Here is a 121,896-nt window from a genome sequence, read left to right as displayed (position 1 = left end):
AAAGGAGAGGTTTTTCCCCCAGCCTGTTGCTGGGTTCACCCTATATTAAAGAGCTGTTGTCACTACCCTGGTCTCCAGCCTCGTTACTTCCCGAACTTCCCGAGCATCCCCAAGCTTTTTTTTTGATGGGGGTTAAAAAGATCAGAAACATCAATCTGATGTATTCCCTGCTCCATTCGCTAACTGTTCACATTGATCAAGCTTGCAGCATCTAGATTTGTGAAGTTTTCAAAATTCTCACAATTAGACATTTCTATAAAGGTGTGACTTGCCTGATCCAGCTGCCAGGATGGAAAGAAACTCTGCCCCCTCCCTACAAGATTATGAATCCATTTTTTCCAGAAATACTCCTTGCCTTACCAGCATTAAAAAGCGCCCCCCTTCCCTGTTCCCGATCTTTATCTTCTGCATCTGCACCAAGGTCAGAGAGCATGGAAAAGAGAGCTAACAGGCCACTCCTGCCTCAAGGGAACAAAAACAAACTAGAAGTGTTTCTTATCTATAGCAGGAGGGAGCAAAGAAAACAGGCTTTTTCCATTCGGGAAGGAATTAAGTACAAATATCTCTCTTGCATGTTGGCTGGACTGAGGCGGGTTTCAAGTATGTTAGCAAAATGTTCACTTCAAATCTCACTGGCATAATTCATGGAAGAATTAGATTGAATCATTGGCATTTGAGGAAGGCGTGAGAAACGCCCTGTTTTTGGAATTTTTGGATTCTGCCAGGGAATCCAAGGGAATATAGCAAACAAGCACCATCTTTTACAGGCCAGCAGAGGTTTGGGGATTCGAAGAGGGAAACAGTGCTCATACAACAGGCCTAACGCGTAGCTGTTTACTCAATGAAATGTAATTTTGGGGGTTGACACATGCATTAATCCATAGATTAACCACAAAGGGTATGCGGTAAACCAGCTTGAAGTTCAGGACATTGTATAAACACAACCAAAGAAAACCATGGTCTTTGTGAAATCAGGGCTTTCCCCAATAACCCTGACCAGTTTTTCCTCATCTGGTGTCTGCTTAGATACATTTGAACCAGTGGTGGGATTCAGCCGGTTTGGGCCGGTTCGGGCGAACCAGTAGTTAAATTTCTGGCTGGCCCCTTTCTTCCCTGCCCTGCCCCTTCCAGGAGTCACCATGAGCCCCATTTTGGCTCCCAGGTAAGTGCAGGGAGGCCTACTAGCCCCAAAATGGGGTGCGGAGGTGTGTGCCCCCCCCGGAGGCCCGTTTTTGCTCCCAGGAGGCTGCAGGGAGGCCTACTAGGCCCAAAACAGGGCCCGTTTTTGCTCCCAGGGGGGGTGCAGGAAGCCAAGACCAGTTGAAAGATCTGGCTTGTTCCACTTCTGTCTTTTTAAACAGCCATTTGAGATGTAGAAGTCAGCAGGTGCACCTTTGGCCATTTTAGGCATAAGAGGGACCACTTGCTAATTGCTGTTCATTAAGGCGATGATTAAAAGTGCAGGATAAAAGGGGGAAAACTGGTATTCTTCAAATAAGAAGTTTTTTTTGTTTTTTTAAAATGACAGTTCATTTAGGACAATTTGAAGAGCTTGGCTTGAAAACTTCATCTCCTTCCAAGTTGTTCTGTTTTTCCTGGCAAAGCCCAATACTCACCTACCTGGGGCTGTTTTTGGCTGCTGCTGTAAACAATTAATGATGATTCAGTCACAGCTTGTGAAATAATCTGATCATATGAGACTGAACAGAATTAAGTGCTTGATTTAATGGGACAATTACAGGCATCCTTTCTTTTACTGCCCAGTTTTTGCTGGCTTAGGTATTCACAGCTGGGTAAATACTGAAGGAAAAAAAACCCAGCAGTCTTGCTGCAATGATGAGGATGTCCAACGGAAGTTAGAAAAACAAATACAAACTATGTTCTTATAAAATGTTTGATTTATTTATATTATGTTCTTATCCTTCTTCCAGGGTTAACGTAGCACATTAAGTTTTCTTTATGTAGTCCTTTCTCCGATCCATAGGAAAGCGAAAGAAGCAGCGATAGCTGAGCTGAACTGTTGTCTTAAATCAGAATTTGTAGGATAGAAGAGAATATTTGTAGCTCAAGGTTGAACTGTGGGGTCTTTGGTGCTCTCTGAGTTTGGTTGTTTTCTTGCAGACATTTCTTTGGCAAAACTAGGTAACACCATCAGTGCTAAAAGAGCAAACCCCACTCCCTTCTAGCACTGCTGATGTTACATAGTTTAGTAATAAAACATCTGCAAGAAAACAAATAAGTTCAGAGAGCACTAAGAACCTCATACTAGAATTTGTGGTTACCATCAGGTGTTAAATGGGGCTCAACAGACTAAGTAGTCTGTTATTAACACAGCTGCTTGCAATTACTGCAAGTTCAAGTCCCACCAGGCCCAAGGTTGACTCAGCCTTCCATCCTTTATAAGGTAGGTAAAATGAGGACCCAGATTGTTGGGGGCAATAAGTTGACTTTGTATATAATATACAAATGGATGAAGACTATTGGTTAACACAACGTAAGCCGCCCTGAGTCTTCGGAGAAGGGCGGGATATAAATTCAAATAATAAAAAAAAAGAGACACAGTGAGATGTTTCACATAATATACTGTAAATAGCGATAGCACTTAGACTTATATATCGCTTTACAGTGCTTTACAGTCCTCTCTAAGCGGTTTACAGAGTCAGCATATTTTTTTTTATTTTTTCACAACAGTAACCATCAACATAAATCAACAAAATATCATATAAGCATATATATGAGCAAAAGTATGTAATAATTATATTAATTTGATGTTGACCCATATTTGATATTGACCCATATTGCCCTAGCAATCTGGGTCCTCATTTTACCAACCTTGGAAGGCTGAGTCAAACTTGAGCCAGTGAGAAACAAACTGCTGGCAATTGGCAGTCAGCAGAAGTAGCCTGCAATACTGCATTCTAACCACTGCACCACCACAGCTCATAAATCATGGTGTAAGGCTGCAAGAACAGGAATTATGTATAGTGCCAGTTCAAAGAAACTACACCTCAGTGCAATGTGAGAACCAAGTCCTAGTAGCTCCATTTCAACTTTTTCCTCTCTGGAAAAGTCTACAACTCTCAAGGGCATGTCCTATATTGCAATGTTGGTTATAGCACACCGCCCGGCATTTATGGAAGCTACTGTCACAGGCTGCAGTGATAGCCACTGGTTCAAATGGGATCATACTAGTCAATTAGTTGTGATAGCCAGGTTGGGATTCTAGTTCATTCTGTAGAATTCCCAGCCAGCCTAATAATTGTTAGGCCGGGGAAAGGAAGTACTAAAAAGTATTTCAGGCAGATGAACAAAGCTAAAGAAGGGGAGTAAAAAGATGTGGGAACTTGTGAAGAATGCAAAAAGCTTCAGCATCCGATTAGATGACCTAGAAATCCTTTCAACTCTGTTAATCTGTTAAATCTACAGTACTTGTGACTGCATCTGCAAGCCATGATGGCAAATAGTTTCACTACTCTTTTTCTATCCCATATTCAGGTTCAGAACTGGTTTTTACTTAGGATTTCAACTCCCAGAGTTCTTCAGCCAGCTTTGCTGGCTGAGGAACTCTGGGAGTTGAAGTCCAAAAGTCTTAAAAGAGCCAAGTTTGCAGACCCCTGCCATATTCCACTCTTTGTCTCCAACGTATGGAGGTTAAAATCACATACAAATACATATCCAAAGTTAAACAATCATTATTCTGTGAAAAAGTTAAATATTATATAGTAATTTTTCTTCTTCTATTCAATTGTATCCAATTCTCAGAGACTATTTGGACAAGTCCCTGTCTAATTTATTGACAAATGAGTTAAAGAACCTTAACATTTCTTATATTGGATGCCTAATATCCATCCTTTTTAAAACATTCTTTGAGGGGTTCCAGTAAACACAAAATATTTTATAGTGAATTAATTTTATTTTTAAATCGTATTTCTCATTTTCTATGATCCATTGATTATTTAAAACTGGATACTCCATTTTTTTATTATATGGTCCAAATATTTAACTATATGTTACTTCAATTTTTCTTTGTAGAACCTTATAAAGTTGAATTGTTCATTTCTGTTCAAGTGCAGCACCCCTTAAAGAAGGTATAATCACAGGTAATTGGAGAGTGTTAAATCATTGGGACCATACTGGTTAGTTAATACACATTTCAATTTATATGGTGCCATACATATAAGCACAGCAAATTCAAAATACAATATTTCAAAAACCTGAAAGCAACTATTGGGAATCAACTGATTTAAAGTACCGTACTAACCCTTTGTTTAACATGAGCATTGCAATAAAACATCTAACCCACAATTCTCATATTCAATTAATGTGATAACATCTGTTTTTCATGTGATTGGAATCAAAATGTAACTACTTACCTATTAATTGATTGGATGGAGGTTTTTTTGTGCTCTGATTGGCTGGGGGTGTGTCCTGTTGGGGTGGGGGCTTGGTTGTGCTCAATTTAGTCTGTGTTGCAGGGGGATTTGAGCTGGTGAGCTGCATAGCTGTTGTTTGGCTTTGTGGTGGTGCTACATCTTCATAGTGGGTGTCAGTCTGCTGCATGTATGGATTGGAGGGGTTTGAAATGGCTAATGTTGCAGCTGCGGTCTGGCTTCTGGTCCTTGGTCGTGCTTCATGATCAGTGTGGGTTTGAGTCTGCTTTCTGGGTGGATGTGCGGTGGTGACATCTTGTGTGGACCTCGTGAGTGTGGGTCTGGTGTCATTCCTCGTGTTAGGGACTCGTTTGTCAATAAGGGCGGGTTTCCAAATGGCTGGTAGGCGGGAGGTATCATCTCGTTTGTTCATGCTGTGTGGGCGTTTTTCTATCTCAATGGCTTCTCTGATTATATATATATCATTATATATATATATATATATATATATATTATATATACATACCGTGTTTCCCCGAAAAAAGATTCTGTCTTATTTATTTATTTATTTTGAATCCTGAAATAAGTGCTTAGCCTTATTGCCATGCGCTCAAAAGCCCGATTGGGCTTATCAGGGGAGGTCTTATTTTGGGGGTAACAGGGTATCTCTCTGAGCATAGAAAAGCATTTAATCCACCTGAGTTGAGCTCCAGCTAAGGACGATACCTTCTGCAGTTGATGAACTCAGCTCCTGGCTAGCAAAGGTGACTTTCAGGGAGGTTACCCCTCCCCCACCTCTCCTATTGAAAAAGAGCAGCTTCGCCGGCTTGGCCTTCTTCTCCCTCCCCTTTGTGAAATCTGAACCTTCTTCAGGACCCTCTGTCTCTTTGAGCCTCCCCCATCTTTCACTCTTTCAAAGAAAGGAGGCCAGCCTTTAAAAGGAAGAGATTAGATTGATTGCACCACTCACTGGGGATAGCACGTACACCCATTCTCTGCAAGCTACAGGCAGCCCAATGCAATCATAGTCTCTTTTAAAGGTAAGTTTGGGTTCTTGCTTGACTCATTATTCGGCCTTTGTTGTGGCTGTTGTACTAACTAAGGGAAAATAAGTTGTCTCCAACAATATCCCCATCCCCCAATTGTTTTGGCCTGGGAAATTCAGGAACCTGTCCCATCTCATTCATGATGGTAAGAAACTGGCATGAAAAAGGACTAAATGGTTGCTCTTATTTTGTTGTGAAACCTGATGCTTGTGTATTTACCTTACCGATCAGTCAGTGTAGGGCTGCACGGGATCACTGAATCCCGTGATTTGTGGCTGGCATCACATCATTTCAATGGGTGATTTGACTTGTAAGGTGGTGGCATTTCATAGCAGGACTGGTTCGGTTAGGTGACTTCTTTATGTGCTCATGTGACTCTAGTTTCAACTTAACGATCAAACTTAAATAAGGTTTGCAAACCATCGTGTTGATCTGAATGGGGATTATAATGACTCTGAATTTGATGGAAGATAATTTATTTCCTGCATTAAGGAAGTGAACATAACATGCCAGGGCAAGTCCATTTTGTAACTGCTCCTGTTTCTGATTTTTACAATCCCTGAGAGATTGTAAATGGACTGCTAAGTTAAATTTATTAGCGAATAACCATTGGTAACAATGATGCTTCTGTATAACTGCACCTTAACCTATCTTTCAGTTGAGGAAGTCACAGTATACCAAATCCCACCATGCGTTATATGTTGTGCAATCTAAGCCCCAGATGTCAACAGTGGAGCTGCATTGAATTCCCATTATTTTAGATTTGTTTAATCGCACGTCACACTTTGGTGGGCATAAATTTTAGGGGCACATAAGTTGTAAGTTCACTTATTATTTATCTTTTGCATTTCCTCCACTAATACTCCAATCTGCAGCGATTGCTTCTTTAAATAGTGTTTCCACTGAATCAGCTTTGTAAGTAGTGAAACATTGACCTCTTACCTTCTGACAAGCGTATCAAACTCGATTTCATTGAGGGCCACATCAGGGTTGTGTTTGACCTCAGGTGGGGGGGGCGTGTGTGTGGCCAGCTTGACATCACTCGTGTCAGGGATGCCTGTGGTGATCCAAGTGCTCTGCCAGCGAAAACAGTCTCGTGAGCTCCGTTTTTAGCTGCAATGGCCTCCTGCAACCCCCTGCTGGTGAAAATGGAGCTTGGGAGGGTCACACGAGGCACCACGGGCTGGTCCTTTGCTGTTTGCAGGACGGCCCTGCGGGCCAAATCTAAGCACCTTGTGGGCCGACCTTGAGTTTGACACTCCTGCCTTATGAGGTTGCTGAACTATCCTGGATAAACTTCTGCAAATAAACTCTGCAAACTGTAGCAAGCTGTAGATTCTTCGATCAGATAAAGAAGAAAGCCTCCAGCTGAATCGGTAGTTTAGCACCATTAATCCAGAAAAAAATTGAGCCACATGCTCCTGTATTTATGTTTATTGGGATGTTTTATTATTAGCTAAGGAAAATAGAAACACTTTTTAAACATGTGATTGCAAAGATAATGTAAGTCAGTTGACACCAGCACCTTAACTGACTGGCTGAAAGTCACCCAGTGGGCTTCATGCCTACGGCAAAACTGGAACTCAAGCCTGATGCTTTCACCAGTACACAAAACTGGCTCTCTTTACTGCAGCATGCAATAGAAAAACCACAGCAGCTTTCTGTTTAGAACAAACCACAGTTCTAATAGGCGCATCTGCGTCACGTGTGGAACATCTGAAATTCAGTTCTTGGGCATCTCCAGTAAAAAAATCAGGGAGCAGATAATGGAAAAGAGTTTTTTTCTTCCTCTTCCTGAGATCCAGGAGCAGGCAGTAGGAGAACAGTTGGATTGTTCTCATGTTCCCTTTTGTTAGCTCACTCGGGCTGCTAAATATTCTTAGGCTATTTATATTTACTTACAGGGCGAATCAATAATATAGTTTGTCTGGTATCAGCTTAGTGTTTTGTACAAAAGTCAATCACTGTGATTTGTAAGCCATGCTATATGGCTTAGTGTGTGGGGTATGCGGGAACGGGGGCTCAGGAAAGGCTATAATCTAGTTTATAATGAAACCGATCTAGTAAAAGCCTTTGATAATAGAAAGTGCTACCCTTGAAATAATAATAATAAAGCATGTAAGCCCTGGAAAGGAGGAATACAAATTCAAAGAGGCAAAATCCCAGTGGTTAGAAGGCAGCAGGTTTCTTTGGCCACTTCCTTGCAGCAACTGAATACAGCTGACAGCCAAGATTTTATCAGTGTCGGAGCCAACCTTGTAATAATTGTCTAATCTACCTGTCCCATCTCATTCATGATGGTAAGAAACTGGCATGAAAAAGGACTAAATGGTTGCTCTTATTTTGTTGTGAAACCTGATGCTTGTGTATTTACCTTACCGATCAGTCAGTGTAGGGCTGCACGGGATCACTGAATCCCGTGATTTGTGGCTGGCATCACATCATTTCAATGGGTGATTTGACTTGTAAGGTGGTGGCATTTCATAGCAGGACTGGTTCGGTTAGGTGACTTCTTTATGTGCTCATGTGACTCTAGTTTCAACTTAACGATCAAACTTAAATAAGGTTTGCAAACCATCGTGTTGATCTGAATGGGGATTATAATGACTCTGAATTTGATGGAAGATAATTTATTTCCTGCATTAAGGAAGTGAACATAACATGCCAGGGCAAGTCCATTTTGTAACTGCTCCTGTTTCTGATTTTTACAATCCCTGAGAGATTGTAAATGGACTGCTAAGTTAAATTTATTAGCGAATAACCATTGGTAACAATGATGCTTCTGTATAACTGTTATTGTACAGCTTGTTGAGTATATTAGTTCATACACGTTCTATGTGATGGTTTAACCATAGCTGTTTGAATAAACCATGTTTTCCAGGGTTCTAAGGTGTAAACCACAACCAGGGAAGTTCACCACATGCTATCCCACAGCAAAGCAAACAGCATTGCGATTGGGAAGGGTTAAAAAAAAAATCAGTCTACTGCCATCCTGTGGCCCTATGTTGCTCAATGCCCTCCATATAATCAGCCTATCCTGTCTTGCAGGTTGCTTCTAAGAGTACAACACACATCATGTTTGGAAGGAAAGGACAATACAGTACAAAAAAACAGTAGGACAATAGCAAAGAACAGGGCGGGAAAACGGAAGAGCCAGGGTAGTGTGTGTATATACACTGCTTCCAATGTCCAACAGGACCGAGGGGACCCAGATTCAAGTCTCCCTTAGTCACAGAAGACCCACCCCCACCTCCCTCACCCCAGTAACCTCGCAAGGTGAAGGTTGTGGGTGTCAAACGACCCGTTGGGTAACAACGGAGTTCTTGAGAGGAAAAATCAGGGTAGAAGCCGGAGCCCAAAACAGAGAAACGAGGAATCGCATGTGGTTTCCTAGCCCACTCTGGCGGCGATAGGCTCACAAAGAAACGAGGCAGGTCTGATTTCTGAGCGTCCGTGGACTTCTCCAGGGCGGGGGGGGGGGGTCGGCATAATGACTTCTGGCAGCGCCTTGTCTTCCCACCGGCCGCTTTCAGGGGAGCCCCTAAACCGGCGGCCGCTTCGAGCTCTCTCCCAGAAACGTTCCGAGGAGGTGGAGTGGAGTGGGGTGGGGTGGAAGTTGCTCCCGGGCTTTTCCAGTTGAATGCTTCTGGGCTCCGGGCCAAGGGCTCTCCTGGCGGCAGCCTTGGCGGCGCTTTTCCTACTTTTGCTCTTCTCCCGCGGCTCCAGAAGAGGGAAGGTGCGAAAGCAAGGGACGCAAACCCCTCTCGCTGTGTTTGTTGTGTGTGTGTATATACACTGCTTCCAATGTCCAACAGGACCGAGGGGACCCAGATTCAAGTCTCCCTTAGTCACAGAAGACCCACCCCCACCTCCCTCACCCCAGTAACCTCGCAAGGTGAAGGTTGTGGGTGTCAAACGACCCGTTGGGTAACAACGGAGTTCTTGAGAGGAAAAATCAGGGTAGAAGCCGGAGCCCAAAACAGAGAAACGAGGAATCGCATGTGGTTTCCTAGCCCACTCTGGCGGCGATAGGCTCACAAAGAAACGAGGCAGGTCTGATTTCTGAGCGTCCGTGGACTTCTCCAGGGCGGGGGGGGGGGTCGGCATAATGACTTCTGGCAGCGCCTTGTCTTCCCACCCGCCCCTTTCCGGGGGGCCCCTAAACCGGCGGCCGCTTCGAGCTCTCTCCCAGAAACGTTCCGAGGAGGTGGAGTGGAGTGGGGTGGGGTGGAAGTTGCTCCCGGGCTTTTCCAGTTGAATGCTTCTGGGCTCCGGGCCAAGGGCTCTCCTGGCGGCAGCCTTGGCGGCGCTTTTCCTACTTTTGCTCTTCTCCCGCGGCTCCAGAAGAGGGAAGGTGCGAAAGCAAGGGACGCAAACCCCTCTCGCTGTGTTTGTTGTGTGTGTGTGTGTGTGTGTATATACACTGCTTCCAATGTCCAACAGGACCGAGGGGACCCAGATTCAAGTCTCCCTTAGTCACAGAAGACCCACCCCCACCTCCCTCACCCCAGTAACCTCGCAAGGTGAAGGTTGTGGGTGTCAAACGACCCGTTGGGTAACAACGGAGTTCTTGAGAGGAAAAATCAGGGTAGAAGCCGGAGCCCAAAACAGAGAAACGAGGAATCGCATGTGGTTTCCTAGCCCACTCTGGCGGCGATAGGCTCACAAAGAAACGAGGCAGGTCTGATTTCTGAGCGTCCGTGGACTTCTCCAGGGCGGGGGGGGGGGGTCGGCATAATGACTTCTGGCAGCGCCTTGTCTTCCCACCGGCCGCTTTCAGGGGAGCCCCTAAACCGGCGGCCGCTTCGAGCTCTCTCCCAGAAACGTTCCGAGGAGGTGGAGTGGAGTGGGGTGGGGTGGAAGTTGCTCCCGGGCTTTTCCAGTTGAATGCTTCTGGGCTCCGGGCCAAGGGCTCTCCTGGCGGCAGCCTTGGCGGCGCTTTTCCTACTTTTGCTCTTCTCCCGCGGCTCCAGAAGAGGGAAGGTGCGAAAGCAAGGGACGCAAACCCCTCTCGCTGTGTTTGTTGTGTGTGTGTGTGTGTGTGTGTGTGTGTGTGTGTGTGTGTGAGAGAGAGAGAGAGAGAGAGAACGAGCAGGAAGCCAAGAGCGAGAAGATCCTGGTGGCTCCCGGGCGTGCCGGCGAAACCTTTTTCCAAGAGGAGCACGCACCGACCAGGTCGCAACTTCAAACAAAAAAGAGGTCGCGCTCGTGCGCTTTGTTACGACTCCCCCCGCCCATGATCCCATTTCGCTGCTATCCTCACAGCGTCGCGTGTGACTCCCGAAGGCTGCGGGCTCCGCTGTGCCCAGAATTCTCAATGAGGACCAGGCGCCGGACATGAAGGTAAGGGTGGGTTTACCTTCTGGGGAGGTTGGAGGGGGGGGGAGATTCCTGCTTTCGGCGGTTCTTCACGGCTGGATTTAGGAAGGTGGGTGCGGAACTCCGGCACAGAAGGAGCTGGGATTAAACCTGCTTGAAGAGAAAGAGGTGATAAAGAACTTGTGGCCACCCGATCGTCCAACGCTTGGAAAGTTGATAGAAGAAAATACCGGATAGGAATTAAATGGAAAAGGAGTGTTCTCAAAACAGCCGTGGTCAGGTCAGATTTTCAGGTCAGATCTCTCATTTATTTATCACAAGATGGATTTCGGGCAAACCATTCTTCTCTTGAGTTCTTTTCCTCCCGCAATGAATGCTATGGCAAAATCATAGAAGTAAAAAGTTTTGTCTGCTCTAAAGTGCAATAAAATACCATATATTTGTGTGTGTGTATGCATGCATGTGCATGTATGTATGTATATACCTGTATGTGTGTGTATGTATGTACCATATATGTGTATATATATAAATGTGTGTGTGTGTGTGCCTATGTATATGTATATAATACCTGTACATATATGTGTGTGTGTGCGTGTGTGTATGTATGTATGTATATATATATGTGTGCATATGTATATGTATATATACCTGTATATCTGTGTGTATGCATGTGTATGTATGTATGTATATGTATATATCTATGTGCATATGTGTGTGTGTGTCTGTATGTATATGTATATATGTAATCCTTGACTTACAACAGTTCATTTAGTGACCGTTCAAAGTTCCAACAGCATTGGAAAAAGGGACTTACGACCATTTTTCACACTTGTGACCATTGCAGCATCCCCATGGTCATGTGATTTACATTTGGATGCTTGACAGCTGGTTCATGCTCATGACGGTTGCAGCGTCCCTGGGCCATGTGATCCCCTTTTGCGACCTTCTGACCAGCAGAATCAATGGGGAAGCCAGATTCACTTAAAAGCCGTGTTACTAATCTAACAGCTGCAGGAATTCACTTAGCAAATGTAGCCGGAAAAATCATAAAATGGGGCAAAACTCACTTAAAAAAAATTCTCACTTAGCAACATAAATTCTGGGCTCAGTTGTGGTCGTAAGCCGAGGACTACCTGTGTACTTGTGATAATAACACTGCTCTTTCGAGAAGAATCTCTAAGGCTGACAGGATGGGAAAAAGGAATTGTTCCTGTGTTCTTTCTTAGCTATTTTTTCTTGTTCCCAAAGGTGACCTGGACTGGGCAGGGAAGGTGGCATGTCGAACTTCCACCCGGTGAGGTTGCAGACTTGTCCCAGTTCTCCACGGGACTCGTGGATCCTATCCCTGAAAGAAACCTCATCTACGAGCTTTGGAAAAAAATGCACTTGTTCCGCAGCTGCAGCTATCGGATCCAGCTGGAGGGGCAGATGAACAATGCCCCAAGGATCCAGGGCATCCGATGGGTAAGTAAGAATGCTTAGTCGTTGCAGACAATCGGGTCGGTCCTATTTTATGTGAGCTATTGGCCAATTTGTCTAGGCTCTGAAGCTAGCATGCTTGGCCCTGGAGAGGAGACCACTTGGAGAGCCAAGGATTGTAGTTCAAAGAAAAGTGTGATGGATATGTTCATGTAGGAGTGTTCTCCTCCCCATAGGCAGGAATATTGGTGCGACTGAAACAAATCATTCATTTAATATTATGCCTGTGAGTCAGAGTGACAGAAGAGTGCTGACATGAGCAGGGCGAAGGGATCAGCGTGCTTTCGCTTTCAAGCAGGATGTGAAATCTCTTTACATCACCAGAATCTGAGTGTGCGTTTTATTTTAGCACAGGCCTAACAAATAGTCCTTGTGTGTCCTGAGAAAGTTTACATCTTATCCCTTAGATCTCTTCTGTTGTCAGAAGGGGTCTGTGGTTGATTCCCCCCCCCACTTATTTTTTAATATTGCTGTTCTTAACAGAAATGTGTTGGTGGTTCTACTTGTTTCTTTTTGCCTTTTAAGAATGATGCTATTGAGTGAATGGCTAAAGTTTTCCCACGCATGCTCTTGTTTATCCTTTATGGTGAAAACCTGCCTGCTCCCAAGGAGCTCAGGGTTACTTGAGTCGATCCTCAGAACATTAGACAATGTACAGATAGTCCTCGAGTTATGACCACAATTGAGCCGAAAGTTTCTGTCGCTAAGTGAGACATTTGGTAAGGGAGTTGTGCCCCGTTTTACGATTTTTCTTGCCGCACTTGTTAAGTGAATCAGTGCAGTTGTGATGTTGGTTAACGTGGTTGTTAAGTGAATCTGGCTTCCCCATTGACTTTGCTTCCCAAGGGGCTGCAAAAGGGGATCACATGATCCCAGGATACTGTAACCTTCAAAAATATGAATCAGTTGCCAAGCATCTGAACTTTGATCACGTGACCATGGGAATGCTGCAATGATTGTGTGAAAAATGGTCATAAGTAACTTTTTTCAGTGCTGTTGTAACTTTGAACAGTCACTAAATGAACCGTTGTAAATTGGGAACTACCTGTATTAGAAGAAAGAGAATAGGACTGTAAATGCAAAAAGCAAGAACCTATTTAGCAGAATATCCAGTTCTAGGCATTGCAGTTTTAAATTGGTTTATAGCAGAATTATCTACTCTTTAGGCAGTGGTGAAATTCAATTTTTTTTACTACCGATTCTGTGGGCGTGGCTTGCTGGGCATGGTGCAGCTTGGTGAGCGTGGCAGGGGAAGGGTACTGCAAAATCCCCATTCCCACCCCACTCCTGGGGAAGGATACTGCAAAATCCCCATTCCCACCCCACTCTGGGGCCAGCTAGAGGTGGCATTTGGCAATTATCCTAACTACTCAAATTTTCTGCTACCGGTTCTCCAGAACCTGTCAGAACCTGCTGAATTGCACCCCTGTCTTAAGGGCTGCAGTGCTCCATATTTTCTCCACCCTTGAAAATTTTGAGCTTAACCCCCAGAGATCTTTAAAGGTTGTTATTGATCTTTAAATGTTTTATGCAGTATTGAGAAAGATAATTAAATACACAATTGGAAAGTAGCTATATTAACCATGTTGGGTTTTGTTTCAAAGTAAATTAAATCAATTTTAATTTTTCTCCCACTAGCAGCTTTGGGAATGTGGTCTTCACCAAGCTGCTCTAACTGTCAAATGAAAAAAAAATGCATTCAACTAAAGGTGATGAAATACAGCATGGCTTAATATGTGAGATCCAGATTAATGAATTTCATAGTTGAACAGGAATTTGAATATTATATGCTGGGTAGGGATCATGGGAATTGTAGCCATCCTTTTTGGGAGGGGTCTTTGAATACTCATCCTTTTGCTTTGGGGGGATTAGTACACTGAAATGTTATTAACATGCATTCTGTAAAATTATCCTGTCAAGCTCATGGAGAATCCCTGCAACAACCATATAAGATAGATAAATGTTAATGGTTCTCACCATAGTGTAATATCATAGCCATAGAATAGAATAGAATAGAATAGAATTTTTTATTGGCCAAGTGTGATTGGATACACAAGGAATTTGTCTTGGTGCATATGCTCTCAGTGTACATAAAAGAAAAGATATGTTCATCAAGGTACAACATTTACAACACAAATGATGGTCAATATATCAATATAATTAACGCATACTGTATGCAAATTGCAATGTAAGGGTATCTAACCCATAGGTAAAAAGTGCATATTTGCAAGATGAAATAAGCAATCACTTGTATCTTTAAAAAGAATAAGTACCACTTCGATTTTAGGGCTGTTTCAGCTCTTTCCAAACCTTTCTGGTCAAGCCATGATTTTCTTACATAAGCTTCAGAGCTTAACTGGTGATGGGATAATCATATTTCCAGTGTAATAATGAGTTGGATCCAGTTGCTTATCCCTTTACACAAGATCAAGATGTAATTAGGGTGGCTTCTTTCTGTAGTTTTCATGTTACCATATCTGGCCAGTGAGTAAATACACTTTTATTAAAATCAACAGTTTGAAATAGGAGTACTCTTTCCTTCCCATTCTTTATTCAGATGACTGGTAGTATGTGGGAGGATATTTTTTTTTACAAATATTCTGCTCCAAGATCTGCGGCTTTAGGGTTAGAAGATGTTCAGAGATATGTGGATGACTTGGGGGGGTGGAACAACATTCTCTGTTCATCCTTTTTCTCCCTCCCTCCCCCTCTCTGCACACACATAATACCCATCACAGTTGAAGTGGGAAATAATGGAGGTTGAACATTTTTGCAGCTTTTTAAAAAAAATTCAAAAGGCTTTAGGTTGCATTTTGAAGTTTTTTGGGGGTGGTTTAAAATCTTTCATTGATTTCATTCTGCGCGGGACTGGATTAGATTTTAAAGTAACTGGTTTTAAGGGTTTTTTTACTATTTGTACTGTTTTTAATAATTTGGGCTATAGAATAAGTTTTTTAATTGTCGTTTTTAATTGTATTTATATGTATTTTAACTGCCTGTGAACCGCCCTGAGTCCTTAGGGAGATAGGGCGGTATATAAATATGAAAAATAAATAAAAAGAAATAAATAAAAGAAATAAAAGAAATCTCCAGGTAAGATTTAAAAATCACTTTTAGTATATCAAAACGCTCGACGAATAAGAATAATTTTGCTTGGCATCAGATAAGGAATAAAATAATAGGAGGGGGATTTTTTTCTAGGATGGACACTCCAGAACTGTGACCACCACTAAGAAGGTCAGCTTCTAGTTGTGTCATCATCCTGGTCACCTTCAATCTAGGAGGGAATTCTGACCAAAATTTCTGAAGGTATATATAGGGCAGGTGTTCCTAGCCACAAATGGCATTATCTAGTAGCTTAGTACAGTGGTGAAATCTGAACTGGTTTACTACCAGTTCGCTGGCCGTGCATGCGCGCCATGGGCCAAATACACACTATGCACGTGCATGCACAGTGCGCACCAAACACGAGCTGCGTGCGCGCACATGCAGTGTGTGCCAAAAGGAGGCTTGGGAAGTAAGTAGAACAGCGGGGTTGGGGGGGTGGGGCGATCAGCTGTGGTGTGAGTGGGAACCTTTGCTAAAACTTTTTAAAAGCATTTTTTATTGCTGGCTCAGGCAAACTGGTAGTAAAAAAATGCTAATTTTTTTTTAAAAAAAGTTCCGACGATCGCACGTTGCTCAGCTGATCATCGGAACTTTTTTTTTTTTTTACATTTTTTACTACCGGTTCGGCGAACCTGCAGCATTTCACCCCTGGCTTAGTACCAGTATTTTGAATTGGGAATGAAAACAAATAGGGAGCCCAATGATGCTGATAATATAACACTGTCTGAATAAATTTAAAATGCTTGAAATTCTGATCAGCGTTCTTCATGAGAAATCTGGCACCTTCCCCAACTCCTGATCACAATGGAAAATATATTTTCCTCACTGGAGACACCTCAGAGGATTAGCATCTATGCACACTTAACACAAAGTTTGCAGATTTTTTTTGCTCCATTTGTGGTTAGGACTGCTCTCAGCAATCTTTGATGAATGAGAGGATTCTCACGGTCTGGCTTGCTAGTCTAAGCTCTTGCTTTTGATCTTGTCTGTGGAAATCTATTGGCACTGGCTTCATGATAGTCATGGCTGTTACTGGGTTCCCTTTGGTGATTTCAACCAGATGTGGAGCAGATAGTCTGGGTCTTGGTTGCCAGAATGAGTTGGAGAGCTTGCAGATAGACTATGTGAAAGGTAATCACTTACAAGATCCCTAAGATTCAGCTTTTGGATTTCCCAACTTTGATCACTAGCTTTATTCTCCATCCTTTGTCAGTGGTTGTACTTTCTTTCAGCTCCCAGGCAGGTGGCAGCAATCAGAGTCAGTCTCACTGACTGAGGTCACACCTTGTGGGGGGGAGGGGGGAGCCATTGTGTGGTTTGGTTGGGATTTACCTGTTGCCTGCATGAACCCAGCTATTTTGGCTCAGTTAGTAACACCCTGATGAAAAATCATGACCTAGCAAACGTGTAAATAACATCCCGCTTTAGTTTGTTGTTTCTTTCTTATCACCACTAAATTCTTTTTATTACGGATCTTTTCAGGGAAAATCACTTTAAAATAATGGTAAAATTCAATTTTTTTTACTACTGGTTCTGTGGGTGTGGCTTGGTGGGCGTGGCAGGGGGAGGATACTGCAAAATCCCCATTCCCACCCCACTCAAGGGGAAGGATACTGCAAAATCTCTATTCCCATCCCACTCCAGGGCAAGGAGATTGCAAAATTACATTCCCACCCCACTCTGGGACCAGCCAGAGGTGGTATTTGCCGGTTCTCTGAACTACTCAAAATTTCCACTACTGGTTCTCCAGAACCTGTCAAAACCTCCTGAATTTCACCCCTGCCTTAAAACCTTATAGTAGTAATAACAGCAACAACAACAACAACAACAACAACAACAATAGAATTGGAAGGGACCTTGGAGGTCTTCTAGTCCAACCCCCTGCCCAGGCAGGAAACCCTACACCACTTGAGATAAATGGTTATCCAACATTTTCTTAAAAATTTCCAGTGTTGGAGCATTCACAACTTCTGCAGGCAAGTTGTTCCACTCATTAATTCTGACTGTCAGGAAATTTCTCCTTAGTTCTAAGTTGCTTCTCTCCTTGATCAGTTTCCACCCGTTGCGTCTTGTCCTGCCCTCAGGTGCTTTGGAGAATAGCTTGACTCCCTCTTCTTTGTGGCAGCCCCTGAGATATTGGAACACTGCTATCATATCTCCCCTAGTCCTTCTTTTTATTAAACTAGACATACTCAATTCCTGCAACTATTTTTCATACGTTTCATACGTTTTAGCCTCCAGTCCCCTAATCATCTTTGTTGGTCTCCTCTGCAGTGAGGGAAAGAAAAAAAAAAGGGAAGAGCTACCAGTTTGGGGAATGGGACCTCGCCTATTTGAGAATGGCTTGTGGAAGGGATGCATCCTTCCCACTCCTGAAAAAAAAAAAAGTGTAATCCAATATTTTTCAACTTCAGCAACCTTAGGATTTCCACTCCTAGAATCTCAAACTGACCGGGAAATTCTGGGTGTTGCAGTCCACACAATTTAAAGTTGCAAAAGTTGAGAAACACTGATCTGACCAGCTGCTCAGCATTGTGATTAAGCTTAAAGTAGCAGTTTTGAGTTCCTTGGTCACCAACAAGTAACCAATAAACAACCCCAAAAAAAAAGCCTGTTCCTTTGCTTCTAAGCAGGATGTGCAAGCACCCACGCCTGCCTGAAAGCTATTTTTTCCTGAAAATAATAGCTTTCTTTTAGAATCCAAGGAGTAAAAAGATAGCTTCGGCTTACTTAGGAGTGAAAAAAAAAAAGCACTTGGTACAAGCTCAGAATAAGTGGTTTTCTTTCTAATTATTCCCTAAGTTCAGGAAATGCTCTGGGATTTGAACCTTAGTCTGAACAGGGAGCAAAGAAAAATATATTGCAGGAGTTAGATGTGATTCAAATTAGGGCTGAGGGATGTAAGCCAGCAAAGAGATCCTCTGGCCTTTGAGTTAGAGGACTTTGTTTAACAGGGAGTCTTCATTTCCCTGACTAAAGAGCTGCACACTCCCTACCACCCCCATTTCAAGGAAGGCAGCTTCCCCAGGGAACTCCTGGCTTTTTTCCCCCTTTGGTCTAAGGAAGGGCGATACCAAGGAATAGCCAAACATAGCTAGGAAGAAAAGGACAGGCTCCTGGTTTGGCTTCCTGCCTAATTTGACCGGATTTCTGGCGACAGACGGACTCCCTGGTCTCTTGCAGCCACTAGCCGGAAAAAGCAGGGTGGGGTGGAAGGGAGAGAAAGGGGAGGTGACGGCTCCCTTCGGAAGTGGCTTGGCCTCTGTGAGTTTGAGAGGTTGCCTGGAACAGTGGCCGTTCCATTGATCACATGCGCAGTGAACTCTGAGAGTCAAGGGCCGGTTTAGCTCTGCCTGGTAAGGCCTGTTATTAAGAACACAAAGCCTGCAATTACTGCAGGTTCGAGCCCGGCCCAAGGTTGACTCAGCCTTCCATCCTTTATAAGGTAGGTAAAATGAGGACCCAGATTGTTGGGGGGGCAATAAGTTGACTTTGTAAATATATACAAATAGAATGAGACTATTGCCCTATACATTGTAAGCCGCCCTGAGTCTTCGGAGAAGGGCGGGGTATAAATGTAAACAAAAAAAAAAAAAAAGGCAGGCGGTCAAGTGGATTCCTCATGAAAAAAAAAAAATTCCTCTGGTGCAGTCAATTTAAAACGGTTTCAGGGATTTATCTGTTCCCCACTTCAAAACCGGAAACGGTAGGAAGGTATAATCACTGTGAAATCAAATCCAGGCACTGCAGAAAGAGGATAAGTTTGACCTGCCCGTGGAAGAGTATAATCTGTAAGTGTTGTACCTTGATAAAGGTATCTTTTCTTTTATGTACACTGAGAGCCTATGCACCAAGACAAATTCCTTGTGGGTCCAATCACACTTGGCCAATCAAAAATTCTATTTTATTATATTCTTCTTTTGTAGTGGTAGAGCTGCAGTGGTCTGTGCACCCAATTATTGTGCTTGCAGAATTCGTGAGTCAGAACCCATCAAGTTGAGACTTTTAAAACTATCACGGTTAAGAAAAGCCGGGGCTTGGCATGATCAGTATATGTGCCAGTTGAATCGATGCAACAGAGAATAGAACTGTAGTTGGAAGATTAGGCTGAGAGGAGGGCTGCGGGGTGGTCTTTGTTTGATGCTGCAGTTCCAAGAGCTTCTCCTTAAAAATTTAGCAGAATAAAATTTTAACATCGTGACTTTGGAAGTCGGTGAGACAATGTAGAGAGAAGGCTCCACTCACATCTGTCTGGACACATCCACAGAGGCAAATACTTTTAGCCGGCCAGGCAAGATGCTGGGCAGGCGTGCACTTGAAGAGCTGAAGAGAGGATGGGCTCGCTCTTTGTTACTTGTCAGTGTTAATCACTACCCTGCCTTTCATCTAACTTGCTTGTAGATCATCATCAGCTGTCTTGGGGCTCCAAATAGTGAATGGTTTGGAATTCCAGGTCTTGCTGTGCAAGTGCACCATTGGAACAGTCCAATGGGGAAGGTTGATCTACTGTAGTGAAGACAAACTCTCTTTAAGAAACAACAACAACAACAAAAAAAAAGAAACAACAACAAAAAAACACCACTCATTATACGTTCTTATAAATCTTCTCTATGATACATATCTTTTTTTAAAAAAATATATTTATTGAATTTCCAAAAGTTAAAATACACAATACAAAAAAACCCCACAATACACAAAAACAAAACTATATATAAAACACACAAAGACAAACGCATCAAAATTACATTACTCGTAACAGCCTTTCCTACATCGGTATCTCTTATCCTATTTAACCTCTATATACAGATTCTATTTCTAAGTATCTCTATAAACTAACATTCTTATTTACATTACCTTAACCTTTATTCAGAATTCAGTCTCATGACAAAAATCTCCCTTAAGTTTTATGCTCACTCTCCAGCCAGGAATACCACCTATTTCATATTTGATAGTACTCAGTATCTTCCTTCTCCTTCATTTCCATTGATAATCTATCCATTTCTGCACATTCATATATTTTTTTTATTATAATTTGATCCGGTGGGATATCTGGATGTTTCCAGTTCTGTGCTATCACAATTCTACATGCCGTCAATATGTGTAATATGATATATTGTATATTTTTTTCCATTTTTCCTTCCAGAATGCCCAATAGGAATAGTTCCGGGTTTTTTTCTGCCCTGTTATTTCATCCAGCCAATTTTTTATCTTCCCCCTATGACACATTTCTTATCCTCTCCTCTGAATGATCTCTTAGAACTAAGGCCATTCCAGCAGTAGAATATGATTATCTTGAAACACATACATCCCCACCCAAAAAAAATGGCATTATTAGCCATCAAACCTCAAAAAAAAAACACCACTTTTCCCAAAAGGTTTTCACAATTTTAGCCACTACTGTAGATATATGAAGAAAATTCAGGTTTCCTAGAAATGCATGTTTTTAGTCATAGGCTAGCATGTTTCTCAACAAGTTTCTCAACAAGAGAACCAATCAGCTGCTCAGAATTTAAATATAACTCCAAACGAACAACCAATCATATGACCAACTGACCACCTTGGCACAGAAGACATTTTTAAGCTAAGGAGAATAGGCCAGGAAAATCCTGCTGCTGATGTTACCTAGTCTGGTAACAAAAGGTTCAGAAACTAAATTGAAACAAGTGCGGAGATCAAAACCACTGCCAAAATCTAAAAACTGAGCTACAAATATTTTCTATTACCTATTTCACCAGTTTCTCGAGATCAAGATTCATGATTTGTGCATTACATCAAAGTGTAAAGAGAGGAAATGGGCCAGTTATTGTGAAACGCCAGGTGGTTATTAAGGACAGCATAGAGATCCAGATTCAAAGGGCAAAATGTGGTTTGGAGCATGAAGGGAAACAGTGTCGCCCTTATCAGGAAGACTTTAAATAGCTGCTTCATTTCCTGAGCTTGTATGGCTGCCTCATACACAATCCCAAGGAAAGCACTCCCAAATCCCATTTTATCCTTGAATCCGGATCTCTGCACTCCTCCTCCAGGTCAATTGAGCTACCTTTCCTTCGTTGCAACAAATGAGGATGCTGGAAATAGGAGGCTTGTTGTGCTCCTCAACAAAAGGTAGGTTATAAATATAACAAATGATATCCTCCCCTTATAGAAATATCTAAATACGGTACCCGCAGGAAACTTAGCATGACAGGAAAAATGCTAGACCTTAGATCTTTGTAAACCGCAGTCTAATTTTTTATATACGGGGAACTGTTCTTGATGAAAGAGCCCATTGAGTTCCTGCTGACAATATGAGGGAGGGTGGGCAGAGCCCTACTTGGTTTCTTATTTTGAGAGGATTTATTTTTGGATGGCAGAGTGGAATAAAAGTGTTGTTTGTCTCAGGACTGCTGTGAAAGTAGAGAAGGCATGAGCTGAGCTACAAATAACACTTGGATTGCCCCTTCACTCTAATTTCTATTGTTTTTATCCAACAGAATGTATGTATTTTGCTAGCCTATGACTAAAAACATGCATTTCTAGGAAACCTGAATTTTCTTCATATATCTACAGTAGTGGCTAAAATTGTGAAAACCTTTTGGGAAAAGTGGTTTTTTTTTTTTGAGGTTTGATGGCTAATAATGCCATTTTTTTTGGGGTGGGGGTGTATGTGTTTCAAGATAATCATATTCTACTGCTGGAATGGCCTGGGAACAGCCCGGACCTTAACCCAATTGAAAATCTATGGAGCCGACTAAAGAAGCCTGTTAGTCAGAAGTGGCCCAGCAATAAAACCCAGTTAATAGAAGCCATCATTCAATCTTGGTTGCACATTATAACAGCTGCAGAACTAAGAGACTTGGTTCACTCCATGGGAAGACGTAAGGCCATAATTCATGCTAAAGGTTACCCAACTAAGTGTTAACTGATGTGATAATTTTTGTATATCTTGTTTTTTCTATGGTGATAATTTCTGTATATCTTGTTTTTTCTACATGTTTCACTTTTCTTCTTTATACCGTAACTGCTATTCTAATCACAAATCCTTCATAAAAAATATTCCATTACATTCTGGATTAAACTATCTTTCCATTGATATATAATTTTATGGTACTATTAAAAAAAAAAGTGGTGTTATTAGCTAGTTTTAGAAAATACACTTTTCCCAAAAGGGTTCCACAATTTTTGCCACTACAGTATATGCTTTCCTTCTGATGGGTAGGACAAAAACAGGTAGCAGTGAGGTATGGAACCATGGAGATGATTCTATAGTAAGTTGGCGGGGGAGAGTCAAGAAATTTATTTGAGCCACATTCAAGCAAACCAACGGCAAAGCATCAATTATTCCCTGCACATATTTTATCTGCAGATTCTTACCTTAATCAGAGCAACCTGGACTGTACTAGGGAAAGATGGGCAAGACAGAGCACTTGCCCTGCAATCACATCAGATGATTCTGCAGATGTATTTGCAGGTGTAATTCCACATATTCACCCTGGATTCCCTGTGGTGAATGAGATGGGCATCTTGTGTAATAATCTGGGATTCTGCATAGAGTGGAACTTGAAGAAACAGCTGAGCTGCTTTATAGTTCAAGATTACCAACTGTGAATTTAATTCATGTGTTTTTTTGGCTCCTGGGGGCAGCTTAATAGGGCAGAATGACTAGATCCAGAAATAATCAACACTGCTTTGTGGATATAATGCTACTGGGCTTGAAGCAGGTGGGTGGTATATTTTGCTGAAGAAGCCTTCCTTAGATTTGACCTTCTTTTGCCCAGTACCCAACTTTTCCTTTTGAGGAAAAGTTATTAAGAAGTTGCTGGGGAACCATGGAAGATTTTAGAGGAAATAAGTCCTTTTCAGTTAGGTTTCTGGTCCAATCATGGGAAAGATTCTCTACTGCTTGCTTTGATCAATGACTTTGTCAGGGCTTAGATGGGGGCCGCGGCGTGTGGGGGAGAGTGTTAGAACTATAAGTGGCATTCAGTATTGTATCATTGATCGTGGCATCCTTCTGGACCGTCTATATGGGTTGGGAGTGGCAGTACAATTTTATTCTGATCCTATCCAAGTTGGCAATCATAGTCAGTGGTGATAGAGGAGAAAGACCCAAGCCCTTGGATCTTTCTTTATAAACTTCTGCAAGACTTGGTACTCTCTTTTATGCTACTTTACATTTTACAGAAACCACTTGTCAAACCCGCGTCGTAACGGGACTTTCACCCCCTTCACTAAACCGGGTGGGGGCGTGGCCAGCGTGTGACACATCTGGCCTCTGGGCTGTGAGTTTGACAGCCCTGTTTTAGAGGATTCACCAATATACCAATAACACTCAGCTTTTACACTTCTGCCTCAGGCTCTATATATGTCAAAGATGCCATGGAAATTTTTGAAGATAACCTGGATCTGGATGAAATGAAACAAAATCCTGCCAAGCCACAGCTGTTATTTGCCCGCACAAGGATGGTGTGTTTTTAAAATGCTCCATCCATAAGTCCTTAACAGCAGAGTACTTCTATGATATTGCTTTGGAGAGTTATTCTGGACAGGATCACGGTCTTTGATTTAGGTTCTCAATTTTCAATGAAGCAGCAGGTAGGAATTCTGGCTAGGGGGCTTGGCCTAGGTTCTGATGGTACCCCAGTTACAATCCCACCAGGACCAGGATGCCCTGGTGATGGTAACTTATGTTTTGATAATCTCACAGTTGAACTACTGTAATGGGCTATGTACAGAGCTGCCTTTGGAGACAATATATTAGCTGCAATTGGTACAAAACATAACAGCTAGATCAGGGGTGTCAAACTCAAGGCCCACAGGCCGCATCCGGCCTGTGTGGTGCTTAGATCTGGCCCGTGTGCCTCCCTGGAAACAGCAAAGGATCGGCCCATGGTCTCTCTGCCAGCAAAAACAGTACACGTGAGGGCTGCAATTCGGCGTTTCTGAGTTTAGCTGACAGAGGATTATAGGAGGCCATTGCAGCCGAAAATGGAGCTCGGGAGCCCGTTTTCGCTGGCAGAGCACTTGAGCCATCACAGGCGCCTCTGTCATGAGTGACTTCGAGTTGGCCACGCCCCCCTGACCATGCCCCCCTGGTCAAATTCAACCCTGTTGTGGCCCTCAGTGAAATCAAGTTTGACACCCCTGAGCTAGATTGTCGACTGGACAGTCCTCTCAGTATAGAATGACAGTCTTCTTTATGTTGCTGCATTGGTTAGCAATAAACTTTCGGACCCTATTCAAAGGTTGGTTGTTACCTTTAAAACCCCCACATCGCATCACACCAGGATATACAGTAATGCCTTGGTAGAATTGAATCTCTCTGTCCGATCTGAAGATTTAGAGAAGGCATGTTTCCCACCTTACAAAGCATGTAAAGAGTAAATCACAGCTATGTGCCACATGCTTCCTTCCTTACATAGTGTGTAAAGAGTAAATAACTAGTACTATGAGTAAATTACATAGTAGTCCCATATTCTTGACTTCTCTTTACCAGAGATCTTTGCATAACCCCTCTTGCATTTTGCAAGGAAGATGGTCTTATATCATTGGGCCTTTACTCTGAGCTCGTTGTGGGCACCATGGTTGGATAGCATAAGAAATTGAATGTATATACTGTAATCGTATTGATTAGATTCCTAATGCAATTTTTAATCTTCTCTGGTAGTTGATGGCCAGAGTTCATCAGGGTTGGAATGGATTAGCAATCTTATTAAACCACCAATCCACAGAGAATCTCTCTAGGATAATGGCAAGATGTAGAAGAGATAGTTGGGGAAGGGCTGAAGGACCCCTGCTCAAGGGAGCCAGAGGGACCTCCTCACCACAAGAGCTTCAGGCAGTCACAGTATAGATAGACATACAAAGTAGTTATACAATGTCTTTTGACTGGTACTGTAGAGAACCTTATGCCTGAAAGCATTCTGACAGTAAGAAAAATGGGGATGTGGAGAGCTGAGCATATTCGTATTATAGTGCATAGAATTTTCAATATTTTCTTGGTAGCATTTAATATACAGCAGCTTTTAATTGGAATTATATGTATATTCTCTTCCTATTTTAATATAATTTTTACTGAAGATTTTTACATAGTAAAAGATAAATATAAAGGTAAAGGTTCCCCTCACACACATGTCCTAGTCGTTCCCAACTCTCCGTTTCAAATCCAAAGAGCCAGCGCTGTCCGAAGACGTCTCCGTGGTCATGTGGCCGGCATGACTAAATGCCAAAGGCACACGGAACGCTGTTACCTTCCCACCAAAGGCGGTCCCTATTTTTCTACTTGCATTTTTACGTGCTTTCGAACTGCTAGGTTGGCAGAAACTGGGGCAAGTAACGGGAGCTCACTCCATTATGTGGTGCTAGGGATTCGAACCGCTGAACTGCTGACCAACCTTTATATTTTAGAAACCAAAAGTAACTTTTATTTAATTTTTATTCTCTCTGATTTAAGGGAAAAAAAGATTTTCATGGGCCTTAGGCCCAGGCCTAATGGATAAGTCCATCCTGAGCCCCAAAGTAAACAAGAATACTAGACATTAAGTAGGAAAGTGTTTACAAATAATACATGTATAACCGAAGCAGAGACAAACTCAGTTAAAGTCCTCAGTTATTCATGCAGTTTTGGTCTCAGTTGGCATTTTTATCCAGTATATACTTGATGTGCCCTGAGCCCTAGTGGTACAGTGGTTAGAATGTGATACTGCAGGCTAACGTTGCCCACTGCCAGGAGTTCGATACTATGGGGCTCAAGATTGACTCAGCCTTCCATCCTTCTGAGGTCAGTAAAATAAGGATCCAGATTGTTGGGGGCAATATGCAAATAATCCTTCTTCATTGTAAACCATCCAAAGAGTGCTGTAAATAACTATGGGGAGATTATGTAAGCCTAAATGCTATTGCTATTGCTTGTAATGTGAACTGAAGCAGGAGTTATCCCGATGACAGCTGTACCTTTTACAGCAACCTCATCAATGGTGGGATTCAAGTAATTTAACAACTGGTTCTCTGCCCTAATGATTTCTTCCAACAACCAGTTTGCCAAACTGTTTAGAAAGTTAACAACCGGTTCGCCCGAAGTGGTGCGAACTGGCTGAATCCCACCACTGAATCTCGTGCTTTATAATGCTGTTGTTCTTTAATAGTGCAACCCCGAAAGTGCTATACAAGTGATACCATTTGCTGAAAATTATATCTGTGGCTTCCGTGAGCCCCTGGCTCTTTATCTGAATATTGGCTGAACTGGGACCCTTTTCCAGCCTCTGAGCAGTTCACTTGAAAGGGGGAACAAATGCAGTGGTGGGATTCAGCCAGTTCGCACCACTTCGGGAGAACCGGTTGTAAACTTTCTGAGCAGTTTGATGAACTGGTTGTTGGAAGAAATCATTAGGGCAGAGAACCGGTTGTTAAATTACTTGAATCCCGCCACTGAACAGATGTGGAAGTTCAGCACGGTGACTCCCAGGATAGGGAGAATCTAGGAGGAAAAGTGGAAGCAACAGGAACAAATCAGCCATGTATACTAAGAATTCTGGTACAGGTAGTCCTCGACTTACGACCATAATTGAGCCCAAAAGTATTATTGCCAAGTGAGCCATTTGTTAAGTAAATTTCCCCAACTTTACGACCTGACAGTGAGAACCATCAACCAATGGAACAGAAGTTGCCTTCGGAAGTTGTGGGAGCCTCATCACTTGAGACTTTCAAGAAAAGATTGGACTGCCATTTGTCAGAAATTGTGTAGGGTCTCCTGCTTGAGCGGGGGGTTGGACTAGATGATCTATAAGGTCCCTTCCAACTCTGTTAATCTGTTAAATCTGACCTTTCTTGACACAGTTGTTAAGTGAGTCAACGGTGTTGTTAAATTAGTAGCACGGTTGTTAAGTGAATCTAGCCTCCCTTTGCTTGTCTGAAACTTGCCAAAGGTAATCCTATGACCTCAGGATATTGCAACCGTCATAAACGTGAGTCAGTTGCCAAGCATCTTGATTTTTGACCATGGAGCTGCTGCAATGGTTATAAGTGTGGAAAATGGTCATAAGTCATTTTTTTCAATGCTGTTGTAACTTTGAACGATCACTAAACTAAGTGTATGTTGAGTACTACCTGTATAACAATATTCAGAAGATATGGTTTCTCACCGCATTTATAGTGTGTCAGCCCTTTAGCCCAACTAAGTTAATGTTGTCTCCTTGGACTCCCAGTTTTGTTAGCTGAAACCTTTTAAATAGAGATACTAATGATTGAATGATTGTGTTTCTGTTGAGTTATAGATTCTATTTTCAGGGCAAGGTGAGGAACCAGCTAGGAGGTAAACAGAGAAAGCAAGGAAGATCTTAGAGGTGAGGTATTATCTGCTGTTGGCAGAACAAATGCCAAGAGGCAAGGACAGCTTGATTCTTGTGTATTTCTGACTTGGTAGCAAGCCAAATTTGGCTACAAGTCCCTGCATAGCGATTCTTACTAATCCGCTTGGCAACAGCAAGCATATCTCTCTACCTCTTGAGAACAGAGCTGAATCAGTTAATGTTTGGAGTTCAGTTTCTAGCCTCTTCTGCCACAAAACAGGTCAGACTGGTCCCCTTCAAGCCAAGTCCCACCACCACCACCAGCACCTGTCCTGGACATCTTTCACCTGTTATCCAAATGAAATGCTTTTCTTTTCGCAACGTGGCAGCAAAAATATAACTCCAGCTCCCAAGGTTTCAGATCCTGCAACTTTTTTAAAAGAAAAAAAAAACCAACATTTGCAGCTGCAATGGGTCAGTCAGAATTTGTTCACTTGCCCGATATTAAGGTAAGGAGAGAAAACGGGGCAGGAACCCTATGCGTATTTAATTATTTCATTCGACGTTTATATATGGGACACGTTAAGTTTGATTTCTTCAGGACTAAGACTCAACAGCAATGTTCTCTTTTTGATCTGCTGCTAGAGCCATATTTGAAAGTATCCCATCATCTGGAGGATCTGTTTGGAAGATCTCTTCAACAGCTATTCATTATCCATGTTTATTTGAGCAATATATTTTCCTTATTAGCCTTTTTGTTTGATTATGGCACTTCTAGAGTAGGGGAGCCAAGTATCCTTAAGTAATGTCATATCAGACTCTCGCTTTCCCAGAACATTGCCGCGATTAAGGTGATTCTTCCTAGTGTGTGATTAAAATCAAACCTCTCCAGTGCAGTGACAGGGTGAGTTTTCAAGAATCAAAATGTTGCTTAATCGTACTGTGGCGATTAAAGTATTGGATGACATTTAGGGAGACTTGGCTTCAGGTCTCTGTTCAGTTATGAAATTGTTTAGGTGACCTTATACCAGTAATTCTCAATGACATAGCCAGATTGGGGTTCTGTAGCTAAATTTGGGAGAAGGAAACATGGATTTCCATTTCAAGGAAGAAAAAAAGTAGGAGATGAAACTAAGTAAAATAAGTATATAAGGTGGAAACAAAATAAGAGGGAAACATTTCTAGGTTTAATTTCGCTTCTATAGTCATGGTGTAGGTATGTATATAGATAAACACACACACATATGCACATACACATATTGTACCAAAAGTCAATTCCAATATATTTTATGTATTATTTCTTTTTTTTTAGAGAAAATATGACTTAATACTGTATTTAAAGGTAAAGGTTCCCCTCGCACATATGTGCTAGTCATTCCTGACTCTAGGGGGCAGTGCTCATCTCTGTTTCAAAGCCAAAGAGCCAGCGCTGTCTGAAGGCGTCTCCGTGGACATGTGGCCAGCATGACTAAATGCCAAAGGCACACAGAACTCTGTTACCTTCCCACCAAAGGTGGTCTCTACTTTTTCTACTTGCATTTTTTACGTGCTTTTGAACTGCTAGGTTGACAGAAGCTGGGACAAGTAACAGGAGCTCACTTCATTTTGCGGTGCTAGGGATTCGAACCGCTGAACTGCCGACCTTTTGATAGACAAGCCCAGCATCTTAGCCTCTAACCCACCACGTCCCTAGTACTGTATTTAGGAATGTTCAAAGGTTATGTCTCAAACAAGTAAGGACCTGTTTCGAAAAAACATCATTTAATGTAATTTTTATAACAAATTATTTATGGCTCCTGGCTTTTGTTATACCCTTTGTGTATAAGTGTGTGCGTGTGTGTGTGCACGCACCTTTGAGTCAGTTTTTAATTTCTGCCTGGACAAGTCATTGCAGTTTTCTTGGCAAGGCTATTTGGAAGTAGTTGCCATTGCCTGCCTATTGCCTGCTTCCTAGGGTTGGGACGACTAGCCCAAGGTCATCCAGCTGATTTTGTGCCTAAAGTGGGACTAGAACTCATAGTCTCCTGGTTTCTAGCCTGGTGCATGTATTTGGGAATTAAAAAAAATCCTTAGTCCACACCCAACCCCATGGTGATTGACTGACAGTGGACTCTGCCTTTCCTGAATGTGACATAGTTTGAATAAGAGAATGGCTATCTTAGGATGAGGGACAGTTCTGTAGCACATTTGCATGAAGAGAACGGCAATAAGATTTATGTGTGTTTGGTTTATTTTCCAAATGTGATTGGGTGAAGTGGTTTAATTAACCTAGCAGAATTCAACTTTTTTCTTCTGTTTATTTCTATTTTCCATTTTGAATTGTGAATGCCAATTCTTAACCACCCTTTTAATCAAAGAGCAGCTCGTTTATATTACAAGTAAATCTAGCTGGATTAGACGTCTATACATTAGTGATTCTAAGGATCGGCAGCTGATTTGGTTGCTAATCTAGCCCAGAAAGAGATTTTTGTGTGTGTGATAATAGATTTTGATGTCCAATTTAATGGACCAATAAGAAGTTGTGGTTAAACAGTATCCAGCACATTGTGTTTCGTGACTTGGTCATTAAAAATGATATCATTTTTAATGACTACAGACAGGTGGAGAGTGACATTAAATGGAACAAAAATGGTGCCACTAAGAAGAATAGGAATCAATTACGTGTTCTAAGGGAGTCCAACAATTTACGATAGTAAAGGCCCTTTTAATAAAAAAACATACAGAAAATCCAATCCAATATGCTCAGGAATTCCCAAAGATTGAGAGCAGACTGAGAAAGAAGATTGTAGGGAGAGGGAGATTGTATCTTTTTGCTTAAATACTAACTTATAGTCAAATTAACTGTGCTAAGCAAGATTTGTTCCACTGTGATTTAGCTAAGATTCATGCAATGATTTAGAAATCTCAGTGAAAAGGTTCATTCAGTAAACTAAGCCAAAAGCAAATGGATCCCATCATGGTATATTATTTAGGAGAAATGTAGAGCTGGTTGGTTGGAATCTCAAGCAAGAATAAGCTAGGCACCCAGTCCAACTTCTAGCAAATCCCCCCTTATTTGTGATAGAAGGAGAATTAGACAGGAGCCGGCTTCTACTGCTGCCCAAATATTTCTCCCTCTGTTTTAAACTCGGCATGCCCAATTAAAGGAGATACTTTACTGGAAATTTAGGACCTTCTGGACCTCAGCTGGCACCTTAACTCACCGGTGCCAAATGGAAAATCGCTTACATTTTCAGTGTTATCTTTGAGTACAGAAGGTGGCACCTGGCCCTTGGTACGAATGCCAGCCAGTCACGCCTACTCAGCTGATGTAATTGCATTGAGAGATTGCAGACCAGGCAGCTTTTCGTTCTAAACTAAGGCTTGCAGCAATGATGGGAATGGCTTATCCTTTTCTTTAAGCCTAACCCACAGAGTAGATGATAGGGTTTAACCCTTGTTTCTTTGAGTGGAGTTTTCTGCACTCATCCTAGGTCAGAAATAAAAAAAAAGGGAATCCGCTTTTTTTTTTTTGTGGTTGAAGCTGACTACTTAAGCTTCAACCACAACAATACACGAGCACACAATAGATACAAACTTAAAGTGAACCGCACCAAACTCGATTGCAGAAAATATGTAACAGTAACAGAGTGGTCAATGGCTGGAATGCACTACCAGATTCTGTGGTCTCATCCCAAAACCCCCAACACTTTAACCTAAGACTATCTACTGTTGACCTCACCCCATTCCTAAGAGGTCTGTAAGGGGCGTGCATAAGAGCACCAGCGTGCCTACCGTCCCTGTCCTGATGTTCCCTTTAATTGTATTCATTTTATGTATTCAATTCATGCTTATAGTTATTTATATTATCTAATATATACTCGACAGAATAAATAAGTAAATAAAATCGATCAATCCATCAATTGGTAGTTTACATGATTAATACAATATTTGATCCATTTATTTATTTATTTATTATTCAAATTTTTATACCGCCCTTCTCCGAAGACTCATGTCATGATTCTAGTTCTTGAGCGATTTCAAAAGAATGAGATCCTTCTCCCTCCCCCACACACCTCTCTGTCCCCCAGTCTTGTGTTACTTAAAAGCATGCTTGCTCTTATGGCATAGCGGAGGGGAGAGATCCCTGGCTACAGGAAGGGGTAAAGCGGTGGCCATTTTTTCCTATCCTTCGCTTTCCTTGCAACTTTCTTAAAGGCTGTGGCACTTGATCAATCAAAGAAATCAGAAGGAGCCAGCTAGCATGTTCTGACTAGCAAATGTTATTAAAAGGCATGGTGAGCTTCTGTTCACTTCATCAGCTGCAGCTGGTGGAATTGTGGCTCATGAGGACGTCCATCTTTAATACGGTAACACTGTTGGTCAGAAAAAGTTCTACCAGACTCCTCATTTGTTCAGCACCATAAACTAACTTGGCTGTTCTCCTCCAATATCTGATCAGTCAAAGATAGATCAAAAGGCAACAGTGACCAACCTAATGGGTTTTTTTTTATCCCCTTGCATGATTTCTGGGCATAAACACATCCCATTTTGGCTTATTGGCAAAGGGAAGGAAGACATGAAGAGGCCTGTGCAGAACTGGGGCAGGTCAGGATGGCCTCAGCCAGCAGACGGTTTGCCTGTGAGTTGCCGCTTCTGCTTGGAGCCCAGCCCAGGCTGGAGGCACTGTTGCTCACTCCAGCAGCTGGCTAGCCCTTGTGATGTTTGTCGTGTAAACAGGTTAAGAGGCGGGTGCTGTTTGTGCTCCCCAGCGAGGGAAATGAGCAGCCCTGACTGAGCTGGCAGGACACCATGGGAGGGAAGGGAGAAAGTGTTCTCCTGGGAGGACATTTCTTCGAATCCATAAAAAAACCCCACATTAGTGGTGGCCCTATCGCTTCCTGAAATCTCCACGATCGAGAAAGAAAGGGACAAAGGGGGCCTTTACGTCAAACCTGGACTGGCACTCTCAGAGCTGAGATCATTTTCGATCTTTGGCTCAGATTCAGAAGCCAGAAATAAAAATAAAATAATTTTCCATCACCCTTGAGGAGATAGTAGATGCAAATGGGGCTGAATGTGCTTCCTAAATCTGCCTTGGCGTGGCTTCCAGGCTGCTGGCCCATCTCCTGTCCTGTTGCCTTTGCTTGACTCTCTCTCTATCTTTATCATTAACACAAGAATAGAGTTGGAAGGGAGCTGGAGGTCTTCTAGTCTATCCCAGGGGTGAAATGCTCCCGGTTCGAACCGGATCACCCGATCCGGTAGTGATGGCTGCAGGTGGTTTAGAGAACCAGTAGCAAAAATCCCTGCCTCTCCCCCCACCCCGCATGCCCAGCTGAGCCGTGTGATCATCAGAGGTTTTTTTTTTTTTACTTTTGAAAGCATTTTTTCTTCGGCCAAAAAAATGCTTTTAAAAGTAAAAAAAAAAGCCTCTGATGATTGCACGGCTCAGCTGGGATTGTCAGAACCCTTTAAAACCCTCGGCGGAAGAGGCTATAAAAAATGCTTTTAAAAGGCTCCTCTGGCGATGCCAGCTGAGTTGCCTGATCATCAGAGGCTTTCAAAAGCGGAGGCTTTTAAAAATCATCAGAGGCTTTTAAAAGCATTTTTTGTAAAAAAAATGCTTTTAAAAGTAAAAAAAAAAAGTTGGCCACGCCCACCCAGTCACATTACACCCCTTCCCACCAAGTCACGCCCACAGAACCGGTAGTAGTAAATTTTACATTTCACCTCTGGTCTAAACCCCCTGCCACAAAGAGAAAGCCAAATCTTTCTTGCTTCAAGGAGGGTTTTGGAAGACAGGCTAGAGCCGCTTAATAGTGAGATAGGCAGCATATAATTTTTTCCCAATTTTAATAACCTTTATTAACATTTAAATTATTAAAAAAATACATCTATAACAAAAATACATCCGTAATAATCTACAGTTCAACTTCAATCTGACAGTACACAATTCTTAACTTTGTTCATATATTCCCAGATATTTCTACTTAATCTAACATAGGTAAACACAATTTATATCTTATTTTGTTCTATACATTACCTATTTTTAATTTCTATCCATTGATACCAATTTTCCCAAGTTGAGTAGTAGTCCGAGTCTTCCTTATTATTTAATTCTACAGTAAGTTTGTCCATTTCTGTACATTCAAAAATTTTCTGGATTATTACACAGTCTGTTGGTCTAGTGGACGTTTTCCAAGCTTGTGCGAGTACGATTCTCACTGCTGTAATAATATATGAATAATCAGTTATTTAATCCTTTTGGGATATTTTCCTTTAATGATCCCCAGAAGAAACAATTTAGGTTTCAATTCTATTTGACAATGCGTGATTTCTTTTAGCCATTTTTGTATTTTAATCCAGTATTTTTTGACTTCTGGGCAAAGCCACCATACGTGGAAGTAGGTACCTTGTGCTTGTTTACAAATTCAGCAATTAGGTTTTAGGTTGGGGTACATTTTTGCAAGCCTAGTTGGGGCTAGATGCCACCTATAGAACATTTTATACTAATGGGCAGCATATAAATGTAATAAATGAACAAATTCAATCAAAGTATATTCCTGTCAGCCCTTATAATTCCTCCTCTGTGCTGATGAAATCTTGCTCTTTCAGCCTTCTTTCACTGTCATATGTTTCATAACAGTGGTATAGCATAAGAAGAAGGTCTTTCTTAAGCCCTTAGGTTCAGCCTCTGCTTTCCCAAAACTCTTTGATTTTTCTTGCCAATGTTTAGGAAGTGGCTTGTCATGAATTTCTTGTAGGATTTAAAAAATACTCTTGAAGTTATCATCCTGCTGATCTTCCCTCCAAATATACTACAGTATAAGGCAGATGAAACCCCTAGTTTTGAAATTAGTCAAAATTGGCCTCATGCTGCCACCCGCATGATTTTCACCAACATGTAAAAAAACCGCTCAGATGGTATGTCTTGAGTGGATAATATTACGCTGGAAAGTTCACACATTTTTCCTGAAGTTTATATGAATCAGGTAATTTAGGTGGTTATTATCCAGGAGAAGAGAGGGTTATCTAAACCAGGGGTCTCCAACCTTGGCAACTTTAAGCCTGGCGGACTTCAACTCCCAGAATTTCCCAGCCAGCTGTGCTTGCTGGGGGGTTCTGGGAATTGAAGTCCACCAGGCTTAAAGTTGCCAAGGTTGGAGACCCCTGGTCTAAACCTATGTATGTGGCGTGCCCCCAGGTTTTTTTTTCAAACTTAGACTTAACAGATTATTTATAAGCATCTTTATTTATTTCATCCATGCGTATTTGCATATTAATTAAATAATGGTTCTGAAGAACGTGTTTATGGATTACATGTAATTTGCCAGTACACATGGTGGCAAGCACCACTTTGAGAAGAATATTTCTATGTGAGTGAAATGGGACAAACCGTCTTAAAATCCTCCATAAAAAATGTTGTTTTAAAAGAACTCTAAAACAGGGCAGCGTAAGCAGTAATGAGCAAGTGAACAGGGCGAGCATTACGGGGTGAAATTCGCTTACCTTTCTCTACCAGCTCGGCTCATGCGCGCTTCCTCCATACATGTGCAGAATCTTTTGCACAAGCGCAAAGGATGAAAAACAGGACGTGATGACGTCCAGGTGGGTGGGCGAAGCCTCCCGCTGCCGGTGCTACCAGATTGTGCGATCCGGATAGATCTGGCTGAATTTCATGTAATTGCAAATAACATTGTTTACAAAATGTTTTGTGACAACATTTTATCAATAGAATTGAGCAGGAGAAGGAAGAAAGAAAAAGCAGTAAATTCTGAGAGGTTGAATGGTGAGCTGCAGGTATGAAAAAGTCATAATAACTGCTGATTCCAAGGACTGCGGCTGCTTATTACGAGCGATTGAACAACTCCTCTCTGCTTGTAGCACAGGTAGTCCTCGACCTATGACCACTACCGAGCCCAAAATTTCTTTCGCTAAGTGAAACATTTGTTAAGTGAGTTTGCCCCATTTGATCACCTTTCTTGCCATAGTTGTTAAGTGAATCACTGTCGTTGTTAAATTAGTGAAACCGTTGTTAAGTAAATCTGGCTTCCCCATTGACTTTGCTTCTCAGAAGGTAGCAAAAGGGGATCATGTGACCTTGGGACACTGCACCCGTCATAAATATGAGTCAATCTGAATTTTGATCACATGATCATGGGGATGCTATGAGGGTCTAAAAACTGGTCATAAGTCACTTTTTTCAGTGCCATTATAACTTTGAACAGTTACTAAATGAACTGTTGTAAGTTAAGGACTGCCTGTATGGAATATAAGGTAGCCAATTTCCAGTGAACAAATGATCAGTGAGAATTAACAAGAATTTGTTAGTAGAGTCCCTAAGAACTTTTTACTATTAATGAGTAACATGTTTTTGGCGCGTTGAGAGTCTGGGAAGGGAGAACATGAAGAACTAAAAATGTTCTGTTAATAGTGTTGAAGAAACAAAAGTGAAGATAACAGACAGAAATCTATAGTCCTGACCGAAAATGTTTATGATTAAGAAAATGTCAGAGAATCGGAACTTGAGTATAGTCATCCTTCAGCAGATCAGGGCATATGCAGTTTTATCACAGAAAAAAAAAAAAGTGTACAAAACAGCTGACAAATGAAAATAAACAAAGGGACATATTAAGTGGATGAGCAACTAAAAGCAAGAAACAATTAACTTACTTTTCGGAGTATAAGACACACTTCCCCCTCCCCAAAAGAGGGTGGAAATGTGGGTATGTCTTATACGCCGAATACAGCCATTTTTGGCCTCCCGAAGCCCCGCCCCGCATGTCCCATTTTTGTGAAAAACTGGCCCTTTTTTCACAAAAACAGGGCACGCAGAGGCTTTGGGAGGCCTGCAGAGTGCTCCTGGGGGCTGGGGAGGGCACACACTTTTTTTTCTTGCTTACCTCTTCAAAATCTTGGTGTGTCTTGTACACCGGTGAGTCTTATAGTCCGAAAAATACGGTAGAAAAAATTTTGCACCAAAGGAATTGAGAGTCAGCTTTGAAATGCTCACCAAAGAAATAGGCTCTGAGCACTTATGGAGGAGGAAAAACAGGAGAGACAGTGCTCAATAGGAGACAGAGAACAATGGTGTCAGCTGATGGCCAACAGCCAAGAGGAGCCAAAACAAATGTATATTACCTCATGAATTGTGTTGTCTTCCAAGATTAAAGATTGTGGCTTTCAAAATTATTTTTTCCCCCCCTGCTGATCCACTTAGGGACAAATAACACTGCAAAGTACAGCTACAGCTGTATCATTATGCACTCTGAAGAGATAGTAAGGAAGCTCAAAGAAGATGACATCAGGTAAAGGATGTTGTATGTAGAGAGTAATCTGAGGAATGTAGGTGACCTGGAATCAGGATAATGAAAGAGATGTGGTAAAAATAAAAATGTACAAAAGAAAGAAATAGGTTTGAATGGCCTTTGAACAGCTACAAGTGTGAATTCCTTTGTTTGATTATTTTTTTTGTCAGCTCTTTTGTAGTATTACCTTTCTCTGATCTAATCAATCATCATATAATTTAATCTGCTGAAGGGTGGACACAGATGGTTTCTTATTTAATGACCACTTGTTTAACGATTATTCAAACTTACAATGGCACTGATTGATTGATAGTTATAAATGGACCTTGTATTTACAGCTGGCACAGTGTCCTTGCAGTCATGTGACTATGACCTGGGTACATGGTAGCTAGCTTATAGTTATGCTATTGCAGCATCCCATGCTCAGGTGATCCCAATTTTCTGCTGGTTTTACACAAGCAAAGTCTACAGGAAAGTAATGGTGATATGAGGTCCTTGCTTAACAACTCTGTGCAGTTCTCACTTAATGATGGCAACCAGGACTGCCGGAATTGCCATCGCTAAGCAGTGTGGTCATATGGTTTTTCAATTTATCATGGCACTGCTTGACAATGGAATTTCCAGGCCCAATTTCTGTTGTTAAGTGAAGACTACCTCTACAAGTAAATAATGTTGGATTGGATTGAGCTCAACGGAGAAAGAGAGGGGAGAACTGAATCTAATTAGGTTTAAAGCATGATGGCTGGGAGTTGAAGTTAAGTTGAATTCTAGGAATTGAAGTCCACCAGTCTTAAAGTTGCCAAGGTTGAACACCCCAGCTTAAAGGAAAATAAGAGATATTGCTGTGCCAAGATGGAGAGCACAAAGCTGTGGTTTTCAGAAGGAGCAACAGTGTAGGCTGGTGGCTTCTTGTGAGGTGGCTATGAGGGGCTGAAGAGAGAATATGCCACTTTATTTTTAGTGATGGGTCCTGGAAGTAAGATGCAACCAGGGATTCAACAGACCTCCAACCTTTTAGCCTTTGAAAGCCATTGAGACCTGTCCTTTTTTTTTTTTTTTACTGAGGCAGTGGGATAGGATTGTTGTTCTGTTTCCCTCCCCCAATACTCCCAGCAAAGAGTCAGTCAGAGGCCTCCTTTTCTCCTTTTATTTACATAGATACATGTCCTGGCCACGTCTACCCACGGGCCTGCCAAGTTTCTGGAGATAACGAGGAAATTATAGATAAGGCCAGAATTACTCACGAATATATTCTTCCCTCCATTGATAGTTTGCCCGCCCAAATTCATTGCTTTGTCCAAGACAAAAAACCAGGAAGTCCCGCCTCCTATTTATAGTCTCTGCAGATGTCACTGCATGACAATCATGACTTGGCTTCCTCCCAACGCTGTTTCTGCTGTGCGCGCCGGTCACGCCTCCGCAGCCTTGCATCACTCCAAAACTGTTCTTGGGGCGTTGCCAAATCAGAAGAAGGCTCCAGAGAATCAGGCCTTGCCGGCCCCTCCTCCTCCCTTTGAGTGGGTGCCAGGGAGGGAGAGGGCTCAAGAGAAGCAGGGCTTGCCAGGTCTTCTCCCTCACTTTCTGAATCATCCGAGTCCAGGAGTCTGGGTCCAGGAACCTGGGTCACAACAATTGTATAGGACTAGGTAAATACAGGTAGTCCTTGACATGTGACCACAAGACGGTTATGTGAGTTATGGCCGATTTTATGATTATTATTTTTTTGCTGGTGGTTAAGCGAGTCACTGCAGTTGTTAAGTAAATCATCTGGTTGAGTGTGAATACTGGACACCTAATTAGAAGGTGCTCTTCAGCTAACAGAGTTTAGTTTTGCCAATGACACCAGTGTTCTTGGGACCAGCATGGTGTGTCAAGGTGCTTTCTGCTCCAAAGTACCACAATAGCACACCTGCTATTTTGCTTTCCCTACAATGTTTAATAATAGCTTGCTGAAGAAGATGCCATGACTATGCTCACATATAAGGTGCCTTGTAGCATGATGTGTGAACCCAGCTGCTGCCCGCTGTCTTCAGCTTCAAATCATACAATGCCTTCCTGTGCGTTTTTATTTTGAAATAAGTTACTACACACTGTGTTCAGTGGGTTTTAATTCCACGGTTAACCATGCTTGCCTTATCTCGGATTTCACTTTTGCATTTTGCCAGATGTTAATCCGAACTTCCACTGTCCTTTCTCTTTCTTTGTTTCTTCTTCTGTGCTGAATATAAACTGGCCGTCTGTGCCAGAAAAAAAATGCTAGTTTTTCATGTCCGTGTTGCAAGCTGATCAGTATCTGAAGCAGCTACTGAAAAGAATGTGAGGAACACAGTTGTGTTTATTGAAATGTTTCGTGGGCTCTTGTTATAGCACTCAGCATTCCGGTGCATTCCAGCCAAGCCACTCTGCAGTTTGCTGAAGTGTCAAAGGGAGTAACTCTTGTAGTTTGCTGCCTGCTTGTTATGTTGTTTAATTTCTTCTGTTTACGCACAGGCCCAAGAGGGGGCTGAGACAGAGAAAAAAATGCCATTCCTTCCCATTCTGCTGTCCATAAAAAAACACTGCTTGAGTTAGCCATCTCATCATTATTTTGCCGTAAGAAGATTGGCCTGTTGAAGTAGTGCGATCTCGGTTTTTCTCTGTTTTTTTCCTGAAATATATTGATTTGCATCCCAAAGAAAGTGGGGCTTAGTCTGACATTTTTTGATTCAAGTTTAATTGGCGAAGGAAAGGTTGCATCCATAAATGGGTGATATGAACATCAAATAATGCGTTAAAGGATTAGTCACACCAGGAACTTCAGATTAAGCTTCCACATCTTTGTAGTAATAATATTTTTCAGCAGCAACAGACTGTACATCCTTGGTATCCACAGGGAAGCAGGGATATTGGTATTTTCTTTGTGGTTTTATTTTCTACACATAGATGTAACACCATAAGATCCAGCAAATATACATTATGTGATCCTGAATGATCATATAACAATGTTCTTTCCTTCACTCCCTTATCTCCTCGATAAGCATTTGTTGGTGACATCCTGATACCATCACATTTCCATTACTGTATGTTAGGGTTGGAGAACCGGTATCCTTCCAGATTTTTTCAGAATTGGTCATGCTAGTGGGAGCCGTTTGAAAGCTGACATTTGGCAACATCTGCAGGGTCACCAAGTCACCATCCCTGGGTTATTGGCAAAGCATGTGAGTTTAAGAAGGGACTACAAAAACACTCCCACAGTTTTTCCAGTTTATATAATCAGAAATGAATGTGGTCTGATTTGCCTACCAGCATGCTATTTGAAAAGGTTGTTGTAGCAATTGAGTGTCCATTCAGCCATTTATCTCTTACGTTGTGGGACTTCAAGGACTATGTGAATAACCACAAAGCCTCTACAAGTGCTGGCTAAGTAGGGACGTGCATTTCAGTTTTCTTTGGGGGCGAAATGGGAGTTTGAGTTATCTCTTCAAATGTTTATTTACTTTTTAAAGTTGGTTTTAGTTATAGCTTCTATGCCTGGCCTAGAGCTGTAATATAATACCATTCCTTATCAAATGATAATTGGAGAGAGGGGCATCAACTTTCTCTCAAAATGACTGTTGTCCTCCATAAGCAAAATAATATATGCTCAGCAGCTGCAGGAAGGTCTGAACTGGGGCTCTTCTTCCTTTGCAAGGCACAGAGTTGGAAATCAGTGTGAGTCACAGTTAGTAAAAGAGGGTGTGGAAGGAAGGGAACAAGAAAAACTGATAAAAATGTTCTGATTTTTTGGGGGGCGGGGGGTTATGTGTTTTAAAAATTCTATTATACCAAAGAAGCCTATATCAATATTTCCATTTATCTTGGCTGAAGTGATGTTACCCTATTAGTAATCAACTCTAGTTTTCATGATGCTCACAAGCCTGTATTTCATTTATTTTTCAATAGCGGGAAAACACGGAAGAGCAAAATCCTGCCTCTTTTGTTCATGGCTAGATTAAGCTTATTTCCTATGAGAAAATGGTTTGCATTTATTCATGGCTGTTTTTAATGCGAAGAATCTACACTCCCTTGACTGGGATTATCTGATCTTTTTTTAAACATGATCGCTCACCTCTTTTCGAACAAATTTTTACTTTACATTCCCTTTGAATCCATCAGCTTGTAAAGTCAGGCTTGTACATGTATTTAGGTACAGCTATCTATGTATCAAGATAGGTTGATAAATGTTCATTTTCAGCTGCTTTGGCATGAAAGACATGGGCTCGCTGTGAAAAAGCAGTAAGAATGATATTTCTACAGTAAATGCCAGTGGAATATTCTTTTCTTCCTTTTTTTAAAATGCCGTATTTGGTTATATGGCATTTACAGGTTACAGTTGACAGTATCATTTTATTCACATCAAAGCAGTCAAAGAAGGTGGAAACTTGCCTTCAAGAAGTTATGGGAGCTTCATCACTGGAAGCTTTCAAGAAGAGACTGTCCAAAATGGTGTAGATTCTCCTGCTTGGGCGGAGGATTGGTCTAGATCAGGGGTCTCCAACCTTGGCAACTTTAAGACTTGTGGACTTCAACTCCCAGAATTCCTCAGCCAGCTATGCTGTCTGAGGGATTCTGGGAGTTGAAGTCCACAAGTCTTAAAGTTGCCAAGGTTGGAGACCCCTGGTTTAGATGACCTACAAGGTCCCTTCCAACTCTGTTAATCTGTTAAAGATCTGTTAAAGTCAAAATATTTTCTTTAAACCATTTATGAATCCTGTTTTGTTATTCATTTAAACTGCATATTATTGGAGAAAATAATTGAATTTTCTGGAGATCCAGAACTAACTGATCGAAAGTGCTGTGAGATTTTTTAAAACTGGTGTGTGCTTGTGTGTGTGTGTGCACACATGCTGCCATAGGTAGGTAACTATAATGAAAAATGAATCAGATTCTAAAATAAGACTCGGAACTATACTAACATATACCAGTATGACATAATATAAAAATAAATCTCACACTGGGTCTCTTGGTCATTTCCTTTGAATGGAAGATACTATTTGTATTGCCCTGGACTTAAAAAGTGTAAGAGATAGTTCCTTCCTCACTTTATAAAATGTCTAAGGAAATGTCCTTGATTTTTGTCTTGGTTTTTGTTTCCAGACTCCTCTTCCAGAGAGTGAATCAACTCTGGTGCCTGGCCACAACCTAAAGCAGGTAATAAACATGACATGTGTACAAACAAAAAAGTATCAGCTATAATGTAACAAAGCTCACTCATTCCTTGAGGTCTAGCACCACCATCTCTAAATAGGTATCCACTACAAAAGTTGGCCATTCCAGGCAGTTTTGGTAGTTGTAATGCCAACATCTCCAGAAGATTCCAAGTTTGGGAAGGTGGGCTTCTGTGGTTCCCTATAATGCTATACATAGTAAATCAGCTCAGCCAGCAATGAATTTACTAATAGAAGTCCTTTGTTCAGATGTGTATTTTGCCTTGAATTTGCTAATTTTCTGTTTGACACGTTCTTTCTGCAGTCTAGGCCAGGGGTCTGCAAACCTGGCTCTTTTAAGACTCCCAGAGATCCTCAGCCAGCTTTGCTGGGAATTGAAGTCCACAAGTCTTAAAAGAGCCAAGTTTGCAGACCCCTGGTCTAGGCGAACTATTCTAATTATTATGATACGTTGATGCTTGTAGAATAATGTGATCACATGAAAGTACTACCTAACGTTCAGATGTTAACTAATAAAAGTATTTCTTCATACTATAAGAGCTGGAGACATCTCACGTTCCTTACTGATTCTATTGACCACAAGAATGTAACATTTATATTTAGGAATCCTGGTTGTTAATTCTTGATTGACGTTTTTGTTGTGAACATACAAGATTATGCAAATTCAGGTTGCACATTTTTTGGATTCAAATCCAGAACAGGCATTTCAAAACATGGGAACACCCACATACCACCTGTTTGCATCTCCTGAAAAGCTGCTTAAATTTTACAAATTTAATTTAAAAAAAAATCAGAGCTCAATTGTATTTGTTTACAACTCTGCTTTAAGTAGCTTTTCAGGAGATGCAAACACATGCATATGAGGTCAGATCATTTTAAAAAACACAGGTTTTATAGGAATTATCTCTTTATGGCAATCTAGTTTTAAAAAATATCTTATCACCCACATGCTCCTAGTCACTTTTAAATGACACAATGACACCTGTAAGACACAAGGAATCAGAGTACAGGTAGTTCTTGACCTAGGACCATAATTGTGATTGAAATTTGTGCCATAAGTTCTTGTAGTCATAAGTTGAGTCATACCAAATTTTACAACCATTTTTATGGCAATTATTAAGCAAATCACTGCAGTCGTTAATTGAATCACATGATCATTAACCAAATCCAGCTTCCCCAGTGGGTATTTTTATGCCACTTTCCCCCAGAAATGCAAGCTAGCAGCAGTAGCCAAGCACCCAAATTGTGATCACTGACTATGGGAGTGTTGCAACAGTTTGAAGTGTGAGTATAGGCCATAAGTCGCTTTTTCCAAGGCTGTCATAACTTTGAACCATAAGTAAACAAATGGCTGCAAGCCGAGGACCACCAGTATCAATGGCTTTGAAGCATGATGGCTACGGAACACCATGTGAATCAGAGGCAATGTGAGTTGTAATACCCTTTATTGGGTGATATAAATGGGAAGATGATATGAGGGTAGGCCATCTCCACTGTGAAAGTACATTTCTAGCTTAGGATTGCTTTTCTCATTTAAAAAAAATATTTTTACTTGTACAAAGGTTGCTTTATAAAGAGAAGTATTTATCAACATAGTGCAAGTGTTTCTGCTAATGCTTTGGCTAGAGATGACTTCTTAAATCATGGCTAGCAGCTCTGCCCTCTGGCCCTCCTGCCCAAATTAGTAGAATAGAATAGAATAGAATAGAATAGAATAGAATAGAATTTTTTATTGGCCAAGTGTGATTGGACACACAAGGAATTTGTCTTGGTGCATATGCTCTCAGTGTACATAAAAGAAAAGATACCTTCATTGAGGTACAACATTTACAACACAATTGATGATCAATATATCAATATAAATCATAAGGATTGCCAGCAACAAGTTATAGTCATACAGTCATAAGTGGAAAGAGATTGGCGATGGGAACTATGAAACGATTAATAGTAGTGCAGATTCAGTAAATAGTCTGACAGTGTTGAGGGAATTATTTGTTTAGCAGAGTGATGGCCTTCGGGGAAAAAACTGTTCTTGTGTCTAGTTGTTCTGGTGTGCAGTGCTCTATAGCGTCGTTTTGAGGGTAGGAGTTGAAACAGTTTATGTCCAGGATGCGAGGGATCTGCAAATATTTTCACGGCCCTTTGAATATTGAGTATTCACTGACCTTTGAATATCTGGAAGATGAGATCAAGTACAGTAGCCCCTCTTACATTTTATTTTTCAGGCTTCCTCCAACAAAATTCGGAGAGCAGGAAGGCTCCTCTGTGCACACTTGATAGTCATGTATCCAGATTTAATCCGCGATCACAAGCATCACCTCCGGCTTCACAGGTACATATGCATGTGGGCCCCTGGAGCAAGAAATTAAAAGCAACTGGCGCTTCTGTTCTCCCTCCACCCTCCCTCATGGGCTAGGTTGAAAATGAGTACAGGTAGATGACACTACCGTTTTTGCTGAAGATTTTATGAGTGCCTTCACAAGCAAAATATCCAGGGATGTGTTACGTGACAAAAATGAGGCTTCTGATTGGAGATATGCACAAGTCTGGAATTTTTTCCTTGACAGTATTCGGTTTCCATTGAATTAACTGTTCTAGAAGAAAAACCTTGCAGAATCTTGTACAATAATTGTTTGTTTCAGCAATCATTAAGTAGCCATGTGACTGATTACCTACCTACCTACCTACCTACCTACCTACCTACCTACCTACCTACCTACCTACCTACCTACCTACCTACCTACCTATCTATCTATCTATCTATCTATCTATCTATCTATCTATCTATCTACTTACTTACCTACCTACCTATCTTTCATATTTCCTAACTGCCCATCGTCCTTAGAGAGGGTCTCTGGCCAGTGTATGACTTATGGGGGCATTTACTTGCATACATTTCTACCTGTACATATCAATTTACTTTATCATATGGATAATGAAACAAACACAATGTTGAAAAGTTGTGGTATTTATGTAGTTATTTACCAAGCACATCTAAATTATATGAAAGTAACCAAAATATGTTTGCTATCCCCAAGGCATGTCACAAATTTTGAGCACCCCTAAAGTTTGGAAATTGAAAATTGAAAAATTTGACATGCCCTAAAATTGGATATGCATCATTGGTGGGTCGCTCGCGGTTCAGTCTGGTTCTTGTGAACCGGTAGTAAAAGTGGCAGGAGGCTCCACTCACCTGCCAGGATATCATCATGGATGATCTGCACATGTGCAGAAGCTTCTGCGCATGCACAGAAGTGCGCGTAGATGTGCGTTCCCATTGCAAATCAGTAGTAAAGACCTACCCCTGATATACATGCATCCAAAACCATATGAAAGTGGTTTTATACTACATCTTCTCATATAAATCTCAGGTAATGAACCCTGAATAATTTGAATTCCATTGATTAGAGTTCTCTGATTAGAGCTGAAACAAAATTAGAATTTTAGATTGTCAAGATACCTAACATTGGACTTCTTGGGGGTATGGATAGGGTGCTGCCTGCAGAATTCTGGGAATTGAAGTCCATGCATCTTAAAGATCTCAAGGTTGAGAAATCCTGGAATAATGTGACACTCTATGTTTTTATACTTCCATTCCTGGTAAAGCCAAATCTTTCTAATTTGAGATGTTGATTCAATAGTGGATACTTCTTGGAAAATTATTGCTTAATGCAAGAAGTCTTCTCTTCTGTTGCTTCCCAGCATGCTACCTCTGACCTGGGGTCACAAACTACAGCTTTTGCCAATTTATGGGAGCAAATTTCTCAATTAAATGATGTCTGGAATTCTTCTAAGAGACCTAACCAGGAAGCTTCAATAACATACCTGTTTTCTGTCCCAACAATGGATGGAAGGGGACAGTAGCATCAATAACACACCATGATGATCTGTTCTAAAGTAGAGGGATATGAAACTATGCACAAACACAAATATAATCATTATTTTACTCAGCTCCAAAGAACTCTCATGCTCAAGAAAGGAGTAATTTCTTTAATAAGGTGATCCCTGCATTTTCCAAACATTTATTTAGTGGTCCACGATTGCAGAAAATGTGAGGAACATTAACCTGGAGCTTTATCAATGAACAATCCTACCTGGAATTTGAAGCATGCCCTCTTAGTTATCTTGATCTCAAAAACCACTTGGAAATCACTGTTGTTTTGTGTTTCTTTCAGGCAGTGTTGTTCTGGGAAGGAGCTGGTAGATGCACTTCTTAGTGCAGGACTTTCGGTGCAGACCCGCAGCCAGGCCCTTGGCCTTTGTCAAGTGTTGATGGATGAAGGAGTACTGGCTCACGGTAAGTGTCACTTTCTGCGGGAGTTTGCAAAATACTCTTATCTGCATTTCTTTTAGCTAAACTCCTATTCTTTGACTTCTCGTTGATTTTTTTAAAAAAACAACAACTAATGATATTTATTAGAAATGTAATATTCCAATAATCTCTTTATGCCCAGGATTTATTTTTAATCACTATTTGAAATCTTTTGAGAACTTTGGTTTATGCTCCTAGTCTCAATACAATTCCTAGTGGGGAATACTACATTTATTTATTACAGGTAGTCCTTGACTTACGGCTACAATTGAGCCACAGATTTCTGTTGCTAAGCGAGACAGGTGTTGAGTAAATTATGCCCCATTTTACGACCTTTCTTCCCACAGTTGTTAAACGAATCACTGCAGTTGTTAATGTTAGTAACAAGGTTGTTAAATGAATCTGGCTTCCCCATTGGCTTTGGTTGTTAGAAGGTCACGAAAAAGGATCATGTGACTCTGGGACACTGTGACCCAGAGGTGGGTTTCAGCAGGTTCTGACCAGTTCTGGAGAACCGGTAGTGGAAATTTTGAGTAGTTCTGAGAACCGGTAAATATCACCTCTGACTGGCCCCGCCCCCATCTATTCTCTGCCTCCTTGGTCCCAGCTGATCGGGAGGAAATGGGATTTTGCAGTAACCTTCCCCTGGAGTGGGGAGAAAATGGGGATTTTGCAGTATCCTTCCCCTACCATGCCCACCAAGCAGGGGTGAAATGGTCCCGGTTCAGACTGGATCGGCTGATCCATAGCAATGGCAGCGGATGGTTCAGAAAACCGGTAGCAAAAATCCCTGGTCCACCGCCCAATGCCCGGTTGCCCGATTCTCCACTTGCGGCTTCTTTGAAAAAATGCTTTTAAAAGGTAAAAAAAGGGGCTCTGATGATCACAGCTGAGCCACGCGATCGCCAGAGCCTTTTTTTACTTTTAAAAGCATTTTTTTACAACCTAGAATAGGTTCTAAAAAAAATGCTTTTAAAGGTTAAAAAAAAAAAGATTGCACGCCACGGCTGATCACCCCTTCCAGCGCGCTGTTCTACTTACCCCATGCCTCGTTTTGGCATGTATTGCGCGTGCACCTTGCATTTGGTGCGTGGTGCCCACTGCGCATGCGCAGACACAGCGTGCATGCGAAGCCAGCGAACTGGTTCAGATTTCATCACTGCCACCAAGCCAAGCCACGCCCACCAAGCCAAGCCACGCCCACCAAGCCACGGCCCCAGAACCAGCAGTAATATTTTTTGAATCCCACCACTGCTGTAACCCGTCATAAATACGAGTCAGTTGCCAAATGTCTGAATTTTGATCACCTGACCCTGGGAATGCTGCAGTGGTTGCAAGCGTGAAAAACGGTTATAAATCACTTTTTTCAGTGCCGTTGTAACTTTGAGCGATCAATCACTACATGAACTGTTGTAAGTCGAGAACTACCTTATTGCGTTTTAAATTAATAAGAAAAAAAGAACAATAAAGAATAATAGTGATAGTGATATATACATTGTCGAAGTGGAAAAAACAGACATAAAATGTGCTATAACAAACAAGTGGGGAAAAAATACAGCCAAAAGTAATATGTGTCTTTTATAACCACAAACAGTTACAATTTTATATTTTTATTTCACCAACACTGGCATAGTAATATGATGTTAAGAAATAAAAGAATGTGGTCTGCAAATAAAGCCAATTTGTGCTCAAGTATTATGTACTACTCTGTGTATCCCTCTGTGTTAACAGCCCACATCAAGGGTTCCCACGCAGATATTAAAAAGCTTGGGTGGAATGTGGACATTTTTGTCTAGTTTGCCCTCAATAATAGAAAAGTAGGAGAAAACAGGCCATTAACTTTTAGGTATAAGGAATTCATATAATGTCTTAATCCATTTAATGATTTCCAAAGGAAAGCTAAATCTATCTAGTGCAGCAAATCTGTCCTTTTTATGTTTTCTTCCTTTGAGAAACTGGTCTATTTTGTTTCTACTCTTTGTTTTCTTTGTTAGCGAGATGTTAACTAAATTTTTGTAAAGCAAACAAAAACAAAGTATCCCTGAGCGTGATCCAAAGAGATGTGATGCACTAATTTTTTCTGAAGCTAAACAGATGTAATCCATCAGTTCCTGGGGTGGAAGACCAGTAGGACATCCTGGGTCTGCCATTTTTGAATTCTGTGGAAGAAAGGCAAGGTGCAAAATGGGATCTAAACTGTAAATGAAAGGAAATGAGGTTTCCGAGCAGTGTTTTTCAACCATGGGAACTTAAAAATGCGTGGGGCTTCAACTCCCAGAATTCCACAGCCAGCACGCTCTTAATGTTCCCAAGGTTGAAAAACACTTCCTCAGAATCTTGACTTTTGTGAGAAATTATGTGATTGGTTGGTTGCTTGATTGGTTGGTCTGGCAGTGAGGTCACAAAGCCAGTTACATATCTTACTGTGACATCAATCTCTTCCCTACTAAGACTAAATAAGAGATACATGCTGGCCATCAACACAACACTCATGTTTTTCTCATCTGCCTCAAGGGAGCTTGCTTTGATCATCTCTTGAGGTAGGCTCTGATTTCTCTACCATATATAAAAAGAGCATCGAAGAGCATTTGAGCAGGTCTTACTCAGCCCAGTCTTAAATGTTCTTTTGCTCACTAAGCCTTTAACTCCTCCTGCCCAGTTCAGGTTAAATTTATAAATGGGGCCGTACTGTCCAAATCTCCAGATCAAACATGTATTCCTATCTTTGGTTTCCTGGAATCCATAATTTGATCCCCGTTCTCTATCATGACTGTGAATTCCAGAGATAAAACAAAGCTATAAGGCCAAGGATTATGCAGTAATTTGCATTTAAAAGAGAAAAGGTACTATGGAATGTATTTGCACAGCTTGGTAATCCCTTGAAGAAGCTGTAGCGGTCTCACACATGCACCCACAACAATGTGCTCTCCCTCATGGAAAAAATATTCATAGAAATATCTCTCTCTCTCTCTGTCTCTCTGTCTCTCTCTCTCTCTCTCTCTCTGTGTCTGTCTGTCTCTCTCTCTCTCTCTGTGTCTGTGTGTGTGTCTCTCTCATAAAAATTAATACAAACCAAACTCAAAAACGGGGAAAGTAAAGAGAGACAAAACAAAGTAACACAAGAAAGAAAAGAAAAAAAGAAGATATATGTAAAGACTTGACTTCCAATCTTATTCACAAGTATAAACAAAGTTTGGAAGCTCTTCGCTCTGTATGAGTTTACAACCAGATATATCTTCTTCCCATAAGCCATTGCTTATCTATAAGCAAATCTACAAGACATCAACTTTTCAGCCCTGATGATCGCAAATAAGACTTGACAAAACATCTTTTTCTTTTAACCTTGATCAAAATCAATTTCATATTGCTTCCTTTTATTTCTGAAAATCATAATCTTTAGTGCTTTCAGATATTGTTGTAGGATTTCATCTCTTCAATTCTTCTTTGTCCCTTTGCATCGGCTTCTTTGAGGCTTTAAAAAGCCACTTTTGTAAATCTAATAAAAAGATACTATTCAGATCATTAACTTGGTTTATCATATCCATTACACTTTTAATTTTTAAAATTTCATTCAGCTTCTTTTGATATCCAATAAAGAGTCCATATCTGGGTCATTCTCTTATCCTGTCACTTGTATGTCCACTTTAAATACTTTCTCTATCTTGTAATCTGCAATTTTATCCAATATTTTAGATTCCATTATTTTTATATCAAGCTAGGTCTTTTTCACATTCTGTCATTCCTTCATTTACATCCTTTAAGACCTATTAAAGCAGACAACACTACTGATATTGATATTGTGGCTACTAATTTCTAACCCATTCTTCAATCTCCTTTAATATTTCAAATGTTACAGTGTTTTATTTTATGGATCCCAATCCTAATCAAAACCAAAAGCAGGAGGTTTTCCCCCCCCTTTTTTCCTGGAATTTTTACTCCTGTCTAGCATCCAATTTAAATCATAAGGTCTCTAAATCTATTATGACTTACAGTAGAGAAAATCATTCTGATTCCCATGAAAAGCTCTTTATTTTATATAGCTAGTTCTAAAATTTTATAATAAAAGTTTTGGTGTTCCAATTTTTTTGGATTCTTAATTTGTTTATGGCTTTCTTGGCTCAAATTCTTATTTAGCTTTTTGCTATTTATTTCATACTCTTTTAAGTTCTTAAACTTAAATTATGGTTACTTTTTCTTTTGTGGGGAAATGACGATAAACATACCAGGTGGTAAGGTATCTAACTAGCCTTAAGATAACTAAGTAGGCAACCTCCGTAACTTATTAGAAGCGAGGTTAGTAAACTGAATGTCTTTTAAATGGCTTTGTTGTGGTTGTGGGTTTTATTATTGATCCCTTTGTTTCCTGGTACTCATGTTAGACAACTGTCTTGTAATTTCATGAGCAGTTGTCCAGAGCAGGGGTCTCCAATTCTGGCAACTTTAAGACTTACGGACTTCAACTCCCAGAATTCTGGGAGTTAAAGTCCACAAGTCTTAAAGTTACCAAGGTTGGAGATCCCTGGTCCAGAACACATGTGGGTAGGTGATCTCCCATCCTCTCCTTATCTGAAGAGATTTGGAAAAACTGGTCTAGTCATTGGTACTTCAGTCTGTTTTGTGTTAATCTTTGTGTCGTATTAGTCTTCTCTAGTCTCCTGGAGACATATTTAGCTCGTCATACCTCCAACTGGAAGTCCCTCCCACAGCCTTCCTTTCATTGTAGTGCTGTAACAAAGTCGGTAGTGTTCCCGCTCTCTCAGCAAGCAACCCAGGTTATTTTTTAAATCAGAAATTGTTTTTTCCCCCCGCAGGCTGGGAAAAGACAGATCTCATTGTGTATGATAACTGTTTTTTTTTCTTGATTGATTTGGAAAGAGTTCATTTGCATTGCCAGAAAACCCAACAGAAGAGGGTTGTTTTTTTTTTAATTTGGCCCCATTTGTAGCTTTTTTCTATTTCATGCCATGTATTTGTTATCTGTGTACTGGGCCCACCTTCTGGATCCAAGTCTTGATTAATGCCTCTTTTCTGGAGGGGGTGTTCCACCTGCTTTGAGGGAACCAATAGTTTGCACCTTCCCAAGAGCCCATCCTTGGACCCAAACATTTGGACAACTTTTGTGATGCTGCAACCTTCCCTTTTCAAGAAAGACTGGCAGGCTCCAGGATTATCTGGACTCTTCAGTTAGGGTTCAGGATGGGTTACGGTACTGAGATGGCATTGGTCACACTGGCTGATGGCTTCTGGAAGCCCAGGATGGGAGTGGTAAATCTGTCCTGGCCCTCTTAATTATCTTGATAGCTTTGATACCATTGACTGTAGTGTCCTTCTGGAAATACTTTGGGGTTCTGGTCAGTATTGGTCATGGTGGTGGAGAGGTCTAACCCTAGGCCCTCCCATATTTGTGGTCTCAGAGTTCAAGTTTGTCACCGCTCCTTTTTAATATTGCTAGATGGTGGTTATTCAATGGCATAGAGACTTAGACTTAGAATAACTTCATTGTCACTTTGAATGTACACTAATCTGCATACATTAAAATGAAATTCCGTTGCATACAGCTCTCAAAGGGTCACCACCTGCAATATACTCTACACAAAAATGACTAAATAAATAAATAAATACAAAATTATGCATATACTCACATGTATTATATGACACAGACAATGCAGTATTCTGGTGATACTTGAATTTAGAATTACATTCCAGATGTACAGTACTTGGAGGCTTGGAGGCAGTGGTGAAATCTAAATTTTTTTCCTACCAGTTCTATGGGCGTGGCTTGGTCGGCATGGCTTGGTGGTGGAGTCATGTGACTGGGTGGGCGTGACTATGTGACTGGGGGATCAAAAGACAGAAACTCACTTAACAATGTCCTGCTGGAACAGGGTTGGACCTCCAGGTCCCTTCCAGCCCTGGATTATCCTCTGAAGCTGTGTCTAGTGCCAGGTTTGTAGTCCTTCCTTCCTCTCCTTTTTCCTCTTTCTTTCTTTCTTTCTTTCTTTCTTTCTTTCTTTCTTTCTTTCTTTCTTTCTTTCTTTCTTTCTTTCTTTCTTTCTTTCTTTCTTTCTTTCTTTCTTTCTTTCTTTCTTTCTTTCTTTCTTTCTTTCTTTCTTTCCCTTTAAAGACATTTTTTACAACCTCTTCGGCCAAAAAGGTTGTTATAAAATGCTTTTAAAAGTAAAAAAAGAGAGGCTCCGACGATCATGTGGCTCAGCTGGACATGGGGTGAGGGGGAAGGGATTTTTTCTACTGGTTCTCTGAACCACCCGCCGTCATTGCTACTGGATCGGCAGATCCAGTCCGAACCAGCAGCATTTCACCCCTGCTGGGAGGCTGTGACGATATTGGTGGTGGTGGTATGGTGGTGGAGGGGAGAATTCAACCCTAGCAAGATGGAATGGCTTTGAGTTTTTCATGCTCTTTGATCTGGTGAGATCTCATTTCTGACTCTCAATGAAGTAGACTTCCCTGTCAGCTGGTTCACAATTTGGGGGTTCCCCTGGACTTGCAGCTGTTGCTTGAGAAGTAGGTGGGGACCTTTGGACAAATTCATCTTGTGTACCACTTATGCCCTTTCGTGGAATGAGGGCCTTGGCTCCCTATCATACATGCCTTGGTTACTACGGCAAAATCCATTGATAAACTGGAAGAGCTTGGACTAGCTGCAGCCTGTGACAGGAGTGGGTGATCTGTGAGATGAAGCCAGTGCCTTGTCCTCAGAAATGGATAAATGAAGTTGTTCATGCTAGATTAAGGAGGCTGTGTGGCTGAGTTTTAATTCTTTTCCTGGGCATTTTGTCTACATATACCTCAAATGATTTTTCCTTTTGTAAATCCAGATCACTTTCATTACCTTTAGTAAGAGGTAAATGAGATGGTGATACAGTGGAATATCTTCCTTGCAAACTTAGTGGTGGAATGAAACCATTTCTTGACTTGATCCTCCTTAATTTCCTCCTTTCTGCCCTGGAATCACCTTCCCTTGTCCATGCAGTACGACAGGAGAGCTACTTTCAGGATCGAGATGCTCACTTCTTCCGATTTGTGGCCTTGGAACCAGATGCTGAAGACAGGGATGGAGAGGAACTACTGGAGGCGTTGGCATTGCTGACCCAGCTGGGCCCAACTGCATTGCTCACCACCATCCTACGCAAACCGTAAGCATTGACTGCAGATAGCAGTCAGGAAAAAAAAAAGACAAAAATTTCAAGAAATTAGCGCATGGATCATAAAATGGAGTGTAACGATTAATTGGATTCAGCGTATTTAATTCATACAGAATTAAAGAAGCTTCTGTAGATTCTATACACTTGGAATACTGCATTCAGTTTTGATCGCCGCAATGTAAAAAAGATGCTGAGACTCTAGAAAGAGTGCAGAGAAGAGCAACAAAGATGATTAGGGGACTGGAGGCTAAAACATATGAAGAACGGTTGCAGGAACTGGGTATGTCTAGTTTAATGAAGAGAAGGACTAGGGGAGACATGATAGCAATGTTCCAATATCTCAGGGGTTGCCACAAAGAAGAGGCAGTCAAACTAGTCTCCAAAGCACCTGAGGGTAGAACAAGAAGCAATGGGTGGAAACTGATCAAGGAGAGAAGCAACTCAGAACTAAGGAGAAATTTCCTGACAGTTAGAACAATTAATCAATGGAACAACCTGCGTGCAGAAGTTGTGAATGCTCCAACACTGGAAGTTTTAAGAAGATGTTGGATAACCATCTGTCTGAGATGGTGTAGGGTTTCCTGCCTGGGCAGGGGGTTGGACTGGAAGGCCTCCAAGGTCCCTTCCAACTCTGTTGTTGTTATTGTTATTCAAGGAAAAAAAAGATTAAGGACACTGGGGATTGAATTGCAATCCCTTTGCAGGTGAAGTGAAGGCTTTGCCATGGTGATCCCTTATAAAAGTGTGTGACTGTGTATGTATTTTTGTACATACATTTAAATCAGCAAAAAAGGTCAGTATCAGTGTGACCCTGACAGTCAGATGAAGCAACAGTTTCATGGAACCGTGCAAGAAACTTAAGAAGCTGCTGGACCACAAGAAGATCTAATTTTCTATTCCTTCAAAAGACTCTTAATGGACAAACTTCGGAAGTTCTTTCTGTGCCTTAGTACCATGTAGAGTCTAAGAATCATGCCTTGCTTTCTTAAAAAGGAATTTATGGTCCTCAAATATTTCAGAGTTAATCTTTGCAGGATCTGGGTAATGGACCTAATATTTGTGTTGGAAGCCAGGAATGACTGAGAAAGCTAAAAGGAACTTCCTGTCAAGAAGGAAGCACGCATATTTTGAATAGAGTTTTGTCCTTCCTGAGGAGAGAGAAGGACTACACACAGCTGTGAATATAATCTTATGGGCTTAAGATGTTTTTGTATGCATAGATCTGAGATCAGCAATGTTAATGTCAACTGATGGGAGAATGTGTCTTTCGTTTTGGTCTTTCTCCTCCAGTCCTAACCAACGCACAGATGAGGAACTTGCACTGATCTTTGAGGAGTTACTGCATGTCAAAGCAGTAGCCCATCTCTCCAGTTCGGTGAGTAACTAACAGATTCTGTCTCATTGGCCTAATTTTAATTGGTTACGAATAGGCTGTGAATAACGAATAGGAAGGAATTGGTTCATTTTTGTCATCCTATCCAACATATAGTTGAAAAGGATTTCCATTTTTCTCTGTTCTCTGTCAATTGGATGCCCATTTTATTTCTCTTTATAGCCCAGCCATCACATCAGTGTATTGCAGTGCCCACATTTTTTTCCCAGAACACAATGAAATGGCCCAAGTCTGCAACCTTCTAGTTTTAAATTTTTTTTTTATTAAATTGTTTAAATCCCTTCTTTATTACAGATGGTCCTTGATTTATGACTGGTCACTTACCAACCATTAGAATTTACAAGGCCTTGAAAATGTTATTTCTAGCTCATCCTCAAACTTATGACTGCTGTACTGCAGTCATGCGATCGCATTTTGGGCACTTGGCAACTGGCTCACATTTGTGACCATGAGACCATGTGGTTTGCTTATCAATTGTAAGCAAGATCCTGAAGATTATAAAAATATCCATAAACTATAATAATGTAAACCATAATGTTGAGTCCACTCATGTGGTGACTTGACATACAACTGTAACAACCTCTGACCAAAATTCTGGATTCAACTGAGGTCAAGGACTACTATACTTCTATAAGTAACTCAAGGAGGAAAGTATACATAATGCTGCTTCCTCCTCCTATTTTCTCTATAACAACTATCTTGTGAGGTAAATAAGAAAACAAAATGGCAGCTATTCTCTTACTTCTATTGCAGTGTAAGTAATAAACATGAATAGAATAGAATAGAATAGAATAGAATGGAATGGAATGGAATAGAATAGAATAGAATAGAATGGAATGGAATGGAATGGAATGGAATGGAATGGAATGGAATGGAATGGAATAGAATTTTTTATTGGCCAAGTGTGATTGGACACACAAGGAATTTGTCTTGGTGCGTATGCTCTCAGTGTACATAAAAGAAAAGATACCTTCATCAAGGTACAACACTTACAACACTTAATGATAGTCATAGGGTACAAATTTAACACTTAATGATACAACACTTAATGATAGTCATAGGCTACAAATAAGCAATCAGGAAACAATCAATATCAGTATAAACTGTAAGGATACAAGGAACAAAGTTACAGTCATAAGTGGAAGGATGTCTAAAAGTCTGTAGAGATCCTCAGTCATCTAGGTCATGGTTGTCCCAAAGGTGCTTTTTCAGGAGGCAACTGGACTTTCTTGTTTTTTCTTTGAAGATGCTTCTTCAGCTGTGGCTGGATGGTGGGGAATGGAAGGATTTATATTCCTTGCAGACAGTTGGTCATTTGCATCTTTTTTTCAGGGTTGTGAATATGTCTACTTATAAATGAAGTTTTTAGTAGCAAAGCAAATAGGATAACATATTTTCTGCCACTCTTTTCCCAAATGTACTTTTTTACATGAATTTCCCAGACTGTCTAATACCTATATATCCATGTAATCAACTCTCAGTCACTCCAAATGCATCCAATCCAGCAGTTAGAGCTGGATTCACTTCTACTCTACTTAATGCTCTTCTTAAATGATTGGTTTATTATCCATAAAGCATACACACTAGAATAGGGCAGGGTGGGCAGGATTCCTGTTCAGTTTTGCTCTCCTACAGGTTTTTGGTCTCCTGTCCATATGCCCTGAATGTCTCCTGATTAGACTTATGGAAAAAATGAAATCATTTTAAGTATTGGCACCATTGCGTTTTCTTATTTGCTTGTTTGCCATTTCCCTATTCAGGTTGTCAAAGTACATTGTGTAATTTACACATTGACTTAAGAAAACAAACCCTTGGTTGATTGAGATTTCTCGGGTGACGTGCTTCATATTGTAGATGTCTGTGGAGGACAAGACAGGAAGGAACTATGGCATAATGCAGAAGTGCAGCAGTCCACAGCTCCAAACAAACAGGATATAACTGGCACAACTGACATATTGCAAAGCTACAGAAAATCTAGTACCAGGCGCTTACAGTAATCAATGCTTTGTTGGCACAGATCCCTTTTCTGCTTTCCTTTCCTAAGGGATCTATGGATGCCAACAGTATTTTCCAGCCAAATGTTGTATTTCTTACATCAGGAACCAACAATTACTTGCATATTTCTCCTTCTTTGGGGAATTTTGTGTTGTGAACTAATTCAACTTCTCTACCTGATAAGTCTTTATTTGTACCTCTGCCAATGCTCAACATCCCGTCTAAGGTTGATCCTTGATATAGATATGAGTTACACCTCATTTATACACCTGTTTTTCCTTCCTCTCTCCCTCCCTCCCTCCCTCCCTCCCTCCCTCCCTTCTTTCCCCTGAAGAAGATTTAAAAACATAAAAACTGGTATCTGTTTTATAAACCTTTAGTTTGTTTGTCTCAATATGTTTGTCTCAGTGTGGATTGAGTTTAGAAATGTAAGGATTTACCTTAAATGCTGTCTTATGCCAAATGCTGATTTCAGTTACCAACTGTTGCTTTTTGAAATATGTAATAGCTCAGTGAAATGTGTTATAGGGCCTACTCACTGGCTGTTTCTCCATTGCAGGTGAGGAGAGAGTTGGCTGCTGTACTGCTTTTTGAGTCCCACGCCAAGGCTGGAACTGTGTGTGAGTCGCACGTTTTTCTTGTCATACTCTTTCTGTCTCTGACAGTGGCCCTCCTATATCCCATACTGCTACTTTACACAGCAAATTTGACTGTAGCTAGGCTAGCAGGTGCAGTAGCCATTGTGAGTTGGCATCTTTGAAATGACATGCATCTTTATGCATGCCACTTGTGGTATCACAACAACTTATGCCAACCACTGTAAAAAGGAACAACAATGGCATTCAACAATCCTTTGTTCTGTAAAATCAGGGAGGAAAGCTGTCAGTGTTGCTGTTCATTTTTCTCTCTTTAAAGTCTGTGTATTCCTTTTTAAAAGGTTCCCAGTCAGCTCTTTTGTTCTTAACTCCAGCTCAAGATGTCCTTTTCTTCTTCTGTTAATTTAGTTCTAAAAATGTTCATTTTTAAGTGCACTACATTTGCCTCTGCTGTAATTTTCCGTGTAATTAACATACAGTCCTTTTTCCCCCCCTCCTTCATAGTGTTCAGCCAAGGAGACAAGGGCACATCCTGGTACATCATTTGGAAGGGATCAGTCAATGTTGTTACACATGATAAGGTGTGAACTTTTAATCTCTTTAGGCATCAAATGGCTTGGTTTTAGAATAAGTCCAAGAATTCTAGGCATTCAGATACCAGAAGACCATGAACTCTTATTTCTTTCAATGTTTCTAGCCCTTGGATTTATGCTTTAGAGTTGCCTGTATTTGCAAACAATTGATGAATAGCTTTATCTCAAACTTTTACACGGTTACAGATTCTTCCTTTGTCATGATCTAACCCTCCCCTTGTTAAATAACAACTCACCTTTCAAGAATCCAGGCATTTTCCAGCTGTCTGGGCTCCAGCTCTCCAAATTCTCAACAAAATTCAGGTTGACTGGGGAAAGTCTGGAGTCAAAATTTACCTTTCTGTAAGGTTCCCATATACACAGGGCTAATTTAAACATGTGTAATTTTCCTAGACGTCACCTCATCTGCTCCCTAATTCATAAATCCACGAAAGAATATAAATTGCAATAAAATTCTGTGTGCCAAAATTTTCCCTCCCTCCCTCCCTGGATAATTTTAGTGCTGAAATTTGTCCACATGAATGAATTTGCCCATTGCAAATCAGCTTCCCATCCCCTTATGTTTACATACAAATATATAGAGAGAGGAAGAGTAAGGTACAAAGGTAAGGTGGGAAAACGGCTTGGCTTTTTGTCTGGTGTGCTCACTTCCTATGTATGTTTATAATACTTATCATAAAATGGTGTCATGGAGTACAGTAGCCATATAATAGAAAATAAATATATCTAAGAGGTTAAAGTAGGGTGGAACACCTTGTTGCTGAATAAAAACAGGTTTACCATATCATTTAAGACATTCAGGGGGTGTGCCATTCCAAGGCAAAATTAATATAATTGTGTGTGCTTAACCTTCCGTCCTTAACAACAGTTGCCCTTTCTTCTTAGACTGTGTTTAATCTGGTTTCCTCCTGGTTAAGTTAGAAATAAGATACAAAAGAACAATTTTGTGTTTTTAGTAGTTGAATGACCTCAGTAGGGAAACTCATATTTGCCAAGGTGGGTATCTAGACTTTGTGACTAAAATAATTGGTTCATTCACTCGTTCTGCAGGGCTTAGTGTGCACATTACATGAAGGTGATGACTTTGGCCAGCTGGCACTTGTGAATGATGCCCCCCGTGCTGCCACCATCATCCTTCGTGAAGACAGTTGCCACTTCTTGCGAGTGGACAAAAGGGATTTCAACCGGATTCTCAAGGTAGGCATGGAAATCCATCAGATGGAATTTGTTTGGGGAACAAATTTGCAACATTAAGTATACTTTGTTTGGTGGGAGGAAACTTATCTCTTGTACAAGCACGTTTAAAGCGCTGAAGGATGGAGAGGCAGGTATATAAATAAAGTTCATAGTCTACTCCAAATTTAAGCCATGAAGTGCTTAGATACTCTTCTGTCTTCCATTGTTTCGGTTTCCTCTTTGCTTCAACTTTCCTGCCCTTAATCTATTTTACTTGAATTTATTTATTCCTAGTGGCAATATGTGGCTTTCAAAATGATGGTGAATGCAAATTCCCATGTTTGGTGACCTCGACTACTGTCTGCATCATTGCCTCTCTTTGTATTGGTCTAACGCAAATTGTACACAACCTCTATTATGCCACTGCTTCTGTTATCCTCTGATATATATTAATCAGAATCAATTGGAATATTTGAGCAACGATGCAGAGTCCCAAATGGAGGGGGATAGATATTGTAGGTTTTTCCCCCTGCTAAATTCCAACAGTTGCCAGTTTTGATCACACTGATTAACCAGCCTGCTTGTGGTACTTGAGTGCATATTCCAGACTTCTTTCCAAGAAAAATGCTAGAGTGATTAAAAATATGTTCCTCTGCTTTGATATTTTAAATGAATTTATATGCCAACATTGTGACAAAGTCACAGGAGCCTGGTAATGGGGTTGCCCAAGACTGGCATATGGATATCAAATCTAGTAAAGAATTCAGAAATGGATTTTTCCACCCTTTTCTTTTCTTGGCTAGTGTGCGATTGTGTAAGCTAACATATCATCATTTGTTTTCTTCCTAGGATGTTGAAGCTAACACCCTGCGGCTGAAGGAACATGGGAAAGTGGTGCTTGTTTTAGAGAAGAATTCACAAGGCAGTAATTCCAGTCACCTTGCTGGGACTCTGGGGAGCAGTAGGTACAGCAATCTGCCCCCTTCATTTCCCTGCTCCTTCCTCTGACGTACCTGCCTCCTCATTTCCCCCCCTCCCTTTTCCCTTTGATAGAACAGGGAATCTTCCCTTGCAGGCAATCTCTTCTCCCATACCCCATATGTTTGATAGGGAAGTCACTAATTCCTCATGAATGTGATGCTTAAATCTCTTTGCTTCAGTAAGGTTTATTGTACAAGTTGCTTCATTGTAAACTGCATGCTGATTTTGTTGGTGTGTGCACCGCTTTAGATATATACAAGTGTGGGATCTATACAGGTAGTTCTTGGCCCACACCCATAATTCTATGCGTTCCGTCCCCGCGCATACACGCACAACCCCCCTGGCTCTCCCTACTCTGGCACGCGATGGCCCAGTAGGCCCATTTTTCTCTCTCGCCTGGCTCCAGAGCCTTTCTAGGAGTCTGGGGTGTGTGTGAAAACAGCCTCCCCATGCCAAGGTCCTCCGGAGCCCGAAAACGGCCCATTTGCCAACTTACGGTAGGACCAGAAGGCCCATTTTTTTGCTGTCTCCAGCCTCCAGGGCCTCTCTAGGAGTCTGGGGAGGGCAAAAATGGCCTTCCCTATCCCTCCGGAGGTCCTCCGCATGCCAGAAACGACCCATTTTCCAACTTCCAGCGCTGCAGCTGAGCCTCCTTCCCCCGGAGCACCAGACTCTGCGGGCCAAGTTCCTGGAGAGGCGCCAGCAGGCAGATGGCCGGGAGCGAATCCAGTGGGCTGCTTTGGAGCCCCAAGCCCCATGGAGCTGGCACAGGAGGCACAGGTGGAAGGTGGCCTTTTCTGCAGCATCCCTCTCCCCTCTTTGGATTGCCCTGCAAAAGGGGAGGGCTCTGCCTTTGCAGAAACGGGGTGGGTGGTTTGTACTGAGGATTGGTGGTGGGGGGATGCATGGCCCTCTGGGATGGAGAGCGGGACAAGAGAAGGCTCCAGGTTCACTTGGGCAGTCAAGTTAGATGGCAGAGGGAAACTCAAAGCATTAGGGGCTTCAGAAGGGCAGAATTTGCTTCAGAATGCGCAGCTCCTGGCTCTAACAGTGAGTGACGTCAAGTTGGCCATGCCCACCCAGTCACATGACCACCAAGCCACGCCCACCAAACCACGCCCACAGAACCGGTAGCAAAAATTTTCAGATTTCCCCACTGGCTGGAGTAGATGATTACTGTAATCATATGGGGCTAATGTGAGGAAAACTATTACGGCTGCAAATGCAGCCAACCTTTGGGACCGTAAATGTGTGCAAGAAGGGCTTTCAAAATTGATGAATTGTAGCTGTTTGGTAGATGTTAGCTAGGTCTCTTGAGATTGGTTTCCATGATATAATTGCTACTTTGGATCCCAATATCTTGTTTTTTCCTTCAGATATTCAGTGATGGCTGGAACCCCTGAAAAAATACTTGATTACCTATTGGAAACCATGCGTTCAGATTCTACCCTTTCTGATCCTGTTGGTGAGTATAAAATAGTTTGCATAAAGGAAAAATTTCCAGAACAATTGTTGTTCTATAAGCCAATATAGTGAGAAGTTGAGGACTGCAGGCAGCTAATTTGTCCAGAGCAGAACTAAGAATTGTATCCTGGGGATGATTTCAAATTAAATTTTCTAAAGCAGATGTGTACAACACAGTTGCACAAAATCGTAAAGCCCTTTCAAATATTGCTATGAATGGTCACTTTCACTGTATTTGAAAAGGAAGATTCCTGGGGATGATTACCCGTTTATATTACATGTAGTCCTTGACATACGACCATAATGGAGCCTGGCAATTACAATTGTGACAGTTGTGAATGCATCGTCTTTTTGACTGATTCAATTTTATGACTTTTTTTACGACAGTCATTAAACAAAACCGGTAGCTGTTAAGCAAACCCATTGCTCGTTATGGGATATTTTTGCCCAAAACTGGAAGTAATTGCTGGAGTTTGGGCCAAAATATAAATTGTGATCATGTCACCATGGAGTGCTGCAAAGTATCATAAATGTGGGCCAGTTGCCAAGTGCCCAAAATGCATTCATGTAACCACAGAGGTGGGGAGGCTGGGATTGTCAGAACCAGGTTGAAAGTATCTTTTTTGGGGGAGTGGGGGGGGGGGAGGTCTGTTGTAATTTTGGATAGTCGCTAAATGAACGATCACAAATTAAGGACTTCCTGTACCTGATTTTAATTAATTTTGTACAATTGATTCACCATTTTGAGTTACTTTAATGATGAGCAAAAATAAATATTTGGTATACCTAAATTTAACTTAAATAATTTTAATGGTTGCCCTGGCTCCACCCACTTTTCTTCCTCAACCCATCCATAGTTGGATGTGATCGCTGTCGTTTCTCTTCTCCAGGATATCACTCAAAGGCCAAGAACAGCACTCCTGTTCTAGTTCGGCCAATTCAAAGACACTCTGCAGCTCTGCTATCTTTTTCTTCATGGCCATTGTGGAAAGAAGCAAGATGAAAAAGATGTAGGAAAGCAACTGTGTTATCCATACTCCCAATAGAAATCTATCTATTTAAGGAATCCTCTTTTGCCTGAAAGGACCCCCAGCCCTAATCACAGATAGTTTTTAGACAGGAAGAAAATCCTTGGGCTTTATTTTAATAGAGGGTGGCTTGCCATTTGCTCATCTCTTTGGCCAAGTGGCCAGTGGTTGTTCTTGTGTTGGAGCATGCATGAGCGTTTTGCAGTGGTGGAATTCAAGTTTTTTTTACAACCGATTCTGTCGGCGTGGCTTAGTGGGTGTGGCAGGGGAAGGATACTGCAAAATCCCCATTCCCTCCCCATTCATGTGGGAAGGATACTGCAGAATCTCCATTCCCTCCCCACTCCTGGGGGAAGGATATTGCAAAATCCCCATTCCCTCCTCACTCCTGGGGGAAGGATACTGCAAAATCCCCATTCCCTCCCCACTCTGGGGACAGTCAGAGGTGGTATTTGCTGATTCTCCGAACTACTCAAAATTTCTGCTACCGGTTCTCCAGAACCTGCTGAATTTCACCCCTGGCGTTATGTCAAGGCAGAGGAGAGTGTGAATCTTCTATGCTAGCTGGCAGTTGATTAGAACAATATCTTGCCTAAAAGTCCTATTTCACAATGGCTTCTCTCTTCCCTGCAGATACATTTCTGGGAGATTTTCTCCTGACGTACTGTGTGTTCATGCCGACGCCACAGCTGTGCCGAACCTTGCTCCAACAATATCCTTCCTGGTTGCTTCTGCCTCAGATCTTAGCGGGAGAAGCCTAGTCAGCAAAAGGCTTCCTTTGGAGTGAGACTGCCCTGGGTTGATTTAGCAAAGAGCGTAATAATTCCCTCCATGCATCTTAGATTGTTACAGTGCAATGGAGGGAAGAGATAGCACTTCTGGAGGGTCAGGTTTGGCTCCAAAGTCTGTTAAGATCTTACCTTTATGCTAGGACAGTGTTCTTCAACTTAATGCCTCCCAGATGTATTAAATTACAACTCCCATTGTTCTCAGTCCGTTGGAGTTCTAGAAGCCACACTAGGCATGTTATAACAAAATAGAGGACTGGGTTTTGATTTAAATTCTTGCAACATCATGTCAGTCCTCTTTTATATATTGTTTCTGAGTCCCCAGCAAGTTTGATATGACAGGAAATTTCTTCATATCCTGTGTATAAACACAATTATGTATAGACTTCCAATAGATTTTTTTCCTTGAAGTGTCCTTTCTCTAACGTTCCATGCTGTAAGCATTGATGGTTATGAGAATATACAACTCTAGGTCACAGAATTTTGCATTAGGATGGGGAGTGGGGGTGGAGACACACAACAGCTTTAAGATGGGAGTCTCAGTCAAGCTGTCTATCACCAACCTTCTCCAATGCATCGTCTTCCAGGGGTACTGAATTGCAACCCTTCGTTTTCCATGTGGAGGCAGTAGATTAAGAAACCTTGCCTATAATTTATGGAGGGGCTGGTCAGCTTAGGCTGGGACCCAGCAACTCAAAGGCCCATTTTTGACACCTGCCTACATCTCACTATTTGGAATACATCCAACAACATTTGATGGTTGGCTATATAATATCCCTCAATGTCTTTAATCTCATATCACACTGGACACTGTGGACAAGTTAACATGCCAGCTCCATATGCTTTTGAAAACCTGCTACTCTCAGATACTACTGCCATGTGAAGAAATCAAGTCTCACCTCCCACCACCCCAAAAAAACCCCTCAGAACCTGAATGGGGCCTATTGTATCATTTTGGGCCTGCGCTTCCTTGACTTTCATTCACCTTCCATTCGGAACCTTCCGAAGGCTCAGAGCAGGACAAAGCTGCTTATATCCTGGGGAAAAGGCAAAAGATCCTGTGGTTGGTCAACCGGTGGGTGTCCTTGTACGGACGGCTGCTGCAAGCAGAGGCCTGTGCCGTGGCCTTTTTGCAGGTAAGGGAAGGTTGGTGAGGACCTAAGGCAGAACATTGTCTTTGGAGAGCAACACAGTGGGCAGTAGGGCTGAATATCAATGGTAGTATAGAAAGAGACAGTGGCCGTAAAAATTGAGGGAGATGGGAGGTTCAAAAATGTGAAAAATAAATAAATTGGCACAACTCGGAAAGCATGTTTTGCCTGGATACAGTACCTGAGAAATAGGCAACTTTTTCCCCCCTCTGAGGTTTATATGTGGTGGTGTTGGTTAGTATTATGGTTTGTTGCACAGTCAGCCAGATGTTTAGGCTCGATTTGACACATTTGTCCACCTGTTGAGTATTTCCGGAGGATCTGGGCTAGGTAGATGTAGGATGATATTAAAGATATTGTCACAGGATGTAAGCAGTTCCAAGCAGGGCTGCCTTTGGCAATTGACGGATGATAGTTTTGTCAAGGGTGGTGGATGATGATGATGATGATGATGATTACGGTTGGTTACAGTAAACCACAAGTTTAGACTGGATTTGGCATTTTTATCTACCTATCAAGTTTTTCCCAAGTAATGTAATGCATTGGCATGGTATATGCATGGATCCAAGCAGTGTGGCATTTGTAACTGACAGTTGGAAATTTTATCAATGTGCAGATTTTCTAAATGCCATCCAAGATTTTTCCATAAGGCACCCAATGTGCCGATAATCACTGAGACCACTGCAGCTGGTTTATGCCATCAGTATTCAGAGCTTGATATTGTGTGATCCAATTCTTTGTCTTCTATTCTATTATCCCTGGTATTGCCACATCAATTGCCCGCACTTTCTTCTTTTCAACCACAGTTAAATCTGGTGGATTATGTGTCAAGATTCTATCAATTTGCCTTCAGAAATCTCACAATTGTCATTATTACATGCTGCCTTTCTCCCAGCAGCTCTGGGTGTTGGCTGGGAGAACCCACACCTACCCAGGCATTCACATAGCACACATACATACATACATGCATGCAAAACCTCACTTTCCCCAGCAATTTTTGCAGCTGAAATTATTGGAAGGCTGAAGTATCTAATCTCTCTCCTAATTTTACTGCCGTTGCCACCACAACTTTATATAATAAAATGGGTTAATGTATCCCACCTTTATTTATTTTTTACATAAGTCACATTGGTTGTCTAGGATTCTTCTCCCTTATTGTGGACTTGGAAATCTAACTTGCTCCTCTCCGAGATAGCCTGCCTTGCTGCTTGTGCTAATCGGTCTCGGCCAATATCTTGCAGACCATGTCAGAATGTGCAACTCAAGATGCTCGTTTGGGCCCCCTGCTTCGAGAACAAATACAGGATCGCCGGAGAAACCGAGCGTGAGTCTCCTATATCATCTCAAACTGTCTAATTGTTTGTGTGCTGTCAGCAAAAGAGCCTAGTCATAAGTAGGATGATCGTGGCAAAAAGCCCAATTTTCTGGGAAGTCTGAACACAGGTATGGGCAGACGTCAAGTTAAACAATTGCAGCCAAATGTTTGCATAACAACGCAGACGTGTTGATATATACTTGGAATGAAAGAACTGTAACAGAAAACTGTAGAACAATTGAATGTGTGGTTTGGTTGGGCTACTTGAATCCTTGCAGTTTTAATACTGCTGCTGGGTTTTCTCAAAAACAAAGCCTCTGGTGGTCTGAGTAATCATTGTGATCTGATATGGACTTTTCTCCTCTTTGTAGGATAGAAAATGGCAGCAACTGTGCATCCCCAAAGCTACAGGTAATTTCTTGCCTCTAACAAGAGGTTCTTCAATTATTTTCTAATCCTTTATCACAGGGGTGTAAAACTCAAGGCCCACAGGCGGCATCCGGCCCACGGGATCACCTTGGAAACAGGGAAGGACCAGCCCGCGGTGTCTCTGCCGGTGAAAACAGCGCTTGGGAGGGCCACGCGCAGCCAACCCGAGTTCTGTTTTCGGCTGTGATGGCCTCCTGCAATCTTCTGCCAGTGAAAACAAAGCTCAGGCGGGCCGCATGTAGCAGAGTGTTGGGGCCACCACAGGCGCCCCTGACACAAGTGACATCGAGCTGGCCACGCCCACCTGGCCCCCAAGATCAAACACAACCCTGATGCGGTCCTCAATGAAATTGAGTTTGACACCCCTGCTTTATCAGCAGTTGCAGGTGGCGTTCCCAAGTAGACAAGCTTAATTTTGCTTAATTATTTTCACTGATTTTTTTTGGGGGGGGGAAGGGCTGGAAGTAAAGCAGAATTCAAGAACGGAAGTAGCTCAGAACACAATTGGATCTGCTACCTGTGGTCATGCTTTCCCTTTCATTTTATGGCACAAAATACCATCTTTTCGTTGTGGCATAATACTCCTGCTATTGAGGGTCACACTTTCTTCTTCTCCCTTCCATCTTCACACCTTAGCGTAGAGTTGCTAAAGGAAAAAGAAACCAGGATAGATTCCTCCCACTTTTTTTTTTTTTTTTTTGAGGAAATGAGACATGCAGAAGCAACTCAACGTTTTCCCTCCCAACCCTCTTCCCAAGCGGAATTCTGTAAACTGAATTACATTGCTTAATCCTGGTATAGGAACATGTATGCTAAAATTCCAAAAACATATTTTATCTTGCTAATTAAAGTGAGAGAATTAAAAAAAACACTTGTTCTCAGCCATTGTAAATCCTGTTTTATGGCCCGTCACTCTTAATTTCTATTACTTTCATCCAACTGAGTGTGTGTAGTTGCTAGCCTTTGACTAAAAACGTGCATTTCTAGGATACCTGAATTTTCTTCATATATCTAGATAGAGAAAGATTGGGAGAGGGGAAAAAAAACATATAGGTAGCCCTTGACTTGCAACAGTTCATTTAGTGACTGTCCGAAGTTACAATGGCACTGAAAAAAGTGAATTATGACCATTTTTCACACATAACGACTCTTGAAGCCTCCCTGTGGTTACATGATCAAAATTCAGATGCTCGGCAACTGACTCCTATTTACAACGGTTGCAGTGTCTCAGGATCATGTGATCTCCTTTTGCCACCTTCTGATAAGGGAGGGCCAGATTCACTTAGTAACCGTGTTACTAACTTAACCACTGCAATGATTGACTTAACTGCGGCAAGAAAGGTCATAAAAAACGGGGCAAAACTCAGCTAACAAATGTTTTGCTTAGCAACAGAAATGTTGGGCTCAATTGTGGTCACAAAGTCAAGGACTACCTGTATTTTTGGACACCCACATTTGCACTAAGTATCTTTAAGGTCTCCAACCTTGGCAACTTTAAGACTTGTGAACTTCAACTTCCAGAGTTCCTCAGCCAGCTTTGCTGGCTGAGGAACTCTGGGAGTTGAAGTCCACAAGTCTTAAAGTTGCCAAGGTTGGAGACCCCTGCTTTAAGGAACCAATGTGTGGGATATGGGGAAAGGACTCTCCTATTAAAGTTTAGTGCACATTAACCTTAAGCATCCACTCGTATTGTGCTATGACTTCCTACACGGTATGAATTTTTTTCTTTTCTGTCTCTTCTCCTTTTTTCACTCCCAGGTCAGGAACGTTGTGAACTGGTTTGCCATCCAAGAAGAACCTTTTCTGAATAGCAGTTACACCATCCGAATCAAGGACAAAGGTCATCATGGTTTCCCTGCTTAGGGTTCAAACTGCTGTGCTCTGACATTGATTGTCCGTTGCATAATCAGAACAATTGTCAGTGGGCCAAGATATGGGCGCTTGGCTCCATGAGATGATGGCAAGGTTTCGATTAGCTTGATGGGTTAGGGCAGTGATGGCAACCCTTTTTGCCGTCGTGTGCCAAAAGCGGGGGGGAGCACGGGGGGATCACATGCGTATGTGCCCACACCCATAATTCAATGCGCCTTTTCTAGGAGCCTGGGGAGGGCAAAAATGGAGGGTCTCCGGTGGCCTGAAACAGCCTGTTTCCTGATTTCTGGTGGGCCTGGAAGGCCTGCGCGCACCGGAACTGAACTATAGCAACACTTGCGTGCCCACACTTGCGTGCCATAGGTTTGCCATCATGGGGTTAGAGTATATTCTATATCTAAGGAATAGCTTCTGTTGCTAACACTCTTTCCTTTCCATCTTCCTCCTTAGTTTCATATGACATATACAGGCCTGACTATTCCTGCCTTACCAGACTGTTACAGGTGAATGCCTCAGTTAAGGAAATCATTGCATCATTAGTAGACTGTCAGGACTGGAACAAAGATTGGATCCTAGTCAAGGTCAATTCAGCAGGAGGTGAGTCCACTGTAACCTTTTACGTACTGTTTCCCTGGAAAGATAATGAAGCCAGGCTAGCTTTGCAGGAGTTACATGGAGATGTCAGTCATGCAAATTAGCAATAGCCTTAGCACTTACACTTATATACTGCTTCACAGTGCTTTACAATCCTCTCTAAGCAGTTTACAGAGCTAGCCTATTGCCCCCAGCAATTTGGGTCCTCATTTTACCCAACTCGAAAGAATGGAAGGCTGAGTCAAACCTGAGCTGGTCAGGATCGAACTGCTGGCAGTCGGCAGAATTAGCTGCAATACTGCATTCTAACCACTGTGCCACCACAACCCTTTTGTAGATCCTTCATCCCAACACATGACCCATCTGGCAAAACCCCTTTATGAGGATGCAAACAACGATAACAATTTACAGCTGTTGGCTACCTGAAAGTCCTCTAAATGTGCTCAATCCATGCATGTCTGTCATTGGAAATCAATTTTGTCAAGAATTTATCAATAGCATGAAGCAACTTAAGGGAATTTCCCTATTCTGTTGTCCTCTGCTTACTTTACCTTGAGGCAAAGAGCAGTAGCAATAGCCACAGCAGCAGATGGTGTGGTCAGCAGAAGCTGCTGATGGTTTCCACCATAGTGTTACCAAGTCCTCAACGGAATGAGCTCCTTCACTCTGGCTCCATAGGCATTATTGGAGTTTTTAAATAATGGGTAGTGATGGCAGTGGCAATGAGTGCACCACTGGAAGACTTGAAAGACAAGGTTGGGATCATCATGGAGAAAATGTATATACTAGGGGTGAAATCCAGCAGGTTCTGGAGAACCAGTAGCTGAAATTTTGAGCAGCTTGGAGAACCGATAGCATAAATTTTGAGTAGTTCAGAGAACCAGCAAATACCAGCAAAGAACCAGCTGGCCCCAGAGTGGAGTGGGAATAATTTTGCAGTATGCTTCCCCTGAAGTGGGGTGGGAATGGAGATTTTGCAGTATTTTTCCCCTGTAACACCCACCAAGCCACACCCACCAAGTCACACTACGCCCACCAAGCCATGCCCACAGAACCAGTATTAAAAAAATTTGGATTTCACCACTGGTATATACTGTTATCTGGGCAGTCAGAGTTGACAATGACTTAATGGCACATAAATGATACAGATAAACAGAGTGGGAAGGGACCTTGTAGGTCACCTAGTCCAACCTCCCACCCAAGCAGGAGACCCTACACCATTTCTGACAGATGGCAGTCAAGTCTATTCTTGAAAGCTTCCAGTGATGCAGCTCCCACAACTTTTGAAGGCAAGCTGTTCCATTGGTTGATTGTTCTCACTGTCAGAAAAGTTCTTATTTCCAGGTTGAATCTCTCCTTGTTCAGTTCCCATCCATTATTCCTTGTCTGGCCTTCAGGTGCTTTGGAAAATAGTTTGACCCCCTACTCGCTGTGGCAGTCCCTCAAATATTGGAATACTTCTATCATCTTGCCCCTGGTCCTTCTCTTCACTAGACTAGCCATGCCTAGTTCCTGTACCCGTTCATTGTATGTTTTAGCCTCCAGTCCCCTAATCATCTTGGTTGCTCTTCTCTGTACTTTTTCTAGAGTCTCAACATCTTTTTTATAGTGTGGTGACCAAAACTGGATGTAGTACTCTAGGTGTGGTCTTACTAAGGCTTTACAGAATGGTATTAGTTCCTCACTTGATCTCAATTGTATCCCTCTGTTAATGCAATTTAGGATTGCATTGGCTTTTTTGGCTGCCGCCACACACTGTTGGCTCATCTTTAATTGGTTGTCCACTAAGACTCCAAGATCCCTCTCACAGTTACTGCTATTAAGCTTAAATGAAATTGGGGGTAGCAATTTTGGGAGATGGATACTCCTGCTTTATATGTAGTGACAAGTGGCTCCACTATAGCAATGCTCTCCTGTAGCAACTGAGAGTCATATTCAAACTGGGGTTAAATCATTGATGTATTTCAGTAAGAGTCAAAACCATTGCAGAAAGAATTCCTGCATGTTTAAAGCTAAAGTATTTGAGGCAGGGAAGAAGAGCATGCAGGTTGGTTAGTTTCCATGAAATCATTCTGAAACTTCCTTTTCACATTTCTAACAAAGTTTTATAATCTGAGGGAATTATTTCTCTGATTTTTAAAATTGTATTAGGAAGGCAATTCTTGAATATCTGTTAGAGATGAATGTCCATGCGGCACTTGTTCGAATTAAAAAACGGCAGGGGTCTCACCTGAAGCACTGGGAGAAGAACAGGGGTGACATTAGTGGAGCTTCTGATTCACTAGGACACACTTCTAATTTTCAAATAATTTAAATTGTGTATCAGTTTAATCGTGCTATGCATCTGATCTGTAGTGAAATCTGAACCGGTTTACTACCTGTTTGCTGGCTGCGCATGCGTGCTATGCGCTCACGAGCAGTGCGCACCATGCACCAAATGTGAGGTGTGTGCGTGGGCATTGCACGTCAAAAGGAGACATGGGGTAAATAGAACAGCGCGGGGGGGGTGATCAGCTGTGGCGCGCATTTTTTTTTACTTTTAAAAGCATTTTTTACAACCTATTCAGCCAGAGGTTGTAAAAAAATGCTTTTAAAAGAAAAAAAAAGGCTCGGATGATTGCTCGGCTCAGCTGTGATTGTCAGAGCTTTTTTTTACCTTTTAAAAGCATTTTTTTCTCTTTTCTGCCATAGCCTATCTCCACCTACAATGAGCTAAGAGAAGAGTAAATTTACCTACCACTGTTAACTGTGTGGTTTGTAACTTGTTTATCCACAACATTCATCTATCCCATCAAATGTTGGGTCAGCTGTTGTTTGTATCTCTTCTCTCATGCTTCAAATGGCCTGGCTTCCTTAAGAACCCAAGGAAAAGGCCACATGTGGATTTATCTAGGTCTATCAGATAAGGACAATCTGCCCCTCTTGAAGTTCTCCTGGGTTGTCTGCCATGGGGGCCCAGTCTGGTTTTCCCCTCCATCAGTTCCCCCTCTCCACACTTCTTCTGTTTCCATGTTTCTGCCGGGAAGGGTATTGACTCCCTTCTCCTCCCCAGCACAGTCTGGCTCCTGACAGTCTGCCAAACAGCTGTAAGTCAAGCCACGGAGTGTCTCAATGAGAAAAGCAACACATCAAGAAACTCTTTTTCTGTTTAAATGGCATTCTGCTCCCCCAGGAGGGGACGGACAGACCAGAACAAATTATCTCGATGCATAGAGAAGGGGTGATTTAACTCTTTTATCCATCATGCATCTTGTAGTTGGGATGAGAAGAAAGTTGTATGTGGATCAGAATGGGTATTCAGCCGGTTCGTAACAGTTCAGGCGAACCGGTAGTGGAAATCATGGCGGCTTTATGCTGTCCTGTTTAGGCATGTTTTCGAGGCCGGGCGCATGCGCAGAAGACAAGCGAGAGAGCAAAGCACATGTGTGTCAAGCCAGGCGCATGCGTGGAAGGCATGCTCGCAAAGTGAACGTGCGCGCAGCGAACCAGTGATAAGGATATTGGAAACCCGCTGCTGATGTGGATGTACATATATATGTGCACGCAGATGTTGATCTCCGGCTGTCATTCATTCTCACATGCAGCCCTTGAAGACCCAGCGAAAGTCTGTTACTTAAGGTTTGTTTTTAAATGCAAAACCAAATGCCAGTTAATGTGATAGAAGGACCAGCTACTACTAGATTCTGGAGGAGAAAAAGTTTTATTATCATGAATGTGAAATGGGCCTCTTTGAAGCAATAAGTAGAGGTAACAGTAAAGTGTGCTAAATTTACTAGCTAGGTAAGAGCTAATAAAGTTCTCAAGAATGGTTGTGGAAGGAAGGCAAAGAGACTTGACCTATAGTTAATATGGATGCTTTGCCCTATGCTGCCTCCTTGTGGCCGGTTGAGAGAGAATTCTATTTCTCAACCTGCTTTCTAACATTTGATTTTGGCAGATAAAGTTGTCTTGCCCATGGAAGCTTTTGGTGTGTTTACATCCCTGGGGTTGAATGAGAGACTTTTTGCTGTCAGTGTTCAAGAGCTTCACAACTTGGTGAGTGTTCCTTGTAAATAACACACAAGGGGAAATTTTTCACGTCTTTTCCTAATCCTGTTTACCATTACTCCCACCTTCTCAGCACAATTATCAAAGATGTGAATCTTGGCATATAGAAAATATCTGGAAGAAACTTTACAGCATAGAAAGCAGATTCCCCCCACCCCCAGTATAAATGTTGTACTGAATTTGAAGGGATAAAATCCCTGAGTTGCATGAAATTGGAGAAGGGGCAATCTATACCAAAACCAAGGAGGGAGTATCTCAAATCAGAATAACAGATAATAATAATAATGAGGAGGGGGGGAGGAGGAGGAGGAGGAGGAGGAGGAGGAGGAGGAGGAGGAGGAGGAGAAAAGGGACTTTGGAGGTCTTCTAGTCCAACCTCCTACTCAGGCAAGAAACTCTATAGGGCCTTTACCATTTCAGACAAATGGTTGTCCAATCTCTTCTTAAAACCTTACAGTGTTGGAACATTCAGAACCTCTGGAGGCAAGTTATTCCACTGATTAATTGTTCTAACTGTCAGGAAATTTCTCCTTAGTTCTAAGTTGCTTCTTTCCTTGGTTAGTTTCCATCCATTGCTTCTTGTCCTGTCTTCAGGTGCTTTGGAGACTAGGTTGACTGCCTCTTACTTATGGAAGCCTCTTAGCTATTGGAAAGCCCAGACCTTATCTGCATCACTTTGAAGCAAGATAGTGATAAAAGATATTTCCAAACTGAAGCTGTTTAATTATTCATGTCTTCGGCATATGGTTTTGGAGTTACAGATTAGCTATAGGAGGGCAGAATTATCTATACCTGAAGATGTTCAGTCTTGTATTCTAAATTCCAAACAAACACCCTAAGCTCCTAAAAGGTGTTGCAGGATAGTTAAGGTTGTAGTACAGTTGTGTGTGATGGGTGTGGTAGTATAAATATATCTTCATTTCTAGTGTGACCTGGGCTTAGTGTTCAAACATTTCCTGAGGTTCCATACGAGGACCCAGTATGCACAGTGCATCTATGCATAGTAAAAAATGCCATCCTTTTCTCCTTTTGCTTGCAAAGGCACCTCACCCTGAACAGCTTGGTCCCAGAACTGGTTCCTGGGAAAGTTTGGATTTCATTAGTTCAAAGGACCTGGCTAATCAGTTCACCGAGCATGACTGGAACCTCTTCAAAAGCATCCATCAGGTAAGCAAGTTCTATGGACACTCTATTTGTTTGCATACAAGGATTGATGCTCCGAATCCTGCTAGGAATTATTCACCCATCCTTGTTGGTATTGAACTGGGATTTCTATTGCTTTGAGTCTAAAGTCAAGGCAAGCAGAGATCTTAGCCCATCAGCATGCTCGTTTGAAAGAGAAACTGAGGCAGGGCCTTGTGTCTTAGGACTGGAGCTTGGGAGAAATTCCCTGACTGTTGTGCTCTTTTTTAAAGGTGGAGTTGATTTACTACGTGGTTGGGCCACAGAAATTTCCCAGTGCAACCACAGCCAATGTGGAGCGTTTCCTGCGTCGTTTCAATGAGTTGCAGTTCTGGATCACCACTGAGCTCTGCTTATGTCCTGATGTTATCAAAAGAGCCCAGCTGCTCCGTAAATTCATCAAGCTGGCTGCACAGTAAGAAGCTACTAACCATGAAAATATTCGGTTAGAAGCAGGTGGACTCTGGGCTTGCAAGATCTGATTCCTTTTCATGAGTTCCTTGTGGTCCATCAGTAAAGACAAATATAATTACGCTATAAGATACCTTTAGTATCAGCCCACAGATTTGTTCTCCTCCCCAGAAAATAGTTTATATTCCTTTTCACAGAAAATGTTTTGGTTTCTTCATCAGCTTTCCTATTTTCAACTTTCTGATTTAAAAAACAGTGTAATTCAGCCAACTTGACCAAAAGCAAGATATTGAGTGAGATGTCATCCATAAAAAACAGGGTTTTTTTTCCTGCCTTGTGCTATTGCTACTATTTATTATTAGGATCATCATCATTCTCTCCTTCAAAGCATTGAAACCTCACCTTGTACATCCTGAATGAAGCAGATGTTTCTTTCCATGGGAGAGAACTTGATGCTCTAGGATTGGAGCATCTGCTGTTTTTCCCTGTGGAAACACTTGAAATTTATAATCAAATTTGTTTTGGTTTTCCTTCCTTATCTGAATGGTGTTTCTATATTTTTGGTTTCAGCCTAAAAGACCAAAAGAACCTGAATTCCTTCTTTGCTGTGATGTTTGGCCTGAGCCACTCTGCCATCAGCCGCCTTTCTAGGACTTGGGAGGTACATTTCTACTCTCCAGAGAAGGGGAAACAGTTGAATCAACATGCTTGGTCTTGAAACTATTTTCCTACATTAACTTAAACAGTGTGTAATTTCACACTTACCACTTGGAAAGACTCTTCCCAGACCTTTTAGCGTTTTTTATGGGCTCCTAGTTAAGGAAATGAAGGGATGCAAAATAGCATCCACAGTCTGATTGTATGTGTTTATGGCAGCGGTTCTCAACCTGTGGGTCGGGACCCTGCTGGGGGTCGAATGACGATTTGCCAGGGGTTGCCTAAGACCATCGGAAATATGGGAAGTATACTTGCGAGTCGAAGAATCGCGCTCCATTGGTTGACTACACAAGCCAGCTGCTGGCTCTTTAAATCGCTAGTCAAATTCGGCTTCAGGCGCGATGAATTAAAAAAGAGAGAAACCTTTGCTCTGATGTCTCCCTCTCAAGCCAGCTGCAATCACTCCCAATCGCTAGCCTAATCTGGCTTCAGGCGCGATAAACTTAATAGGGGAGGAGTCTCCGCTTTAATGCCTCCGTCCTCAAGGCAATCGCAAGCAGTTCAGATCGCTAGTCAATACGGCTTCAGGCGCGATAAATTCAAAACGAAAATAATTTTACGGTTGGGGTCGCCACATTGTGGGGAATTGTATTAAAGGGGTCGCCACATCGTGGGGAATTGTATTAAAGGGGTTGCAGCACTATAAAGGTTGAGAACCACTGGTTTATGGGATACGAGGATGATCTGACTATACAACAACTATCTCTCCATTGATTGCTAAGGTTGATTCAGCTGAACTGGCTGGTTAGGTGGGTGACTTCTTAATCTCTCATATTTGCTCTGTGTGTGTATTCCCTATTGAAGCTGTGCTTAGTTCCCAAATTGATGGAGTACAGTATACTGATCAAGGACGTGTACTTTTGTGTAGCCATAATAATGAGTTTGGGATCGAAGAGGCAGACCTGAAAAACATTATCATGTGTACAAGATCTTCTAGGAGGGAGATTCATTAACAGGCCTTAACAATCAGTTATGGGGTAAGAAGTAAAGGACAGTAGCAAAATTAAAGCAATTAATAAAGGAGCATATTTTCCAGTATTTCAAATAGATAAGGACAGCTCAGAAAGGAGAATCTGGCCTTTTCCCCATTGGCATTTATTTATTTACATATTTATTTGCCACCCATCTCTCAGGCAACTCTTTTTCACAAGAAGTTAGATTCTTAGAAAGTAGGAAGATGAGCCATAGCATTCCAGAACAGGAAAACGTCTGCATATTAAGCGTTTCCTATTTGATGCAGTGAATCAACCCAAGCTGACATCATAAAACAATGGGTAAATCAAGTATTACTACATGCTTTTAAATATGTGTCTTACCAAATCTTATAATATGTCGATTTGTGGTCAAGAGAGAGATGTGGTTTCAAAAGTTGTAAAAGGATTACACTGTTGCAGCTGTATAATTTATCAGCCCCAAGCTGAAGTAAATTTGGCTCAAAATGGATCCAAATGAGCATTTTAGGGGGATTTGGAAGACAGATGACTCTGAACTGGGTTGTTGAAGAAATCCACCATCCTCATACGGTGGTAACTCTTGGAATACTGTGGAACAGTATTTATATGGAGAAGATATCTATTTGTTGCAAAGTTGATACAGAAGAGTGTACTTTGTAATAATTTCAATTAAAACAATGTTTTAAAAGCAGAGGACACTACAAAAGTTGAGACTTTTATTTAAAAAACAATTTGCAGAGCAGAAATTGGATATGTGTGAACACTGAAATATTGGGAATTTATATGGCTGCCTAACTTACATTGTAACCCAGGGTAGTTTATACCCCTCTCTGAACTAGACAAACAATGATTGAAATGTAAAAGCAAACAATCATTTACAGTGACCTGTCTCACATTCATACCCTTCTTGCAATAGGATGTCTACTCATCCTAGCCCCCAATACATAGGGAAATAGCCAGATTTTGAAATATCGACTGGATGGACCTTACATCAGCCTTAAGAAGGATTACGTCTGCTTGTTTATTTTTGTAGTTCGTTCTACGATTTGGCTTTTGTTGAATTTTGTACGCTTTGTAGCATGGATTTAGTGTTCTGATCACTAGCAGATCACATAGGCAGCAAATGGGTTATTTGCACATTCTGCTACAGTACAGGTATTCAGTCTGAGAAGCTACGAATTTTGTCCTTAGAAATTTTGTTGAGCACAAATTGGTGAGGCATTCTTGGGTAGCTAAGGCTTACAGACGATTCACATCCTTTTTGGTTCAAAGGGAAAAAAAATACTCAGGTTGAGAAATCGTATTATTACATGAACTGATTTCCAGTCATCTCCTTTCTTGACAGGATGTGATTTATGCCAATAAACAAGGCTTTTCTTCTTCAATTTAAGCTGACCTCTTTGTCCAGGGTCATATCTTTTAGTAGCTTTTCTTGACAGATTATCTGTTGACAAAGCTTTGACGTTCTTCTGCGCACTTATGAAAATTCTACCTATGGTTTTGAAGTGTCCACTGTCTTTTCATGGGTGCAGAGTCCTGTTTGAACAAATATAAGTTGAATAAATTCCCCAGCTTTCTGCACTAACTTATTGGCCATTTCTGACAATTCTTCCTTTGACTTTTCTTCATATCTCAGAAACTTCCACACAAGACGAGAAAGCTATATGGCACTATGGAACGGATGTTGGTGAGTGGAGAGATATTCCTATTTGTCTTTGGAAGTGTCGATTTCTTCTCTCAATTTTACATAGTAGCCCCACTCTGTTTCCCATTTTACTGATGGAGAAGTGGTGCCAAGATAGTGGCTTGCACCAGTTTTATATCAGGAGTTGCAGCTAGACTTAAGAGTAGTAGTTTTAATCTTAGTCAGAACATTTGCATTTTGACTCTGAGGTGGTCAAGAGTTTATCAGGATCCTTTCACAGAGAGATAATAATGCCTAGACTGACAGAGCACAATCTACCTAGACCATGTTCTGAAATATTCTGCGCCTCCTTCTCTTTCTCTTTATAGACTTTCTCACAAAGATATGAGCTCGCTTATTTGTGTTGGTCAAATTTAATATCTCCCTGAATGGATTCAATGAGAACTCAGTTTCTTTAGCTCTTAATTTCAAAATCTGCTGAGGAATTCTGTCCTGTAGTAGATGAATGGAAATCTATTTCTAGACCTCTGAAGATACGAGGAGATGAGCAATATGGAAGAGAATCCCTTATGTAAGGAAGAGCTCAGCAAACTTGACTAGAGATTGGGTGTCACTGTACAATCTTGCATTAGGGCTTCAACATCACATTCAGTTATGAACTCAGTTATTAAATATTGTCAAAAATCTCATGATATTGCTATTATGAGATTTAAAACACTTAAATTCCAAGTAGCATTGAATCTCGATTTTAATTATGCAAGATTTTGGCACTGCAGCATGAGGTTTCCTGTGAGAAAGTGATCTAATGAGGCTTAGCTGTTTCCTCCCCCCAAATATATTACGCTGAATATATAATTAGGGACTTCGCATAAGCATGGAAGCTAGCAGTGGGCAGCCCAAGACTTTATTTCCCCTTTTTGCAGCCCTTGGAACCACCTCTTATCTGATACTACAGTTTTCTATAATATTGCATCATCTGAAGTCTGGGAATGCATGAAAACATCATAAAGTAAGCCCTAGAATAGATGCATCACTTAGAAACAAAACTGAGCAACTCCTCCCAAAGCTGAGGGACATGGTCGCTCACTGGCTAAGACGCTGATCTTGTCGATCGAAAGGTCGGCAGTTCAGCGGTTCGAATCCCTAGAGCGGCGTAATGGGGTGAGCTCCTGTTACTTTTCCCAGCTTCTGCCAACCTAGCAATTCGAAAGCACGTAAAAAATACAAGTAGGAAAAAAGAGACCACTTTTGGTGGGAAGGTAATAGCGTTCTGTGTGTCTTTGGCATTTAGTCATGCCAGCCACATGACCACGGAGACGTCTTTGGACAGCACTGGCTCTTCAGCTTTGAAATGGAGATGAGCACCATCCCCTAGAGTCGGGAACAACTAGCACATATGTGCGAGGGGAATCTTTCCCTTTACACCCTCAAAAGTTAAGTATGGCCATTAGCCTCCAAAAGATTGTCAGTGCCTGCTAATTCTTCAACCTTTACAATCCAGATGAAGCCACACAATTGAAAAATGGCTCGAAGGAGTCAACAGTCTGCCTAAAGCATGTTTGATTACAAACATCCCATCTGATTTATCCTTTTTCTTTCCAGGATCCTTCTTGGAATCACCGTGTTTATAGACTGGCTGTGGCTAAGCTGTCTCCACCCATGATCCCTTTTATGCCCCTCCTTCTTAAAGGTACAACAGCAGGAATCCTATCGTATATACACAGGTGCAGTTTTAAGTAACTGACAAAGCCTCAACCACAGCTAGTTCAGAGGTTCTAAAATATGAAGTGTAATGCAGCTGTCATGGTTGAACCACTTTTGAAATGTCTTATCGCTATTCAACTTGCCAAAGAACTGTGGGGAGGGAAGGGGAGAAAGAATGTAGCCGCTTCAGAGACGGACTGTGAGAACCAATATCCACCAAGGGCACCGACGCAGGTGTTTAACAGAAGGATGAACTGTTCTCAAAACAAAAGGACGATTCATAATTGGACAATGTGACCAACCAAGGGTGGGGAGAATGGGAAGCTATTGTTTAACTATACAAGCATCGTGCGGGAAAACCCAGAGTTGATTTTGATTCTTCAGTACCGCAATAGTGTCTCCAATAAAGTTTTGCTTTTGGGATTTCAAAGTTCCTAAGGATGTCTGCTTTTCTTGGGTTCGCTAGTCAGACCGTTGACAGCAACTACATTGAAGCCAAAGAAGCTGCTGGCAAATTAATTCTGCATTTTTGGCTATGTACATATTTAAGAACTTACCAGAAGCGAAGCTTGAGGAACACTTCCTCCTATTCAAAGGATTTCAAGCCTGTCCTAGAATTACAAAGGGCAAAGGGTCTCCATTTCTTTTTTGTAATGAATGATGAGACACTTTGCGTTCATTTTGCAGATATGACCTTCATTCACGAGGGCAACCGTACCTTGGTGGAGAACCTTGTCAACTTTGAGAAGCTGGTGAGTAGAGAGAGTAGACTTGCCATTGTGCTGTTTTGTGAATGAAATAGATCATTCCATTTTGAAAAAACAGCTGGGGGAAAAAAATATTCTGGTGTTTCTGAGAATTTGACTGCATGCTGTGTTAGTTGTTTTTTTCAGTCTACAGATAGCTTGATTAGAGAAAATAGAAAGAGAACAAGTGAATAATCTTAACACAAGCCCATATCTATCCTGTATAGCGCATGATGGCCAAAGCTGTTCACCTTGTACATCACTGTCGGAGTCATCCCAACCGTGAGTATAGAAGAGTGCTGGGTTTGGGGGACTTGTGATCAGTGAGGATCAAGGGAAGCAAAGCCTGTTACACGCTGCAGTTTAGAATGGTTGCTGCACAGGACTGTTGCACACATACAGTGGCCTGATGAAACAGAATGATTTCTCTCCACCCTCTTTTCATTTTACAAACCAGTTTTCAACAAGCACGTCAGACTATTTTGCAAGGCTAAGCTTTCATCTATTTTTAATGCCAATTAAAAAATAAAGTTTTTAGCTCATCCCATTCCTGAGAAAGTCATACATTTGACAAGGGAAGATTTGTAGGTGATCTGAGTCGGAAGGTGAGAGAGATTTCTCTCTTCCAAGAGAGAAATAGTTTTCCTGGTTCGATGTTTTATAAGGATGCTTGCATTATAATAATAAGCACTTCTGTTAAGAGGTGGAATGTCCAGGAACTTAGAAAAATGTCTTTGTAGATGACACAAAGCAGAAGTTGGCAGGAGCTGGCTAGGAAATAACACACATTCCTCCGCTGTAAACCTCTGACTTCCCCTTTTTATTTTTCCTTTTCTCCCTTTCTCCAGTTCCCCTCTCTCCCTTGCGCAGTCGTCCCCAGTACCTCTTGGAAGAAGCTCGGGCAATCCGTGCCTCAACCTGTAAGCAAGTGAATTGGGGAAGGATGTGTGTGTGTGTGTCTCCTGTACATTGTTTAACTGTAGACTCTCGGCTTTCTCAGCCACAGTTGTGTCAGATGCCATGAGAATGAACAAGCCAACTTGGTTTTCTTTCCGATAGTGACTTCTTTTATTGGGTCTGCTACAAACCGGGTCTCAGTAAAAATCGAGGTCTCTCTGTATAAAGTCAGCACTGAGAGCTTCTGCCTCTCAGCCCCTTTTAAACATCCCATGCTGCTCATGCCCCGCCCCATGGCTGAACTGCTCCGTTGATTGGACGCCCAGCCGCTCTCTCCCTCCTCGTCTGACAGCTTTAGCTGCCACATCATTTGCTAAATCCCGGAACTAAAGGAGCTCTTCCTAACACCCAGCCCTCATCTCCCTCTATCCCGGCCGCCAGTGTGCTGATTCCTTCCTCATGCTTGCCAAATGCAGATCCTTGCAGCCCTCAAACAAGTCCTTGATATGTCATTCCTTTGGATCATTGATTAGGGGCTGCTCCCATGATCCAGATCCCTGTAGCGTCATGTGTCAAGCCAGAGCTGGGCTTTTCCTTTGGAACCGCCAAATCATTGCATGATTTATACTGCTCTCCTTTTCAAAAGGGTGTATTGGTATTTTCTGTTGTGACCAAGGCCCAAGTAGTGATTACTAAACACAATTCAGTCCTCAATAAACTTATTTTATTAAAACAGCTGAGAATTAATACATTCTCAGCTTAGTCCAAAACATAATTCTTAATAACCAGTCCCTTGGCCTTATCACCAACCTTTGATGTCTTTGGCAACCCTCCAAAGGCTTTTCTTGGCAAAACCCCCACAAAGTTCAAGAGACGCTGACAAGAAGCAATGAAATTTTGCTTTTGCTTTTCTTTTCTACAAAGAACCCAACGCCTCGTTGCTGCTCTTTTAAGCCATATGAGAGTGGCCAATCATCGTTGTCCTTTTTTCTTCAGCTGCTCTTGCCTTCTGGCAGCTCTTTGCATGCATGCACTAGGAACAGGCTCCTTCTGTCCTCTGCCTCTCTGCTGTCCGCCTCTGGAGGCTCCGGAGTCTGTGCATCACTCCTGGATGGCCCTGGCCCCATCTTTGCCTCCAATGCAGAGCCCTCATCCAGGCCTTCCCCTGACTCCAGGACTAGTCCATTGTCCTCCCCAGCCTCCTCACTGTCCGACTGTGTTGCCAGCTCCGGAGGCTGCTGGTGGACCACAACATTTTCACCCCACCCTACACAATGCAAATGTATCAGCAGCTGCTTCATAAGAACTAAGTCCTAACACAGGTTTTCGTGAAAACTCCTTGGAAATAACTATAGTTCCAGATTTCTGAATCTGTATGCAAAAGAACCTGGATTCAGCCCCTGGAATCTACAAGGAGAGGAGTGAACCAGGGGTGAAATGCTACCAGTTTGGACCGGTTTGGCCAAACTGGTAGCGATGGTGGAAGGTGGTTTGGAGAACCGGTAGCGATGGCAGCACAAGGCTCTGCCCACCCACCCGGTCGCTTGTTTTTTACCCTCTGCGCATGCACAAAAGGGTTTGTGCATGTGCAGAGAGTCTGCATATGCATGTGACGTGCATAAGGTAAGTAGATTTTACCCCTGGGATGAACCTCCTAAATCTTAAAGATCGGCTGCTGTTTAGGCTGCAGCAGGGATAAGCAGCGTTCTGTCTATGGGCCAAATAAATACCCCACCTCCACTCCTGTCACAGGTGTCTTCTGCCAAAAGTTGATGGCAAACTTTTAGCAGCATATGTATTTGAGAGGAGGTGGAGTATTAGAGCATTGGAAAAAGTAAAATAGGTGGGTTGAGTAATTATGGGTCAATTGTTTTGCTCTAAAATAATCATTGTCTCCTACACCTACCCCCCAGAAGGCCAACACAGTTGGTCTCAGTTCTCCAGGCGACTTTGTTACATCACTGGCCACACCTGTCTTAGAAGCCAAAAAAAGAAAAGACTCTGTCCATTTAATTACTTTCTTGTTCAAGCTATGTCAAATGTTATTTAGCGGTGTTCTATTTTTTTCTGCCGCTTTCAAACTATTGTGGATGAGAGATTTCCTTAATCCTGGTCTGTTTCCTTTCAGGCTCAGAACAATCCCTCAGCATTCGAAGTCCAGCTGCAACCTGGGCCCATATCCAGCCCTTGAGAGTGATTGACAGACAGAAGGAACTTTTGCGGCTCTCACGAGACCTTGAATCTTGATACTAGAAGATTGCCCAAGCAAGGACAGAAAGTATGCCAAGGACTGTTTGGGAAGGCACCTTCTGGTGGGTTAGGCCAACGCCCCTCGCATTTGGCCAGAGGAAGATCTCAAGCAGACGAGAAAGCTCCTCATATTCTTGGTGGAACGTTTGATCTGTCCTGATCATTGAAAAATGGGTGACATCTTTGCAGAGCCTAAGGAACGATGTGTCACCTTGCCTCAGGTTTTACAAACGGCAAAATTTCTGGTGTGAAAAAAGACTGAGTCATGGAATGCTTTAAGCTGCCTTACCGGGAAAGGAGCAAAACTCCCACTTATCAGATACCAGTGTTCAACAGAAATATGTTTGTTTGTTTTTTAAAAGAAAAAAAGAAAGAAAGAAAGAAAGAAAGAAAGAAAGAAAGAAAGAAGGAAGGAAAAAGAAAGAAAGAAAGAAAAAAATGGGAAGATTTGCTTTGGTGTGTCTGATGAATTGTTATTTTCTGAACTAGGAGTTCCCTCTCTTCTGCCAGGTTTAAAGAAGATTCTTTAAAACATTTGAATGGAGCTATTTCCTTCCCTCCAGTTGATTTGATTGGACTAATCAGCAGAACATACTGATGTATTTATTTATTCATTAAATTTATATCTTGCTTTTCTCCTGGAGTGCAAGCAGAATACACAGCATTTCCCACTCCAAGTTTTTCCTCACTGATGGAAGTAAGCTGGACTTATGTGGAGATAGTGCCTGGCCTAGCAGCTTCTATGGCATATGGTAGACTCAGAACTGGATATTTCTGCTCCTAGACTATAGAAGCTTCACTTCAATGAGTCATCACATCTCTTGTGTGTAATGTCAAGTAGGCAATTTGCTAGAAATGGGATGCACTAGAACAGGGGTGTCAAACTCACAGCATTATGGTGGCATCATATGATGTATCGGGACTTTTCTCCGCTTCACTAAACCAGGCATGGGCATAGGTAGTGTGTGACGCATCTGGCCCAGAGGTTGGGAGTTTGACAGCCCTGCACTAGAAGGTTGCAGGAGATACTGAGATGCTTCTTAAGAGTGCATACAAGCTGCCTTTCATGCTAATAGCAGTTTTGCCAATAAAAAAATTGCAAAGTTGCAAGCACCTTCTGTCACAGCAACAGGTAGGTGTTCAGGAATTACCTGATTTAAGCATTCACGTGCCTTCCTTCCTTTCTTATATTGTCATAGAGGCAATAGCAAGGCTGGTTGAAGAGGATTGCAAAATCTGGAGCTCCCACCCCCAGATGGGGAGCTTCTAAGCAGATGGCAGGATGAAATAGATTAGAGGTGAGTGAAGGTACAAGCATCAAGAAGTGGTGGCTGCCCACTTCTGTTTCTCCATCCACAGAGTGAATGCTTCAGACAGACAAGGTGCTTGGTGGGCAAGTCCACCCCTAGGGTAATCTGACTTTCTGTCTGTCAATGAGCTCAAGAGGTTTTCAGGATTCCCCTTTGAATCATGGGACTCTGGGTTAACCTAAGAGACTTTGAGAGTACCATATCTTCTCATAGGGCCATGCAACTCTAGATTAACCAACTGTAGGCTGCATCTCTGAGCTTTGGACAGGAGAAAAGAAAAAAGACTAAGGGAAGGGATTTTTGATTGGGCAATTCTACCTTTTAGCGCATGCAATTCCTTATTTGGGCAGGTAGGGGGTGTTGGTCATGGTGTTGGTGGCAATTGGGGAGGTGTGGCAAGCCAGGGGTTAAAGCAGCTCCATGTGAACCAATGGACACTGGGCCTACAATCTTTCTCCTAACAAGGATTTCATTGGATGGCGATTTTTGTAAACAATATGTTTTCTATATTATCCTTTATTTTTTTATTCTGATTTTGTAATTATTCAATTTTGAATATACAACTTTAAACATACTGTCCTCAACTTTGTCCCTATTGTTAGGGCTTTATATGTCAGCGATGAAAAACCAACCATATCTTTTTAGGGGGTTTGAAACATGCTCTTTCTAATGAGAATGATTTAACAGAGTTTCCAGAAGGTTTTTATTTATTTACAATGAACGTCAACTTTACATTCAGTTTATAAACTATTGGAAATCAGTAGGAGAATGAATTTCTATATTCAAAAACTGTGTTGATAAGTTATTACGCATTAAGTTTCACATTTATCATACCTTTCCTTTCAGAGATATAAAAAGCCAAACTTTAACCTTTTTTCGAGCCGCACTATTTTCGGCCAACTTTGCTCCAAATTATTTAGATGGAGATTGCTCACGAGAATGTTTTTATTATTTGGTTTAATAGAGCACAAAATGTTGTACAAGATGGCCAAGTTTTGTTTCTCTGAACAAAATATATATGAGAAATATTATGTCTCAAGGTTGCTGGAACCTCAGAGTCATACTGTAGAAGGCTGCGATATGAGGTCACACAATGCCTGTATCTCCACAAGTATTGCATCAGCACACATAACACTTTACCAATGCTCATTGGGGACACGTGTGAATGTTCACACAAAATTTCATTGAAATTCGTGATGGTCGAGCAGGGCATTTTTCTGAAATCAGACCACTTGACATGGAATGACCCAAAAGCAAGAAGAAACAGTTTAGGTTCTTCCTAATCTTCAATATTTTAATTTTAACCCTTTTTTAAAAAAAAGTATAGAGAAAGAGTCAAAGACTAGCCTGTGGCAGCAGTGATTGCTTTTCAAAATCAGTGGGAAATGCAAGCTTAATTTGCAAGTCCTTAACTTACAACCAAACCAACTTGCAGGATCTTAACTGGCAACCAAAACACAAGAGTGCTTCAATTTATTTTTTCATTCTCTGTATTTTGTATTGCAGTTCTCTAACCAAAAAGTGCTTAGAGAAACATACACTTTGGGGAAATAGCTGTACCTGATTTGCAAAAAGAGCAGCTTAGACAAAACATAAGATCTGCGCATTATCACACACACATAAAACACACTAGGAACTAAGGTTTACTTCCTCACCCCAGAAAGTGTGTGTCTTATTGTTTCGTGTGCTGTTATCTCCCAAAGTAATTTATGTACAGGACCATCTCTGAATTATCAGTGTTTCCAAATAAAGGTAGTAGAGCACTAACAGCTAGGCAGCTACTCGGGTCTATGACAATTTGCCATGGCCAACTCGCCATGGCCAACTCACTGCAGGACAACTTTCCACGGTCATTTCGCTACAGGACAAATCACTGCGGGACAAGAGTTACACTAATACCAAAGAAATAGTGGAACAGAATCATCAAAAAAAAAAAAGGATGCAAAAGGAAGGATAGAATGAAATGTGAATGGCAAAAATTAAAATAATTTTTATTTATTTTAAATAATTAAATGGAATTGTTAAATTGTCCTGCAGCGAGTTGGCCATGATGAGTTGGCTACAGCAAGTTGGCCATGGTGAGTTGGCTTCAGTGAGTTGGCCATGATGAATTGGCTGCAGCAAGTTGGCCATGGTGAGTTGGCCGCAGTGAGTTGGCTGTGGAAACTTGTCCCGTTCCCCAGCTACTCAACAACTTATAATGATGTGGTCTTCATTTCACAGTGCCCTCAAAAAGATGTTGACGTGTTTAGCAAAGATAAACCCAATTGATTCCTTCACGGTCTTCCACAGTGATTCTCTCATTTTGTTCTGCAGCTTTTTATTCACTAAGTCTCCCCACCAGTTTTGTAGTTGCATCAGCTTAAAGGTACCAGTAGTTGAGAGTCAGCTCACTTCAATTAGAGCAGCCAAGGTCCAGTTTTAGCTTAAAAGCCACCTTCTATTGAGGAATGAGATGCTTCACAAATTCATCACCCAGATTGAGAAAGGAACAGAACTGTTGGAGACCATAATTTGTGGGTGGAACTGGAGAAGTCAATCTATGGGTTTCACTTGGTTCTAACATGGAAATCACTTTCTTGGACTTAGCCTGTATGCTATCAAAATGCTGTCATGCACCATTGGTGATATAAATTGATTTTATAATTTAAATAATTACTCCTTGACTTACAACCACAATTGGGACCCAAATCTTTGTTGCCAAGCAATGTGATCGTTAAGTGAGTCACATCCAATTTTATGACCATTTTGCCACATTTGTTAAGTGAATCACATTTGTTAAGTGAATCACCACAACCACACTGTTGTTAAACAAATCTAGTTACCCCCACTGAGTTTGCTTATCAGAAGTCAGCTGGAAAGGTCACAAATGGCAATCACATGACCCCAGGATGATGCAACTGTTATAAATACATGCCTGAATTTGGATCTTAGGACTGCAAGGATGCTGTGATGGTCATAAGAACCGGTTTGCAAGGCACTTTTTTCACCACTGTAATTCAATCGCTGGTTATAAGTTTAGGACTGCCTCTATTATAGTTGCTGTATGGAAACTGGCAATTGGAGCACATTCACAGCTGGCAGTTGCACAGAAGAAAGGTTTGATTCCTTCCATTCTTCAGCATAATTACAAGTTGATAAATGAGACGGATGAGGTAAGACTTCCAACAAAACAACCAACATGTATGTGGGAAATGGTTTGTATTTATAATAATTTATTCATACAGTAAATGCCAAGTTGGGCTACTTTGCATCTAGGAAATCCTTGCAGTACCATGGCTAGATGCCAAAGCTGATGTGATGACCTGGGGCAAGGCATGGAGGCAACACACAGCCAGCTGATAGTTCAAACTCTCCTTTATTTCTCCAACTTTCCCCAAAACACTCCCACGTTTATGGCAAGTCCCAGAGGAAAGCAACACACACACACACACACACACAGAGAGAGAGAGAGAGAGAGAGAGAGCAGCCTCTGACTGCGAGTAGTCCAGCAAAATGCTGTTAGCACAACAGCTTCAAGATACCCAACGAAGCAAAGGAACAAGGCAATGATAACACAAGAAGTCCAGCGAACTCCAGATGCCACACAAAAGTCCACAAATTCAGCGCTTGTTCCCGACAAGCGCCCCTCCCCACAGCGTCTCCTTAAGTCTCAGTCTCCAGGTGTACCTTGTGAAGAGGGGCAGGGTGCTCTCCTCCCGAGTCATTGGGTTGGCCTGTGCTGTTCCCGCCTCCTCTCCACTCTCCATGCTCGGGGATCAGGAGGGAGCGGTCCTTGTTCATCGCTTGAGCTCCGTCATTCCTCATCTCCACTGACTGCCCACTCTTCCCTTGTTCCTCTCCTGTTCCTCCCTGCTGGCAAGCCGTCGCAAGCCTGAGGGACCTGGGACTGCCTTCTCGATATCTGTCGGCCCCAGTTCCGCAGTGTGACACAGCAAGTTTAACACCTGTGTCTTAAACTCTATAAAAGGTTCGCCACCTTCTACTGAGTGAGTGCCAAATAGGTAAGCGCTTCATGCACTTGCTCCTCCCACATGAGCTGCGTCTGCAACTGCTGGGAGTTGCCAATAGGGAGGAAAGTATTGTTTGCAGAGAACCTTCTACAGTCAGACAACACTGGAACCAGAAACTGCAGCACTTTTTTTTAAAAAAATATTTTTTATTAAACATTTTTCAAAAAACAAAAAAGAATCTTTAAACAATAGTTTCTTTCCAACAATTTCGCAATGGTTTATCATTTCTTACTTGTCCATTTTTTCTGCCTTATTTCAATGTATACATCTAAGTTTACATATATACATATAAATAACAGTGTACCCAATTTCATTTCTACAAACTACATTTTTTCTGCTTTGTTGTTACATTTGTACTCCTATATCTTCTTTATTTGATCTTTCCTTGCCTTTTATCTCTCTCCTCTAGCCATTCATACCATTTCTCCCACACTATATGATATTCTGTTTCCTCTTTTTCTTGTATCTCCTTTGTAAGTTTATCCATTTCTGCACATTCCAAGACTTTTCTAATCACACTTTTTATTAAGCTGGTAACCATGGCCTCCAAAATAATGCTACTCATTGCTAAATCAATCCCGTAGTTATTCTAATCTTGACTTCGAACTCTTACTTCGCTTCCTGCCTGTGTTTCAGGTTTTTTTTCTGCTGGCGAGAGGAAATAATAATAATGTGCATTACAATATCTGCAGGAAATATCATTTGCCAGCAGGCAAGAATTGGTGGGATGATAAAATAGACAAAAAGAAAACGAAGAAGCTAAAGCACTCTGGGACTTTAGAATTCAAATAGACTGGTACCTTCTACATAACACCCTGGACTTAACTATTGTTGATAAGAAAGACAAAAATATTTGGACACTGGACTTTGCAATATCTGGAGGCCGGAGACAGGAGAGGAGAGGAGAGGAGAGGAGAGGAGAGAAGAGAAGAGAAGAGAAGAGAAGAGAAGAGAAGAGAGAAAGTAATAAAAAGATTGGCAAATAGAAGTAAAACAGATGAACAAAGATTGGCAAAAAAAATAAAAATCAAGAGTATCAATAATAATAGGCATAATAATAATTTTTTTGGATAAAAATTTGGTGGATTTTACAAAATGTTTTGAAAAAGAAGATAAAGTTCCTGCCGCAATTTTTTTTTGTTGGGAATTATCACGGACTGTACAGTAATTGAGACTAAATTGATTTTAAATCTAATAACAGCAGCAAGATTACTAATAGGACAATACTGGAAGAAAAAAGAAGTACCTACAATAGAAGAATGGATATTGAAAGTTACCAATTTGGCTGAGATGGCGAAGATATCAGCCTTTTTGAAAGACAATACACAAGAAAGATACTTAAAGGAATGGGAAAAATGGATTGACTATATTTGAAGTAGATATCAGACTAAGAGTTATCAGACTGTTTTTGAATGATTACGATGTATTATTTTTGATTGTTTTCGGGGGAAGTTAGGAATTGATGATTGTAGGGGTATAATTAAGTTGGGACGAAATTTTTTTAGCATATGTTTGTTTTATTTTTAACTATACCTTGTGCTCGTTCCGGGAAGTCGGGGAGGGTTGTGGGGAGGCAGGGAGGGAGGGAGGGAGGTGGGGGGAAAGGGGGAGAAAAATTTTTCTGTAAAACCTTTTGAATAAAAAAAATAATAATAATAGGCACCTTACGTGCAATTCCAAAACAATTGAAGCTTGGGGGCAAGTGATCACGTAATACTGGAATTCAACATTATGCAAACACAAGTAGTACAACAAAGTCAAAGTAGAGTCTTGGACTTTAAGAGAACTAATTTCAATAAACTTAGAGAGCGCTTGAGAAGGATTCATGGATGAGAATCCTCAAGGGGAAAACAACTCAAGAAGCTTGGGAAATTTTGAAAAGTGAGATTATAAAAGCCCAGTCTACCACAACACCAATGAAGAAGAAAAATAATAAATCTCAAAAGGAACCAGCATGGATGCATAAAGAACTATCCGATAAATTGAAAGACAAAAAGGACAAGTATAAAAAGTGGAAAGAGGGGCAAATAACTAAGGCAGAATATCAGCAAATAGCCCGAGCCTGTAAAGATGAAGTGTGAAAAGCTAAGGCTCACAACGAACAAAGGCTAGCGACAAAAGTAAAAAATAACAAAAAAAGCTTCTTCCAACATGTTAAAAACAAGAAAAAAGTCAAGGAAACAATTGGCCTATTGCTGGGAGAAAGTGGCAAGAAGGTGACAAGCAACAGGGAGAAAGCAGATCTACTTAACTCATTTTTTGCATTTGTCTTTACACAAAAGGAAAAAACAATCCAACCTATCAAAAACAGCACCACAAACAACAGATTAGGAACACAAGTTAAAATAGGGGAAAAAATGGTAAGTGAATACCTGTCTACCCTAGACGAGTTCAAATCACCAGGACTGGATGGATTACACCCCAAGGTTCTGAAGGAACTGGCAGATGAGATCTCAGAACCACTGAACTATATCTTTCAAAGATCCTGGAGCACAGGGGAACTGCCAGAGGACTGGAAAAGAGCTGATGCAGTTCCCATCTTCAAAAAGGGGGGGGGGGAAACAGATCTAGGAAACTACAGATCTAGGAAACTACAGACCTATCAGCCTGACCTCAATATCAGGGAAGATTGTGGAAAAGATAATCAAGCAACGAATCATTGAACACCTAGAAGCAAACAAAGTAATAACCAAAAGCCAACATGGGTTTGTCAAAAACAGATCATGCCAGACTAATCTCATTGCATTCTTTGACAAAATGACAAAATTAGTGGACCAGAGGAATGCTGTCGATATAATTTACTTGGACTTCAGCAAAGCATTTGATAAAGTAGACCATAACCTACTACTAGATAAAGTAGAAAAATGTGGGTTAGACAGCACCACCACCAGATGGATTCGCAACTGGCTGACCAACCGCACTCAACATGTAGTCCTCAATGGAACTACATCCACATGGAGGGAAGTATGCAGTGGAGTACCGCAAGGCTCTGTTTTAGGCCCAGTACTCTTCAACATCTTCATCAATGACTTGGACAAGGGGATAGATGGGGAACTCATCAAATTTGCCGATGACACCAAGCTGGCAGGAATAGCCAACACTCCAGAAGATAGACTCAAGAAAGAGTGCAGAGAAGAGCAACGAAGATGATTAAGGGACTGGAGGCTAAAACATATGAAGAACGGTTGCAGGAACTCGGTATGCCTAGTTTAATGAAAAGAAGGACTAGGGGAGACATGATAGCAGTGTTCCAATATCTCAGGGGTTGCCACAGAGAAGAGGGAGTCAAACTATTCTCCAAAGCACCTGAGGGTAGAACAAGAAGCAATGGTTGGAAACTAATCAAGGAGAGAAGCAACCTAGAACTAAGGAGAAATTTCCTGACAGTTAGAACAATTAATCAGTGGAACAACTTGCCTGCAGAAGTTGTAAATGCTCCAACACTGGAAATTTGTAAGAAAATGTTGGATAGCCATTTGTTTGAAATGGTGTAGGGTTTCCTGCCTGGGCAGGGGGTTGGACTAGAAGACCTCCAAGATCCATTCCAACTCTGATATTATTATTATTATTATTAAGATACAGAAGGATCTTGACAGACTTGAACATTGGGCGCTAACTAACAAAATGAAATTCAACAGTGAAAAAAGCAAGGTTCTGCATTTAGGCAAAAAACCCAAAACTGTGGGAGAGATCTTGGAGTCCTAGTGGACAACCATTAGATATGAGCCAGCAGTGTGCAGCAGCTGCCAAAAAAGCCAACACAGTTCTGGGCTGCATAAACAGAGGGATAGAATCAAGATCACGTGAAGTGTTAGTGCCACTTTATAACGTCTTAGTAAGGCCACACTTGGAATATTGCATTCAGTTTTGGTCGCCATGATGTAAAAAAGATGTTGAGACTCTAGAAAGGGTGCAGAGAAGAGCAACAAAGATGATTAGGGGACTGGAGGCTAAAACATATGAAGAACGGTTGCAGGAACTGGGTATGTCTAGTTTAATGAAAAGAAGGACTAGGGGAGACATGATAGCAGTGTTCCAATATCTCAGGGGTTGCCACAAAGAGGGAGTCGGGCTGTTCTCCAAAGCACCTGAGGGTAGAACAAGAAGCAATGGGTGGAAACTAATCAAGGAGAGAAGCAATTTAGAACTAAGGAGAAATTTCCTGACAGAACAATCAGTAAGTGCCTGCAGAAGTTGTGAATGCTCCAACACTGGAAATTTTTAAGAAAATGCTGGATAGCCATTTGTCTGAAATGGTGTAGGGTTTCCTGCCTGGGCAGGGGGTTGGACTAGAAGACCTCCAAGATCCCTTCCAACTCTGTTATTATGTATGTATGAAGCACCACTTGGATACCAATGGCACTGACAAAATCACCACTTGCATCAATTGCAAAAGGCAGCTGTACTTGGAACAGTTTACCTCTTGTGACAATTTCTTTAACACCACCAAACAACATCTGTCTATATCCCAGGTCCTTGGGAGTGAAGAACTCGATAGGTGGATTAAAATGCCAAATCCAGTTTAATCATTTGGCCGGCTATGTGACCAATCCCAAATAATAATAGAATAGAATAGAATTTTTTTTTATTGGCCAAGTGTGATTGGACACACAAGGAATTTGTCTTGGTGCATATGCTCTCAGTGTAGATAAAAGAAAAGATACCTTCATCAAGGTACAACATTTACAACACAATTGATGGTCAATATATCAATATATATAATCTATAATCTAATTTAGATGCCACCCAATTCTGAGCAACTCTGTGAGGTCATGGCAGACATCCTTTTAATTAAAAAGAAAAGACAGTGTTAGTCAGTGCTTAAATTTACTGTTAAGAGTTAACAGTAAATGGATATCACATCTATCTGGGTTTTTCCTGCTGGAAAAATATTTTCCTGGGATTTTCTTGTGGGTATCTCATATTGGAAATATAGATAGATAGAGTGTATTTCTCAGTAACTCTCAGGGTTTGGGCTGTTTTGAAATCTCCTGGGAAGGCCCTGCCCTGAATAAGAAAATTAGCTGTTTTGTCTGCATAGTAACAAGGACTAGTAAACTTTTGAAAAAAAGAGGTCATACTATTTTAATGAAATTTAATACCTTCGTTCCTGCCTTTCTTCTGCCTTCCTCCCTCTCCCCACCCCCAAATCATCAATAACCATGCACAGTTCTAATCCCCCAGACCATTTTTTGGAGGAGAATTCAGATCACACAGATTTCTGCAGGAATCCGAGAAACCCAGCCTTGTTTGCCTTGCACCCTCGAAACTTATTTACCTCGTTTGGGAAATCACATAAAGTGGTGACTTTGATTTTTGGCTGAAGTCTTGTTTCCCCGCCTCCCCGTCTATCTCCTTGCAAAAGACATTTTGGTTTCCGTGTGCTTGTCTTAGTCTGGAATGAAAAGCGTCAACAAGAGAAAGAAACGGGTGGAAGGGTTCCAAGGAGGAAATTCTTGCCCAAAAACTTCCTCCCTGCTGTAACCGCTCCCTCGTGTGCTGACAGTTCTTTGGAAATGAGACTGCTGTCCATCTCTGGGTGGATTTTAATGGTCTTTTAAGCAGGCATGGCCGCCTCGGTGGACGACCCCGTGGAGAGGCTTCAGGACGAGGTATCTTGTTCCATCTGCCTGGAGTATCTGAGGGACCCAGTGACCATCGACTGTGGCCACAACTTCTGCCAGGCGTGCATCTCAGACTACTGCAAGCGAGGAGCTGGTTCCACAACCGGGGCAGCTCTCTGCCCCCAGTGCCGGGTGGGGTTTTTGCTAAGCAGCTCCCGCCCCAATAAGCAGCTGGCCAATATTGTGGAGGGTATTGAGCGGCTGGCTCGGAAGCCCAGCCAAGGCCTTGCTGAGGCCTTGTGCGAGAAGCATGGCAAAAAGCTGAGGCTTTTCTGCCAGGATGATGGGGAGTCCATTTGCTTGGTGTGTGACAAATCTCGGGAGCATCGGACGCACTCGGTCCTGACCATTGAGGAGGCAGCTCAAGATTACAAGGTAAGGAGGAAGCTGGGTTTGGATTCCAAACAGAGAATTATGAATGACGACAGGCTGGGCTTCTTTGCCTGTCCAAATCCTCAGTGGCTCACTGAGTCCAGCCTACCTGATAGGGTTGCTGTTTTGGAAGGGAGACCTCCTTTGCTGTTGGAGAGAAAGTGGGGTATATAGATGAAGCATAAATGCAGAAAACTCTTACCGGTCTTAGATTCAAATTGTCCAGGCGGAATTCAACTGTTCTTCCTTGATCCTTGGGCTTCTGCTGGAAGGGTAGTGTTATCGCATTCAAAAGGTACAGAGTGACAAAATTAGCATAAATTACACAATAATATTCTCATGCAAGGAATCTCATTGTGGCTTCTAACAATTGTGAGGACCTACATGTTCTCGTTTTTGTTTTTTTAAGAAAAGCCCTGCATGACCCTCAACTTTATATTGGTGGGAAAAAAAATACATAAAAGATGAAGTGGCTTTCTCAACCCCCTTGGCCTTGAAGGGCTATAAAACTGTGCCAAGAACATCAGTTAGGCTTTTTGAACGTAATACAAGGTTAATTTTGCTACTCTCAAAACCCTTACTGCATATTGCTTGGGAAAATTCAATCTTCACCCTTGCTCTATGGATCTGCAGAACAATTCTGGGAAGTTTGGTGAACATTAAAAGGAGGAGAGATGTTGCCTTCCATCTCTCTGCTTTTTAGGATTCTTGAAGTAGCGCATATGGGTCTCCTTGTGGCCTCCCATCCAGGCACTTTTAGCTTCCAAACTCTTACATCATTAGCTACTAGAGATCTCTCTCTCTGAATCACACCATGCTGTTTTGATTAGCTTGAAAGATTCTTTCAAAGTTGCAGATATTGTAAAGGCAATATTTCCTCGTATTCCCATCCCTTGCTTTTCTTTAAATGCTGCCTATAATCCAGGGGAGGGGGGAGAGAGGAGAGAGAAATTTCCTCTCAACTGAGAAATTTCCAAATGAAGCCTGGCAGGAACTATTTGCACGGTTGATGTCAATTGCTCTTCACACTTTCTTCATGCAACAATTATAGACTAACCAAACTGGACTCTCCAAGACCTCCTGTATTCACCATGCAACATTACAAGTTTACAGAGAGGATGTTGTTCGTAATTTGTTTCATTTCTGAGCCTTGAAGAGGTAGCAGTAGGATGGAGAGAAACCTAGGGCAGTGATGGCTAATCTTTTTGCTATCACGTGCCAAAAGCGAGGGGAGCAAGGGGGAGGATCGCACACATGTGTGCCCACACCCATAATTCAATGTGCCCTGCCCCCCGTGCTGCGTATGTGACCCCCCGCTTTTGGCATGTGATGGCACGCTGGACCTGATAGGCCCGTTTTTTGCCCTCCCCAGGCTAGAGGCTTTCTTGGAGCCTGGGGAGGGCAAAAATGGCCTTCCCCACCCACCCGGAGGCCCTCGGGAGACAGGAAATGGCCTGTTTCCAGACTTCTGGTGGGCGTGGAAGGCCTGAAAATTAGCTGGCTGGCACGTGCATGCGCACCAGAGCTAAGCTAGGGCAACACTCGTGTGCCCACCGATATGGTTCCGCGTGCCACCATAGGTTTGCCATCACGGACCTAGGGGAACTCCTGAGGAAATCCAAAAGCTTACTTCCCTCCCTCTTAAACAAGTAATCGCCTGCTTTGGTAGTCTACTAAAAGCAATAACAATGAAGTCCTTGCGAAATGTTAAGAGAGATAAGTCCCTCGCTGTAATATGAGAATTATAAAAAGCTATCCATCAACTTGTTTCATTTGAACCAAATTATACATCTCTGCTTCTTACAATAGCTATAGCTTCTAAAAAGATCTGCATCTTAGAACCAAAGGCAGGGGTGGGCTGCTGGGGGTTGGCAGGGGTTCGGGAGAACCTCTAGCTAAGATTCTGTGCAGTTTGGAGAACCCCCAAATCCCACTCCTGGCTGGCCCCGCCCACCCCACCCCACCCCACCCCACCCCACCCCTCTCAGGAGTCCCCACACAGCCCGTTTTGGATACAGGTAAGTGCAGTGTGCGCGGAGGCTCGGGGAGAGCAAACAACAGGCCTACCGGAAGTTTGGGAAGGCTGGAAACGGGCCCGTTTCTGGCCTCCAGAGGGCCTCCGGAGGTTGGGGAGGCTGTTTTCGCCCGCCTGGAGGCTCGAGGAAAGCTTCCGGAGCCCGGGGAGGGCAAACCCCCCCCCATGGTGCAGGAGGCCGACTAAGCCACGCCCACTGTGGCCAGGCCCACCCAGCAACTGAGCAGAGAACTCCTTGCTAAAATTTCTGAAGCTCACCCCTGACCAAAGGTTATGCATTTTTTTCCCTTTTTATTCCCAAAGGCTATATTGAGCATGGGTGTGTGCATGGGGAACTACCGTAGGAATGTACTGAGCAGGATTATGTTACAAAGCGGATTTTCCCAGAAATGTTACTTTTGAAAGGGTATTTTTGTTCGTTTTGGAAGCATATATTAGTAATTAGAGCACAGGTTTCCTGTATACCCATCCACAAAATTGTGCAAAATTGTGCCACTCTTTTTTTGTATGATCTAAGCATAACATCTAAGAAAAATCCTTTCTTTTTTTCTGGACCAATTTCTCCTTCCCATTCCTTTCTTTCCAATCCATGACCATCTCGTTAGAAGAGATGTTTCTGTAAGATAAAAACTTGCTAATTGCTTTAATTTTAAATTGCTCCCAAATTAAATTTATACACTTCCCTGGTTAAATTTACTATGGGCGTTGACCATCAAAACGAATAATCTGAAAGAAAAAATGTTTCTAACAAATGTATATATTGAAAAACAAACAGCTAGAAACACCTCTGTTACGACATTTGTAGATGGCAGTGATTTTTTACAACAGATGTTGAACAATTTTTCCTAATCCTTGTGCTTCTACGCATGATATTTAGGAATTAGGATTGTTAGCTTTTTTTTTTCCACCTTGCATTTTTTTACACATTCCTTCGGTTTTTACAACTTGGGCAGAATTAAGCCAAATGAGCTTTCCTGAGCAGACAGATAAATTGGATTTTAAAAAAGTCAAATCCACCCCCCCACCCGCCCATTTTTATATAGCAGCTGCTACAGAACACAACCGGACAATAAATAGAAATTCTGACGTTATTCATTAAAATGTGAGTACATTCCCCCTTTTCTTTCTCTTTTTCATATTATTGTGGCAAAATTGTTCCTCCTGCAGCAGCAGTGAGCTCACACCATTGCTGCCGGTTTTTGATTCTCTTTTCCTGTCTTTTTAAAAATAAGTGGAAAAGTGGAAGTGAAAGCTTATCTCCACATTTCACAACCTTTCTCATAAAACCTACTTTCCACAGGAAGTAGGGAGAACCAGGTCATGCTGTTTTTGCATTGAAAAGCCCTTGGGAAAATGTAAAGCACTTCCTCCACTGAAATTTGGTTTCCTCAACACTTTGCTGAACGTTCCCTCTTATCATACAATTAAAGAGTGCCTGTGCTTTAAATGTCAGCTTGAGGTATAAAAGTTTTTTGAACCTTATCTCTAAGTTCAGTGAGTTCTCCAATAATTGCTTTCACCAGTTGGTAATCTTCTGTCAACTATATTCAAAAAGTTTTTATTAGTCAAAAAAAGGTTTATACAAATACATATCAGGTATGGTAAATTTTCATTTTTCTTATCTAAAATAAGAATTTTACTCAAATTTTTTAACACATACAACAGCCATATGGCAAGCAGGTGACACGAAGTAGCTAAGTTTACAAATTTTAAATACGTAATAAAGAAGGGTCAAGAATAAACAGAATATCGTACAAAAGAGAATAAGGAAAACCAACACAATCCCAAATATCTTTATCACTTCCTAGTTTTGGATCTCAGAACTCTGGGTTCAGCCTGACCCAACTCCAGGGCCGCAACAGCGGCAGCCGCTTCCGCCCCATGATCTATAACCTCCGCTTCTTCAATTCCTGGGTCATCTGATTCCAGGAGGGCTTTGTGTTCCTCCACATAGGCCGTAGCCTCCGCAATTGTACTGATTTTTTCGTAATGCCCTCCCGGAAAATCATCAATCCTCTGGCATCAGCCATCTGAAGCCCACTCCTTCTGGTACAATTTGCTTGACAAAAATAATATTTCTTTCTTTTTCACGTACCTGTCTGGGAATCTGCCTCAGAATGGCTATCTCCTGCCCCTGTAAATCAGTGCCCCACTCCTATGTTTTCTAAGAATTTCATCTCGCCTCTTCTCACAAATTTGACATGAACCTCTCTGGGAACTGCATGCGTGCGTGCATATTGCGAATTAACTCTATAAACTCGATCCACATCCCAATTCATGAAATCAACACCTCTCCCAAGAAATTCTCCCAACAATTTAGTCACAACATCTCTCAAGTCTTCTTGGTCCACTTCTTCCAAATTTTGAAACCTAAGGAAATAAGACATTTTATCCATCTGTAGTCCAAGCACAGCATTGCCTGTCGTCTCCTCTCTTTTCTGCACTGCCCGCATCTCACCCTCCAAACCTTCCACTTTCTGCTTGTTTTCTGCTGAAACTTGTTGAGTATCCTTTAAATCCTTTTGGATAGTCACAATTTCTGCTCTTATTTCATCCAATTTCTTGTCCATATTAGATAACTTTTCCAAAATTCTCCATCTCTCCAGCAGTTGGTCTCTGACCTTGCCATTAAGGAAAAAAAATACAAAATCCTCAGGCAGGCACAGTATCCTTGTAATTTCCTCCGGATCCACCAGGGGCACTCACAGGAGCAACGAGTCCAGAGTACAGTTAGTCAACCAGGAAGTCAAGGGAAGTGATGTCATCAAAATTCTCATAGTGAAGGCGGAAGCTGGACGCCACCACTGTTCCCCAGAAGGAGGGGGCCTCAAACCTTCCCTCCTAAATTTCTCCATCACCTCTTCTCTCCAGAGCTCCACAAAACCGTAATCTTCTTATTTTAAGTTCTCCTCTCCAGAATAACTCGTGCTCCTTCCAACCGCAGGGGAGAAAACCCCCGCACCGGAGCACTCCACCACATTAACCGATATTCCTTCCTTCTCCTCCTCAATTCTTCTCCGCCCTGTTCACCACCAGGCTGCTGCAGTTATAATCCAATGCCCCGTGTCACGGGCACAGCGCCCAGGCGACGACCAAAATAATGGCCGCGGCCTGTGGCCTCCAAACCCCGCCAAGCCTAGGACGCGCCAGCATCGGTCCCCACAGTCCTGTATGTCGGCTGGGAGACCCCTGGCGAGCCGTCCGTGCGGCAGGTGTCCTTTTCGGAACACCTGGCCCCTAAGGGCCTCGGCGGCGGCCGGATTCGGGCGCTGGAGGCAGGAGAAGCCTTCCAGACGTCCGTTGCCGCTGGACACCGGAAGTCGTCTCATCTTCTGTCAACTATAAATGATACATCTAAACAGAGATGGGTTAACAGTAAAAGCTTCCTTGGAGTTGTTGCTCTAAGTAGATCCAGGGATGAATGTCACTGTGGACATTGGTAAACCCAGATAAGCTTTAGCCAAGAGTTGTTAGGCATAAACATCATCTTGTGGGCCAGAGATCCCTGTCCTGAGATGACAGTCTTATTGCTAGAGAAATTCTATTCACACAGTAACAATTCCTGAAGAAAAGAAAAGAGCCTGTGGTTCTACAAAGTTTACTTGAACTACAACCAGAGGTGGGTTTCAGCAGGTTCTGACCAGTTCTGGAGTAGCAAAAATTTTGAGTAGTCTGGAGAACCGGTAAATACCACCTCTGACTGGCCCCACCCCCATCTATTCTCTGCCTCCCAAGTCCCAGGAAATGGGGATTTTGTAGTAACCTTCCCCTGGAATGGGGAGGGAATGGAGATTTTACAATATCCTTCCCCTGCCACGCCCACCAAGCCACGGCTACTAAGCCACACTCATGGAACCAGTAGTAAAAAAATTTGAATCCCACCACTGACTACAATGTCTCCTTCACTGTTGGACCTACTAGCTGAGGCTGCTTGGAACTATAGCTTTGGAGATCCCAACCCCTGTGCCCCCAACTTTCCCAGTATATTATGTTCAGTGGTAAAATTCAAAAATTTCCCCTACCGGTTCTTTGGGCATGGCTTGGTGGGGGGTCCCGTGACTGAGTGGGCATGGCCAACTCGATGTCACTCACAGCCATGCCACTCACCCATGGCACATTCCCTGACCCAGTTGAGGTGAGCAGCAGCTCCAGGGCCTCAGGGAATGGTGCATCCCTGGGCCCCAGCCCCCGACCCAGGCAAAGGGCGAGCGGGCGGCATGCATTGCTTACCTTTGGTGAGCTGAGTGGGGAGATGACTAGCAAAGCAATTAGCTGGGCCATGTGGCAAAGGCAACATATATAGGGCAGGGGTGGGTGGGTGGGGCGAGCAGCCGGAAGGGATGAGTGAGCGGCCAGGAGGGCTGAGTGGCGACCGGGCGGCATGGGCGGGGCCAACCAGAGTGATTTTTACCGGTTCGGGGAACCGATTCAAATCATCCCTACCGGTTGGCCCAATCCGGTCTGATCCAGTTGAATTTCATCTGAGTATGTTACTTTGAAGGTGTATTCATACTTCTATATCCAGGCCTCAAGTGCATTTTCTTTCTTAGATGAAGCTCCAGGAAGCTATGGACATTCTCAGAAAAACACTGGCAGAAGCAACAAAGCTGGAAGTCCAAGAGAAGGAAAAAACAGACCAATGGAAGGTAAGCCCCTAATCATGTCCCCCTGACTCTGACTAGCTCTTTTTTACCCTGAGTCCTAACTAATAGGGTCATATGCAGAATCTTCAGTGGGGTGTTTTTAAATGCCTTGCTAGCTTTGTGGTGGGGGAGGTGCATAGACAACTACAGCCTATTAGAAGTTCAACAGGATGGTATACAAAGTGAGGGTGGAGTTTCATTCTTCGAATTTGTGAATTGGTTCCTGAACGTTTCATTACTAGGCTAGGTAATATCTTCAGTAAGCCTCACTTGACACACCCACACCTTACCCATCACAAGACCCATCACAAGACCCTGACCTGCTGTGACCCTGACCTGCTGTGACCTCACATCACAAGATCTGCTGACCACATAAAGCCTTCATAAACAGAAGAATGCTGACAATGACATCCTCTAAATTCCACTGAAGATGTTACCTAGCCTGGTAACAAAATGTTCGGAAACCAACCCATAGAAACCAACTGGGAGAACAAACCTCCACCCTCATCCTACACCTGAGCTACAGATATTCGCCACTATTGTATACAAAGTTTTTGTATACAGCTCCAAATATGCACTGCAAATTCCAAAGAAGAGATTCAACCAACCCCACTAATCACGAAGGAGTAGAAATATTAAGGGAATTGCTAGGCAGGTACATTAAAATGTTGTATTGCACTCCATGAATCAATGGAAAAGTACCTTCACTGATGATCCCTGTGTTCTATCCTTCAAGAGCAAAGCCACAAGTGGTGCTGTTTTTTAACATTTTAATGAAGGATAGCAATAGTGCTTAGACTTATATACCGCTTCATAGTGCTTTTACAACCCTCTCTAAGCGGTTTACAGAATCAGAATATTGCCCCCAACAATCTGGGTCCTCATTTTACCCACCTCAGAAGGATGGAAGGCCGAGTCAACCTTGAGCCTGGTGAGATTTGAACTGCCAAATTGCAGGCAGCCAGCAGTCAGTAGAAGTAGCCTGCAGTATTACACTCTAACCACTGCGCCACCGCGGCTCATGAGGATAAGTGAAGAAAGCATCATTATATCTCTTCCTACAAAGCCTCTCTGCAAAGAACAAGCAACAGCTCCTGTCCTTAATGCGTGGTGGATGATGATGGACAAATATAGGTAAAGGCTCAAAATGGCTAGCTTGGCCACTTTCCATGTTGCTCATTAGCTTGCAGGTATGGAGATATTCTGTGCTTGTTACCTGTGCAATTTGGGCTATATCTCTACAGAGCAGAGGTGGGTTTCAGCAGGTTCTGACCAGTTCTGGAGAACCAGTGGTAGAAATTCTGAGCAGTTCGGAGAACCGGTAGTAAAAATTCTGACTGGCCCCGCCCCCATCTCTTCTCTGCCTCCCAAGTCCCAGCTGATTGGGAGGGAATGGAGATTTTACATTATCCTTCCCTGGCCACACCCACCAAGCCACACCCACCAAGCCATGTCACGCCCCCCCAAGCCACGCCCACAGAACTGGTAATAAAAATTTTTTGAAACCCACCACTGCTGCAGAGCTGTAGCATTCTTCTGAAATAAATTATATCAGCATCCAAAAATGAGATCTCCCAATGTCAAGAAAAGAATGAAGCCGAAAAGAGTGATCAGCAATGAGTATTACAAGAGCATGGCAGTATTGAGAGCCGGTGCCTGAGGCTGTTACACCAGGAAGTAACTCATGGAGTAGATAAAATAGCATTGTCCTCCCCCACCCCCCAAGTAATAGAAACAGTAAGAATTAGAACCATATGATATCCTTTGTCAGCAGAAGCAAAAGAAATATAATAATGTACTGACTGGTAACAGGATCAGAAATACATACCTGGCAGAACTGGTCCAAGAGAGCATTATGCTTATTCTTTTTAACATCAGTCTAGTACTTTTTCAAAAGTGCTAAACCCAAACATATAAAAGGAGTTTTTATTTATTTATTTTATTTATTTATTTATTTAGTCACATAGTATATATAAGCGTAATCATGAAATAACTATATATATATATAAGCATATATATGAGTATGCAATATTTTTATTTATTTATTTATTTTATCACAGCAATATATAATAAGCATCACACAAAAAGGTTACATAGTATATAGACATATATATGAGGTAATATAAGGAAGTATAGGCATCTGTATATAAGAAGAAAAAACAAACAAACAATAGGACAGGAACGGTAGGCACTTTTGTGCTCTTATGCACGCCCCTTATAGTCCTCTTAGGAATGGGGTGAGGTCAATAGTAGAAAGTTTTTGGTTAAAGCTTTTGGGATTATGGGAAGGGACCACAGAGTCAGGTAATGTGTTCCAAGCACTGATGATTCTGTTACAGAAGTCATATTTTCTGCAATCTAGATTAAAGCGGTTAACATTAAGTTTGAATCTATTGGTTGCTCTTGTATTATTGCAATTGAAGCTGAAGTAGTCTTTAACAGGAAGGACATTACAATAGATGATTCTATGAGTTAAACTTAGGTCTTGTCGAAGGCGATGGAGTTCTAAGTTTTCTAAGCCTAGGATTTCAAGTCTGGTGGCATAAGGTATTTTATTGTTTTCAGAGGAGTGGAGAACTCTTCTTGTAAAATATTTCTGGACACGTTCAATTGTATTGATGTCAGAAATGTGGTGTGGGTTCCAGACAGGTGAGCTGTATTCAAGAATTGGCCTAGCAAATGTTTTATATGCTCTGGTTAGTAGTGTAGTGTTTTGGGAAAAGAAGTTACGTAAGATTAGGTTTACAACTCTTAGAGCCTTTTTTGCTATGTAGTTGCAGTGGGCTTTGGCACTTAGATCATTTGATACGAAAACTCCAAGGTCTTTAACAGAATGGGGGTCATCTGTAAGGTAATGTCCATCAAGCATGTACTTAGTATTTAGGTTCTTTTTTCCAATATGTAAGACTGAGCATTTGCTGGTTGAGATTTGAAGTTGCCAAGTTTTAGACCAAGTGGTTAGATGATCAAGGTCTTTTTGAATGGTAGATGTATTGTCGGTGGTGTTAAATAGTTTGACATTGTCAGCAAAGAGAACACAATTACTTGAGATATGGTCACAAAGATCATTTATGTATAGTATGAAGAGTGTTGGTCCAAGAACCGCTACCTTGAGGAACGCCACTCTTGACAGGAACAGGATTTGATAGAGCATTGCCAATTTTAATCACTTGTCTGTTAGACAGAAAAGCAGATATCCAACCCCAAAAAGTTGTCATGTATGTATCCTAATGTACAGACTAAATGTTGGAGATGTGATTGTGAAAATGTCACTTATTACCATATATGGTGGACTTGTAAAAAAGTTAAAGCATTTTGGATCAAAGTATGGTGGATTATGCAGAACGTTCTGAAAAAGAAGATTAAGTTTACTCCACAGTTCTTTTTACTAGGAATAATTATGGATTGTACAGCTATAGAGACTAAATTGATTTTGAACTTAATAACAGCTGCAAGACTTTTGATTGCTAAATATTGGAAGAAAGAAGAATTACCTACAATTGAAGAATGGACACTTAAAGTATCAAATCTGGCAGAAATGGCAAAAATTTCCGCTAATTTGAAAGAGGGGAATTGAGAGTGTGATTATGTGTGGAGTGACTAGAGTTTATAATTTAAGATTTATTTTGGATTATGATTGTTAGTTTTGATTTTGTTCTGGGAAGTCGGGGGGGGGGTAAGGGGGAGGGGAACTGGGGGGGGATGAGGGTAGAGGATGGAGTGATGGTTAATGTACAGGGATTATTGAAGATGTATAAATATAATTAATGTAGGGTCGGGTCTGTCCAGCTACCATTTTAGAATGGTGGGGAGGGAGAAAGGAGGAGAGAGTAGGAGGTAGGGAAGAGGAGAAGAGGGGTAGAAGAGGGAGAAGAGGAAGGAAGAGGGGTAGAAGAGGGAGAAGAAAGGTGTAGGGTGGAGGGAGGAGAGGATGTAGATAAGAGAAAGGGAGGAAGGTCTGGAAAGTAGAAGAAGGTAGAAGAGGGAAGAGAGTTAAAAGGAGTGGGTGGTGACTGGGCAAGCCCAACTAATTGTATATGACTGTACATTGGATGAGTTGTTGGATATGAATGTAAAAATAAAACTTTCTTATATAAAAAAAAGAACAGCAGATATCCAATTGTGAAGGGATCCTGAAATGCCATAGGATTTTAGTTTTAGGATAAGTTTATCATGTACTACTGAGTCCAAAAGCTTTGCAGAAGTCTATGTAGATTGCATCTATTGATTTGCCTTGATCAAGATTTGTAGTCCATATGTTTTTGCAGTGAAGAAGTTTTAAGTTACATGATAATTTTTTTCTGAAACCAAATTGTTTATTAGAGAGTAGGTTGTTTGTTTCTAGGTGGAGGGTAATGGATTGGTTGATTATAGATTCCATTACTTTGCAGGTGACGCAGCATAGAGAGATTGGTCTGTAATTTTCTACTAGGCTGGGGTCTCCTTTTTTGAAGACAGGGATGACCATGGCTAGTGACCAAAGTTTGGGAAGGGAACTGGTTGTGAAAGCTTTTTCAAAGATTATGCTTAGGGGTTCTGCTATATTAGTGGAAAGTTTTTTTTAAGACATATGCACATAGTCCATCAGGTCCAACAGATAGGGATGGTTTCAGTTTGCGAAGAGCTTTTTCAACATTATCTTCTGTGAAGTCTATATGTGTTAGGTCATTGTACTCATTGTTGGTACCACTGCGGAATGATGGTATGAGCCATTACTGTTAACAAAGACTGAGCCAAAGAATGTGTTAAAGAGGTTTGCTTTAACTGTTTCATCATTATATTCTTTGCTGTTAGATTCTTTTAGTGGTGGGATGGATCTTAAGTCTTTAAGTTTGTTATTCACAAAATTATAAAAAGCACGATTGGAATTTGTGCGCAGAAAGTTTTCTTCTTGCTTGGTGTGATAATTGGTGCATTCAGTTTTTATTTGGTTGCATATATTTCTGTAGCAGTTTTTGAAATTTGCTACATAGCCCTTTTTGTTTCTTCTCCAGAGGGATTTTTTTTTTTTGGATTGGAGCTTTTTTATTGATACGGGTAATTTGTTTTTTTTAATTTTGGTAATGGTTTGTGGTATGTAAAGTTTAATGACTCTATTGACTTCAAGTAGGAAAATTCTATAGTGGTCTTCAGCAGTGATACAGGTTGAGAACAGATTTTGCCAGTCAAGAGATGAGAGGTCATTGTTTATAAGGTCATAGTTGGCTTTTTTGAAATTGTAATTTGGGATACCATTATTATGAAGATTTTTGTAGGGGCGTATATTGAGACAAAAGTCTATCATGCTGTGGTTGCTGTTGGAAAAGTGTTCTTTTATTTGTAGTCCATAAATTGAGGTCTGAGTAGCTCTTAAGCTTTGGTCAGTATTATAAAGCAGATGCCTCTGTGTAACTTCGGTATCTCTCAGCCAAGCCAAAATGGTCAAGGAAGGACAGTTTCCAGTTGTGGGGGGAAGGAAGAGAGCTTACCCACCAAGCCTAAAATGACCCTAAATTCTGACTGCATCACCAACCACATGAAATTTATCACAGCAAAAATCCTATCGGGTAAAGAATAAAAAAAAACACAGTCTTAATACTGAAATAAGAATAAATGACTTTATGCTGCCTCTACAGGTGGACTGAATGTGAGATAAAGGCAACAGAAGTCCACGGCAGAAAATAAAACAGTTATGGGGGCCTATTTGTATAGTAGTTGGGGGAAGTGAAGAACAGCCCCATAGGAGAAATAGAAGCAGGGCAAAAAGTGCCAAAGAAGTGATGGATTTATGTGGCCGGTTCCTCATTCTCAGTGAGGCAAGAAGTGCCAGCACATACTTACTGCACGTGTATTTGCCTCGGGTGTGTTTGCTTTCTTTCCCGCAAGCTCTTTTACAACCCAGAAGTGAGTCAGCAGTTAGCTACTTGGCTCAGATGTTGGGAAAGATCCACAGTTGCTCAAATTGTTGGCGTATCAAGGCGGCTTTAAGCCCTTCAGATTCAAAGATAAAAAAAGCATTATTGAACCTGGAGAGCTTAAAAGACCCCGTGATAACCTCCTGATCCCACAAGGGTCAGGAGCTGGTTCTGAGGACCTGACCTCTGTCTGTGTGTAAGGTATTTCACAGTCTCTCAAAGACTCTTGACCCTTGCCTGGGGTGGGTGGGTGGGTGTTAGGGATCATTATGTGTGAAAGAACCGCAGTTCATTGTTTCGCTTTTTCGGTTATAAGGAATGTGGCTAAACTTCCACAGGCAGGAAGGATGACACATTTGCCAGAGACTCTTTACAATTAAACTATGGGGCTGCTCTGGCTGAAAAGATTACAGAAAGGAAATCCCTTCCCACACAAAGAAGATTCACAAAATTCTCGGCTTGCATAGACCAGTTTAGTGTTTCTGGGTAACTCCCTAAAGCTGTGCTTTAAAAAAAACAATTGGATTTCTGGGCACTAGCAAACTTATTTTCCCCAGAGCAAATGGAACCATAAAAAGCAATTTGATTTTCAGGCACTATTTTATTTATTTATTTATTTTGTCAAGTACATATTAGATAATATGAACATAATACATATATACAATAGGAGGTGTTTCTAGGTGCTTCTAGGAGAAGCTTTTCTCCTAGAAACACGAAGCTGTAAACACCTAGCCTGAAGATGACGAATGGGATTTCGTCAAAACGTCGCCAAGACACTTCCAATTTTACACGGGAGAAAACCCGAATAACCAAAGACCTACATACAAACACCCGCGAAAACCTCAGAAAACATATATATATATATATATATATGATACATAATAATATGTACATATTAGAGGTCTATAAAGGGCGTGCATAAGAGCACAAACGTGCCTATCGTTCCTGTCCTACTGTTTCCTTCATTATATACAATTTATATAGTTATTACATGCTTATACCCATATATATACTTATATGTTGTATAGATACTTCATGCTTATGCTTATGTCTACTGTTATGACAAATAAATAAATAAAATAAAAATAAATATATATATATAAGTATAAGCATGAATTGAATACATAAAATGAATACAATTAAAGGGAACATTAGGACGGGGATGGTAGGCACGCTGGTGCTCTTATGCACGCCCCTTACTAACATTTTCCCCAGATCAAACCACAATCGACTTGCATCTCCGACTTGTCCTTGAGCACTGATTTAAAATTTACTTAGTAGCTTAGATATGGATCTCCAAGCACCAATTATCAACTAAAATACCCAGAGCAACTCAAAACTCAGCAGGAAAAAAGAATTCTGAAGAGATAAACATATTGCTGTACTTTCTTACAGTTACAAAGTTTGTTTTTTAACGCTTTAAAGGCAAACCACAAATCCGCTACAATAAAACATTGCATTTTGGCAGTTTTCAGTATAAATACATACAAAACATGATGTTGGGAAATAGCAAAGCGGGTTACAGGAAAACCAGGAAGTACAGATGGTGACAAAGATTTAAGCATTGCTGAAAACAAAACCGTGTAATTTGTCCCTCCGTTCTGGTCCAGAAGGTTGGAAGATATCCAATGTAAAACCAATTGTAAAAAGAACCAAGAAAGATTGGGGATGGGCTGGTCAGCTTAAGGTGGGCCCCAGGTAAATTCACTGAAGCGGCAATGAAAGACCAAAAAATAAAATAAAGTACATAGAGACAAATTAGGCAAATCAACACATTTCACAACACGGCAGTAGATCATTTGCACAAGGATCTAAGTAGTAGCAATCTTTATTATTTTTTCCCCCAAAGCTACATTCCTTTTATATTACCTTGTACAAACTTTGTTAGTTTGAATGATTTTTTTTTTTAGGGGCAGGACAATGAAGGGCTCCATTTGTTGTTGGCATCTGGATGTGGGTAGGAATTTGCTTTGAGCTAAAGCAGATCTGTAATGGATTTATTCACTATCCATTGCTCCTTGGTCATATGTTGATGGATGTTAATTTGATCCTGATTGTAATTACCGTATTTTTCGGGGTATAAGACGCACCAGAGTATAAAACACACCTTAGTTTTTGGGGAGGAAAATAAGAAAAAAGCTTATTGGCAGGTGGATTGGCCTCCCGGAACACCTATAATATAATCAGCTGTTCCCAGAAGTGAATTTTAGCAACAGGTCATTGGTTGTGAGCTCTGTGCCTTGCTTTTTTTTGCTTTTTTTCCCTGCCTCTGAAACCTCAAAAACTCTATTTCAAAACAAAAAACCTTTTTTTTCCTGCCTCTGAAAGCCTCCGAAACAGCTTCAGAAAAAAAGCCTCTGAAGCTCTGTTTGGAGGCTTTTTTTCTGAAGCTTCGTTTCTGAGGCTTTTTTCAGCCTCTGAAACCTCCATTTGAGAAGCTGGGTGGGTCTACATTCGGAGTATAAGACACACCCAGATTTTCACCCTCTTTTTTTGGGGGGGGGGGGGAAAGGTACATTTTATACTCTGAAAAATACGGTAATATATGCTCACTAATGGATTATTTTCACTCTAGAAAAGGCAGGTGCTTCAATGTTACCTCCTGAATGGGAATTAGCATTATTAAGGAAAATAATATAATATTATTTTAATATTAACCATACTTTAATATTTACTAATAAATATTTAATATTTATTAAAATATTTCTCTCATACTAAAGAAATGTTTTAATATATTCTTTTAATATTAGTTTGAATCATCCAATGTCCAGCACTGCTTTCTCTCAATCCCCCTGCTAGAACAAAGTCAAGAAACAGAGAGCACTCATCGTATCAGGGTTTGAAAAACGCCGCCAGGCAATGACTGAAGAGGAGAAGCTGCTTTTGAAGCATCTTCAGGAGGAAGAGCTGGCAACACTGAAGAAGTTGGAGAGGAATTCAGACTTCCTTCTTGAGCAGTGTGCTGGACTGCAAAACCTCATCGTAGAGATGGAACATAAATGCCAAAAACCTGCGGCTGCTTTGCTCAAGGTGAGGTCGTTCAGAATAAGCCAGCTGAAAGGAGCAAGAGAAAGCACTGGCTACACGCAGCACATTTGCCATGGCCTCTTGCTACAGAGGGCAGCGCAAGGGCTCAGTGGCTAAGATGCTAGGCTTGTTGACTGGAACAGCCCGGGTTCCAGTCCCAAGCATTGCGCAATGGGGTGAGCGCCTAACTCCTGCCCACCTCGCCAGGGGTAGGTTCTACTTACCTTTACTACCAGTTCGCATCGTGTCCGCGCATGCGCAGATCACTTTTGATGATGTTCGGGTCAGTGGGCGGAGCCTCCCGCCGGTTTTACTATCGGTTCTATAGAACTGGTCTGAACCGGGGACAATCCACCACTGCACCTTGCAGCTTGAAGGCATGTAAATGTGAATAAATATGAGTAAATGTGAATAGATAAATAGGTACCACTTCAGTGGGGAAGGAAACAGCACTACAGTAAACAGCACAACAGTAAAATCGGCAGGGACTCTTTGCTAAAGAGCTCAATAATTTCTTGCAACTCTCTTTTCGTGTTGCTTTGCTGTGTTTCTTGTATAATTAATCATGAAATTGTTCCAGAACTGGTGCTGCCAAAGGATAGAATGTAGAATGAACAGAAGGCAACATTGGCTCATTGCCATTTCTAGAATTTTAAAGTTCCAACAGTTAGAAGCTGGCATTATTGCATTTGTAATGGGACTGGATTCTGGGGAAGCTTTTTCAATTTTGTGGTTGCTATTGTATCCTATGTTTTTTTCTGAGCAATGTGACATTGGAAGTTGAGGTAGTATACAAAGTGATTGATAAGCTATGAATTGCATATATCCTAGATCAGCAGTCACCAACTCATGGTCCGTGAGAAAATTTTGCTGGTCCGCAGAAAAATTATTTGCATTTTTTATATTGCACTAAATTAAGGGTCCTCAAACTACGGCCCCTGGGCTGGATACGTGCAATGAACGTTTGTTTTGCTGCAGAGAGTCCCCCCCTTCGGGGTCTTTTTGTGTGGGTCGGGGGGGGGGGGCAAAAATTCCAACTTGGGGTCTGCTTCGGCCTCCTGGTACAGGGCTTTGGGCAAAGGCTGGAGGGAAGTGCCACTGGTGGCGAAGAGCTGGAGGACCTTATTCCAGTGGGACCGCATCATGGCCTGGAACTGGCTGATCATCTCAGCCCGCTGAGCCTCCAGGCCCCAGCACCTGGCCTTGCACTCCCACAGGTCTTCCCTCTGCTTGGAAAGCCTATGTTCGTAGTCCTCAGTGAGGTGGCTTCTGCTGAGCCTCCTTCTCCATCAGATCCAATTTGAACTGAGTTGTTTTGCCAACTCAACTCAACCCAGGGGCCGTAGTTTGAGGACCCCTGATTTAGTGCAATATAAAAAATGCAAATAATTTTTCTGCAGACCACCAAAATTTTCTCACGGCCACCAGTGGTCCACGGACCACCAGTTGGTGACTGCTGTCCTAGAATATCCAAGCACTGTGCTAAACCCTATGTTATCTGAGGGACAACATCTGAGGTTGTATTTTAAGAAAATGGCAAAGCTGCTGAAAGCATCATTCCTCTCCCCCCACCCAACATTTTAACTGGACTCCTTAGAACCTTGAGGACTAAAAACAAAATATCTACCCTCCTCCCAAAAAATAGCAACAGATCATATAATAGGGGTGTCAAACTCAAGGCCCAGGGACCGGATCCGGCCCACAAGGTGCTTAGATCTGTCCCTTGGCACCACCCTGGAAACTGCAAAGGAACGACCTGTGGTGCCCCTGACAACAAAAACGGAGCTTGGGAAGGCCGCAGGTAGCCCTCTTGAGCTACGTTTTCACTGGCAGAGGTTGCAGGAAGCTGTTGCAGCTGAAAATGGAGTTCGGGAGCCTGTTTTTGCTGGCAGAGCGCTCAGGCCACCACAGGCGCCCCTGACATGAGTGACATTGAGCCCGCCCATCCTGCCCACACCCACTCTGCCCCCCCCCAAAGTCAAACGCAACCCTGATGCGGCCCTCAATGAAATTGAGTTTGACACCCCTGTCGTATAACGTTTGATAGAGCAGCTTTAACAATAGGATTCTTTATAAGTTCTTTCAGCAATGTTTTAAAAACATACTAAAGCATTTACCATATTTTTTGTTTTTTCCTTCTAGGATGTAAAAAGGACCTTGACCAGGTTAGTATACTAAATTTAGACAATTATTTGCAGGTTTAATTTTGTAATAAATCCTGATTGACGTTTGCTTCCAGATAAAGGCTTGCATTTATAGGTACTCTTCAACCTAGGACTACAATTGGCCCAAAATTTCTGTTGCTAAGCAAAGCAGTTGTTTAAGTGAGTTGTGACCAATTTTACAACCTTTTTTTGTGACGGTGAAATGAATCACTGCAGTTGTTAAGCGAATCTGGCTTCTCCCATTGACTTTGCTTGTTGTAAACCAGTTGGGAAGGTCACAAATGGAGATCCCATGACCCTGGCATGCTGCAACTGTATAAATACATGCTGGTTGCCAAGAGCCTGAATTTTTGATCACAGGACGATGGGGATGCTCTAATAGTCATAAGAGTGAGGAGTCGCTTGTTTTAGGGCTACCATAAGTTTGAAGAGTTGCAAAACAAATTCTTATATGTCAAGAATGACCTGCTTTTAATTCCTGTGGGATAACTGAGGACTCGGATTGTTGGGGGCAATACGTTGACTCCATAAACTGCTTAGAGAGGGCTGTAAAGCACTGTGAAGCGGTCTATAAGTCTAAGCGCTATTGCTATTTCTCCCCAGGAGTGAAGGACTATCCCTGAAAGAACCACAGCCTATTTCGATGGAATTGCAAGACTCCTATGATGTTCCTGGCTTGATGGAGTCATTGCAAAGATACAATGGTAATTGAGAGGTGCTTATGTCATGCTGGGCTTAATGCAGGGGTGTCAAACTCAAGGCCCAGGGGCCAGATCCGGCCCACGGGATGCTTAGATCTGGCTCGTGGGGCTGTGCTGGAAACAGTGAAGGACCGGCCTACAGTGCCTCTGCCAGCAAAAACAGAACTTGGGAGGGCTGAGTGCGGCCCTCCCGAGCTCTGTTTTTGCTGGCAGAGGGTTGCAGAAGGCCATTTCAGCTACTTGCAATCCTCTGGATGGAGCTCACTAGGGTGGCACCCCCAAGCTGTTTTCACTGGCAGAGAGTTGCAGGAGGCCGTTGCAGCTGAAAACAGAGCTTGGGATCCCGTTTTCACCGGTAGAGTGTTTGGGCCGCCACAAGCATCCCCGACAGGAGCAATGTCGAGCTGGCCACACCTACCCTGGCCACACCCACCCCACAAGGTCAAACACAACTCTGATGTGGCCCTCAGTGAAATCGAGTTTGACACCCCTGGCTTAATGTATTAGATTAGGTTATGTGTTCAAGTTCTCACCTGACCATGGATCTCAGGGATTTGGACAGGTTTCCCTCCTAGCATCACAAGGTCATTGGGGACAAGGAGGGGCAAATTAAAAGTCTGACCCAAAACTTGACAATGGTATTCCTGACCCAAAAACTTGACAGTGGTATACCTTTGCTATGGCTGGAAAAACAAGATGGTCTCTATTTCTGCTTTCAGCATCGGTGACCTTTGATCCGGATACAGCTAATCCTTACCTGCTCTTATCCGAGGATCTCCTCAGCGTTCAAGTGATGGATCAAAGGCAAGATCTGCCCAAGAGCTCGTCTCGCTTTGAAACATGTACTTGTTTAATGGGCCGTGAGCAGTTCACCTTTGGAAGACATTACTGGGTGGTGTGCGTGGAAGGCAAGTCCAGCTGGACACTGGGAGTGTGCAAAGAATCAGTGAGCCGCCAAGGTATCTTCACCCCCTCGCCGGCAATAGGGTTCTGGACCATATGGCTGAGGAATGGGGATGAGTATGCAGCGCTTACCTCTCCACTCACAGAACTAGCGCTCAGAGCAAAGCCAAAGCTGATTGGTATCTTCCTGGACTACGACGCAGGAGAGGTTTCTTTCTATAATAGCGATACCGGGTCCCACATATTTACCTTCTTGGATTCCTTCTCTGAGACCCTTCGACCTTACTTCTATCCTGGAATCCGGGCTGGGGGTCTCAACGATGCTCCCCTCGTTATCCAGCCAGCCAAAGATCAGTCAAGTCTTTCTCTTCTGGCCATTGAGACCTTTTCACACCTCTAGGGCCAGTTCCACACGAAGCGTTTAATCTGGAATGGGACAACCAGGTGATGCTATTCCTTACTTATGTCCATGGAGATTCTCAGTCATCCAAGTCATGGTTGTCCCAAAGGTGCTTTTTCAAGAGGCAATTGGACTTTTTTGGTTTTTCTTTGAAGATGTTTCGCTTCTCATCCAAGAAGCGAAAGACGTTTCGCTTCTCATCCTTCTTGGATGAGAAGCGAAACGTCTTCAAAGAAAAACCAAAAAGTCCAGTTGCCTCTTGGAAAAAGCACCTTTGGGGCATTCTTTACTTATGCTATTCTCCTCTGAGTCTCTTTACCACATTTTCACCCTCTGAGACAGAGGTCATTCCTGCATCAGAAAAATGTTTCCAAATAGATCTTTGGATATGGAATAGGCATACCGTATATACTCGAATATAAGCCGATCCGAGTATAAGCCGAGGTCCCCAATTTTACCCCAAAAACTGGGGTAAACTGGGGACTCGAGTATAAGCCGAGGGTGGGAAATGGGGCACCTACCGGTTGGAAACCTCCTCCCTCAGCAGAGAAGGCTGCCGGCTCCCCCGCCCCGCCCTCTCACTGCACCGGCAGGGCTTCAGTCCGGTAAAATGTGAAAAAAAGAAAAAAAAAAACCTCGAGTATAAGCCGTATATACTCGAGTATAAGCCGAGGGGCTTAAAAAAAAAACAACTTGAGTATAAGCCGTATAGACCCGAGTATAAGCCGAGGGGACGTTTTTCAGCACAAAAAATGTGCTGAAAAACTCGGCTTATACTCGAGTATATACGGTAGCTTATTTCTGTAATTTCATGCAATATTGCCTTTCTACAGTTTTTCTGTCATAAAGCCCTTTACCTCTAAATGAGTCCCCTCCTTTTTTTTTTCCATCTAAAAGGGGACCTGAAAAACAATTCATGGGGATTGAGGGGGTGATGGAGTACGTACCAAGGATGTATGTTAGCATTGGTCATTATTATTATTGTTGTTGTTGTTGATGTTGGACTTTTAGGATATTTATTTTAGTTAATATTATTTCCACATCTTTTGTAAATTGCTTGGATACCTCTGTTGGAAGTGATACAAAAGTACCTGAAATAAAGAAATAATAATGGCTACAATATCCAAATCATTTAATTTAATTTACCAGTGGAATAAACATGCAGAAGTTCAAAACAGCAAGAAACTGAATTGACATAAAAGGGTTTTCTGTGAGGAAAAGTGTTTATATCATCTGAGGGAAGTCTGACTTAAATTTAGATGCTTAATTTTTTTTTTTTAAATTTACATTTATATCCCGCCCTTCTCCGAAGACTCAGGGCAGCTTACAGTGTTTAAGGCAATAGTCTCATTCTATTTGTATATTTACAAAGTCAACTTATTGCCCCCCCAACAATCTGGGTCCTCATTTTACCTACCTTATAAAGGATGGAAGGCTGAGTCAACCTTGGGCCTGGTGGGACTAGAACCTGCAGTAATTGCAGGCAGCTGTGTTTTAATAACAGGCTTCTTACAGCCTGAGCCACACCGCGGCCCTTTTGAGACCTTTTTGAGACCTTTTCTTCAGATCCTGTGGTTTGTATGTGTGGTTTTTAAAAATCCCTCACTGTTTCTGTTATGTCTTCCTCTGACTATCTCCTGTCCTTCCCCTTCTACACCTCTCCTTTTCCTTAATTCTTTGTTCAAATTACTTTTTTTCTTCTCTTTTTCCTCTAATCTGTCTCTCTGTCTCTCTGTCTCTGTCTGTCTGTCTGTCTATCTGTCTCTCTCTCTCTCTCCCTTTTTCACTGTCTAACTATGCCCCCCACTTCTCTTTTGCTCTTTCTCTATCTCCCTCTCTATCTAACTGGGAAATTCTGAGTGTTGAAGTCCACACATATGCAGGCTGAGAAACATTGAATTAAACCAATGACACAGTCCAACTGTGCTATGCGTGTTTGTAAGTATTATAACACCCCAGTGCTAATATCTGTTTTTGCAGGACAAATCCAATAGTTGTCACAGAATAATTTTTCTTGCAGAGGTGGGAATGTTTTAAATAATTTCTCTTGAATGTACATATACATACATTAAAAATTATTGGCGAATGATCCAATAGTTGCCTGTAGTCTGGACTAAATAATGGCATGTGGGTGCCAAAATGTCTCACTCTGGACAGAACTTTTTAAAAGGCACCTTAGAGTCAAGCCAGCATGGCTACAGGGCTGGAGCCACTAAAACTAAGGGCGGTTATGCTCTAGGGCACACCTGTTCACTCCTTTGTGTGTTGATGGTACCAGCATCAAGATTAGGTGGCTTCCATTTAGTTTGCTCATTATCTATGGGCTGTTTTGTTTATTGATATATTTAATGTTTTAGCATTATCACTTTTTTCATGTTTGTCCTTTGCTGAGAACGTGTTTAAAACTTAGTTGTAGGACACTCTTTCACCACTAGAGGTCCCCCTATCCTTCTGTCAATTCTGCCTGATTTCTGTCAGGCAGGAGTCAAGAATCTTTCCCCCCCCCCCCAAGTTATTACAGTTCTACTTGATTGTGTACAAGCTGGTCTTGATGCAGAAGCATCCACAGGATCCAATGCTTTTGTTCAAATGCCAAAAGCAATGCAATCTGTCACAATGCAAGCGCTGTGTTTTATACAGGCGTGCGTCATTAGTCTTGTACAAATAATTGACCCCCTCCTGCTATTACCTTCTTGCATTCAGAGTGGATCTGTTGTCAGAGACCAGGTTATGATTTTTGAGCCCGATTAGGCATCTCGGTGGAAACGTCACCTATATCTTCACTAGATGCAAAGCTCTGGTCAGCCAGTGACTCAGAGCAGCTTCCATATCCCTTGCAGTAATCAGATTAAAGAAACAAGCATAAAAACAATAACGTCCAGAATAACAATTACTCCAAGACAAAGCAGAAGAACGTCGTGCTGGGAAATCCCATAATCAATAAACATTCCCATAAGAGATGTTTTAGGTCCCCAAAGCTTGTTGAAACAGTTAGGTTTTAATTGCCATACAGAACACTAAAAAGGGGACGGGACAGCCTGATCTCCATCAGAAGAGCTATTCCAAAAAAGTGAAGTTTGGGGGAGAGAAGTGACACTGGAAACTTGTCCCCAAAATAGCGATCTTCCCTAAGGGTAGGTTCCTAAGAGAAGCCACCCAACCTACTGCACAAGGAAAAGCCAATGGGAGAAGGTGGTTCCCAAAGATCCTCAAGGGCCTCAAGAGCCAAGAAGGGTTTTCAAGTAACATCCAGCCCCGTGAGTGGCATCCAGAATTCAAAGGGTAACCAAACCAGTCCAGTGCTAAGAGCAGGCCAATTAACACTCATATCGATCCGAGTTACTACATTCCGGACAATCTGCAGCCCATGTAGAAGGAACACAGTTTAGTATCAAATAATCTCTTAGTCCTCTCCCAAGTGGTCCATTCCAAATATCTGTGTGATTCTTGTGGCTTTAAGGCAGTGGTGGAATTCAATTTTTTTTTTATTACCGGTTCTGTGGGTGTGGTTTGGTGGGTTGGCAAGGGAAGGATACTGCAAAATCCCCATTCCCTCCCCACTCCTGGGGGAAGGATATTGCAAAATCTCCATTCCCACCCCACTCTAGGGCCAGCCAGAGGTGGTATTTGCTGGTTCTCCAAACTACTCAAAATTTCTGCTACTGGTTCTACAGAATCTGTCAAATTTCACCCCTGTTTTAAGGGCCTGATGCTTTAGATCAGCGGTCACCAACCGGTGGTCTGTGAGAAAATTTTGGTGGTCCACAGAAAAATTAGTTGCATTTTTTTATATTGCACTAAATCAGGAGTCCCCAAACTATGGCCCCTGGGATGGATACGTGCAATGAATGCTTGTGTTACTGCAGAGAGTCTCCCATTCGGGATCTTTTTGTGTGGGTTGGAGGGAGGCAGAAATTCCGACTTGGAGGCTGCTTCAGCCTCCTGGTGTGGTACTTTGGGCGAAGGCTGGAGGGAAGTGCCGCTTGTGGCAAAGAGTCGGAGGGCCTCGTTCCAGTGGGACAGCATCATGGCCTGGAACTGGCTGACCATCTCAGCCCGCTGAGCTTCCAGGCGCCTGTACCTGGCCTTGCACTCCTGCAGGTCTTCCCTCTGCTTGGAAAGCTTATGCTCCTAGTCCTCAGTGAGGTGCTTCTGCTGAGCATCTTTCTCGGCCAGATCCAATTTGAACTGAGCTGTTTTGACAGCTCTTTCCCTTGGTGGCTGCTTAGTTCCAACAACTGCTTCCTGTTGGGGCCCTAAGGAACCTGGGCAGGGAGACGAGGAGTGGCTGGGAGGGGAGGGGTGAGTAGAGACCAGCAAGGCGCCCCTCGACACAAGTGACATTGAGTTGGCCACGCCTACCCAGTCCCATGACCAACTAGCCACACTCACCATTATGGTCATTAGGCAGCACCATGGTCATTAGGCAGGTCATATTAGTGGTCCACGGGAATTAAAATGATGAATTTAGTGGTCCCTGAGGTCCGAAAGGTTGGGGACCCCTGCTTTAGATAAAGTTGACCAGGAAAAAAATGGTACAAGAAGCATTGTGTAGCTATGACAATGCCCAGTCTGTTTTCCTATCCTGAAGTTTTAAAATAAAAGGTCCTACACATACACATACATATCTTCTTTTCCAAAAACACTACACTACTAACCAGAGCATATAAAACATTTGCTAGACCAATTCTAGAATACAGCTCACCTGTTTGGAACCCTCACCATATCTCTGACATCAATACAATTGAACGTGTCCAGAAATATTTTACAAGAAGAGTTCTCCATTCCTCTGAAAACAACAAAATACCTTATCCCACCAGACTTGAAATCCTAGGCTTAGAAAACTTGGAACTCCGTCGCCTTCGACAAGACCTAAGTTTAACTCATAGAATCATCTATTGTAATGTCCTTCCTGTCAAAGACTACTTCAGCTTTAATTGCAATAATACAAGAGCAACCAATAGATTTAAACTTAATGTCAACCGCTTTAATCTAGATTGCAGAAAATATGACTTCTGTAACAGAATCATCAGTGCTTGGAATACTTTACCTGACTCTGTGGTCTCTTCCCATAATCCTAAAAGCTTTAACCAAAAACTTTCTACTATTGACCTCACCCCATTCCTAAGAGGACCATAAGGGGCGTGCATAAGCGCACAAACGTGCCTACCGTTCCTGTCCTATTGTTTTTCTTTTCTTCTTCCTATATATATGCTTATACCTTTATATACTATATAACCTTTCTGTATGATAGTTACATATATTGTTGTGACAAAATAAATAAATAAATAAATAAATAAATAAATAAATAAATAAATACCTGGGACCAAAAAAGAGAAGCATTAGAACCTAAACACATGACTGATTGATTGAATGATTGAATGATCCATCCCTAGTGCCCCAGTAGCAAATATAAAAGGAACATGAGAAGGAAATCTGCTACAGAAAGTGGATCTTTCTGTTTTATCAAATAAAGGGGTGAAAGTGAAACTTAGCTCTTATCTTATGGGAGTGAACCATAATCAGTTTGAAATCATTAGTCCAAGTATTAATTGTGAAGATTACATGTTGAATCTCTTGTAATTTGCTTCAGCGACAGTATAAATCATGTTTTGCCTACCTTTCCTACCAATACATTGTGAGGATACCATAAATAGTCAGGGGGGAAAAAATCCAGGCCATAAAACAAATCAATCCAGAATTTTTACTCAAGGCACAGGCTCAGACTATTGTATGTTTAACAGATCATGGAGAAACGCTACTCTCACTGTGCTGGCATGTATTGAAAGAGAACAACTTTCAATTGTTGGTTTTACTGTATGCTGCCAGAATCACTTTGTGTGAGATAGGTGGCTATATTTATTTAGGAAAGGAAAGAAGGAGCAGAGAGGAGAGGAGAGGAGAGGAGAGGAGAGGAGAGGAGGAGAGGAGAGGAGAAGAGAGAGATGAGACTAGAGGAGTGGGTAGGTAGTAAGGCAGACTTGATTTCAACAGTAAAGAATGATTCACAGATCTAAAAAACCAGCTTGACTACAGAGACAATCTATCTGAGTGGTGACTAACAGTCAACATAATCCATGGCATTTAATCAATTAATGAATAAAAGAGGGCCCCAAATGTCCTTATGGAAAAGCTGAAGAACATGGGGGGCAACATAAAGCAGAAGATAAGAGATGTGATTTTTAAAGCTGACAAATGTTCCCACCACACTGTAGAATAAAATAATACCTTTTTCTTCCAGATCAAGCTTAGAATCTATGCAAAAATATATTACCAAAAAAAAAAAAAGATGAATTGATGGGGAAATGTTTATTTTAAAAGCGGAGGCAAAGAACGAATGGCTACAGAAATAGTGCAGACTACCTGCACTCTTTCTTTGAACTCTTCCCCCCCCTGTTCTGATCCTTTCACTATCTTCTTTCAACGTCAGTGGTTATGTCAGTTTTTTCCCGAAGGCCATCACTCTGCTAAACAAATAATTCCATCAACACTGTCAAACTATTTACTGAATCTGCACTACTATTAATCTTCTCATAGTTCCCATCACCAATCTCTTTCCATTTATGACTGTATGACTGTAACTTTGTTGCTGGAAATCCTTATGATTTATATTGATATATTGACCATCAATTGTGTTGTAAATGTTGTACCTTGATGAACGTATCTTTTCTTTTATGTACACTGACAGCATATGAACCAAGACAAATTCCTTGTGTGTCCAATCACACTTGGCCAATAAAAAATTCTATTCTATTCTATTCTTATTAATTTCATTATGCCATCTGTATGCATAGCACTTTACTTATGTAAAGTGGCACACACCCTGAGGCATCATGTGCGCAAATCTATTTTGCATATGTGGCTTTCTTCCAGATGCGGATGGATCCAGGCCTCCCACGCCTTACATCCCAGGCCTCACCTTTTCCTGCAGCTGCTTATTTTAGTATCCTAATTCTTCTCTTGCTAGATCATAATGGATGTAATGACAATCACTGGTTCCTTGCACACATCCCTGGAGATGCCTAACTTTGGATTCTGTGATTGTCTTACCTAATGATGGGAGTCATCATCCTCATCTTCTCAAACAGCTCAAATTAACAGTCACACCCAAAGGATACGCAAATGAACTTCCTAAAGGTGGGAAGAACGATATAAGTGAAATCGCTCGGGATAATTGTAGGGAAGTTGAGCAATCTCTCCAGGATGTCTCAATAGTTCTTTGCTCAACTGAATTTCTCTTGGCTGAATGTAATTTTAAGCAGCCTAAGAAACTGGGTCTTAGAGTTGAAGAAGGGTTTTTTTTTTGAGGGGGGGGCACACAGTTAGGAATAGGGAAAGCT

The 121,896-nt window shown here is 41.8% G+C and overlaps 2 protein-coding genes across 2 annotated transcripts; both read left to right on the top strand.

The window, feature by feature from the left end:
• Nucleotides 1-10,283: 10,283 nt before the first annotated feature.
• On the top strand, nucleotides 10,284-83,819 carry RAPGEF3 (Rap guanine nucleotide exchange factor 3). The gene is made up of 28 exons (XM_058169245.1): nucleotides 10,284-10,759; nucleotides 11,984-12,199; nucleotides 41,994-42,047; nucleotides 44,290-44,396; nucleotides 46,240-46,361; nucleotides 53,371-53,533; nucleotides 54,833-54,917; nucleotides 57,490-57,550; nucleotides 58,031-58,107; nucleotides 59,170-59,316; nucleotides 60,145-60,260; nucleotides 61,653-61,741; nucleotides 63,402-63,480; nucleotides 64,542-64,692; nucleotides 65,949-66,031; nucleotides 66,394-66,433; nucleotides 68,210-68,291; nucleotides 68,774-68,920; nucleotides 72,855-72,952; nucleotides 74,006-74,131; nucleotides 74,380-74,561; nucleotides 75,128-75,218; nucleotides 77,864-77,914; nucleotides 79,475-79,562; nucleotides 80,264-80,328; nucleotides 80,550-80,604; nucleotides 81,171-81,242; nucleotides 83,348-83,819. The coding sequence occupies exons 1-28, from the start codon at nucleotides 10,754-10,756 to the stop codon at nucleotides 83,464-83,466; spliced, it is 2,772 nt and encodes a 923-aa protein (XP_058025228.1). The 5' UTR covers nucleotides 10,284-10,753; the 3' UTR covers nucleotides 83,467-83,819.
• Nucleotides 83,820-94,180: 10,361 nt separating this feature from the next.
• Nucleotides 94,181-115,092, top strand: LOC131191263 (E3 ubiquitin-protein ligase TRIM58-like). The gene is made up of 6 exons (XM_058169247.1): nucleotides 94,181-94,791; nucleotides 101,374-101,469; nucleotides 110,160-110,390; nucleotides 112,530-112,552; nucleotides 113,156-113,256; nucleotides 113,973-115,092. Exons 1-6 carry the CDS (start codon nucleotides 94,360-94,362, stop codon nucleotides 114,554-114,556), a joined length of 1,467 nt encoding a protein of 488 aa, XP_058025230.1. The 5' UTR covers nucleotides 94,181-94,359; the 3' UTR covers nucleotides 114,557-115,092.
• Nucleotides 115,093-121,896: the final 6,804 nt, after the last annotated feature.

This window comes from Ahaetulla prasina, chromosome 2 (genome assembly GCF_028640845.1).
Source record: "Ahaetulla prasina isolate Xishuangbanna chromosome 2, ASM2864084v1, whole genome shotgun sequence".
Classification (NCBI taxonomy): Eukaryota; Metazoa; Chordata; class Lepidosauria; order Squamata; family Colubridae; genus Ahaetulla; species Ahaetulla prasina.
Note: the sequence above shows the minus strand (reverse complement) of the source record. Positions and strands in the feature narration are given on the sequence as shown.

Bases quoted from the DNA above. Each gene is read 5' to 3' on its own strand.
- RAPGEF3 (XM_058169245.1), top strand. The intron at 58,108-59,169 runs GTGTGAACTTTT...CTCGTTCTGCAG, and splicing joins ATGTTGTTACACATGATAAG to GGCTTAGTGTGCACATTACA. The intron at 75,219-77,863 runs GTACATTTCTAC...TTCATATCTCAG, and splicing joins GCCTTTCTAGGACTTGGGAG to AAACTTCCACACAAGACGAG.
- LOC131191263 (XM_058169247.1), top strand. From the start codon at position 94,360: ATGGCCGCCTCGGTGGACGACCCCGTGGAGAGGCTTCAGGACGAGGTA. The intron at 101,470-110,159 runs GTAAGCCCCTAA...TCCCCCTGCTAG, and splicing joins AAAAAACAGACCAATGGAAG to AACAAAGTCAAGAAACAGAG. The intron at 112,553-113,155 runs GTTAGTATACTA...ATTTCTCCCCAG, and splicing joins GTAAAAAGGACCTTGACCAG to GAGTGAAGGACTATCCCTGA.